Source organism: Ursus americanus, chromosome X (assembly GCF_024610735.1).
Source record: "Ursus americanus isolate L20-20 chromosome X, mUrsAme1.1.p, whole genome shotgun sequence".
Taxonomy (NCBI): Eukaryota; Metazoa; Chordata; class Mammalia; order Carnivora; family Ursidae; genus Ursus; species Ursus americanus.
In genome coordinates, this window is record NC_142164.1 from 33,081,528 (window position 1) to 33,194,724 (window position 113,197).

At 38.6% G+C, this 113,197-nt stretch overlaps 1 protein-coding gene across 2 annotated transcripts; it reads left to right on the plus strand.

The window, feature by feature from the left end:
• The first annotated feature begins 4,569 nt into the window (after positions 1-4,569).
• IL13RA2 (interleukin 13 receptor subunit alpha 2) lies at positions 4,570-84,037 on the plus strand. Of its 2 annotated transcripts, none has more exons than XM_045804985.2 (11): positions 4,570-6,802; positions 57,441-57,583; positions 60,872-60,995; positions 62,697-62,848; positions 64,683-64,836; positions 65,357-65,477; positions 68,246-68,430; positions 69,573-69,718; positions 71,115-71,259; positions 82,362-82,477; positions 83,215-84,037. In XM_045804985.2, the coding sequence occupies exons 3-11, from the start codon at positions 60,905-60,907 to the stop codon at positions 83,263-83,265; spliced, it is 1,161 nt and encodes a 386-aa protein (XP_045660941.2). In that variant the 5' UTR covers positions 4,570-6,802; positions 57,441-57,583; positions 60,872-60,904; the 3' UTR covers positions 83,266-84,037. The 2 variants fall into 2 exon arrangements, with proteins under 2 accessions (XP_045660941.2, XP_045660940.2); XM_045804984.2 differs by lacking the exon at positions 4,570-6,802 and adding an exon at positions 38,479-38,710.
• Positions 84,038-113,197: the final 29,160 nt, after the last annotated feature.

Here is a 113,197-nt window from a genome sequence, read left to right on the forward strand (position 1 = left end):
CTCTGCCGATTTGGATACCTTTGATCCCTTTTTGTTGTCTGAATGCTGTTGCAAGGACTTCTAGTACTATGTTGAATAATAGTGGTGAGAGTGGGCATCCTTGTCGAGTTCCTGATCTTAAGGGAAAGGCTTCTAGCTTTTCCCCATTGAGAATAATATTTGCTGTAGGCTTTTCATAGATGGCTTTTATGAGATTGAGAAATGTACCTTCTATCCCTACACTCTGAAGGGTTTTAATCAGGAAAGGATGCTGTATTTTGTCAAATGCTTTTTTGGCATCGATTGAGAGGATCATATAGTTCCTGAGTCTTTTCTTGTTGATATGATGTATCACGCTGATTGATTTGCGAATATTGAACCACGCTTGCATCCCAGGTATGAATCCCACTTGATCGTGATGGATAATCCTTTTAATGTACTGTTGGATTCTATTAGCAAGTATCTTGTTGAGGATTTTGGCATCCATATTCATTAGGGAGATTGGTCTGTAATTCTCCTTTTTGAGGGGGTCTTTGCCTGGTTTGGGGATCAAGGTAATATTGGCCTCATAGAATGAGTTTGGTAGCTTTCCTTCTGTTTCTATTTTTTGAAATAGCTTTAGGAGAATAGGTATTATTTCTTCTTTGAATGTTTGGTAGAATTCCCAGGAAAACCGTCCAGGCCTGGAGTTTTGTTATTTGGGGGGTTGTTTATCACTGACTCAATTTCTTCATAATTTCTTCCTGTTTAAGGAATCAATTTCTTCCGGTTTCAATCGTGGTAGTTTATAGGTTTCCAGGAAGGATTCCATCTCTTCCAGATTGCTTCGTTTATTGGCATATAGCTGTTGATAAAAATTTCTAATAATCCTTCCAATTTCAATGGTGTTCGTCGTGACCTCTCCTTTTTCATTCATAATTTTAATAATCTGGGTCCTTTCTCTTTTCTTTTGGATAAGTCTTGCCAGTGGTCTGTCAATTTTATTGATTCTCTCCAAGAACCAGCTTCTAGTCCTGTTGATCTGCTCTACTGTACTTCTGGTTTCTGCTTGATTGATTTCAGCTTTAATTTTGGTCAACTGCTTCCTCGTGAGTGGATTAGGCCTGTCCCTCTGTTGCTGTTCCAGCTTCTTGAGGTGAGAATATAAAAACTGCATTTTAGATTTTTCTATTCTTTTGAGTGAGGCTTGGATGGCTATGTGTTTCCCCCTTAGGAGTGCCTTTGCAGTATCCCATAGGTTTTGGACCGTTGTATTTTCATTCTCATTGGTCTCCATAAATTGTTTAATTTGATTTTTGATTTCCTGGTTTATCGAGTCATTCCTGAGCAGGATGGTTCTTAGTCTCCAAGTGTTTGAGTTTCTTCCAAATTTTTCCTTGTGGTTGAGTTCCAATTTCAGAGCGTTGTGGTCTGAGAATATGCAGGGGATAATTTCAATCTTTTGGTATCGGTTGAGACCTGTTTTGTGTCCCAGAACATGGTCTATTCTTGAGAATGTTCCATGGGCATTAGAATAGAATGAGTATTCTTTGGTTCTGGGGTGTAGTGTTCTATATATATCTATGAGGTCCAACTCGTCGAGTATGGCATTCAAAGCCTTTGATTCTTTGCTTAGTTTTTGCCAGGGTGTTCTATTTCTGATAGTAGAGTGTTGAGGTCCCCTACTATTAATGTATTTTTATTTATATGTCTCTTTATTCTGGTTAAGAGTTGGCTTGTGTATCTTGCTGCTCCCCTGTTGGGGGCATATATATTTATAATTGTCGTATCCACTTGTTGAATACTTCCCTTAAGAATAATATAGTGCCCTTCTGCGTCTCTAACTATAGTCTCTAGTTTAAAATCCAATTTATCTGATATGAGAATTGCTACCCCAGCTTTCTTTTGAGGCCCATTTGCGTGAAAGATGGTACTCCATCCCCTTACTCTCAGTCTGAATGCATCTTTGGGTTTGAAATGAGTCTCTTGTAGACAGCAAATGGATGGGTCATTTCTTTTTATCCAATCTGCAACCCTGTGGCATTTTATAGGAGCATTTAAACCATTTACATTGACACTAAGAACTGAGAGATAGAATTTTTATGATGCCATGTTGCCAGTAAAGTCTTTGTTTGTATCGGTTGTGACTTTCTGTTCTGTATCACTCTTGGGGCCTTTTTACCTTTATAGAACCCCCCTTAATATCTCCTGTAGGGCTGGTTTCGTGGTTACGAAATTGGTTAATGACTGGCAATTCTGGAATGTCTTTATTTCTCCATCAATTCTGAATGACAGCCTTGCTGGATAAAGGATCCTTGGCTGCATGTTTTTCTCTGAAAAAGCTTTAAAAATGCCACCCCCCCCGACCCTTTCTCTCATTCCAGGTCTGTGTAGACAGGTCTGACGTAATTCTGATGCCTTTGCCTTGGTACGTGAGAAATGTCTTTGCCCTGGCCGCTTTCAATACTGTATCCTTGCATCTAATATTTGCGAAATGCAGTATGACGTGATGTGGCGTAGGTTTGTCGTGGTTGAGCTTGGGAGGGGTCCTCTCTGCCTCTTGGACACGAATGTTTGTTTCCCTCGCTAGATTAGGGAAGTTTTCTGCTACAATTTGTTCAAATATCTCTTCTAGACCTCTGTTTTTCTGCACCCCCTCGGGGATGCCGATGATTCTGACATTGGATCGTTTCATTGAGTCAGTAATCTCCCGTAACCTACATTCGTGGGTGTGGATTTTTTTAAGACCATCTTCTATTTTCATTTTTTCCTCTATTAACCCATCCTCCTATTCACTAACCCGTTCCTCTGCTTCTGCGACCCTGGCCGTCAGAGCCTCTAGTTTTACCTGCATTTGGCTCATAGAATTTTTAATTTCTGTCAGATTTGCTCTCATTTCTGTCCTTAGGGATTCTATATTCTCAGTAACCTTTTCGTTAATAGTTTTTTCAATTCTACTCATCATTTTGACCATCGTTACTCTGAATTCCATTTCTGATACTTTGGTTATATCCATATCCATTATTTCTGTGGCAGAGGCCACAGACTCACTGTCTTTTCTTTGCTGGGGGGGGGGGCTTCTCCTTCTTGTCATTCTGATGAGGAGAGGTTGCGGGGTTGTCCAGAGCCCAAATTATTGACTGGGTCCCAGGCTGTGCCCCTTGTTTTATAGGGATCTTAGGGATGTGGGCTTCTTCTTTAAAGATTTTATTTATTTATTTATGTGGCAGCCAACCAGCGAGAGAGGGAACAGAAGCAGGGGAGTGGGAGAGGAAGAGGCAGGCTCCCAGCGGAGGAGCCCGATGAGGGACTCCTTTCTTGAACGCCGGGATCACGCCCTAAGCCGAAGACAGGCGCTCAATGACTGCGCCACCCAGGCGCCCGGGTTGTGGGCTTCTTGATTTTTCAGCCTGCCTTCTGGGGGAGGGGCCTGCCGCGCCGATACTCAGGCAACCCTGTTTGGGTAGAGTCTCCGTGTCCCCTGCGAGGGGGGATGGGGACGGGCCCGCTGTGAGCCAGTATTTCCCGGCTTTTGTTCTCTGGCGGCTTTCCCTGGCGGTTTGCTGTGCCTCTTCTGAGAGTCAGAGCAGCAGTGGGCGAATTTCAGCCTCTGTCACAGAACAGAGGGATTGCCGCCCGTTCTCCACTAATGTTCTGGCCCCTTTAACTCTGTTACTGTTGGTGCTGCTCAACCCTGCAGTGTCCCGGGATGTGTGCCCCACACCCGGCGTCCCAGCCCTCACTTCCAGGGCCAGCGCGTCTCTGTCCTTTGTGTTTCTAACGCTGCCAGCCGCCAGCCGCCCCGCCCGCGCTCCGGATCTCCCGGTCTCAGTCTGGATCCAGTGAGCGCACCGGGATTCCGGTGTTCCGCGAGATGCCTGGTGGCGCGCGCACCCGGCTCAAGGTCTCAGTCTGCTGTTTTGCGGGTGCCGACCGCGAGCCCCGCCCGCTCCCCCGTGCAGGTGGCTACCGCTTCCCGGCGCCCGAACGTGGCGGCTCCCTCCCCCTTCCGTTTATCTTCCGATATCTGTGCATGGTTTCATGGCTCCCCGCTTCGTACCTCAATACTCAGCACTGGAGATATTCATTTGTAGAGATCCAGATGCATCTTCCTGCGTCTCAGGCTGGTTCCGTGGTTGTTTAGGCTGGTCTGGTACCTATCCAGCTCGACTCGGGGGACCGGCTGAAAACGGTGTCTCCTACTCTTCCGCCATCTTAACTCCTCTTCCTGAACATTTTTGTATTCTCTTCAGTTCTGCACAAACCACTTGCTGTCCTACCACCTCACAAATCAGTCCATGCTTGTCTCCATTGTATTTTTGCATTCATTCTGCTATTCTCCTTTACTCTTTTTGCTTCTTGCATGTGTGCCCTTGTCTTAGTGTTTATAAACAATACATGTAATTTATATATGAGTATATAGCTCTATATAAATAATGATAAAGTACAACTTCTGAGCACTGAATAAATGTTTTGAAATAAGTGAACAAAAGCAACATCCAATAATTGCAGTTGGATGAATAATACTGGCTATTTTCAACTTAATGATTTAGCTGATGATTGATGCTTTCATTACTATATTAAAATAGCATGTCAGAGTGCCAATGTGTATACTAGCTATCCCTCATATGGATTGTTCAACACATTCATTCATTCATTTAGAATATGTTTATTAAGCACTTAATGTGTGTCAGGTACTATTTCAGATACTTGGTTGTCATCAGTGAATGAAATAGACAAAAATATATCCTGCCTAGAGCTTATGGTCTAGAGGAGGGAGACAAGCAACAAATGACAAAATAACCAACTATGTAACTAAATAAGTACATGATACTGTATATTAGAGGGAAATACATGCTTTGTAAAATACAGAAATAGTAGGTGTACTGGGGGGTATGGACTGGTACAGGTTGAAATTCTAAATAGTGTGACCACAGTGTAGGTCTTACTGAGGAGACATTTGAGACCTGAAGAAGCAAGTCACATACTGATCAAGACTGATTTTTTTTAGGGCTCCTCAAATCTTATTACAAAGCTGCCTATGTGTAGGGTTGGTCCCAATTGTAAGTCACACCAGGGTTAAATTCAGAGGGCACCATTCCCTTCTCTTGTCGGGAGTCTGATTCAGTAATAGAAGACAGAAATGTTAGAGGCATTAGTTCTCGTCCTATTGTGTAATATATAGGAAGACAGCTTTTATATTGGCAATACCTTCATACGTTCCAAGAGTTCAAGTTTCAGATATATAGCATATGGCAATTACACCATAAAAATACACCTTGAGATGCACTATGTAAAACTTCATTAAATGAAGTGGTCTGGAAATGAGGATGAGTCTCTAGTGCTCAGCCAAAATATTTCTCTGGTGACATAAGAATTGGGGAGCCAAGAACCGCATCACCCACTCCAGATTTCTGGCTTCCTCCCAGGAGTCTAAACATTTGTTTCCTGAGAAATACCACTTGAATAATTTCTTGGCTTCTGGACAGGAATACCACAGAGCTAAAATTGCATTGCCCTTATTTTATTTTGTGAGCTAGAGTCAGGACTTTATAATTTTTAAAAATTTGTATTTGCACTGTGATAACAAAGCTCTATTTTGGATAATTTGAGTAATATTGCTTAATATTATTCTGGGAGATAAAATATTTTAGCGAGGAAGCAGATTCCATAGGCCCCATGGGAGTTCTGAATACATTCTAAGGAGTTTCAGAGTACAAAACAAAAAAGAGAAACTCACGGGCACCTGGGTGGCTCAGTTGGTTGGATGCCTGCCTTTGGCTAGGGTCTGGTCCCAAGCGTGGTCCCAGGGTCCTGGGATCAAGCTCCTGCTGAGCAGGGAGCCTGCTTCTCCCTCTCCCCTACTCGTGCTCTCTCTCACTCTCTCTCTCTTTCAAATAAATACATAAAATCTTTAAAAAAAGAAAAAAGAAAAAGAAAAGAAAAATCCAGGCAGACCAGAACTTACCAGAATCCTGAAAGAACAAATAGGTCACAGGATGTAAGAAATGCGCTCTGAGGGGAATGTTGAAGGAATAATATAAATTAATGCAGAAGAAGAGAAGCCTTGTAGATAATTTAATAATTGTCTTAAAATGTCAATGACTCATGCAGAGGATAGTCAATAAATATTCTCTTTATTCTTAGATGACTAAGTAGACTTAAGAGAGGCCATGGGAGATTTTGGTTAGACTTAAGGAGCAATCATGATTGTGAAACACTGGAAATGGTTCCTAAGGAAAATTGTGGAATCTTCTCTAGAGAGGTTTATAAATAGGAAAAAGTCTCATCTGTCTGACGGTTTGAGTGTAGCAGCAAGACCTAGCGGTCCTAAGGTTTCTTCTGTAGTATTACATTTGGTACATCAGCTTTATTGGAATCATGCTGTCTGTATATAATGTTGGAGTGTACTGGCATGATTTGCATTAAAACTATTGGTTAAATAATATTAAAAATATATATCTTCTATAAACAAATTATAACCTTTAGTAGTTACCTCTCATTTCTAAACATTATATCATGACAGTCTGAGTATGTTTCTTTACCCTGTCATTAATAATTACTTCAGTGATGATTGGTATTAATATTACCCATTCTTCTTGAAAAGAGGGAAAATAATGTGAACTGTGCCAGTCTACTCAAGTTCTGTTACCTTAAACATTTTGTAAAAGAATACAGTATTTATTTAAATAATTTTCTTTCCACAGATATCATCAGGAGGTTACCACATTTAATGTTCATTTCCTATAAGTTCCTCTTTGCTTTTAACCCATATTACTCTCCTTACATAGGGCTTGTAAGACAATTCACAAGAAGTGGCTGGATCTCACACACATTTGGGAAGGTAAGTTTTAATTTTCTTAAAACTTGTTTTAAAAAGTATAAAATAAATGTATTTGTAACGAAGAAAAACTTATTTTAAACTATTTTTCAGGCTAGTTAGTGCTGGATATAACTTTGAAGGTCATCAAGCTTATTTTACTATTGAGGAAACAAATCCTGAGAAAAGGAAGTTTGTATCCAATATAGCATCAGGGCCAAATCTCAGGTCCCCTAACTCACAATCTAGTGCTTTTTGCAACACACATCACTAAATCTTTTTCTGTTTTGGTGGTTATTTAGTGGTTATTTGGTGGAATGAGTATGTGCATGTCTGTTAGGGTTAAGAATCTGTCGGTCCATAGAAGTGTGACAGCCATATGAAAGTGTAGGAGTGGAAAAAATTTCCCTTCTTCCCTTCTAGGTTCTTTGGCTGGCCTAATAATCAAATTGACATAAGGCAGGTTAACAGGAGAAAAATAAGTTTCATTTGTGCAGGAGCCCCATTAAAATCTGAAGCCCAGGAGGTAGTGAGGTTTTTTGAGGCATCTATGTAACATGCTGAGCTAAGGAAAGAAGCAGGGTTCTGGGGACACAAAGGTAAGGAAGGCCATTCACAGGAAGGCAGGTGAGATGTTTGGAAAACAGAGGTTGCCCTGTTATGCAGAGTTTCTTGGGTATCTCTCTTAATAGCACTCTTCCTGGTATAGGACCCCTTTCCAGTATAAATTAAGGCAGTTGATGGGGGAGGTTAAGAACGTCACCTGAATCTGCTGGGTTTTGATTGTCTTCAGCTCCAAATAATCCTCATGACAAAGTGACATATTTTGGGGTGGTAAATTCTGCTCCCCTTCAGTCCAGTCTTTGAAACTTCAAATAAGAAATTTCACAGTCTAGAAGTTCAGTTGATTGATTGTTGTATATCTCATTATACCAGTCTCAGTCTTGAGAATAGGTCAGTTCAGTTAAATGGTTTTGTCTCATTTCAGGAGGTGGTCTTGCAGGTGGACTCTCAAGGTTAGGCTTATATTGTGCAAGCAGTCAGGTAATTAACAAGAGGAATTTCTATGGAAAGAAAAGGAAAAGCTTAATGGTTAGAGCCAGTTATAAACCCAGTATCAGTCCTGAAAGCTGCCAGTCAGGATTTCTAGATGTCTGGCTCAAAGCATCTTCAGAATAAGTGAGGGCAGGCAGTGGCAATCCGACAGATTTTCCTGGTTTGCAGTTTGAATGTCTTTAGTGATGTCATACGGTAAACTCTCTGAGTTGTGCACATAGCAACAGGCATAGGGAAGATTGTCTAAGCCTGAGCTATTGTGATTTCTCTGAAGTTTATATCAAGTCATCTAGTTTAGTTTGAGGGCTTCAGGAAAAGGGGCAGTTTTAGTTCCCAATGATTCCAGGTCAAAAGGATGAGAAAAAACTAGAAATGTTAGTTTGCATATTTGTAGCCAGATATTTAAAGAAACTAGAATTCAGGATCCAGTCCAGTTTAAAGATAAATCATAAAGCTTCAAAGACAATTAGTAGAACTAGAATCTGTTATCTACACATATGTACTATAGTTTCTATTGAAACAAAATTTTTCTCTCTACAATTACCCCCCTTTCTACCCAAGATAATTATAGTATAACGAATTTGCTAAAATAAGTCTAGTCGTATTAAATTTGGCCTGATTATTTATATAAGTATAGCAAAGCAAGAATAGTGATTGATCATTTTAGGCTTTTTAAAATCTGCTTTGCTGGTACTTTTCATAAGGACTCTCAGATTGAACTTTTAAAAGCCTCTCCAGGCTAGTAAGCCAAGCCAAGGACTTGCCATCAGAATTCACCTGCAATACCTATAGATTTGGGTAAATTCCTCTCTTTTTGAGGTCCCCAAAATATCCTGAGGTTCCTGCAGCTGCCGGAAAGTGACTTTCCTTACTTTTCTGGTTCAGCTGATGGGACCCTGTAAGCAAGTACCAGGCTGTTTTGCAAAGGGGCTTTATTGGCTCCGTAAAGTCCACCTTAGTTCCTTAAAGCGGTCTAGAATATCTGATTCTAAGTATATTCTCAAATCTGACATTGCAGTCAAAGCCTTGGTAATATAACCAATGTTTCCAGTAGTGTCCTGTCACAAAGAGAACAGATTCTTATTGAACTTTTGCAGATAAATATATTACCATGAAAATAAGAAGACTCACTAAGAGTTTCCAAATTCTGGAGGGATCAGGTACAGAGAAAAAGTAATTGTTTCATTTTTGCTCACAAAGGTACACTTTACCAAGTTGCTCTAAGTGTTAGTTACCTTAGGAGACGTTTCCTTAAATCTGGAAAAACAGAACCAGCAATATTTCTTTCTTTTTTTTTTTTTAAGATTTTATTTATTTATTTTGACAGAGAGAGAGACAGCCAGTGAGAGAGGGAACACAAGCAGGGAGAGTGGGAGAGGAAGAAGCAGGCACCCAGCGGAGGAGCCTGATGTGGGGCTCGATCCCAGAAAGCTGGGATCACGCCCTGAGCCTAAGGCAGACGCTTAACGACTGTGCCACCCAGGCACCCCAGAACCAGCAACATTTCAAATAAAAAGTCATACAAATTGTAATCATCATGAGTTCATTCAGGCCCATGTAATTAATTAATTCTTGTTCTGCCTGAATCCACTTTTTTCCATTAGTTTTGGAAAATTCTTATCCAGTTCAGTTTTATGATCTAAAAATTATCAGAAACATGTGCTTGCCAGAGTGCTTTCCGTAAATTTCCTTGAATATGAAGCACCTAAGCTGACGTCTAGGGGACGTGAATTCTTTGCTGTGGGTGTCCAGGATCCATTCATAAAGGACATTGCATAGGAAGGCCTTAAGCTGGCAGCACCTGATTACTGTGCCCTGGAAAGTAGGAGGAATAGTTAAGGGGCAACAAAGCAAGTCTTCCCCCTTGTCTCAGGTGTTTCTGCTAGATACATTTCCTGGCTTTTAGTATATACATGTGTGATCTTTTTACTCTGGGTGGAGATCAGGCTGGAGTGCTGTCTGTAAACCTTATGAAGAAAAGGAAGTCAAACAGGCAGCTGGGAGTTTAAGGGATTTTCTGGGGAAGCTGTAGGAATTTTGGAATTTAAGGGAATTTGCTGAAGCAATGTGGCTGGATTTTGAGAGGGGGATTTTAGACCAGGGGTCCAGAGATACAAAAGATCTTCTGGAGTGTCAGAGACAGGGAGTTGGGGATTTTAAAAGTGTATTTAAGAGTGCAGAGAAGGAATTTACATTAGACGTGGATTAAATTTTTGTTTTAAGTCCAATTTATGTTCTTTCATCTTATTAAAGGAGTCCCTAAGGCTAGCTACTCCTTTGTATTCACTTTCAATCTAGTCTTTCCATAGGTACCAATACGACATTTGTTTAAGAGCTTTTTTTTTTTTTTCTTTTAAATCTGGCCAATCCAAAGGATCCATCATCTGGCCACTGACAAGTATGATCTTATATTCATCTCAATAGTGGATCAAACCAATAAGTCTTTATGAAAGAGACATTTCCAAAGGAGAGTGAAAAAGATGCAGTCCTCATAATCCAAAAATTTTAGTTCCAAAGATAACAACAACAACAAAAAAAGACAAAGACACATCTACCTGCAAGTGAGATACAACCCACATTTCGTCTGGCCAAATTTTACAACAGAGAAAAAAGAAAACAAAAACCATCTTTGGGAGGAATGGCATTTATAGAAAACAAGTGTCCTCATAACACACTTTTACCAAAGTGGTTATACCCAAGGAACTAGTTCACCCAACACTTTTCTTCTGCTAATCTAAATTTAGAAAAAGAAAAGGACTCTCATAACTCTCACTTCCATCAGACGTGCAGGCAGTGATCTGGGAGACTGAGATGGTAAGAATTCTTAACTTCTGCTGGCTTTTGTCATAGGTCCCAGGATCTCACAGCTTCAGCATCCCAAAGAGAGCAGTGTCCAGCCACTGAGGATTCCTTTGTTGTTGCCTACTGTAGGGGTGGAATAATTTTCCTTTCATCCCTTCTAGCTTCTTTGACTGGTCTAATAATCAAATTGACAAAAGATTAACAGGAGAGGGGTGCTTGGGTGGCTCAGTCGGTTAAACCTCTGCCTTTGACTCAGGCCATGATCCCAGAGTCCTAGGATTGAGTCACTCTTAGTGCTCCCTGCTCACTGGGGAGTCTGCTTCTCCCTCTGCTCCTCCCCCGACTCGTGCTCTTTCTTTCACTCTCTCTCTCTCAAAAAAATAAATAAAATCTTAAAAAAAAAAGATTAACAGGAGAAAAATAAATTTCATATGTATGGGAGCCCCATAAAAATATAAGATCTAAAGGGCATCCAGATAATTGAGACTTATAAGACATCCTGAGCCAAGGAAAGGGTTAGGGGTCTGGGGATATAAAATGAAGGAAGGCCATTCACAAGAAGGTGAAAAACCCTGCTATGCAGATAAGGTTCTTAGGAAAAAAGGTATCTCTGTTAATAGTTCTTTTCCTGGTTCAGGTTCCCTTTCAAATGTAAATTTTAGGCAGTTGATGGGGAGGTAAAGGCTTTTCCTTTTTTTTTTTTTTTTTTAAGATTTTATTTCTTTATTTGACCAAGAGAGACAGCGAGAGAGGGAACACAAGCAAGGGGAGTGTGAGAAGGAGAAGCAGGCTTCCTGCCGAGCAGGGAGCCCGATGATGCCGGGCTCGGGGATCATGCCCTGAGCCGAAGGGAGACGCTTAACGGCTGAGCCACCCAGGCGCCCCTAAAAGGCTTTTCCTACATCTGCAGTTAAAAAAAATAATCAGCCTAGTCCATAGTCTCTCATGTTTCATATGGACTATGAGAAACAAACTGAGGGCCTCAGAGGGGAGGGGGGTGGGGGAATGGGATAGACCGGTGATGGGTAGTAAGGAGGGCACATATTGCATGGTGCACTGGGTGTTATACGCAACTAATGAATCATCGAACTTTACATCGGAAACCGGGGATGTACTGTATGGTGACTAACATAATATAATAAAAAATCATTAAAAAAAAATCAGCCTAAAACAAATCCTTATACCAAACAAGCGTATTTCAGGGTGAAAAATTCTGTTTCACTTCAAAAGTGGGAGATGATTCAAAAGAATTTGTTCTTTTTTAAAAAGTTTTTGTTTAAATTCCAGTTAGTCAACATACAGTGTAATATTAGTTTCACATGTATGATACAGTGATTCAGCGCTTCCATACAGTACCCAGTGGTCATCACAAGTGCCCTTCTTAATTCCCATCGCCTATTTCACCCATACCCCCACCCACCTCCCCTCTGGTGACCATCAGTTTGTTCTCTATAATTAAGAGTCTGTTTACTGGTTTGCCTTTCTTTCTCTTTTTTTCCCATTGCTTGTTTTGTTTCTTAAATTCCACATGAGTGAGATCATATGGTATTTCCCTTTCTCTGACTGACTTATTTCACTTAGCATTATACTGTCTGGCACTATCATGTCCTTGCAAATATATTTTTTTATACTAAGTAATATTCCCATATATATATAAATATCTATCTATCTAACTGTCTATATCTTTTTTATCCATTGATTAATTGATGGACACTTGGGCTGTTTCCATGATTTGGCTAAGGTTAATAATGCTGTTATCAACATTGGGGTGCATGTATCCCTTTGAATTAATATTTTTGGATTCTTTGGATAAATAACTAGTAGTGCAATTGCTAGATCATAGAGTAGTTTCTACTTTTAACCTTCATACTGTTTTCCACACTGGCTGCACCAGTTTGCATTCCCACCAAAAGTACAAGAGAGTTGCCCTTTCTCTACATTCTTGCCAACAGGTCTTGTTTATTGCGTTGTTGATTTTAGCCATTCTGACAGGTGTGAAGTGATATCTCATTGTAGTTTGATTTGCATTTCCCTGATCATGAGTGATGTTGAGCATCTTTTCATGTGTCTATTGGCCATCTGTATGTCTTCTTGGAGAAATGTCTGTTCATGTCTTCTGCCCATTTTTTAATTGGATTATTTGTTTTTTGGGTATTGAGTTGTATCAGTTCTTTTTTCTTCTTTTTAAAAAGATTTTATTTATTTATTTGAGAGAGGGAGACAGAAAGTGAGCAAGCATGAGTAGGGAGAGGGTCAGAGGGAGAGGGAAAAGCAGACTTCCCACTGAGTGTGGAGCCCAACATGGGGCTCGGTCCCTTAACCCCGAGATCATGACCTGAGCTGAAGTCAGCCACTAAACCAACTGAGCTACCCAGGCACCCCTCAGTTCTTTATGTATTTTGGATACTAACCCTTTATTAGATATGTCCTTTGCAGGTATCTTCTCCCAGTCTGTAGGTTGCGTTTTAGTTTTGTTGATTGTTTTCTTCACTGTGCAGAAGCTTTTTATTTTGATGTAGTTCCAATAGTTCCTTTTTGCTTTTGTTTCCCTTGCCTCAGGAGACATATCTAGAAAGAAGTTGCTATGGCTGAAGTCAAAGAAGTTACTGCCTGTGTTCTCTTCTATGAGTTTTATGGCTTCAGGTCTCACATTTAGGTCTTTAATCCATTTCGAGTTTATTTTTGTATATGGTGTAAGAAAGTGGTCCAGTGTCATTCTTTTCCATGTCGCTGTCCAGTTTTCCCAACACCATTTGTTGAAGAGACTGTCTTTTTCCCATTGGATATTCTTTCCTGCTTTGTTGAAGATCAAAGACCCCACATAATCTGGGGGTCATTTCTTGGTTTTCTGTTCTGTTCCATTGTTCTGTGTGTCTATTTTTGTGCCAGTACCATACTGTCTTGATGACTACAGCTTTGTAATATAACCTGAAGTCTGGAATTCTGATGCCTCTAGCTTTGCCTTTCTTTTTCAAGATTGCTTTGGCTATTTGGTGTCTTTACAGTTCCATACAAATGTTAGGATTGTTTGTTCTAGCTCTGCAAAGAATATTGTTGGTGTTTTGATGTAGATTGCATTAAATGTGTAGTTTGCTTTGGGTAGTATAGACATTTTAACGATATTTGTTCTTCTAATCCATGAGCATGGAATATCTTTCCATTTCTTTGTGTCATCTTCAGTTTTTTTCATTAGTGTTTTATAGTTTTCAGAGTGTAGGTTTTTCAACCTCTTTAGTGATATGTTTGGATTTCTTTCTCTTTATTCTTTGCATGTTTATTAGTGGTTTTTAACATATGGTTACCACTAGATTTGTATGTAACCTGTTATGCATGTAGCAGTCTGTATTAAGTTGATGGTCTTTCAGCTTGAACCCATTCTTTACTCATCTCCTCCCTACGTTTTAGATATATGTTTTTATGTTTTATATCCTTTTCTGTGAGTTCTTTGGCTGATTTTTTTTTACAGAAATATTCATTTTTACTGCTTTTGTGTTTCCTGCTTTTATACTGTCACTTTTGGTCTCTCTTTTCCACTCAAAGTCCCTTTTAATATTTCTTGCAGGACTGGCTTAGTGGTCATGAACTCCTTCAGTTCTTGTTTTTCTGGGAAACTCTTTCTCTCTCCTTCTATTCTGAGTGATAGTCTTGCTGGATAGACTATTCTTGGCTGCAGATGTTTTTTCCATTCAGCACATTGAATATATCATGCCACTCCCTTTGGTTTTGGAAAGTTTCTGTTTAAAAATGTCCTGCTTGGGGTGCCTGGGTGGCTCAGTCAGTTAAGTGTCTGCCTTCAGCTCAGGTCATGATCTCAGGGTCCTGGGATAGAGCCTCACGTTGGGCTCCCTGCTCAGTTTGTCCCTCTCCCTCTGCCACTCACCCCTGCTCATGCTCTCTTTCTCTCTCTCACTCTGCTCTCTCTCAAATAAATAAATAAATAAAATCTTAAGAAAAAGATGTCCTGCTAGCTTTACAGTTTTCCTTTGTAATTTAAGGACTTATTTTGTCTTGCTACTTTTGATATTTTTTTTTCTTTATCGCTCTATGTGGCAAATTTAATTGCAATATGTCTTGCTGTGGGCCTACTTTTGTTGATTTTGATGGCAGTTCTCTGTGTCTCCTGGATCTGGATGTCTGTTTCCTTCCCCAGATTAGGGAAGTTTTCAGCTATTATTTCTTCAAATAAATTTTCTGCCTCCTTTTCTCTCTTCTTCTTCTGGGACTCCTATACATGAATGTTATTATCTTTGATGGAGTCACTGAGTTCCCCAAGTCTATTTTCATTTTGCGTAATTCTTTTTTCTCTTTTATGTTCATCTTCATTGTTTTCCCTCACCTTGTTGTCTAAGTCATTAATTCGTTCCTCTCCTTCTTCCAGCCTGCTGTCCATTACATCAAGCCTGTTTCTAATCTCATTTATTGCACTTTTCATCTCTGATTGATTCTTTTTAAACTTTTTTTTAAATTTCTGTGGTAAGGGTCTCCCTGATGTCTTCTATTCTTTTCTGAAGTCCAGTTAGTGTCCTTACAATAGTTGCTTTAAATTCTCCATCAGGCATGTTACTTATATCTGTTTTGCTTGGATCTCTGGTTTGACCTTACCTTGTTCTTTCATTTGGAATAAATTTCTTTGTTTTCTCTTTTTGTGAAAGTCTCTGCCTTCTTCTCTTTGTTAGAAAAGCCAGTCTCTTGTTCCTGAAAGTAATGGTCTTATGAAGAAGAGGTCATGTAGTGCCCAGGGGCTGGTGCTTCAGGGATTGTCTTCAGTGTGTCTACAGGAGCTCTGCTGTTGTGTTCTGGCTGCTCTACCCTTTAGGCCAGTCATCTACAGAGGCTCTCCTTACCTGGTGGGGCAGTGTTTGTTCCCTTGTCTGCATGTGGTCAGTTTTAACTAGGTCTGCTCTGGTCTGCTTTTGAAATGAGACCTGTCACCACCTCCACTGGAACTGAGGCCCTGCAAAACTCTCCGGTTGGGAGATGTGGTGTGGGCAGGAATTTGTGCTGGTCTTCTGGGTGAGAGGCCTACACCGTTGGGACTGAGGCAAGTGTAACTGAGAAAGGCTGTTCCGCTGGAGCACAAGAAGGTGCAACTTAGTGTAAGCAGTTTCCAGGAGTCAGTGTCTTTGCTTTGCTGCTTCCCACAGGTGGCTCTGTGTTTATGCTAAGGGGTCAGGGGAGGGAAATGGCACCAGCCAGCTCCTTTGTTCTGGGAGAGTTGTCTCTGTGAATGCTGCCTATCAGGTGTATGCTCAGAAAAGAGCAAATATTCTCCCCACTGTGTGCCCCAGACACTCCTCAGATTGCTGTTTCCACACTGTGTGCTCCCAGGTTGTTTCCCTGCCTTCTCTCCAAGAGTAGCACTGTGCCTTCTGGGCTCAATCCCTGTTAACCCCACTGAACTTAAAAATTCCAGGCTTTAAGGCCTGCTGGTTGGAAGAACTCATGAAATTCAACCCCTCTCATTTTCCAAGCCAATAGCTACGTGGAAACATTCTCCTTGTGCAGTCCCCTGTGTGCTCCTCTCTCTCTCTCTCTCTCTCTCGCCCTTCATTTCTGTAACCATAGCTCCCTCCCCTCCACAGCAGCCAGAATCCATTTGTCCCCTAAACCACCTCTCTGCTTTTCCTACCTTGTTTGATGTGGCCTTTTCTCTCCCTTTAGTTGTGGAGTTTGTTCTGTCAGTCTTCAGGTTGATTTCTGAGGGAGACTCATAAAGAAGGTATGTCTTGTGATTTTAGAGATTTAGATATTTTTCTTTTTGGGCTTTTCCAGAATAAAGGGTGAGGAGAAGGGAGAGGTACTAACTTGCCATTTATGGAAATACAGACAAGTGGTTGGTATTATGGGAATTTTCCTCATATTAAATATCATAGACAATAGTTAAGAAATTGAATGTGGCATGTTTAGTCACAACAAAATCCCACTAAACTTTATGTAATAGAATGTTCATAGCTATCAATTTTTTTTCCCCCCTAAGGTGTCCATAGTAAGCAGTATCTATGTAGCTTGGAATTAGATTCTGTTGTATCATTAAGTATTTGAGTGACATAGCAAATAAGAATTGTCAAGCAATGTGGCCGTGTAAAAGATTCATGGCAATGTGGAAGGCCAATATCACTAATCTATTAGATGAAGGAAAAAGCAGCCCAAATTTATACACACTCAAGCTACTTCGTCCTAAATAAAAACCATGTTTGCTGGACCCATATCAAGTTTTGCTTTCCCAGACAACTCAAGTCTTCCCTCATTGCTTTCCTCCCTCTGACCCATCTCTCTGGCCCTGCGAGATATGCGCTGTATGTTAGATTCCAAGTACTCAGAGACAAATAAAAATGTATTTCATTTCCTCAAGAAGCTCACAGTCCAGTTCAGGGAGGAAGAGAAATAAAGAGACAATTATGACACATTCTACTTAATACTATGATAGCAGGAAAAAATTTTCCATATGTGTTTATGGAAACTCAAGCTGTGTTTCAGTGAGGAGATGATGTCTGAGTGGAGTTTTGAATGATAAATAGGAAGATCTCATCATCTCCTCTTTGGATTATTGAAAGTATTTCCTAACTGAACGTCTTGCCAACATGCTTGCCCTACTACATTTTGATGGAGCTCCCTGTTGAAAGGCAGTGAGGCATAAGAAATTCATGGTGTGTCTGGGGGAAATGACATATGTTTGGTATGGTTTTACTGAGAGGTGAAAAGATCCAAATCAAGAAGATAAGCAGAGGCTCAACCATGAGGTGCCTTGTATACCGTGAAGCCTATCTTGTTGAAATTGAAGAGCAGTAGAATATGTTGCAAGTGGAAGAATAACCCAGTCCAATCTGCATTTTGATCTTGTGACAGCTAAGTAAAGAATGGGTTGGAGGGAGGGTAAGCATGGTGGCAGGAAGCCCAGTTCAGAGGCACCATGAAGAAGATGATGACATCCTCAGCTAGGGCAATGGTGGTGGGAATAGAGGGAGATGGATAGATTTGAGAAGTGTTAGAAATGACTGTTGACAGAACTTGGTGTTAGATTGATTGCGGTGGATGAAATGAGGGGAAAGAACTAGGATTATCTTATCTGGCTTGAGCAACTAGATAGCAGTGCCATTCTCTGAAATCTGAAACAGAGGAGGAAGACCTGTTCTGGGTGGGGGAGGAAGGTGATCAATTCAGATTTGGACAAGTTGAGCTTGACTCACCTGTGAAATATCCAGGTAAAAATTTCTACTAAGCAATTTGATACGATGGTCTAGAGCTCAGGAGAGTAGTTTGTATTCACCCTTTTCTGCCTCTTCTGAATGCACTTAGAATCCATCTTCAGTAATTTAACCCTTGATTTCATACTGTCCTAGGCTAGTCCTTTAGTTTCCCTCATTTTCAAAGTACTTCCCAGGTATTGTATACCCATCTGTATCTTTTGCAATGGTTACCTGACTTTTGGGCATGAGTTGAGGACTTTGAAAAGGCTTCTGAAGATTTGCATGGCTACCTCACTGCTGAGGTTATTCAGGGAAAAAAAAATAGCACTTTAGTAATTATTAAAAGTGTAAAGGATATTTAAGTCTTTATAAATAGCTACAAATATCACAAATCAAGTTTACATGTGTGACCAATTTTACCTGAAAGATTTGTAAGATAGTTTCCTTTTCCCCATTCCCCTAATTTAAGTTTTCCAACCTTTAGGAAGAAGTGAAAATGAAAACAGCTTTTCTACATTGGCTTCCTCACAATCCTTTATTCTATCATCTGTCCCTGAGGTTCTGTAACCCACTTTGGCATATGGAGTTGATAAACCAGGGAAACGATCTGGTCATTGTTATTTCATGTTTGGGCAATTACAATTATTTGTGGATATTGTATCCTGAGACACTCTGCACTTCATTTTTTCCAAAGGAGGGGCCTCTTTTGTATCAACAGTGGAACTTAAGGGATTTCTGTTAAGCATTTACAGAAAATGGTTCCTCTTAAAAAAATGTAGGAGGCTTAGGAACAGTTGCCAAGTGGGGAATGAGATCTTTGGTGGCTTAGCAGTTTTTGCTTTCTCATTTCCCTCCCTTTTGATACTTTTTCATTATGTTTATCCTCCTTTTTCTAGACTTTTTTTTTTAATTAATGATTTATTATTATATTATGTTAGTCACCATACAGTACATCCCCGGTTTCCGATGTAAGGGTCGATGATTCATTAGTTGCGTATAACACCCAGTGCACCATGCAATACGTGCCCTCCTTACTACCCATCACCGGTCTATCCCATTCCCCCACCCCCCTCCCCTCTGAGGCCCTCAGTTTGTTTCTCATAGTCCATAGTCTCTCATGTTTCATTCCCCCTTCGGATTACCCTCCCTTTCTTTATCCCTTTCTCACCTACCGATCTTCCTAGTTCTTATGTTCCATAGATGAGAGAAATCATATGATAGTTGTCTTTCTCTGCTTGACTTATTTCACTTAGCATTATCTCCTCCAGTGCCGTCCATGTTGCAGCAAATGTTGAGAATTCGTTCTTTCTGATAGCTGAGTAATATTCCATTGTATATATGGACCACAACTTCTTAATCCAGTCATCTGTTGAAGGGCATCTCGGCTCCTTCCACGATTTAGCTATTGTGGACATTGCTGCTATGAACATTGGGGTGCATATGGCCCTTCTCTTCACTACGTCTGTATCTTTGGGGTAAACACCCAGTATTGCAATGGCTGGATCATAGGGTAGCTCAATTTTTAACTTTTGAAGGGACCTCCACACTGTTTTCCAGAGTGGCTGTACCAACTTGCATTCCCACCAACAATGTAGGAGGGATCCCCTTTCTCCACATCCTCTCCAACAATTGTTGTCTCTTGCCTTGTCTATTTTTGCCATTCTAACTGGCGTAAGGTAGTATCTCAGTGTGGTTTTGATTTGAATTTCCCTGATGGCTAATGATTTTGAACATTTTTTCATGTGTCTGTTAGCCATTTGTATGTCTTCATTGGAAAAGTGTCTGTTCATATCTTCTGCCCATTTTCTGATTGGTTTATTTGTTTCTCACATGTTGAGTTTGAGAAGTTCTTTGTAGATCTTGGATACCAGTCTTTTATCTGTGGTGTCATTTGCAAATATATTCTCCCATTCTGTGGGCTTCCTCTTAGTTTTTTTGACTATTTCCTTGGCTGTGCAGAAGCTTTTTATCTTGATGAAGTCCCACAAGTTCATTTTATCTTTTGTTTCTCTTGCCTTTGGGGATGTGTCATGAAAAAGGTTGCTTTGGCCGATGTCATAGAGGTTGCTGCCTATGTTCTCCTCTAGAATTTTGATGGATTCCTGTCTCACATCGAGGTCTTTCATCCATTTGGAGTTTATTTTTGTGTATGGTGTGAGATAGTGGTCAAGTTTCACTCTTTTGCATGTAGCTGTCCAATTTTCCCAGCACCATTTATTGAAGAGACTGTCTTTTTTCCACCGGATGTTTTTTCCTGCTTTATCAAAGATTAGTTGCCCAAAGAGTCGAGGGTCCATTTCTGGGTTCTCTATTCTGTTCCATTGGTCTATGTGTCTGTTTTTGTGCCAGTACCATGCTGTCTTGGTGATCACAGATTTGTAGTACAGCTCGAAATCCGGCATTGTGATGCCCCCAGCTTTGTTTTTCCTTTTCAACAGTTCCTTGGAGATTCAGGGCCTTTTCTGTTTCCATACAAATTTAAGGACTATTTGTTCCAGTTCTTTGAAAAATGTCCTTGGTATTTTGATTGGGATAGCATTGAAAGTGTAGATTGCTCTGGGTAGCATGGACATTTTAACTATGTTAATTCTTCCGATCCATGAGCATGGAATATTTTTCCATCTTTTTATGTCTTCCTCAATGTCTTTCAAGAGTGATTTATAGTTTCTAGAATATAGGTCCTTTACGTCTCTGGTTAAGTTAATTCCAAGGTAACGTATGGTTTTTGGTGTTATTGTAAATGGGATGGATTCCCTAATTTCTCTTTCTTCAGTCTCGTTATTCGTGTATAGAAATGCAACTGATTTCTGAGTATTGATTTTGTATCCCGCCACATTACTGAATTGCTCTATAACTTCTAATAGTTTGGGAGTGGCTTCTTTTGGGTTTTCCATATAGAGTATCATGTCATCTGCAAAGAGAGACATTTTGACTTCTCTGCCGATTTGGATACCTTTGATCCCTTTTTGTTGTCTGATTGCTGTTGCAAGGACTTCTAGTACTATGTTGAATAATAGTGGCGAGAGTGGGCATCCTTGTCGTGTTCCTGATCTTAAGGGAAAGGCTTCCAGCTTTTCCCCATTGAGAATAATATTTGCTGTAGGCTTTTCATAGATGGCTTTTATGAGATTGAGAAATGTACCCTCTATTCCTATACTCTGAAGGGTTTTAATCAGGAAAGGATGCTGTATTTTGTCAAATGCTTTTTCGGCATCAATTGAGAGGATCATATGTTTCCTGAGTCTTTTCTTGTTGATATGATGTATCACGCTGATCGATTTGCGAATGTTGAACCACGCTTGCATCGCAGGTATGAATCCCACTTGGTCATGATGGATAATCCTTTTAATGTACTGTTGGATTCTATTAGCAAGGATCTTGTTGAGGATTTTGGCATCCATATTCATTAGGGAAATTGGTCTGTAATTCTCCTTTTTGAGGGGGTCTTTGCCTGGTTTGGGGATCAAGGTAATATTGGCCTCATAGAATGAGTTTGGTAGCTTTCCTTCTGTTTCTATTTTTTGAAATAGCTTTAGGAGAATAGGTATTATTTCTTCTTTGAATGTTTGGTAGAATTCCCAGGAAAACCGTTCAGGCCTGGAGTTTTGTTATTTGGAAGGTTGTTTATCACTGACTCAATCTCTTCATAATTAATTGGCCTGTTTAAGAAATCAATATCTTCCTGTTTCTGTCTTGGTAGTTTATAGGTTTCCAGGAAGGCCTCCATCTCTTCCAGATTGCTTCGTTTTTTGGCACATAGCTGTTGATAATAGTTTCTAATAATCCTTCCAATTTCATTGGTGTTGGTCGTGACCTCTCCCTTTTCATTCATAATTTTAATAATCTGGGTCCTTTCTCTTTTCTCTGGATAAGTCTTGCCAGTGGTCTGTCAATTTTATTGATTCTCTCAAAGAACCAGCTTCTAGTCCTGTTGATTTGCTCTACTGTGCTTCTGGTTTCTAATTCATTGATTTCTGCTCTCATCTTGGTCAACTGCTTCCTCGTGAGTGGATTAGGCCTGTCCCTCTGTTGCTGTTCCAGCTTCTTGAGGTGAGAATATAAAAACTGCATTTTAGATTTTTCTATTCTTTTGTGTGAGGCTTGGATGGCTATGTATTTCCCCCTTAGGACTGCCTTTGCAGTATCCCATAGGTTTTGGACCGTTGTGTTTTCATTCTCGTTGGTCTCCATAAATTGTTTAAGTTGATTTTTGATTTCCTGGTTTATCGAGTCTTTCCTGAGCAGGATGGTTCTTAGTCTCCAAGTGTTTGAGTTTCTTCCAAATTTTTCCTTGTGGTTGAGTTCCAATTTCAGAGTGTTGTGGTCTGAGAATATGCAGGGGATAATTTCAATCTTTTGGTATCGGTTGAGACCTGTTTTGTGTCCCAGAACATGGTCTATTCTTGAGAATGTTCCATGGGCATTAGAATAGAATGAGTATTCTTTGGTTCTGGGGTGTAGTGTTCTATATATATCTATGAGGTCCATCTCGTCAAGTATGGCATTCAAAGCCTTTGATTCTTTGCTTAGTTTTTGCCAAGGTGTTCTGTCTATTTCTGATAGTGGAGTGTTGAGGTCCCCTACTATTAATGTATTTTTATCTATATGTCTCTTTCTTGTGGTTAAGAGTTGGCTTGTGTATCTTGCTGCTCCCCTGTTCGGGGCATATATATTTATAATTGTCATATCCACTTGTTGAATACTTCCCTTAAGAATAATATGGTGCCCTTGCGTCTCTAACTATAGTTTCTAATTTAAAATCCAATCTATCTGATATGAGAATTGCTACCCCAGCTTTCTTTTCAGGTCCATTTGCGTGAAAGATGGTACTCCATCCCCTTATTCTCAGTCTGAATGCATCTTTGGGTTTGAAATGAGTCTCTTGTAGACAGTAAATGGATGGGTCATTTCTTTTTATCCAATCTGCAACCCTGTGGCATTTTATAGGAGCATTTAAACCATTTACATTGACACTAAGAACTGAGAGATAGAATTTTTATGATGCCATGTTGCCAGTAAAGTCTTTGTTTGTATCGGTTGTGACTTTCTGTTCTGTATCACTCTTGGGGCCTTTTTACCTTTATAGAACCCCCCTTAATATCTCCTGTAGGGCTGGTTTCGTGGTTACGAAATTGGTTAATGACTGGCGATTCTGGAATGTCTTTATTTCTCCATCAATTCTGAATGACAGCCTTGCTGGATAAAGGATCCATGGCTGCATGTTTTTCTCTGAAAGAGCTTTAAAAATGCCCCCCCAACCCTTTCTCTCATTCCAGGTCTGTGTAGACAGGTCTGACGTAATTCTGATGCCTTTGCCTTGGTACGTGAGAAATGTCTTTGCCCTGGCCACTTTCAATACTGTATCCTTGCATCTAATATTTGCGAAATGTACTATGACGTGACGTGGCATAGGTTTGTCATGGTTGAGCTTGGGAGGAGTCCTCTCTGCCTCTTGGACACGAATGTTTGTTTCCCTCGCTAGATTAGGGAAGTTTTCAGCTACAATTTGTTCAAATATCTCTTCTAGACCTCCGTTTTTCTCCACCCCCTCAGGGATGCCGATGATTCTGACAATGGATCGTTTCATTGAGTCAGTAATCTCCTGTAACCTACATTCGTGGGCGTGGATTTTTTTAAGACCAGCTTCTATTTTCGTTTTTTCCGCTATTAACCCATCCTCCAATTCACTAATACGTTCCTCTGCTTCTGCGACCCTGGCCGTCAGAGCCTCTAGTTTTGCCTGCATTTGGCTCATAGAATTTTTAATTTCTGTCAGATTTGCTCTCATTTCTGTCCTTAGGGATTCTATATTCTCAGTAACCTTTTCGTTAATAGTTTTTTCAATTCTACTCATCATTTTGACCATCGTTACTCTGAATTCCATTTCTGATACTTTGGTTACATCCGTATCCATTATTTCTGTGGCAGAGGCCACAGACTCACTGTCTTTTCTTTGCTGGGCAGGGCTTCTCCTTCTTGTCATTCTGATGAGGAGAGGTTGCGGGGTTGTCCAGAGCCCAAATTATTGACTGGGTCCCAGGCCGTGCCCCTTGTTTTATAGGGATCATAGGGATGTGGGCTTCTTCTTTAAAGATTTTATTTATTTATTTATGTGGCAGAGAGCCAACCAGCAAGAGAGGGAATAGAAGCAGGGGAGTGGGAGAGGAAGAAGCAGGCTCCCAGCGGAGGAGCCCGATGAGGGACTCCTTTCCGGAACGCTGGGATCAGCCCTAAGCCAAAGACAGGCACTCAATGACTCCGCCACCCAGGCACCCCGGGTTGTGGGCTTCTTGATTTTTCAGCCAGCCTTCTGTGTTCTGGGGGAGGGGCCTGCCGCGCCGATACTCAGGCAACCCTGTTTGGGTAGAGTCTCCGTGTCCCCTGCGAGGGGGGTTGGGGATGGGCACTCTCTGAACCGGTATTTCCCGGCTTTTGTTCTCTGGCGGCTTTCCCTGGCGGTTTGCTGTGCCTCTTCTGAGAGTCAGAGCAGCAGCGGCCGAATTTCAGCCTCTGTCACAGAACAGAGGGATTGCGGCCCGTTCTCTACTAATGTTCAGGCCACTTTAACTCTGTTACTGTTGGTGCTGCTCAACCCTGCAGTGTCCCGGGATGTGCGCCCCACACCCGGCGTCCCAGCCCTCACTTCCAGGGCCGGCGCATCTCTGTCCTTTGTGTTTCTAATGCTGCCAGCCGCCAGCCGCCAGCCGCCCCCGCGCGCTCCGGAGCTCCCGGTCTCACTCTATTTCCAGTGAGCGCACCGGGATTCCGGAGTTCCGCGAGATGCCTGGTGGCGCGTGCACCCGGCTCACGGTCTCAGTCTGCTGTTTCGCGGGTGCCGTCTGCGAGCCCCGCCCGCTCCCCCGTGCAGGTGGCTACCACTTCCCGGCGCCCGAACACGGCGGCTCCCTCCCCCTTCCGTTTATCTTCCGATATCTGTGCGCAGTTTCACAGCTCCCTGCTTCGTACCTCAATACTCAGCGCTGGAGATGTTCATTTGTAGAGATGCAGATGCATCTTCCTGCGTCTCAGGCTGGTCCCGTGGTTGTTTAGGCTGGTCTGGTACCTATCCAGCTCGACTCAGGGGACCGGCTGAAAACGGTGTCTCCTACTCCTCCGCCATCTTAACTCCTCCTCCTCTAGACTTTTTTGTTTCATTTATGCATGCATCCACATATTCATTCCTTATACATCACTAAAGTTTACCAGTCCTAGTCTTTGTACTTTGCAAAATACTCAAGATAAGAATTAGTCATGCGGTACAAATGTGAAAGACTAATACTGCTTCTTTCCACACAGACCTGTTGAGTACTTTATGTAAATATCAATGGTTTTTTTTAGAGAAAGTAATTCCTGCTTTGGGATCTTGTCTTGAAGGAGTGATGCTAATATTGGGACTTAAAAAAACAAGTAGGTAGCAAGGGGAAATATTGGCAAGTAAATGATGGATGGAGCTTTACCCTTTTTTTTTTTTTTTTAAGATTTTATTTATTTATTTGACAGAGAGAGTACTAACAGAGGGAGTGGCAGGTAGAGGGAGAAGCAGGTTCCCCAACAAGCAAGGAGCCCAATGCAGGACTCGATCCCAGGTTACTGAGATCCTGACCTGAGCTGAAGGCAGACACTTAACCAACTGAGCCACCCTGGCATCTCGGAGGTTTACCCTTCTGATCAAAATCTTCCATCACCTAATTCACACATAGGCTTACTGTGTGTGTGTCAGGCATATAGTAGGTGCCTTATACATATAAATTCATTTAATTCTTACTATGATCCTATGATGTAAGCCCTATTACTATCTCCCATTTTAAAGATGAGGAAACAGAGGGATAGAGATGTTTAGTACATTTTCCAGGGTCACAAGCTAGTAAATGATGGTTATGAGATTCAAACCCAGGCAATCTGACTCCAGATTTAATGCTCTTAGATACTATATTCAGATATGGAACTAGTAGGATCAATTTAGTATATATATGTTCATTTTTCTTAGCTATTCTCTGTCTTCTTCTAACTATGTGTCATATGTGTATGCTAGAGAGTAGCTCAGAACCAAAGAAAATGATATGTAACTTTGCTCTCAACATTTAAACACAGCACACAACAAATTGGGGGGAATGTACCAAAAAGATCACCTAAAACTAGCAGTAAGTGGAAATCAGTGCAACAATTTGGTGACACAAGAAAGAAGGATTAACAAAAAAAACTCCATGTTATTTATTTATTTAAGTTTCTTTCTTTCTTTCTTTCTTTCTTTCTTTCTTTCTTTCTTTCTTTCTTTCTTTCTTTCTTTCATCTCTCTGTCCAACATGGGGCTCGAAGTCACAACTCTGAGAGTAAGCATTGCATGCTCTACCAACTGAACTGAACCAGCCAGGTCCTCCACATTTCTTTTTTATTTGAGTATTGTTGATACACAATGTTATATACGTTTCAAGTGTCCAGGGGCCCCTGGATGGCTCAGTCAGTTAAGTGTCTGCCTTCGGCTCAGGTCATTATCCCAGAGTCCTAGGACTGAGCCCTGCATCAGGCTCCTTAACTCAGTAGGGAGCCTGCTTATCCCTCCCCTCTGCTTGCTGCTCCCCCTGCTTGTGCTCTCTCTCTCTCTGTCAAATAAATAAATAAAATATTTTTTAAAAAGTTTTAGGTGTACAACATAGTGATTCAACATCTCCGTACATTACACTTTGCTCACCGCAAGTGTAGCTACCATCTGTCACCATACAACGCTATTACAATATCATTAACTATATTCCCTTTACTGTACCTTTTATTCCCGTGACTTATTCATTCCATAACTGGAAGACTGTATCTCCCACTCCCCTTCACCCACTTTGTCCATACCCCCACTCCCTTTCCCTTTGGCAACCATCAGTTTGTTCCCTGTAATTCTAGGTCTTTTTTGTTTGTTTATTCATTTGTTTTGATTTTTTAGTTTCCATATATGAGTGAAATTGTATGGTATTTGTCTTTCTCAGTCTGACTTATTTTAGTTAGCATCATACCCTTAAGGTCCATCCGTGTTACCACAAATGGCAAGGTCTCACATCTTTATCCATTCATCTATCAAAAGACACTTAGGTTTCTTCCATATCTTGGCTATTATAAATAATGTTGCAATAAACATAGGAGTGCAATTATCTTTTTGAGTTAATATTTTGGGGTTTTTTTTTTGGGGTAGATACCCAGTAGCAGAATTATTGGATCATATGGTATTTCATTTTTAATTTTTTGAGGAACCTCCATACTGTTTTCCACACCAATCTGCTCATTTTTAAATTGAATTGCTTGTTTTGGGGTTTTGGGGTGTTCAGTTGTATAAGTTTTTTTTTTTTTTTTTTTTTTTTTGGAGAGAGAGAGAGAGTGCACAAGTAGTTGGGGGGCAGAGGGAGAGAGAAGCAGGGTCCACACTCAGCTCGGAGCATGGCGCAGGGCTCAATCTCATGACCTCATGATCTGAGCTGAAATTAAGAGTTGGACATTTAACTGACTGAGCCACCCAGGAGCCCCGAGTTGTATAAGTTCTTTATATATTTTGGATATTAACCCCTTGTCAGATATAAACTGTTGAGACTATATCAAAATAAAAAGGTTTTGCACAGTAAAGGAAACCATCCACAAAAGAAAGAGGCAACCTACTGAATAAAAAATTATTTTTAACAGCTTAATGAAGTTATCAGTGATATACATAGAAGTGAATATATTTAATGTGTACAATTTGCTGAGTTTGGAGGATTTTTTAAGTGTGTCATTTGAGTACTGAAATTATGAGACTTTGAAGAGCTTTGTCTTCAGAGAAATAGTCAGTTATTGTCCCCTAGTTGTCACATGAGCGTAACATTTTTTAAAATGATTTGTTTTTAAAATTTTATTTATTTGAAAGAGTGAGAGAGCACGAGTGGGGGAGGGGCAGGGGGAGAAGCAGACTCCCTGCTGAGCAAGGAGCCTGATGCAGAACTCAATCCCAGGACCCTAGGATCATGACCCAAGCTGAAGGCAGATGCCCAACTGACTGAGCCACCCAGGTGCCCCAAGCACAACATTTTTTAAATTGGTCTTCAAATTCCTTTGAAAAAGAATGAAATGTGTTGTCTAAAAGTAAGCGAGTTTCATATTTTAATGTGGTAATGCTATCAGCCAGGCAGTGAAAATTTCTAGAAAAGTATAAGAGCTTTTGTAAGAATGAGTTTTATAAAGTGAATAAAAGACTGTGGCTTTTAGAAGCTCAGTGATTAGCAATGTAGTGTTAGCATTGCTGAAACTTTGACTATTTAAAACAACTCAGAATAAGTTAAGGAAAGAGACTGAATTAGTTCTAACAGGTTACCATGTGAGATAATACACTTTTGTAATTGAGAATAAAGAACAAAAAGGTTAAAACCAACTAACCTCATTTGGTTTTGGGATGTTTGATAATTGTCCCAACAAGTAAATGTTCATCTTTCTTAAATGGTGTTGTAATTCTCTAGAATTCCTAATTTTTGAGTTTTAGAACTACCCATGCCTAAGTCTGTTACCCAGCCCAGACAAATGGTCACCAGGGAATCTCATTCAGTGTCAGGGATTTCAGTACCAAATATATATCATTAACTCTCAAAATTTTATCTTTAGTACTAAACTCTCCCCGAAGTTCCAGACTCATGTAATCCAGCTGTCTACTCTGTATCTCAATTTGGAAGTTGAATAAGCAGCTCAACTTGTCATGGCCCAAACGGAATACTTTATTCCCATACCAAGCCTGCTCTTCCCCGAATGTGCCTCCTTTCAATAAATGTCATCACTGTTTACCTAGTTGCTTAAATTAGAATACTTGGCATCGTTTTTGATTATTCTCTCTTGTGCATACCCCATGTCCAATCCTTAGAAAATTATATCAGCCCTTCTTTCACAATATATTTAGAATATGGCACTTCTCACCATAATCGCATATGCTGCCATTGTCTCCTGGCTAGACAGTTGCAAGAGCTTCCCAAGTTGTCTCCCTGCTATCATTTTGTGCCCACATATTTGGTTATTTACTCAGCAGCCAGAGTTATCTTTATTTTTTTTTTTTATGATTTTTTATTTATTTGAGAGAGAGAGCGCACACACAAGTTGGGGGGAGGGGCAGAGGGAGAAGCAGGCCTCCTGCTGAGCAGGAAGCCTAACTCAGGGCTCCATACCAGGACACTGGCATCATGACTGGAGCCAAAGGCATACGCTTAACACACTGAGCCACCCAGGTGCCCCCAGAGTTATTTTTAAAACACTAATTGTACATACTTTCCTGATCAAAACCTTCCAGTGGCTCCCTATCTCACTCGGAACAAAAGTCAAAGTAAACTAGCCTACAAGGCACCACACAAACTGTCCTCTCTGCCTCTCTGACTTTTCCTCCTCCTTTCTTCCCTGCTCCAGTAACACAGGCCCCCGAGCAGCCGCCCACCAGACATGGTCCCTCTTCAGGGCCATTGCACTTGCTATACCATCTGTCTGAAACACCCTCTACTCAGTCATCTTCATGACTCCCTCCATCCTTTATTCAGGTTCTTCCTATAGAGGCCTTCCTTATCTTCCTTTCTAAAATAGCCTCTTTCCCTCACTTCACACATCACTATCTAACATCTTACCCTGCTCTTTTTTTAATGGCATTTATCATTACCTAATATATTTTTGATTATTTGTCTATGATCTATCTCCATTACTGGAAAGTTAATTCAATGAGGGCGGGAATTTGTTCACTCATTGTTGTATCCCAATTACCTAGCACAAACTCAATAACTATTTGTTGAATAAATGACTGACTGAATCAATGAATCACTAAATGGGAGTAACCTAGGGAGAAAGTAGGTCATGGTTGGAGGAAGGAAAGGAAACATTTCTTCAAAGATGTGCTGCCAATCTGAAACACCACTCAGAAGATCATCTCAATATTAGTGTAAAAGATCTAGCTGTTCTCTTTTCAGGGAATATAGCCACTTTAAAGTCACATGTTCATATGCAGTGAATATGACCCATAAAATCTGTGGTTTTCTTCTAGATTAAATGTAAAGAATAATAGATGAGATGATTTTGAAACCCTGTTTAGTAGCCTGCTTAAGCATTTGAAAACCCATATGCTTGCCACTAATAGAGTGACAACTTGAGAAAATTAATATGTGTTGTTGATCTTTCTTTTTCCTGAAAGTATGATGTGCCCTGGCTGTTATGAATTTTCTGCTGGTTGTCTGGTCTCCAGCTGGAACTTAACTTCCTAATTTTATTAAGCCTCAATCTAAGGACACACATGTGTACACTCTGGTTTCCTGTTACTAGTTCATTAAGAAGTTCATTATGTGGTTGTTCCTTTCTCAGCATTATCAAGAGACAAATCAGGAAAGATCATGATGTTACGGTAATATTCTATGTGATTGTTTCTCTGGATTCTTTTGATTGAAGAACTGTTTATTTTATAATTCATTTATATATGAAAGGGGATAAATGGGAGAGTTGTTTTGTAACTCATATTCTTGGAAAAAATTTAGTTAGAAGAGACTTATATTTGGAGAATAGCCTAATCTGTTTTAATGCATTTATAGAGAAAGGCTTTTATTGCATTTCATTAATTGTTTTCAAAGAATTCAAGTAAATTAAAGAGTGCTTAACACTAAATAGCAATATGAATCAGAAAATGGATTTTTTTTTAAGATTTTATGTATTTGTAAGAGACAGAGAGAGAGAACACAAGCAGGGGGAGCAGCAGGCAGAGGGTTAAGCAGGCTCCCTACTGAGCAAGAAGCCTGATATGGGACTCGATCCCAGGACTCTGGGATCATGACCTGAGCTGAAGGCAGATACTTAACCTACTGAGCCCCCCAGGCATCCCAGAAAACTGATTGTTATTTAGGCTAATAAATGACCTTGATCAGATCATCTTTTCATTCAGGTCCTTGATTTTCTTGGCTATAAAAAGGGAGTGTTAGACTACAGTTTTTAGATTTGTTTCAGCATTACCAGTTTCAGTTTCTGTGAACATACTGATGTCTGAGAATAGGAATATCAGTTCTCATTATATGATTAATAAATATGTTATCTTGATAGTTGTTGAATCTGAATAATGGGTACATTTGATTTCATTTAGCTATTTCTACTTTTCTTCTTTTTTTTAAGATTTTATTTATTTATTTGACAGAAAGAGAGTGAGAGCACAAGCCAGGAGACAGAGGGAGAGGGAGAAGCAGGCTCCTCATTGAGCAGGGAGCCCGATGCGGGGTTCAATAGGACCCTGGGATCATGACCTGAGCCCAAGGCAGCCGCTTAACAGACTGAGCCACTCAGGCGCCCCAGCTATTTCTACTTTTATGTAGGTTTGAATATTTTTATACAATAGCAAATTTAGAAATATAATTGTTTAACAAAATGCTTGATAGCAGATACTACATTCAAAATGGTCTTGTGAAGTCTATTTTCTGTCTATGCTGTTTTCTCCCATTGTTCTCTGAAATATTTACACAAAATAGCAGCCCTGGGGCACCTGGATAGCTCAGTCAGTTAAAAGTCTGCCTTCAGCTCAGGTCATGGTCCCAGGGTCCTGGGATTGAAGCCTGCTTCAGGCTCTCTACTCAGCCTGCTTCGCCCTCTGCCTCTGCTCCCCCTGCTTGTGCTCTCGCTCTCTGTCAAATAAATAAATAAATAAATAAATAAATAAATAAATAAATAGCAGTCCTTATGAACATTCCAGGGCTGTTTTCTTCAGTTTTTAGATAACTGTGCTAAGGGTTAGACCAGATTAAAAAATTTCCCCATGAACAGATTTTGTAGGTAAAGTTATTCATTGATCAGGAAACTAACAAAAGTTTTTTTTACAAGTATGATATAATTTATATTGATTTGGCTCTCTCATAATATGTAATTTAGATTAGCTTAATTATCCGTAACTCATTCTTAAACCAGGCTGATTTTTTCCCTTGCCACCCTACACATTACCAGGCCATTTCTGGAGGATAATATGGTAGACCACATTGTAGTTAAGAAAGTATCTTTTAATGTTAAGCAATCCTGGGTTCAAATCCCTATTTCAGGGGCACCTGGGTGGCTCAGTTGGTTAAGCGTCTGCCTTTAGCTCAGGTCATGATTTCCAGGTCCTGGGATCAGCCCTGTGTTGGGCTTCCTGCTCAGCAGGGAGTCTGCTTCTCTATCTCTCTCTCTCCCTCTGCCCCTTGCCACTGCTCATTCTCTCTCTCAAATAAATAAAAACCTTTAATAAAAAAAATCCCTATTTCAGCTGTTTCCTAAATGTGAGACCTTGAGAAAGGTTTTTTTGTTTGTTTGTTTGTTTTTACTTCTTTGAGCCTCAGTTATCTTTGCTGTACAATGGGAATGTCTATGGTAGTATATACATCATGGGGTCATTGTGACAACTAAAGACCATGGGTAAGGGGCGCCTGGGTGGCGCAGCGGTTAAGCGTCTGCCTTCGGCTCAGGGCGTGATCCCGGCGTTCTGGGATCGAGCCCCACATCAGGCTCCTCTGCTATGAGCCTGCTTCTTCCTCTCCCACTCCCCCTGCTTGTGTTCCCTCTCTCGCTGGCTGTCTCTATCTCTGTTGAATAAATAAATAAAATCTTCAAAAAAAAAAATAAATAAATAAAGACCATGGGTAATAATTAAACATACAGCCTGACAAGTTTCAACCAACAATATCAGCTTATTCTGTCATTATTATTTTGGTCATTTAGTTATTTGCATTATTAGAATAAAAGTTATATGTGGAGGAATTTTTTTAAAAAGACAGGAAATATGGCTGTTTTGGTTACCTTCACTAGGAGCATTCAATACATATTTATTGAACATATGCTATATTCTAGGAACTAGTTTTATAGAGGCAAGTAAGGCACACTTCCTGCTCTTAGGGAAATCACATACTAGGGAGAGAACCAGATATGTGAGAGCTTAGAGTCCCGGGCCAAATGTAAAGGAGTAACAGAGTAGGCAATTACTATCATGCTGAGATTCGAAGGGAGGTAAAAACAAACCAAAACCCAAACCAAAAACCTCTGGCCTGTCTCTAGGTCTGAAATATCATTAGGATATTTTTCCTTTGGACTTTACACATTCTTTGATTTGGGGGTTCTAGGTACAAATGACTTTGGGAAGAATAACACATTATGTAATATCACTTGCACTTTAATGAGAATTCATTTCTGTATTATTTAGGGAACAAGATAAGTTGCTATAATCAAAAGACCTCAAAATATCATGGCTCAAGCAACAGACCAAAGGTGGGCAGGCAGCACTGCTGCAGGTCAGCCATGGCCCAGAATCCTTCTACCTTGTGGCTTTGCCATCTCCTAGTATGCTAACTTTGTGTCTTTGGTCAGATACAGTCCCTACTGTCAGGTCTGTGAGATAGCCTACTGGTTGAGTGAGGGCAGAGAAGGGAGGAAAAGAGATTTTCTTGTCAAAACATGATCCAAATGTTGCACATATCACTGTGCTTGCATACCATCTTCTAAATTTCTGTCATATCTTCATATCAAACTGCAAAGGAGTCTGGAAAATACAGTCTTTGATTGGGAGACTGTGTACACAACTAAAGTTCATGAGTTTCAATTACTAAAAGGAAGAATAGGAGAATGGATACTTAGAAAAAATTAGCAAACTCTGCCACAGGGTATCAGACAACGTTATTTTGATAAACTTCCTGAAAGACCTAGGCCTTTCCAAATAGGTAGGCTATTTGATGCATAAAGAAACAGTTATAAAGAAGGTTGACTTGTCAGGGGTGTTTTCCGGCATCAAGCAATTATCCAGTCTCAAATTCTGTGACACCAACTGGGTATCCTACCATTCAGTTCAATTCTGACGTTATCCATGTAGTTATATTACACATGCTATACTACATTATACATGTAGTTAACAAATACCCCACAGGATAAGGGCCCAGGCCCAGAAGACTATCCCCACTTTAGATGCCAACTAAGAGTCCTGGTACTTATGACTAAGCAGTGATAAAATCAGGAGTTCCCATGACCCCTCTCAGGTTTGATAATTCACTAGAACAACTCAGGAAAATACTTTACTTACTCTTGCATGTTTGTTATAAAGGATACAACTCAGGCATAGCCAAATGGAAAAGATGCTTAGGGCAAGGTGTGTGTGTGTAGGGTTGATACATCTTGAGGAGCTTCCATTCTCTCTCCAGGCAGGTACCCTTCCTAACTGTACCTCCATGTGTTCACCCATGTGAACGCTCTGGGCACCTGGCTGTTCAGGCATTTTTATGGAAGCTTTATTACTAAGGCATGGACCTGGATGTCGGGTCCACCTAGATTTTATTTCTCATGAATTTTTGACTTCTGGAAAGTAACTTAACCTATTGAAACTTGAATGATATCCATTTGTAAAACTGAAATAGTATCTACTGAGCTATCTCAGGGAGACAAATGGATAAAATAAAGTAATACCTATGTTCCTGCTAGAGAGGCCAGGGATAGCACTTGTCTCCCTTAGGTCCATCCTAGCTCATTTAATCATTTGGCCATTGGTGATTGAACTCAACTTCCAGTTCCTCTCCCCTCCCATGAGTTGGGGGGGGGGGATGAGGGATAGGGCTGATAGTTCCTACCCTCTAATCATAGGGTAGATTCCTCTGGCAAATGACCCCCCCATCCTTGAAGCTATCTAGGAGCTTAACAATAGTCACCTCATTAGCATAAGCTCAGGTATGGTTGAAAGGGGCTCATTATGAATAACAAAAGACACTCCTGTCACTCAAGAATTTCTAAGGGTTTTAGGAGCTCTGTGCCGGGAACTGGAGACAAAGACCAAATATGTATTTTTTTATACTACAATTTGACATCTGCCTGAAGATACCCTTCTCATGACAAAGCAGATAGAACGAGTTGTTCTCTTCTCTGAGCTCCTTACCTGCCAATGATTGTGTAGCTTCTGTCATAGTATGCTGTTCTTATCATACCGTACTATAATTATTCAGTAGCTTCTAGTTTCTATAGCTCTAACTAGAATTGAGCTACATGAGATAGTATTAAACTCACCTTTATATCCCCAGCATCGAGCACAGTGCTTGGCACATCATTGCTCTGTAAGTGGTTGAATGAATGTGAGTGAATAGAAAGCAGAGTCTGGCACTGCTGACCTCTGTGGTCTGTGGGTCTGTGTTTAAGCCTGTTTGGTGTTAATCTGGGGGCTGGATCATGATGTTGCTAATTGTATTTTTTAGCTCATGTGGGTTTCCTGAGAGTCTCAGCTCTGGAATTCTACTGTTAAATCTATGGTAGTCTGGAGGGGAATTCAGGATTCATAAATTAGTTGGTTTCAAAATAAAAAGACTGGAATTTAGGGAAAGCAGACAGTCTAGATGACTTTTGTCTCACAGAGTGTGTTCTTTATAAGACACTGCTTTTCTGTACAATATGCCAAGCCTACCAAATAACTTTTCAGGTCAGTTTTCTGCAGGTGTCATGTGAAAAGAAAAGTTCTCAGAACATTATAAGTTTGACATTTGCCTGAAGGTTTAAAAACTGTTCTCAAATCTAGTAATTTTGTTAAGAGTTGTGTGTGTGTGTGTTTGTGTACATATAAACTAAATAGCGGTTATTTTATTTTTATTTTTTTAATATTTATTTTTCTTGTTTTTGCTTATTTAGTGTCCTTTAAACTTACAAAGGAAATAACACTTTGGGGCACTAAATACTGACTTTGCTGATTGCTTCATTTGAGCAGGCGTTCAGGAATACCCATTTCCTGTTTTGATGGTCAAGAGAATAGGAGGTATATAGCTTTACACAGTGGAAGAGAGATTATGATCCCTGCTAGTCAACTAGTTCAGCTACTGAGGTATCAGAGAGAATTCTAGCAGTAGTGTGACTGCAGGAAAAGCACTGGGCTAGGTGTCAGGCCCACTTAGATTTTTTTTTCTCTTGAATTTTTGACTTCTGGAAAGTAACAGCCTATTGAAACTTGAGTGATATCCATTTGTGAAACTAAATAGTATTAACCTAGCTATCTCAGGGCGATAATGGATAAAATAAAGTACTAACTATGTTCCTTCTGGAAAGGCCAGGGATAGTACTTGTACCCTAGGTCTGTCCTAGTTTCACGTCATGGTGTCAGGCTAGGAAGTCTCAGTTCTTACACATTTCTGGCCCAGTGAGAGCCATTCTCTTTTAGCAGGTAGAAATCTGGAGATAACCTAGTGTGTGCTATGCCTCTGGAATTGATTTGGGCCCCTAGGAAACTTTGTATCAGGTTTTAGCCTTTGTTTCTTACCCCACCATCTGCTGTTGGCTGTTTAATTGGACTTTGGCTCCCATATGGAAGCTCAATTCTCTGTGTCTCTGTTGACATTAGGGCCCAGGCCTAAATCTTTTTGCCTAGTTTCTGCTGGCCTCCTTCCAGAACTGAATGTTGGTTGCTTGCAGAATCGTTTGTGTTATCTTGCCCGATTCTCCCAGAGGACTGACTTGATCCCCACTATCCTGAAGAACTTCCCCACCCTGAGGCTTTGATATACCTCTTCATTTCATGCCCCCTGGGTGACACTGACCTGGCCTGCATCAAATGTTGGTTTATATTCTCTTGATTTTGGACTAACTTCCAACTAGGGAGGGACTGCTCTAATCAGTCTTATCTAGCCTCCTTTCTCTGCAGCAATCAGGTTTACTCCCAAATTCTCTTTATTAGGAGTTGCAACATGCCTTGTATCTGGGGCAAAGTAATGAATGTTAAGGTACAAGCACACAATTATCATTGGCAACTTCTACTCATATCAGTAGAAAGCCATCAAATAGGACTTCTAGTATATTAAAATAAATTCTTTTTTTTTTTTTTCTAAAGATTCTTTGAGAGAGAGTATGGCAAGCAGGGGAAGGGGCAGAGGGGGAGGGAGAGGGACAAGTAGATTCCTCACTGAGGTCGGAGCCTGACTCGGGGCTCAATCTCATGACCCTGAAATTATGACCTGAGCCAACATCAAGAGTCAGACGCTTAACTGACTGAGCCACCCAGGTGCCCCGGATTGTCTTTTTAACGTCTTTCTCTTCACAACATGAAACAAAGCTTAGCCAATGTTTTCACTGATTAAGCTATAAAATCAGGGTAGAAGTTCATATTTAATGAAATTTAATCTGAGGCATGGTACATTATTGCTTCCAACTGTATTTTATTTTATTTTTAAAAATTTTTCTCAACTGTATTTTATTAGCTATATTTAGGTTATGATTTGCAAGCCTATGAGTAAATGCACTATACCATTCCAAGATATGATTATACTTGTATTTCTTTGAATTGTGCCTCTCCATTAAAACTATAAAGTATAGTGTAATGAAATGTTTGCAAGGGCCAGGAGATTTGGGGAAAACAGGAAGCTCGAAGAAAACTTCATGGAGAGTTTTTTTTAATGGAAGAAGATAAATAAGTTAATTGAAATTGCAATCACAGGAAAAGGAAAGCAGATTTTGAGTTTTGGTCTTTTTCTTACCATCATGTCAGCAAATTCTGATTATGATATTCCTCGTGTAAGTCTGATAAATGATTTTTGAAAAAATGATTGTGAAATAGACAAACTAGCTGACATCTGAAAAACAGATACCAAACTCCCTAAACAGTGCTCAAGTTTTTTCCCACCTTCCAATTTCAATTTAAGGTGAACCATCAACTATACAGTGAAATAAAAAAGAAAAAAAACATCCTAGAGTAAAAGATAAAGTTAGTAATGGAGAGAAGGCTGTATCCATGGTTTTCTCTTCTTTCAGACTCATTGCCTTTTATTTGTTTTTTCACATATTTATTGTAAAATGTATCTTTGGTATCTGAGAGAATTTATCAAGTCTGAACCTGTGTTCTGAACCAAGGAAGACACTTTTTAACCAGTGGAATATTCGGTGATATATTGACTGGATTCAATCCCAATTTACTTGTATTTTGGAATAAGTACCTAACATCATGTCATGTACTTTAGAAAAGCATCCAAAGTGTTCCACCTTCTTATGGCTTTGCATGGTTCCTGGACATGGAGATTACTTTGTGGAGACTTGAAGGTTGAGGGGCTATTTGGTGGCAATCTCAGTTTCTTTACTTACTTTTACCTAGGCTGAAATAAAATCTTGTTTGGTTATGTAAAGATATATTTGATAAACTTTCAGTGGGAAAAAAATATACATGACAATTACTGAATTTTAATTACAGCACCAAGGATTTTAGAAACCAGAAACTTAAGACATCATTCAGTTCCAGCAGCTAATTTTACATACAAGAAACTGACCACCTCTTTGGTGAAATGCGGAGGCAATTTTTGCTTGGAATTGAAGGTTAAACTAGATGACTTCTGAGGTTCCATTTAATACATTTTTTTGAAACTGAGTCCTAAAGAATTTAAGGAAATTGACCAAGGTCACCTAACACCTAGCTGATTGTGGGAGGGAGAGCCTAGAGTAGAACCTAGGTTTCCGGATTCCTTGTCCATTTATGACTCTTTTTCATACTTAAGGTATTTGAAACTCAAAACAGTGAAGTACTTTGGATAATACACTCAGAGGAAACAGCATAGACCTGCCAATCACATACCTACCTTTGGATTATCTCTTAATTCCCAGTGTGGTGAGTCACATAGTAAAATAACATTGGCATACTGAAATGCCATATCAGGAACTAATTAAAAGGGAAAGAAAATCACTCAGATGAACTTCGTGATTTCCTCTGAATCTTTTGACAAATGTAACCTTGAATGCTGACCTGCTTTGAATGCAGATTTTCTCATGACAGTACATTCAGTGGATAAACCAGAGCTCCTCCTACATAAAGGCTTCATTTCTTAGGTCATTTAAAATCCATTAAGCTAAGAAGCTGTTCATTGAGACAGATTTCAGTGGTATTTCAGAAGAATTTGATTATAACTGGACACATAATTCATTCACAGTAAGTCTGAAACTGAAGTCTGGGAGAGGGAGTGTGGGGATGAGAGGTAATGTATTTTAAAATTTAATTATTTCTTTTAAAAGAAATAATTAAAACTTTTTAAATAAAAAATAGGCTCATAAATCTTTTTATGGCAAAAATTGTTTGAATTGATAGATATTAATTTGAGGAAATACTGCATTTTTTTGCATGCAGCTAATTAATAGGTACTAGATAATCAGTATGAATAACATTATTGCTTTTAATTTCTAGTTGTTTTCTTATTGGTCTTTATTTCCTATAAAAATCATACCTCTAATAAGCAAACCTGGTCCTTTGGAAATGGTAAGGATAATTGCATTTTAGAGTTAAGAAGTTTTCTGAAATTATTTTCTATGTGATTTTTCCCCCTATAAATGAGAATTCTCTACTTTGCAGCAACTTTTCTCTCTTAAGCTCAGAAATAACCATAGAGCTCCTCTAAAATGAATGACTTAATATATTTTATATGATGTTTTGATTTAATTTATGGAAAATGCATATCTTCTAATGTGATGATTTCATTTATTTGTGTAGTATGGTTAAACACATTTATTTGTGTAGTATGGTTAAACACATATGGTAGAGTTATTAAAATAAAAATTCCAATTTTCACTGCTTTTGCTCTGAAATGAGTTAGCATCTTATACATTTGATGCTTGTTTTCTTCTGAAAAAAGTACATATTTAACACTTAAATCTGACCATCACTTTTACACACTGCGCTCACTTTGGATACTTCCAGATTCATTTTCTTTAATATGTAAGAGGGTATATGAAGCCATGACACGAATACAGGAGATTTACCAGCTGTTTTTGTTACAAATTTTATTGATGTATGAAATGTTTTAGAGAGTTTAAGACTTAAGTAAATTGCATAAAATTATTATTTTGAGCAAAGAATAATAAAGTAAGGGCTAAGCTATCTTCATCTTAGTTTCTTCATCTGTAGAATGAGCCAAATGTCCTGATGACTAATGTTGTGAAGGCAACAGAAATGTTAAAAACGGGGGCACCTGGGTGGCTCAGTTGGTTAAGTGGCCGACTCTTGATTTTGGCTCAGGTCATGATCTTGGGGTGAGATTGAGACCTGCATAGGTCTCCATGCTCAGCAGAGAGTCTGCTTGAGCTTCTCTCTCCCTCTTCCTCTGCCCCTCTTCCGAGTCATATGCTCTCTGTCTCTCAAATAAATAAATAATCTTTTTTTTAAAGAAGTGTTAAAAACCATTATTTAAATGGTAGGATTAAACAAAAGGAATGGGGGTGGAGTGGGTTGCTTGTTCGTTTTGCTGTATTTTTCTGGGTGGCTCTTGGATGTGGAAGAAGTGGAAGGCAACTAATAACAATTGAGTTATGCCCACTATGCTGCAGACATTTATATCCACTATCTCATTTAATCATTTCCTAAACCCTATGGTGGCAAGTATTGTTGCCTTCATTTTATAGATAAGAAAATTGAGGCATAGAGAGCTGAAGTGTCTTGCCCAGATCTGTGTGGCTGCAATATCCATGCTGTTTCCATCATTCCATGCTGCTTCTAGTCTAGGGTCACACTGAGGCAATGCTGAGAAGATAAGCACTTTCGAATTTATTTCTTCCATTCTGTCTGTATAATCAAGACTTATGTTGAGGAGATGGATAATGTACAGGGTCATAGAGTATGACCAATCATACCACAGGTGCCTACATGGTATGATTTAGGAGACTGCTGACAGGTGCCTGCCCACAAATATTCTCTTTGTTGACCTGTCTCAGTCACTTTGCCTGAGATTTTACCACTAAAGTCATTACTTTGGATGTGGAAGTGTTTTGTTTGTTTGTTTTGTTTTGTTTTGCCAATGGGGATATTGGGGGGACTTTCAAATGCACATATCCCTAGGAAGGTTCCTAGATTAAATCTTTGATCACTTAATACCTTAGCAGGCAGCATGGAATAGAAGAAAGAACTCAGTTGGAGCCAGGAAGACTTACAATTGAATTCTGATTCCACCACATCCTAGCTGTTTAATTTGCATATGATACTGCATCTTTCAGAGCTTCATTTTCTTCTTGAGTGAAACAGAGTTGGGGTGCCTGGGTGGTGCAGTTGGTTAAGCATCCAACTCTTGGTTTCGGCTCAGGGCTCAGGTTGTGATCTCATGGGTTGTGAGATTGAGCCCCATGTTGGGCTCCATGCTGGGTGTGGAGCCTGCTTAAGACTCTCTCTCTCTCCCTCCGCTCCACACACCCCCCCCCCCGCTCTCTCTAACATAAATAAATACATCTTAAAAAAAAACACAGAGGTAATAATGCATATGCATAGACCCTTATTACAGTAATCAATATATTGAACATCTCATATGGGTTACTGTGGTAGAATGGTAAGAGCACTGGAATGGAATTCAGGAGACTTGGTGTTCTGCCATTATCTCTTTCATTTATTCAGGTAAGTATTTATTGAGTATCTACTATGTGTCTTGCACTGTGCTAGGCACTGAGGATACAACATAACCCATTTGAAGTCCCTGCTTCCTTTTATCTTAAATTCTAGTTTGTTGCTAACCTAACTATATCCATATTCTGGTCATGCAGAGCAGTATTAATATTCTTCACATCTTAGGGATGGGAAATTAAGGGTTAAATTGTGAGCAAAATACATATAGTGATGAACAAAATGAATATGATCCCTGACCTCACTGAGTTTAAATTAAATTTAAATTAGTATAAGATTAAAACCATTATAAGCCTTTAAAGGAAATACAGTGCTCATAAAGCACATAACAGGGGCCGCATTTCAGCTTCTCTCAGCAAGTGACATCTGAGCTGAAATCTGAAGAATGAATAGGTACTAACCAGGTTGTCCTTCTACATGTCTTCACTCAGAGTCTTCTGGATTTTCCTCAGTTCTTTTACACCCTCTTTGGTGGCTATTGCAAACTTTCTCCTCTGCTTTTGAGCCTTCTACTCAGCTACTACATATTTATTCTCGGGAGGTAGGCTTGTCTCCTATTTCACACAGAAAATAGGTGCCATCAGGTGTGCCTGAACCTCCTATCCACCAACCTCACTGTCTTTTATAAACCCATCAATTTTTGTCTTCATCCATGCTTTTGTCTTATCTTAGAGCCCTCTGTGAGTCCAAATTCAATCTTTCCACTTTTTGTTTTAGATTACATGCTGGTCTCTTGCTTTTTCAGGGATCTCTTTACATAATTATTCCCTTTCTCTTCTGTCTTTTAGTCTCTTCCTCTGTATGGGTTCTTTTCTCAGCAAAGAAATAAAAGATATCTTTTCTTAACCCTTCTCTGTTAAGAGAACAGCCAACACCAGCACAACCCATACAACTAAACTTCAATAAAAAATGGCCCATACATATAACTGCCTTTACCAAAGTAACTAATTACTTCTTATTTCCAAGTACAACAGACACATTTCAGTTCTTGGTTTACTTTCCCCCATGCCATCCCTGTTGGCATCTGAGGCACTTGGCTTTTTAATACCTTTTCCTTGAAATCTTCTACTTCAGTAGTTTTCCTCAATACCGTTTCCTGTCAATACCACTTATTATCATCAGTGTAACCCCAGAGTCTTTTAACATGGCTCAGAAAGCATGCCTGCATACATCTTACACTGCAACCAAATCAAACCACTTGTAGATGCCTGAATTCATTAAGCTTTCTCACTTCCCTGCTTTTGCCTAGTCAGTTTCCATTGAGGAGGAATCCTTCCCTCATACTCCCTGCCCCTGGAAATACCTACTCCTTGTATATGATAGTTTAGGTACTACTTCCTCTAAGGACTCTTACTTGACCCCTTTCATCTCCCCAGACCAGATTAGGTACCTGTCCTCTGTGCTTCTAAGTGTTTGCCTCTCTCTTAGAATTTACCACAACTGAAGTTAGTATGAAGTTAGTCTGCAACTTTGGTATCCAAGAAATTTCACGTTTTAATGTGTTCTTTAAGCTACCCTGTATTCAGCATTCTGCCAGGAAAGTAAGATATGCAATTTCAGTTAATACTTGAGACTCCTACCAGGTTATGCAAACATACTGAGGCCTTAAGCAACACCAAAATACTAGAGAGGCTCTTTTGGTCACTGATCTTTACTTTTCTGTCAACTCTCTGATATAGTCTCTGAGATACCATTTTGTCTCAACCAGGGATGGCCCTTTCAGGTTTGCCCCTTCATAGGCTACTACCATCAAATGTTGAGCTGTTCTCCTGGCTACCTCTAACCCCTGCCAGACCCCCGACTTCCTTTTGTCTAAAGTATTTGTTCCTTTCCCTCCTGAATACCCTAAAAGGAATTTCATATGTCTTCCTGAGACCTGCATTGGCACTCCTAAGCGTAATCTCTCCTATGAGCTTGACTTTTGGCAATATAAAAACTAGGAAGGTGAGTCAGTGTGCACAACTTCTGCTTTTAGTCTTGGCAACAGGGGAGGAAGAAATCCCTTGGGTGATGTAAGGAAAATAAAAAAGCCTGGATATCTTCTTGAAATGGGAGGGAGAAGAAAAAAAGCTTTGAGCAAAACACAAATAATTATCTCAAAATATGTTGCCATATACTTGTCTGTTTATGAGTCTCTTTCTTTCATTAAATTGTGAGTGCCTTTTAATGTATTCTGGAATTTCATTTCCTAATATTTCAGTAGAGAGTGCAGACATAACTCACAGTTTAGTCTGGGAGAAGGTGTACTCAGAAAGCATATAGAGGGAAGTGCTGCTACCTGAGCTAAATCTCAGTGACTAGGAGTAATCCGTGGCTAGGCTAGGTAAAACAATATTAGTATCAGGGGACCTGCATAGACAAAAATTTAGAGATAAAACATGACCTTACTTTTTAAGATCTACATATAGGAAATGAGACTGAAAGTGTTGGTAAAGTCCAGATAATGAAAAGTGTAGGTTGCCATGCTAAAGAGCTCGTGCTTTATTTTATGAAAGGCAATACAGCATAGAGGTTAGGGCACAAATTCTGGAATGACACTTGCCTGGCATTGAATCTGGCTCCATCACTTACCAGCTATGAGACCCTGCAATAATCATTTAGCTTCTCTGTGCCTCAGTTTCCTTACTGGTAAAATGGGGTGACATCAGTACCTATCTCATAATGCTGTGATGAGGATTAAGTGAATTAATACAGTAAAATGCTTTCATTTTTTAAAAAATATTTTATTTATTTATTCAACAGAGATAGAGACAGCCAGCGAGAGAGGGAACACAAGCAGGGGGAGTGGGAGAGGAAGAAGCAGGCTCACAGCAGAGGAGCCTGATGTGGGGCTCGATCCCAGAACGCCGGGATCACGCCCTGAGCCGAAGGCAGACGCTTAACAGCTGTGCCACCCAGGCGCCCCAGTAAAATGCTTTCAGAAGCACTGGCACACTATGAGCACATTGAATTATGAGCTATTATTATAAATTATTCTGTAGGGCAATGGGAAACTAGTGAAGGAGTTTGAAGGGACATATTTGTGTTTTGAAAAGGTCACACTGACTACAGCATGGAAAGTGACATGAATCTGTCTTTTTAGAAGATGAAAATGCATCAGGAGTTTATTGCTGTTAATCAGTCAAGAGATGTTAAGGGCTGGGATTAGGGTCGTGGTACTGAAGATGGAGTGATTATGGATGGCCGCCTAAGGTATTTAGAGAATGGAATCTTTATGATATTGTGTGTGTGTGTATTAAATGGTGATTGAAGATAAATGAGAAAAAGGAATCTAGGATGACTCTTATGTTTCTATTTTAGGACACTGCTTGAGAAGTCATGCTACTGTTTGGTACTGGAAATAGAGGAAAGGAAAGTGATGATAAGTTACGTTGATGTTTTGAGTATTCATAGTCCCCATGTGTATTCATGTTCTTTGAAACAGAGAAAACTATTTCAAAACTGTTATATTGTCTATCAGAGTTTTGAAATCAAGTATAGAAGGATTATCTGGATATTTTAAGATCATCTGCATAAGTGGAATTTATCACCATTCTAGGATAGATATACATTCTTCAAGCTGTTCTTTGACAAGTACTGGTATGTTATTTACATGCTCAGAAATGTTATTGAGAAGAATCCTTTGGTGACTAATGTTGTGGAAGTATCAAGGTACCATGATAGAGCATTGGTAAATTTATTTTGGATTAGTAGTCTGTCAGGTTTCCAAAATAAGAGGACCTTTGGAAATAACTAGTTTACAGTCTTAAAACCATATCAGTTCATTCATTCATTAACCAAAAACTTATTGCCTATTGTGTAATAGGCATATGCTAATGTAAAAGTTCCTACTTTGAAAACAGAAGAAAGGCACTCTGCCTATAATGTAGAAATAGAGTAAGGCCAGAGTAAATTCAAGGAGATGTATGAAGAAGCTGTTGTAGGGGCCCCTGGCTGACTCCGTCTGTACAGCATGTGACTCTTGATCTTGGGGTCATGAGTTCAAGCCCCACATTCAGCATATAGATTACTTAAAAACATGATTGTTAGTGCCCGTTGGTGATGGTTAAAGGTTGGATACAAATTTTTTTTTTAAAGCTATTGTAACAGTCCTGGCAAATCATGATGGTGATTTGGTTTGGACTAGCATGGGAGGGGTATAGATGGATATAAGTAGTTTCAAGGGATGTTTGAAAATGGAATAGAATTTGATTATGAATTGGACATGGGAGATGTAATGTCAGGTGTCTAGGGTGTCTGGTTTCTGGCTTGTACTGTTGAATGGACACTGCTGCTAACTAGTAAGATGGAACTACTACACCTTGAAACTACATCTCTGACAAGAGGACCCATTTTCAGATGGAAGAGCATTATTTTGGTGTTTGGCATTTTACATTTGAGGTGTGTTTGAGACTTCCAAGTGAAGATCTTAATAAAGCAATTAGATATACAAGTCTGGAGCTTAGAGCACTAGTTTGGATGAGAGATATATGTTTGAAACTCATTGTCATATTGATGGTAATGGAAGGTGTAGGAGTGGATAAAATTACCTAGGGAGAACATAGAGTCAGAAGAAATGAAGACCAAAGAACTGAGATGTGTAATATGAGGATAAGTAAAGTATAAGCCTAAAAATGAAATGAAGAGTAACCAGAGAGATAGGAGGAAAACTGGGAAGCTGTTGTCAGAAAAGCCAAAGGGATAGTGTTTCAAGGATGGTGGTAAACAGGTGAATGCCGCTAAAAGAGAAACAAGATTGGAATGAAAAATATTGATTCAGTAACATGAAGGTCAGTAGTTATTCTAGTGGGACCTGTTTTAAGAGAGTCATGGATTGGTGATGGGATGAAGGAAAAACCTAGAAGAAAATGGAGTGATAAAGAGTGAGTGGGGGCATGTGGAGAAAATAGCAAATATAGACAACTCTTTCTTGAAGTTTGGCTGTAAAGAAGTATTGGAGCAATAGCTGGAGGCACATATGTGGGCAAGGTAGTTTATGTTTTTTAAGCTTAGGGAGAGATGAGCATGCTTGAATGCTAATGGGATGTATCTGGACGAGACATACATACATACATCTTTTGTATGTTGAAGATATTAAAGAGAAGGAAAAAATTAAATTGTAAGATTTCTGATAATCTGAGCAGAGTGGGAATTCAAAACACACAAGAGGTGTTTTATCTTAGATAGTAGGAAATACACGTCCTTCATTATAGCAGGAGGGAAGGAAGAGAGGATATGGGGAAAATATGGAATCAGGAAGATGAGGGAATTTCCATCTGATGGCTTAATTTTGTTTTTAAAGAGGCAAGGTCATGTGCTGAGGTTGGAGGGAAGGGACAAAATTGAAGATATTAGAAAAAGGCTTTAATTGTTGTTGATGATGGAATAAAGTTGAACAGAGAAGTGTGATAGTGTTTTTGAGTAGTACAGTGGATTTATATAAAATGGAATGTTAGGAATTTATCATGGAACTAATATATTGTGGGACTTGTTCCATCAGCAGTCACCTGCTCAGTTAATAGGCACAGGGGAGGCCTGAGAGTTGAATTCATTTAGGGTTGGGATTTTGTTAGGAAGTTATAATAAAAAAGCAGACAGGCAGGTTTAGCTTGGGGTATGGAAGCCAATCTAGATGGCATAAAGGAAGGAAATAAGGCCAAATCTGATGGATGAATTTGGGAAAAAACAGTCAAGTCTTTGCAAAGCTGACAACTGATCAAAGTGGCAGTACTTAAAGACCTAAGCTAGAATGAAATGAAATTATGGGAAAATCATTTAATTTCTCTGACCTCTGTTTTCTCATTTATTTTTAAGCCATGGTGATAGATGGTGTAACCTAAGTATGTGTTTGTGTGTGTAAATTTGTATACATATCTCATTGTCTTTTGGTAGTAAGTATCAATAGAATCAGATGGGCCTAGGAGCTCCTGAAGAGCATCCCACCCCTTTCAAAGGAATGAAGTGGAGTTGGGAATAGGAGGTATTAGTCATTCTAACTTTCCCATGGATGCTAAGGCAAAGAAAGACAAAGCCATGTTCTAAAGGTGTGATTCTATTACAGGTAGTGTTCTTTTCCCTAGGCATGTTTGACTTTGCTCATCCAGGAGTGGTTCATCACTAATTATTAAATCAGCCATTTGCTTTATCTACTACTCTTTCAGGAAGAACAGTGTACATTGTTGACAAAATGAGTACTGATTTATTGAGAGGAAACTTGAACTCCAGGGTATCCTGATAATAGCCAAAGCACGTGGGGTGAATTGTCAATATCTGGAAAAGGAGAAGTTACGTATGATTAAAGATATGTGAGTGCATCATCACAACATCATTCAGAACACGGTGGCAGCAGCTCGTCGTGTTGGGAAGAAGTGCGGTGCTTCACAAGAGCAATTATTATGAGCGGAGCCTCCGGAGGGCCATAGAGAGTCCTCCAGCACTTATATCCTCTTGTTTACCACTATAAGGACTTCGAAGGCCTCAGAGGGGGAAATCGAAATGTTTTTTTGGTCACTATAAAAAGTTTCTGCTTCAGCATTTTGTGATTATAATATTTGCAAGTGGGGTGGTTCAAGTATGTTCCCCCCTCCCCAGCCCCAGGTATCTGGTTGCAGATTTTAGCCAAAGGAAGTGCTACATAGTTTAAATGTGGCCCTTTACAGGAATGAACTTCTGACTCAGGCTATGTAGATAATGAGAGGTTGGACTGTAGAAGTGCAAACTTCTTTTATTTCTTGGAAATTTGTGCTTGAAAGGTTATGAGCCTTTGAAGTATTTTAATACACAATGCTAAATACTCCTTTAATTAGGTTATTGGTTCTGCTTAAATAAGAAAGTGGTTTATTTTGCTCTCACATGACTGTCTTGAGACAGTTAATCGAAGGCTGCAGGAAGAATATTCAGCTTTATTGCGTGAGATCAAGAGCCCTGGGCTACTCCAAACTCTGTACCACACCTAGGGTGTTTCCCTCATCTACTTGATCAAAGGTGGCTCGCTACAAGACCATACTCTTTTTTAAAAATATTTTTAAAAAGATTTTATGTATTTATTTGAGAAAGAGAGAGAGAGAGTGAGAGAGCATGAACAGGGGGTGGGGCCGAGGGAGAAGCAGACCCCCTGCTGAGCACAGGGCCCTGAGATCAGGACCTGAGCCAAAGTCAAACACTTAACCGACTGAGCCACCCAGGTGCCCCTACCAAAACCCTATTCTAAGCAGCAGGATAGAGAAAGGAGGAAAGGGAAAGGGGAGAAAAACCTCCATTCTTTTTAAAGGTAAGACCCAGAGAGGTGAGTGGGGAGATGGGGTAACTGGGTGATGGGCATTAACGAGGGCACTTGATGGAATGAGCACTGGGTGTTATACGCAACCAATGAATCACTAAATTCTACCCCTGAAACTAATAATACAGTATATGTTAACGAAATTGAATTTATTTATTTATTTATTTACTTATGATTTTATTTATTTATTTGAGAGAGACAGACAGAGATAGCAACAGATAGAGAGAGCATGAACGGGAGGGAGAGGGAGAAGCAGGCTCCCCACTGAGCAGGGAGTCTGATGCAGGGCTTGATCCCAGGACCCTGGGATCATGACCTGAGCCAAAGGCAGATGCTTAAGCCACTGAGCCACAAAGGTGCCCCACTAAATTGAATTTAAACTAAAAAAAAAAAAAAAAAAAAAAAGGTATGACCCAGAGATTGGAGATGACACTTCCATTTACATCTCTTGGGCCAGGACTTAAGCACATGTCACATGTAGCTGAGAAGATGTTCAGAAATGTAGTCTTCATTTTGTGTGGCCATGTGTCCTGCTAAACCTTGGGGACTCCATTACTACTGAAGGAGATGAATATTATGAGACAGCTAGTAATCTTACCAGCACCACCTCCAAAAAAAGATTTTACCAATTTATATTTCTACCAGTAGGCTGAGAAAAGGCTCACGCTTTATTAATTTTGCCTGTATTATATTTTACTTAACTCTAAGTTTATATACTTTATTTTTTAAAAGACTAATTTTAGGTTCATAGGAAAATAAAGAGGAAGGTATGGAAATTTCCCATATGCGCCCTGCTCCCAGACGTGCATAGCCTTCCCATTTTCAATTTCCCACACTGGAGTGTTTCATTTGTTACTATTGATGAACCTACGTTGACTCATCCTTACCACTCAAAGTCCATAGTTTACATTAGGGTTTACTCTTGATGGTTGTACATTCTATATGTTTGAACAAATGTATAATGGCATGTATACACTATTATAATATCATACAGAGTGTTTTCACTGCCCTAAATATCCTCTGTGCTCTGCCTATTCATCCCTGTCCCTCACTCCAACCCCTGGCAACCATTGTTTTTATTGTCTTCATACTTTTGGCTTTTCCAGAATGTCATATAATTGAAATCTTATAGTATGTAGCCTTTTCAGATTGGCTTCTTTCACTAAATAATAGGCATTTAAGGTTCCTCCATGTCCTTTCATGGCTTGATAACTCATTTCTTCTTAGCACTAAAAATATTCCATTGTCTGGATATACCATAGTTTATTTATCTGTTCACCTACTTGAAAGACTTCTTGGGTTTCTTCTAAGTTTTAGCAGTTATGAATAAAGCTACTAGAAACCTCCATGCTCAGATTTTTGTGTAGACCTAAGTTTTCAGCTTCTTTGGGTAAATACCAAGGAGTATGATTGCTGGGTGGTAGAGTAAGAATATGTTTAGCTTTTAAGAAATCACCCAACTGTCTTCCAAAGTGACTGTACTACTTTGTATTCCCAACAGCAATGAATGATTGTTCCTTTGCTCCACATCGTTTTTATTATTTGCTGTTGTCAGTGTTCCAGATTTTGGCCATTCTAATAGGTGTGTAATGAGTGTTTTTTTTGACTGCTCCTTCAGGAGACTTTAGAGTAGGGAACACTATGTCTTGCTTGTTTTTATATCTGTAGCCTTGAGTGCAAAATAGATGCTCAGGAAATGTCTGTGAAATGATCTGGATGGATGCCTATGACTGTGTCAGCACCAACACAGCAATCAAAGGACAGGCTGGAAAAATAGAGACGTTGAGGTTGCACTTTGATGAGAGGGCTCTAAAGTCACTTAGGAAATATTGTCTCACCCAGGCTCAAAAGCAGCTATTAAAAATAGTGAGAGGGGTGCCTGGGTGGCTCAGTTGTTAAACATCTGCCTTTGGCTCAGGTCATGTTCCCAGGGTGCTGGGATTGAACCCCACATCAGGCTCCCTGCTCAGCGGGAAGCCTGCTTCTCTCTCTCCCACTCCCCCTGCTTGTGTTCCCTCTCTTAATGTCTCTCCCTCTGTCAAATAAATAAATAAAATCTTAAAAAAAAAAACAGTGAGAAACTGGGTAGGTAGGCAGATCACTTAGGATTATGAAGTGGGTTTTGAATTTTTAAGCAGATATGATTATAAAAACCAGTTGTCTTAAAGCCGGAAATTCATTTTTATGAAGGGCAGTAAGTCCACTGAAGAACAATAAATCTCTGCCCGCATACAAGTAAAGAAATAACTCTTTTTTTGGTCACTTTAGAAAAGCACTTTTCTAAAAAATATTTATTTATTTATTTTGGGGGGTGCAAAGGGAGAGGGAAAGAGAATCTCAAGCAGAACTTGCCACTGGGCTCCATCCCATGACCCTGAGATCATGACCTGAGCCAAAACCAAGAGTCTGACGCTCAACTGACTGAGCCACCCAGGTGCCCCTGTCGTAAGCACTTTTAAAAAGTAAGCTTACAAGGTTCCAAAACTGGTTTAATCTTCAAGTGATCAAGTGATTATTCTGAAGCCAAAGAACTAATGAAAATGTACTGAGAAGAGACAATGCTCCAGTGTTTTAAAAATGAGGACAGCCAGTGATCCAAAAATATATTAATTTATACTTAATGGAAAAGAGAAACATCAGTAAGAAAGTGGGAAAGAGGGAGAAAACAGGAACAGAAAAGAAAAGGAAGTGGGGGCAGGAAAGAGAGGGGCAGGAGGGAGAAGAAGCAAACAGCAAGAGCCTGAAATGATGGATGAGCTACCCTCCGTGGTCTGAGTCTCAGATATTCTGTAAGCCAGAATACAGATCCTCTTGCCTAGAGAGATGCACTTTATTGGAACTCTGGGAGTTTGTCCAGTTGTATTGTTTGATCCCTCGGTTTCAAAGTTTCAACATATAATAAAGGCTATGTGTTCCTATTTTGCATTTTGAAATCAGGACCAGAACCAGAATCTCTGGTATTCCTCAATTCAGATCCTCAATTATGTTTCTAGACTAACAGCTGAATTTTTTTATATGCCTTATAAAAATAAAATAGTTTCTGATGACTTTTGCTGCAGAAGACAAATTTAGAAGGAAAAAAATGAAATCTCAGATTGCACATAGAAAGTAAAGATGTTCTATAGTCTGGAGAAATGGTAAGTTTTTAAAAATATTATTTCATTAGAAATGCGAGAAGTTGGAGATAGCTTTGCAAAACAATTTCAACAGATGGAAAGTATTTGTTAAAGTAATCATTAGTGAAACTAAACTTTTAATAGTTTCTAGTTGCCCTAGAAAAAATGTTCTGTCTTGGTATGGTACACTTTCATAGTATAATTCTAAAATACTCTGGCCTGTGTCCCTCAAATAAGAACACCTGCCGTTACTGAACAGCTACGGCAAAATTCCAAGGAGGCACGCCTGGGTGGTGCAGCAGGTTGTGTGTGTGATTCTTGGTTTTGACTCGACTTGTGATCTTGTGGTTGTGGGGATTGAACCCCAAGCTGGTAAGTGTAGAGCCTGCTTAAGGATTTTCTCTCCCTCAGGGTGCCTGGGTGGCTCAGTTGGTTGAGTGTCCTACTCGGGGTTTCGGCTCAGGTTGTGATCTCAGGGTCCAGAGATTGAGCCCCACCTCAAGTTCCCCACTCAGTGGGAAGTCTGCTTCCCTTCTCCCTCTGCCCATTCCCCTGGCTTGTGCACACACACACTCTCTCTGAAATAAATAAATCAATCTTTTTTTTTTAAATTATTCTCTCTCCCTCTGCCCCACCCTCTGCGCATGCTCTCTCTCTTTCTCTCTCTCATATAAATAAGTAAACCTTAAAAATCCAAGGAAGAGTAGGATCAAACCTTCATGTGAGATATTCTCCATTTCAAGAGGGAAGAAATGAGTGATTGCCTCCCAGCAGGAGCACCTATGATCTCATAGAGGTACCTATGCCCCTGTGTAGCAAACCTCTCAGCAGAGTTAAATGTACTCATTGTCTCCATTGGCCCATCCATTCTTTCCTGAGCCCACTTTAATCCGAGTTTTGCTCCATATTCCGCCTGTTCCCTTATCAGTGTCACCAGTTATTTCCCCTTTGCCAAATCCATTAGATCTTTTTCAGGTCTCATCTTACTTGTCCTATCAATCAGCAGCTTTTGACATTATCTTTCACTGTCTCCTTGAAATACTTTTTTTTCAAGATTTTATTTATTTATTTGACAGAGAGAGAGAGCACAAGTAGGCAGAGGGACAGGCAGAGGGAAGGGAGAAGCAGGCTGACCGCTGAGCAGGGAGCCCAATGCAGGGCTTGATCCCAGGATCCTGGGATCATGGCCTGAGCCGAAGGCAGCTGCCCAATCGACTGAGCCACCCAGGCACCCCAAAACATTTTCTTTACTTGGTTTCTGGGTCACCACAAACTCTAGATTTTCCTCTTACTTCTCTGGCCTCTCCTTAGTCTCCCTTGTGGGTACATCCTCATTTCTTTGACGTCTATATATTGGAGGGTTCCAGATCTCAGTTCTTGGTCCTGTTTTCTTTATTTCATCTATTTTATACCCTAGGGGACTTCAGTTGTTCCTGTGGCTTTAAATACTATCTATCTACTGGTGACTGTCAAATATATATCTATAGCTATGGTCTTTCCCCTGATCTCCAGAGTCAAATATCCAACTGCCTATTCATCTTCCTCCCTTGGGTGTTTAGATAGGCAGCTTAAACTGAACCATACAAAGCTGATCTTTTGTCCGTCATCCCCAGGCTGCATAAATAATTATCCAGTTGCCCATGACAAAAATAGAAGCATCATTCTCTGATACTCTGCAATCAATCCATCAGTAGATCCTATCAGCATCTCCACTACTATCGATTTGATCCCTGTCACCATCAGCTCTAGCCTGCATTATTGCCTCTACCCTTTCCTTCCATACATCATTTTGCTATACTCACAACTGTCCAGTTGCCTACCATTTTACTAAAATAAATGAGAACTTCATTACCATGGTCTACAGCCTGCCTATCTTTATGAGATCATAAAACCTTTCTCTTTCCTATCCTACTGGTCTTGCTATTTCTAGAACTACTAAGCTGATTACCACTTCAGGGTTTTTGAATGTGCTGTTCCTTCTACCTGGAAGATTCTTCTCCTGTGTCTTTTACCTGATTCGTTTCCTCACTTCATTGAGGTCCTTAATGCCACTTTCAGAGAGGCGTTCCCTGACCACCCTATCTAAAAGGAGCCCTCATTACTCTCTTTCATATTATCTTGTTTTATTTTTCTTTATAAAAATCAATAGAAATTTTAATTATCTGATATGTTTATTGTCTGTCTCCCACACCAGAAAGTTCCAGGAGGGCAGGTTTTTTGTCTTGTTCACTGTTGTATCCCTCATGCTTGGAAGAGGGCCTGGCTTTCAAAACTAATTGTTAAATAATGAATACATTATAGAAATATGTATATGTTTTTGTTAGCATTCTTTTCTAGAATTGATGGTACTATATATAATACCATATTTTCAGGTATTTACAGTTTATACCTCAAGGACATGAAGGAATATACTGGTAGAATAACCTTGAAGTCATATAAACCGTGCTATGGTGGGGCACCTGGGTGGCTCAGTCGGTTAAGCATCTGCCTTTGGCTCAGGTCATGATCCCAGAGTCCTGGGATCAGGCCGCATCTGGCTCCTTGCTCAGTGGGGAGCCTGCTTCTTCCTCTCCCTCTGCCTGCTGTTCATGCTTGTGTTCTCTCTCTCTGTCAAATAAATAAATAAATAAAATCTTTAAAAAAATAAATAAAACCTGCTATGGTACATTTTGTATTTTGTTTTTGCTTAATTGGAGGGGGTGGGGCACACTCTATTATTTACTTTTGAAGTTGTTACGCGAAGTTAATGTTTTGAGTACACAGTGTTTGCTTGCTGACAAGTATTTGGGAGCATCTGGTAGTGGGGAGAAGGGTGTTGAACAAAAGAGATTGTTTTGCTAGTTCCAGAGAAGTGGTGCCTTTCAAGATACTGCATTGCTCTTCAGCTGTGACTTCACTTGAATAGAATGTAAGGTATATTTCATAATAACAATTTGACCTGTTCTAAAAAGTGGATGAAGTGGGTTCTTTTTTTTTTTAAAGGGTTGTAAAAGCCTGTTGGTGTTTTTGTTTTTGTTTTTGTTTTGTGGGATTATAAACTAATAAAGCTCTGATCAGCTCAGATTAGGGACTGATTCTGAAATGTGTAAACTGCTTTATGAATTAACACTGTAAACCTGGGAGTTGCTATTGTAGCTCAAAACTGAATTCACTGGCTTTGTGTGTGCTTTAGGAAACTTGTTAGCTGGATGAACTCAGGGTGTCATACAGGAAAGCATCTACAGAAAGAATGTTTTTTGTATACAATGTTAGAATGTAATGTTGTCAAGGACACAAATATAATCATAGGTAACCAGTTGTTACAGTGGTATTTGTTAAAAAGAGATCCTACCTGTATTTCATTGGTCTACAGTGATTTTTATCATTCGGCACGTACCTAACGTATTTGTGTATTTTTGTGGGAGGTGACTTAACACTTGACTAGTGGCAAGTATAATGAATCTGTCTGATTCAAAGTTTTTTGTGTGTGTTTGAAAGTACACAGTCATTTTCAGCATTCTTTATGAATTACTCCACTGCAGAACAAATTATTTGCTAGTTATTATCTAAATTAAATTTGACTCACCACTAGTTCATATGCTGATTGAGCCATTGATCTCAGCATGTTGTCAGGCCTCAGGATCTGGCAGGTTCCAGAGGTGCTGATTATGATGCTGAGTCATGGCCATAGGCCAGAAGCTATGAATAGACATTTGTGCATGTTGGATAGTCTCCTTGAAATGAGATTAGTTATTCAGGAAGCTAGGCTTTTGAGTCACATCCTGAAACCGTTCATGGATACACAGCAGATTAACTGATGAAACGGAGTGGTATCCCAGGGATAACTTGTATGAGAGGAAATTTAGCTTCACTAAAGTGAGATTAGTTGAAAGACAGTATTATATGTTAAAAGGAACATAGTCTGTAAGAATCAGATATACACATGTTCTCTTGCTTAAGTTACATGACCTTGAGTAATTGACTTAACTTTTCTGAGCCTCAAATGACTCATTTGTAATATTGGGATAATAATATAGTAACTATCAATGTTTGTGAGACTTAAGTGAGCTAATCCATATTGATGTGGTTTTAGAATATAGGTGAGGTTCAGTGGGGTGAAGTCCGGAGCCGACGACCAAGAAAGAATGCTTGAGATGTCTTTGGTGCAAAAAGGTGGTTTAGTAAAGCACGGGGACAGGACCCTTGGGCAGAAAGAGCTGCTGCCCCGGGGTCTTGAGGAGTGGCTGATTATATACTCTGGGAATTGGGAGAAGTAAGGAAAAGGGAGGTTCAAAAGGATTTTCATAAGTTAAAGAAGACCCTCAGGATACTGGAGGACTGGCTATTAGCAAGCTAAGATTGTTTTTCCTTCTGGCAAGGCATTAACATTAAGATAATTGGGAGATTCCTGGAAGAATGTTACACATTTCCCACCCAGGAGTGGGGAGTGAGGGGAGGCTGCAGGATGTCAGCTTACTCTTTTCTCTTCAGCTAGCCTTCTGCTCCCTCATCACATATCAAGCATCTGGCACAGAGCTTGACACCTGGTAAGAGCTTAAAAAACCATAGTCCCTGTTATTATTATTTTCTAAATCCCCTGGCAAAGTTGGTGCTAGAGCCCAGATCTCCTAGTCAGTGTGCCTTCTCACTTAAGACCACATAAATTGTTTCACCCACAGATGACATTTAAGCTTTTGCAATCACCCCACTTTTCCATTTTTCTCTCCTCAAGCTCTACTTCTCTATTTGCCCATTTTCTTTTTCTCCAAGCCCTATTCTTATTGCTTTGGCTGGTTTTTTAGATACCTTAAATAATGTGAATGGAAAGTATCAAATTTTGTAACACTGTTTTTTTTCTCAGTCTAATGGCAACATAAATGACATGGCCATACTTTGTGTTTTCTCAGAAGTCACTTCAGTGGCATTGCAAAACTCCATTCATTAATTTTTAAAAAATAATTATTTGTCTCTGCAACTTGCTCACTGCCTTTATAAATGAAACAAGAACTTGTGGTCATTTCAGATACTTTGGAATAGTCTTTTTGTATTTCTTTGTCAAGGCAGAAAAGGAACTTTTCCGCAAAGCCATATTATGTAAGCAACTGCATTCTTAGGCTTGCAACATTTTTCTGTCCCTTACTACTTTTACCTTGCCTTTCCATGCAGATTGTATCAGCTGTGAGATCTTGTGCAAGTCACATCACTTCTCCAAGCTGCAATGTTACTGATTGTTAATATGTAATACCAACCTTATACACCTGCAGATTTGTTATAATAATTAATAAGTTCTTTGTAAACTGTAAAAGATAAGCAAAACGCATGAAATTACTGTTATTAAGGCAAATATCAGTAAAGGTAACTGATGGATCAAAAAGGGTGGTGAAAGTTGGAGGTTGATAGTAATCGTCTACTTACCAACTGTGGAAAGGTCAATTTTGCTGAATTAGTAGGAGCAAATGTGTAGGGTTGCAGCAAGTTATTTTCAAATTTTTTATTAGTAGCAAGTTGCTCAGAAGCAAACTCCTATGCATTCAGAGCAACTTAACTCTTCTTATAGTACTTTCACATACATTGTCTCATTTAATCTTCAGCACAAATCTGCCAGGCTGGTGTCATTACCTCCATTTTATAGATGGAAATTGAATTATAATTTGCTTCCAGGAACATTAGTGGTTGAAGCAGGGCTGAAATCCAAGTTGATACTTACACCATTGTGCCTTTTGTTATGACAAGTTCTTCAGCTATATATCTATTTTTTTATCCAAAGATTAGTTAGTCCTGTCAGCTTTTACATACCTTGCTGTAATTCTAAATTTGCTTTAGATCCTTTTAGCCCTACCCATAACCTCCCCTGTCTTGTGACTTACAGAATCTGTATCCTGGCCTGCTGGTTATTTCAGGAACACCTATCTTTATTTTTTTTCCCCAGTGTGCTTGATCATCAGACAAGAAGGGAAGTATTAGAGATTCTAATTAATGTCTCCAAAGTGAAGAAGAGAAAAAAAGAGGACCTGTGATAATTCCTGTGATAATTGCCTATGATAATTCATTTCTTGGGAAACCATATTATTGGTAAGTACCTGGAGTTTCTCCAGTCATGCAAGGGTTATCCTTGTCCAACTCCTAGAACAAGGGAATTATGTAGCATGGCTTTGAAGAGGTGGGGAAGTGAGGCTGAAAAAAGGAAATAGTTTAGGCTTGCCATTCCAAAGGAGATTCTCAGTGGGAAACTGTTTAAGCAATAGTGTTGTATGAAACTGAGTGGGTAGAAACAGGAAGCTGCCCTCCACATTGATTTTAGCAGTGGAAAATGCCTAGCCTAGTGATTGTCATCAAGGACTCTGGTACTAGACTGTCTGGATTCAAATCCAAGCTTCACCATTTATGGTCTGCGTGACTTACAGGAAGTTGTTTAATTTCTCTGTGTCTCAGCTTCTGGTCTTTAAAATGGGAATGAAAATAGTGCATACATCCAAGGCTGACTATGAGTATTATGCGATATAATGTATGTAGAGTGCTTAGCACAGGGCAGTGCCTGGAATGCTGTTGAATGCTGAATAAATAGTAGGAGGATTGCTACTATTGCGGATATTATAACTTGTCACTTGCACCTTGTATCTTGGACAAGATTTACCTGAAATAGTATCTGGCCAAAAAGCAAAAAACAAAACAAAACCAAAAAAAAAAGTGCTCTGTGAAAGCTTACTGAATTATTACTCTGCCAAAAATGTCATGATGGTAAAACTGTGTGGTGGGTTGATGGTTTCAGTGGTGAAAGTAGGTTGACCAAGGTTCAGGGGAGGCTTCTGGTAAAAGAGGCTCAGGACAGACTCTTTATAACAAGAAAATTTATTGTTTAGTCAGTGAAAAGGGCTCATTAGAACTGGTTTTCAGTCCTAGTTCTGCCACCAATAAGTTGTGTCAGTTTGGACAATTCATCTACCTCTCTTGGTATTTCCTCATTTTTAAAAATAAGGAGTTAAGGCCAGATGAGGTCGTTGTTAACTGTGGTTGTTAACTGTGGGCTGGGGTTGGAGAGTATGAGTGGTTGTTAATTGTGGGCTGGGGGTGGAGAGTATATCAGAAACTGTTTGAAATTTTGCATGTCTGTGTTTTCATCTGCCGTCTTCCCTTTGTCTTCAGGTCCCTTCCCCTCTTGTGAAAAATCCTGTCTTTCCTGGTAACCATATAGCATGTGAGGCACCTCATTGCTCAAGTGGCAATCTTGTAACCCAGAAGCCAAGGAAAGAGCTGTCTTCACAGCCATTTGTGTGAGAAAGTCTAGGTGGGGCCCTAAGTGTATTGTAATTCAGGGAACTCCTTTCATAGGTTTATAGAAAAGTGACTCAGGAAATGACTATTCCATTTCCTACCTTTGCTTAAATGTGTTGGGCTGATCTAGGAAATATGCCATTTGATAGCCCGAATCAAATTTCAGTAGCCTATAAAAGAGTAGAAGCAAGGGATTTTTAACTCTCACCATTTGAGCTGCACATGACACAGGGCTATGAAAGTATATAAGGACAGATTGATATGGGGAGAGAACTTTAAGATCTCTCTGGGAGCATTTTAAGGGAGTTCTGATAGGCCTCGTCCTTATTAGTAACAGGAAAGGATTTCTCTTTGTCAGACCTATTTGCTGCCTTAGATCCCAAAGTAACCAGTGTGTTAATCTCAATCCATGAGAGCAGCTCTGTGGAAGATCTGTTGACAGACCTACCTACTACTTATAGATGCTTTGGAGGACAGCAGCGGGTTTGCATGTGGGCAGGGAGGAATTGAGGAGAGAGATTTATTGGACCTCAGTAAGAGAAATACTATTCTCTAATGATTTTATGAGACATAGAAAAAAATAGCATGGTGTGGATTCAGCCTGGCTAGCTAATTGAAGAAATGGTGGAGTCCCAGAGGAAGAGCTTTCATAATCCTCAAACGTGTGGGATCCGGCATAATAGGGCGGAAGTACACTGGGTTAAGAATCATGTTTCTGTACTACTTCCAGCTCTGTTACTAACTTGCTGTGTAATCTTGGGCAAGTCTGAGTTTTACCTCCCAATATATAAATGAGGCTGGGCTAACATGGTCTCCAAAATACATGCTGGCTTTAGTAGTTTGATCTCAGAACTCTATGATGTAATAATTGAAACCTACCAACGTTAGAACATTACAGATGGACCAGGTAGGTTGAAGAGGGTGGTACAGGGGGAGAGGGTCTCCTCTGCTTAGTGAATTTATGTAGGAGAAAAGAAAGGTAATCACTGAATATTGAAATAGTAACCTTTACTCCTTAACTTCCTGTAAAATTGTTGGTTCCAGGAATATAGACTTAAAGAGAAGTATAGAACTGGGAGTAGTGATTTTTCTTTGAAAGAAGAGTGGTTGTTGATTAGGTATGTGGAGACATGAATCCTTTAAATTCGGTCATACAACCAACATTCTTCAAGAATGTAAAGACTATTAAGTTGTATTCTATGACAGTGAAGTATTGTTTTAAGAAACAGGTGAAAAGTAAGATTTGCCCTTTAGAGAGGTTATTCTTGCTGTATGTGGTATGGAGGATGGTTTGGAGGCAGGAAAGACTGGATAATGAAATCCTGATGATAAGTTCCTCATCTTGGAAAGGGTAGTGATAATGAAGACGTTGTATGGGAGAGGGAGAAGTTGAAGAAAACTGCCAGGTTTCTGGTTTGGGCAACTGGGCAGATGAAAATGCTATTTACTGATATGGCAAACAGCAAAGAGTGGAACAGATAAAGAGTAGAGGACAGTGGTTTAATATTTATGGAACAAAAACAGTTCTGAGGTATCTGAGGCTTTGGTGTAGGTTCTGTGCTTTCTTAGTAATCAGATAACTTTCAAATACTTTTTAATTTCAGAAAAGAGTATCTGTATCAGTGTATTTACTTTGTTGCTAGGGCAGAGGGTTGCTATGGAGATTAATGATATCATAACCCCCACTGTGAACCAATAAGGACACTCTAGTGGGTCTGACTCAGTCTTCAGGCTGAAGACTATTTGAAGTTATCCTATCCTGGCCAGCACATGTGTTGTATGGAAAAGACTCTGTATGTGTGTGGGGGTGGGGGGTATGAATGGGTATAGGCAGTTGTATGTTTGTATGTTTGTTTTGCTTTATTTTTTTTACTCTTATAGAAAAATGAGCTTAGAATCCTCCCTTTCCAGTTTATTCGTTCCAAACCTGATTTTTTCTGTTTCCATGGCTCAAAGGGGCACAGTTTTCCCAATTCCTGGTAGAAAGTACACAGAGTCTCCAAATGAGTTTTTAATCAAATTTAGTCTTTTGGTTATTTTTTTATTTGAAGTAAAATACAGTTAAAATGTTGTATTTTTCCTTCTTAGAGTGGAAATTTCAAAGCAGTGAATCTTGGAGAAATGGCTTTCATTCATTTGGATGTCAGATGTCTCTATACCCTACTTATTTGCACAGCATTCGGCTCTGTGCCTTCAAATGCTGAGATAAAAGGTAAACCAACAACGGAGTAGTTTTAAAATTTGGGATACTAACTGTCTTTTCAACCTACCCCATGGAAGTGAATAACAAATAGATTGTTACTGGAAATATTTCAGGAAGTTCATACACAAAAGATATGTCAGCCTCACATCTAAAGTAACTAATGATAACAAACATTTTGCGGGATAAAAACCAATCTAAAAGACACTTTCCATACCTTTTTGTATAGTCTTCTAAGAAATAGGTTAATTATATGAAGCCTCATTGCCTGGTACTGACCTAACTGGAAACTTTCCTTATTTGCTATCCTTAACTTTTGAGACAATTAGATAAATATGGAAATATATACAGAGATTTAAAGTAAAATTTAAAAATAATTACAGAATTATTAAATCATGCCTAATGAGTTTTTCTTATTGCACAAGGTAATCAGAACAATGCATTTCACAAAGATTTGTAACCATAAGAGTTGAAACAACAGGATTGCCATTTCATCCTCAGTAGAGACCTTCTTTATTGGTACCTGGTGGGGGTCCCATGTCAAATCATAATTTGTGCCACAATTTCTTTTTGTAGATTCTTTTCTTCACCTCAGTAAGTATTATGAAGTTAGGCATTAAAATGAACAAATGGGCAGAAATGAAAGGAAATTATTAGCAGAATGGCAACATGAGGGCAGTACTATAGTACTATTAGATTTGCTAGTAGGAAAATTTATAGAATTATTTGTTTGTTTGCTTTTTAAACCACCAGTTGGGAGAGCTATTGCTGTCCACTGCTCCCTCCCCACAAATAAAATGGCTTTTTCCTGACGCCACTCTGCTGAGCTGCCTGACACTTTTTCTTAAGTCCTTCCAATGAGTGGCCCTGGTTTGCCCTGGGATAGCTCTGAACTTTAGAGGATTCAGTTAACCAGAATGGAATGACAAGATCTGCTTGTTCTAATCCTTAAGGTGTTTAGCCATAGTAGTCATATTTTACATTTTCTATCCCTTTTGTGTTATGTGCATATAGTAAACACTGAATTAATACTGGTTGGTTCTTGCTATTAACGAGATTTACGTAATAAAGTGTTCCCATTCTAGGCCAAATTCCGGTCTATATATAACCACGGAGATAGCTCCATGTTGAATTGCCTGTTTCTTTGAAAACTTAGTACCTAGATAGGCAAAGTCATATTTGCATAAAGCAGTAATCTAGACTTTATAACAGCTTTATTGATATGATTTCCATAGCATAAAACACAGCCTTTTAAAGTGTGCTGTTCAGTGGTCTGTAGTAACTTCACAATATACTTGTGTAACAGCCCCAACTATTCAATTCCAGAATATTTATATCCCCTCCCCCAAAGAAATAGAATATTTATAAGCAGTCATGTGTTACTCTTCCTTTCCTCCAGCCCCTGGCAACTACTAATTGACTTTTGTCTCTATGGATTTGCCTATTCTGGATATTTCATATAAATTGGTCTTATGTGATCTTTTGTGACTGGTTTCTTTCAAATTAGCTTAATGTTTTCAGCGCTCTTGCATGTTGTAGAATGGATCAGTACTTCATTCTTTCTTATGGCTGAATAATATTCCATTGTATAGATATACTACAGTTTATTTATCCATTTACCATCTGATGGATATATGGACGAAATCTAGATATAGCAAGTTTTGTTATAAGATACAGGAAAAAAGTAAAAATATCTTATTGATTTTATTTCAGTTAATCCTCCTGAGGATTTTGAGATAGTGGATCCTGGATATTTAGGTTATCTGTCTTTGCAATGGCAACCTCCACTGTTTCTGGATAATTTTAAGGGATGTACAATAGAATATGAATTAAAATACCGAAACATTGATAGTGAACACTGGAAGGTAAGTAAAGCATGTACTTGCAATTCTGTGTGATAACTAGGACCTTTCTTATAATTTTTGATGTCACTATCCACTCTGATTCCTGTATCTCAATAGCTGTTTTTTTTTTTTTTTTTAAGATTTATTTATTTGACAGAGAACACAAGTAGGCAGAGCGGCAGGCAGAGGGAGAGGGAGAAGAAGGCTCCCCACTGAATGGAGAGCCCGATACAGGGCTCGATCCCAGGACCCTGAGATCATGACCTGAGCCAAAGGCAGACGCTTAACCAACCGAGCCACCCAGGCTCCTCCTCAGTAGCTATTATTAAGAAATAACAAGCTGCCATGCCTGCTGCTATCTCCTATGCATCCTGCCACATCTATTTTTACCCCATCCAGTATTAAGACTACCATTCAAAGTATAGGAAAAAAAATTTGGTGCCATGGAATATGGACTTGAAGAATACATACAGATTTTTCTGTATTTTACAGTTACTTACATACCCGTATAAGGGTCTTATATATGCTATTGGACCGTAAGCTTTTTCTTTGTAGGAATGAAGCCTTATCTATCTTTGTACTTGCCCCACAGAACACAGCATAGTTCTTTGCATATATTATAGTAAGTGTTCAATGAAAGTTTATTGACTTATTAACAACATAGTCAAGCATGTTCATTCAAAGATTTCTGTTGTATGAGGCATGCTGTTACCTTCCTCATTCAGTTTAGGTAGTTTCAAGAGACAATTCTTTTTTTTTTTTTTTTTTTAAGATTTTATTTATTTATTTGACAGAGAGAGAGACAGCCAGTGAGAGAGGGAACACAAGCAGGGGGAGTGGGTGAGGAAGAAGCAGGCTCCAAGTGGAGGAGCCTGGTGCGGGGCTCGATCCCAAAACGCCAGGATCACACCCTGAGCAAAAGGCAGATGCTTAACGACTCAGCCACCCAGGCGCCCCTCAAGAGGCAATTCAAATACAACATTTATTGAGCAACATTTTGTGCCAGGCACTTGGCTAGGTATCAGGAGTACAAGGATATATAACACATTTGTAGTCCTCTGGGAGCTCACAGTTTGTCTGGCTTTCTCCAGTTACCTCCAAGATTTTACTGTATATAATTCCTGAGGAGTTCAAGTGATATTTGAAATGTGATTAGATCATTTGTCATGTAATATGCATATGGTATCTGAAAATTATCTCTTGATTTCAAGTTCGTTATAGCTCAAGTTCTTGCCATAGAGACTCTTTTCTTTTTCAGAGTTTTTTGGGATTATTTTTCGTTTTCTTTTGTTTTGTTTGTTGTTGTTGTCATCACTGTGTGTTTGTTTTTTTTTAAAGATTTTATTTATTTATTTGACAGAGAGAGAGACAGCCAGAGAGAGAGGGAACACAAACAGGGGGAGTGGGAGGGGAAGAAGCAGGCTCCCAGTGGAGGAGCCTGATGTGGGGCTCGATCCCAGAATGCTGGGATCACTCCCTGAGCCGAAGGCAGACGCTTAACGACTGAGCCACCCAGGCGCCCCTATTTGTGTGTTTTTAAGTAGGCTCTACACCGAACATGGGGCTCGAACTCAGGATCCCAAGATCAAGAGTTGCATGCTCTACCGACTTGGCCAGCCAGGCACCCGTGGGGTTATTTTGAATAAGATGTTAAGATTCAGATGATCTCATCAAATGATATAATATGCAGAAATGAGCTCTGCCAGGAATATAGCTAGGACACTGTATCAGATAATCATTAGAAATTTCTTAGATATTGGGAACATTCCAGGGTGACTTCTTAGCCCTAATAATATGGCTCATGATGCTGTCACTGTTTATAAGTTTGACTTTGTCTCATCTTCTTATCAAACAGACCATCATTACCAAGAATCTACATTACAAAGACGGGTTTGATCTTAACAAGGGTGTTGAAGCAAAGATACACACACTTCTGCCAGCCCAATGCACAAATGGATCAGAAGTTCGAAGTTCATGGTCAGAAACTGCTTATTGGACATCAACAGAAGGTTAAAATTAAGCTCTCTTTTCATATTTAATACTGTCAGAACAATCCATACAGGGCATAAGGCCCTTAACCCTTATTTACCAGATTGTATGTATAAATGAAAGTGTGGCAACAAATAGATTCTTCTTAGGAGTGTGTGACTGGCCTTTTTGAATCCTTTAAATCAGCAAACAAATTTGGCAAAACCTGCATCTTATTAGGTTAATATAGCCCCCAGTTTTGAGGTCATATTAGTAAATATGTATGTGAGTATTTGCTCAACTGCTCAGAGCATTCTAGAATTATTTTGTACCTTTGCATCTGTTTACTACCTTTAAATGAGCCCTCAAAGTTTTTTGATTTTTATATGCCCCGTTACAGTGAAGTGATTTCTAACAATTTCCTTTTGGAATGTTCCTGATTATATATTAATTACTAAATGAAATGGAGAGATCAAAAGAAATGAATTAAAATTGCATAGTGATTTCCCAAATGATTCATCACCATGCCTTTCAAGCATTCACAGTTCATTCATTCCGTAGGAAATCTGGAAACTAAAATTCAGGATATGGACTGTGTATATTACAACTGGCAATATTTACTGTGCTCTTGGAAATCTGGCATGGGTGTCCATTTTGATACCAATTACCAATTGTTTTACTGGTAAGTATTTTTATAATAAGAATTGCATATTAAGAAAGTATCTATAAAAACTAATTTATAGTATAAGTAACTATTTTTACAAAATTAAATTTATTATTTTTCAGAGTTGAATTTATGATGAAGGTTGCTTATAATTATTTGGGGTTTTCAATGGGAGTAAGTAGATTTAAGCTGTAGCTACTGGAAGTCACTCTATGGGTGATATAAGGAATGTGACACTGTTCCTGTACTGGATTAAATTTTGTATCCTTTAGATATATAGGATTGTAACCTAAGAAGTTTTGGCATATTTTAAAAACGGGTACCTAATAACACTGGATCCTTTTTCTGACTTCCCTTTTTTAACTATCACTGAGGCTTTTAAGCTTAGAGCCATCTGAATCTTCTATCTCCTTCATTCCTTCATTGTTTCATGATAACATTGAATACTGCATTCTGACACCAAGGTTGCACATCTGTTCTTTACTTCCCATCTCTACTATAAGAGCTCTACTGTAGGCTCACCTCATTCCACACCTGGATGACTGCCGTAGTTTCCCAAACAATGGTGTCTGCTTCCAGTCTCTTCCCTTCCTATTCGCTCTGCACCCTGTAGCCAGACTTATCTTCCTATATTGCTATTTTCATATATCAAAAACTTCCAGAGGCTATTCATTGCCTCCAGGATAAAAATCTAGTCTGGCATTCAAATTTCTGCCTCACTGTATCACTGCTTTTGCAACATTACCTTCTACTATCACCAGTGTGAGTGTTCTACTCCCTTTAGACCCATCTCTACATTTTTTTCTCATCCATGTTATGACCTTTTATGCCTTTGTGTGCATTACTATCTGAAATGCTCTCTGGCCTTCTCACCAACTCTTACCCATCTTTCAGGGGCCATTTGGTATTCAATTTCATTAACTCTTTAGTGATCACATCAACTTCTGTTCAGTTTTTCTCTGAACTATTACTTATTTTAGCTCTTAATTCCGTGTCTGGATGGCATTTAAATTTTTGTCATATATGTGTGCTTTGTCTGCTCCCTTAAGTTTTTAAGAGATTGGCAGGCATGGACTGTTTCTTACATTTCTCTTCACTATCTATGCTGTACTATGTCTATAGTAGATCATCACAAAATATTCATTAAATGAATGAAACAAATGAGAGTATTGGTACATTGATAAATATGTATCAGAATTTATGCATTTATTAAGTAACATAAAAAAGCAAGAGAGGACAAAGTGTCACTCTTTGTGTTTCAGGCCCAAATTATCATGGATTTTTTCTTTAGACAAATCATAAGATATAAGTGATAAGGCATAAGCTATTGAGGATACTGAGAACTGGGTTCTAATGCCTGCTCTGGCATCTTTGAGTTTGGTGGTCTTGACAAGCAGTTTTCCTTTCTAGGGTCTCAGTTTCTTCATCTGGAATTGGTGGGTCAATTTCTACAGTCTAATTCATTTGTTCATTAATTCAACAAATATTAAGCAATTATTAAATGACAGGCACTGTTCTAGATAAAAAGGCCAAAAGTATGAATAAGACAAAGTCTCTGCCCTTTTATATATTGTAGTTCTTATTTAACATAGCTTTATCCTCATCTTAGTAGTGAGGGATAAATATTGACATTTCAGGAACTGGAAAATAAGGGTGCCATGAGGCTTTGCACTGGCACATAGTAAATCTGGGTAAAGTCTAGCCTAGAACTCAAGTCTCCCAAACATAATCAGGTGAACTAACCAAGAGACTGTAACTTTGCAACTCTGATCCAGTGGCTACTTGAAAAGGGAAATTAAAGCTTATTATAGAATGCTTGTATTTTTTTCCCTCCAGAACAAGTATACTGCTGGCAGCTATTGCATTAAAAAATAAGGTATATTTTCACTATCATAAAGTTCTTTTTTCACTCCCCTCATGCAAATAAATAACAACTTGGGGTAAAAAACAAACAAACAACAGAAACAAACTAAATATTGGCATAGTGAATTCAGTAAAGTCTGGCTGTTTGTATCAGCACCTGATCAACTGCTAGATTGGCCTAATTTCAAAAGGGATTTTGGCTGCTTTTACAGATGTCACATTTTGCATTGCAAAGTATAATTTAGGAAAATAAACCAGGCATTTGTGCTTTGGAAATCAGTAGGGAAATCCACCCTAATTCCCATTAGCTTTATTACTGGAATGAGGTTAACTTTCAATGATATGGCAACATTTCTTGGCTAGGAGAATGGGAAATTAGATATTTACTTGCCAGACAGCTCTTTTTCTTTTTGACCCCTCTGTTGGCTTATCTCTTGGTGTGTATTATATCTTCAGAGGACTTTCATTCACTTTATTACACATAACAATATTTTGTAAGTCTGCTTTTTAAATGTGCTTTCTTCTAATATAAATTCTCCTGTACAATATAAAAAAGGCAGTATCACCCAGCATTATCTATATAAACCCCAGGTTTTCTTAATAGAAATCTTACCCTTTGATTCTTGTGGGTAAGTCAACATAACCTAAGTACATGAGTAAGAATCCTTGCCTTATCTTTGATATTTTATAAAGACTCCCACCAGATTGTAATCTCCATGAAATTATGGACTATGTCTGCTTGCTTTACTATTGTATCCCTAGCACATAGCATAGGATTTGGCACAGAGTTGGTGCTCAATAAATATTGCATGTTATTAAATGATTTTTTTTATTCACTTGGTGCCTTAAGATAATTGAAAACTGAATACCACGATACTTTAAGATATTGGTAAGCACAATTCTTACAGTACATCTTTTTACAGGTATGAGGGCTTGGGTCGTACAACACAGTGTGCTGATTACATCAAGATTAATGGAAAAAATATGGGATGCAGGTTTCCCTATTTGGAGTCATCAGACTATAAAGATTTCTACATCTGTGTTAATGGGTCATCAGAATCCCATCCTATAAGACCCAGCTATTTTATTTTTCAGCTTCAAAATATAGGTGAGTTAAACAACTTCAAAATATTTCTAGTTTAGGCCATTTACAACCACATGGAAGAGAAGAGATGGAGACAAAGATATAGAGAAACTTATGGAAATGCAAAGCCAGAAAAACGAGGGCCAAGAGAGGGTATGAAGAACTCTAATTAAATATAAAAGTACAGGAATAAGGAATTGAATGAAGAATAATTTTTTTTTAGAATTTTTGTTTAGAATTTACAGTTTATTCCTCAGCTTCAAAGATTGCTGTAAAGTATTTTTGTCTAGTGTTAATGATGGAGTAATTATAGAATCCCTTATTCCCACATTTCAATAGGCAAATGGTTGGATATTCTGAGTTCTTAGTTCTAACAGTTACAATAATGACAGGTTTTAGAGTCAGCCATACCTGCATCTGAATCTTGGATTTACTACTTTCTAGCTGTATGACTTTGGGCAAGTTACTTTTGATGTCTGTTTCAATTTCCTTATCAGTAAATTGAGGATAATAGAGGACACTTCATAGATTTATTGTGAGACATGAGTGAGGTGTTTTTTTGGTTTTTTTTTGTTTTTAAGATTTTATTTATTTGAGAGAGAGAGTGAGCAAGAGAGAGCATGAGCAGGGTGGTGGGGGAGAGGGAGGAAGGAGAAACAGACTCTGCTGCTGAGCAGGAGCCCAATGAGGGGCTTGATCCCAGGACCTGAGCTGAAGGCAGATGCTTAACCAACTGAGCCACCTAGGCACCGCCATGAGTGAGTTTATGATGTGACATCCCTGGTTCAGTGCCTGACACATCATAAGGTCTAAATGAGAATTAGCTATTGATAAAAATAGTAGTAGTAATGGTTGTGGTGGTTGTTCCTAATGCTACTGAATGGAAAAAGACTGTAATGATTTGGATCTTCTAACTTTTCTTTTGGGCTTAAATATTTGTCAAAATGTGACTTACCAAAATTTAGTTTCCAAAATAACCAAGTTTCTCAATAAATTAATCTTGGTTGGCAAGCAATTTTGATTTTAATTCACATTATAGAGATTAGTCTTGACCCACCCAATTTATCTTAGAAGCTTCTCTTATTAGGTGTCCCTAGCTTTTGATAAGAGCTACTGCTAAACTTAATGACCTCCATGTTGTGAAATGCCTTCCTTTTGCTTTTCAGTTAAACCTTTGCCACCAGAGTATCTTAGTCTTACTGTGAAGAATTCAGAGGAAATTAACCTGAAATGGAGCATTCCTAAAGGACCCATTCCAGCAAAATGTTTCATTTATGAAATTGAATTCACAGAAGATGATACTACCTGGGTGGTATGAACATTGCATTTATTTGGGAAATCATAAACATAGCCTTTTATTTTTTTTAAACATAGCCTTTTGAATAAAATAAGCAAACATGAGAACCAAAATCAGTTGCTATCCATATGAGGAATAGAATATGACATGTATCTTAGTATAATTTCCAGAAAACAATATAATGTAGGGGACAAAAGAAAGATGCTTGCTTGTAGTCTGAAAGCATAATCAGTCATACCAATTTTAAAGCTACATTAGGACTTTAGAGATAATGTAGTCATTTGTTTCTAATATTGTGCCAACAAATTAAAGTTGCCAAGTGTAAGTATGAGATGGATTATGATGAGGCCTTAGGTGAAAAGAAAAGGAAAAAATACAAACGTAGGAACCACTTCTTGAGAAACAAGCATCAGGTCAGAATTAGACTCTGATGGGGCTGCTTGAATTGCTTGTAGTGCAGAAGGGAGACTGATGGAGGAAGTAGGCAATGATTGCAAGACTCTTTACCCCCCAGCAACAACAATGTGATGATGCCTTTGGCCCTACATTGTTATATGTTAATTTTATTCATTGGTTTCCAATTTAGAAAGTGTTGGAGACATGTAGGTGAGCCATTAGTTCTAATCAATTAATTTCATATACGGGTGAGAAAACTGGGAGTTGAATTGATTTACATGTCCCAGGGAAGTGAATTGACTTACAAATTACTCCGCTATTCCCAGTCTACTACATTATGCTGGTTCCCAAGAAAAGTCACAACAAAAGAGAAGCTGTTATTTTGGATGAGAAATACTGTTCAGTTCTTTGAAATGCAAAACTGAAGCAATTTCTTCAGTGATTTTTTTTTCCCCTTTAAGATCATCCAGCCTTGTGTATTCTCATATCTGAAGAAGTTTCATGCTAAGCCCTGAGCACTGTTACACAGCTTTTATGGCAGTTAACCAAAATAAGGAGAGGAAAAAAAAAAAAAAAGACTATGTGTATGAACTCTATAGTTTCCATAGAAATAACATTCACATGATGGCTCCTTTTGCTAACTCAGTATATGTAGCATTTTCCAGTTTATGTAATCTGAGAAATCTGACACTAATCCAAATACTGGGTATCATAAACACTAAAGCTATCTAGGCGTTTTGCTCTGTCACATGTACCTTTACTACAGGTGATCCATTATCACTATAGAAAAATATTATAAGTAAGGAAGGGAAGGAAAAAAAATGAAAAAAACAAAACAAAAACACCCCACCATACAGAGAGAGAATCACTGTTAAGATTTGGTATATAGCTTTCTAGTCATTTGATATGTGTATTTTATGTAACAAAATCCACTACAAAAGTGACAAATCAAATGGGATCTATCTAGCTGCAATTAGATCAAATAATAGCATCTTATTTTTTACTTGGCTTTCAGACTACCACAATTGAAAATGAGATACAAATCACAAGAACATCAAATGAAAGCCAAAAATTATGCTTTTTGGTAAGAAGTAAAGTGAATATGTATTGCTCAGATGATGGAATCTGGAGTGAGTGGAGTGATGAACAATGCTGGAAAGGTATGAGATAAGAGCAGTAACTAAATAGCTATTTGCTAGCAAATTTATTTTCTTTCAGTGTATTTTGTAATTGTGGAAATCAAAATGCTCTTGCATATAGTCTATAAACAGAAGATAAATTAGCAAGCACCTCAAACATAGATTTATGGAAAATATATTCAGTTTTAACTAGGAGTAAACTAGTTTAAGTAAGAATCTTGTTATAGTTCTCTCATCAACATTCTTGTTTCTCTGGCTGTTGGTATAGAGAATATGCTAGTTCTTTTTTTAGGAAGCCTATTTTAATCAATATTTTTCTAGACTCTCAATTTTGAAGAGAACAGAAATCTTAAAGCAAGGATGGGTAAGCATACACTTGTTTTTGAGTGTCTAGTACTGTGCCTAATGAGTATTTTTCTAATTAATATATCATCATTAGTAAAAGCAATTCCATTCACTTCCAATTCTGATTTAAAGTGACTTATGATAAAAAAGACATTTTAAATTAAATAACAATATAAGCTAAAAAGCCTTGAAAGTGAGGCAAAATATTATTGTGTTTTACAGTATACTAGCTTTATCAACAGAAATTGCTACTAATTGTTCAAAAGTGAAGGAAATTAACTCAGCATTACTTTGTCAGGTATATAGATATGTAAATACAGATACAGATACTGGCATCTATCAATCATTCATCTCTTTTCCTCTTGTTCCATTATAATAGAATTTCTGTTTGACTATTATCTCACTATTATATTGATATTGTTATCTTTCATTCATCAAATATTTATAAAGCACCTAATATGTGTCAGGACTTTTTCAGGCATCAGAGATATAACAGTAAAAAAAAAAATTCCTGTCCTCACAGAATTGATATTTTATTCTCATATTGAATAGAGATAAGCAATAAACAAAGAAGCTAACTGTATCATATAATCACTAAGGGCTATGAAGAAAAAACAGGTAGAAAGGGAGAACTCAATTAACCAAGAGATGTATGGAATCAGAAAGAACACACACTGGTTCTGTTATTTATTTTTGTCATTGCTATAAGATATCTGGAGACTCAATGGAATTGACATTGAGAAAATCATATCCTGAATTATATCTTATCATTAGTCAGTGCATAGTTTAAAATGGGTATGGTGAGTTTTTAGCCACGTTCTTTTTTTCTTTTTTTAAGATTTTATTTATTTGACACAGAGAAAGCACACAAGCAGGGGGAGAGGCAGAGGGAGAGGGAGAAGCAGACTCCCCACCGAGCAGGGAGCCCCACATGGGGCTCGATCCCAGACCCTGGGATCATGACCCGAGCCGAAGACAGACACTTAACGAACTGAGCTACCCAGGTGCCCCCTTTAGCCACATTCTCAAAATAATACATCCTTTATGTGTATTACATACAATCTTTAGTGCAATATTGATGTCCGAGATTTATTTTGCCCTAATGGGTATCTTCTGGTAGAATCTTAATAACTCTGAGATTAGGAACAAAGAATTTCCTGAGATACATGTGATCTTAGCTCCTTAGGAGATTACTTGAATGTTTCAAGTAATAGAAATATAGGACAATACTTTCTTTTGGAAATGAAAATATATCTTCTTTAGGATTGACTCTGTGTGTAGGGAAAGCAACCGGAACCTCAAAGAAGCCTGCTTTCCCACTGTTAATTTTGTATGCCAAAAAGCTTACATTATTGGTCATTTCTCTGGATTATATCCTTGCAAATCTTAATTGAGCTAAACATACAAATTTGGTAATTTTTTAGTGGAAAATAAGATCCTAAGGGAACAGGACAAAGAAAACGATGGGGTTGAGGGTAGGTTTGAGTGTAGGTATGGGCCTAGGATTTAAGATGCTCTGTAGGACTTCAAAATAAGTGGAAGATATTCATTTTGGAAGGACAAGTTTTGTCTACTTTTTAAGTTTGTGTAGTGATTGCTCACTTCTTGCTATGCAGAGGAACCATTAAAACTTTATCCTAAAAAGAAAAGAAAAGAAAAACAACCTCATCTCATTTAGTCTCTAAAATGTAAGACCACTTTAAAAACATGACCTTTAAAGACTAGCTCCGTTATTCACACAGGGACTTTTATAAAGACCAGTGTAGGAGAGAGAAAATGTTACTTCTACCCTTCTATGTTCTTTGGCTGGTCTAATAGTTAACTTGGCATATGGCAGACTAACAGGAGAAAAACAAATTTAATTTTGTTTGTATAGGATCCCATAAAAATATGAGACTCAAGGACAGTCAGGGCTTATTATATACCATCATGAGTTAAAAAATGGGATAGGGGCCTGGAGCTTCTAAGGGGAATAGGACTCATGGGACAATAAGAAGAGCAGATGTTTGGTAATTAGATGTTTGCCCTACCATGCAGATGGGTCATTCAGATAAAAGTTATCTTTGGTAATAGTTCCCTCTCTGAGGCAGGCTCACTATCTAAATTCTTTAGGTAGTTAAGAGAGAGGTAAGTGTTTTTCTAAAGACTGCTGGAGCTTGATTGTCTTCAGCTCAAAATAATCCACATGCCAATGTGGCACATTTTGATTCATGTATTCTGCTCCTCTTCAGTCTTGCCTTTGAAACTTCCCTAAGAAGTTTCATAGCCAAGAAACAGTTTAGTCAAATAGTTGTGTCTCATTTCAAGAGTTGGTGATGCAGGCAGGCTCCAAAAGTTAGGTCTATAATGCAAGCAATCAGGTATTTAAGAAGAGGGACTCTGCGGAAACAAACAAAAAATGGTTAGTGTTTGGGGAAGATTGTGATTTCAGTTTCTGACTTCTGAAGGCAACCAGTCAAGAAGATTTCTAGATGTAACTGCTTAGAGCATCTTTAGATAGACCAAAGGCAGGAAGTGGCAACCTGATAGATTTTCCTGGTTTGCAGTTTGAATGTCTCTAGTGATCTTTCTCAGTAGCCCACACTGCAATAGGCATAAAGATTGTCTATACATGAGCTGTTGTGGTGATTTCTTCGAAGTTTATATCGAGTTGTTTAGCTTTAGCTTACATGGCTTCAGGAAAAGGGATTTTTTTCTTCTCATTGATTCCAAGGCAGAAGGGTGAGAGAACGTTGGAAATGTTAGTTTGGAGGGTTGTAGCCATATATGGAAGGAAACTAGAAGAGTTCAGGATATAGTCCATTTTATAGGTAGAACGCAAAGCCTCAAAGATAATTAACAGTACTAGAATTTGATATCCACAAAAGTGTATTGCTAAAACATAAGTTTCCTCTCTATAGTCAACTCCTTTTTTTATCAAAGAGAACCACAGTAAGATAAATGTGTTTGCAAAGTCTAGTTTCAATAAACTTGGCCTCATTATTTACATAAGTGCAGCAAGAATAGTGATTGATCATATAGGCTCCTCTAAATCTGCACTGCTGGAACTTTTCATTAGGAATCTCAGATTGGATTTTTAAAAGCCTCTGGAGGCTAAGAAGTCAAGCTGAATTCTCATCATTAGACTTTACTTGCACTACCTATAGATTTGGATGAATTCCTCTCTTCTTGAGGTTCCTCAAATTTTCTGAGGTTCCTGAACCTGCCAGGAAGTGACCTTCCTTACTTACCTGGTAATGCTGCCAGGAACCCTGTAAATAAGACACCAGGCTGATTTTTTTCCAAGGGGCTTTATTGTCCCCATAAAGTCCACCTTAGTTCCTTAAAACTGTCTGGTGATATCTGAGTCTATGTAGATCTCTCTCAAATATGACATTGTAGTCAAAGCTTTAGTAATATAACCAACATTTTCAATTGTGTCCTGTTAACAAGGAGAACAGCTTCTCATTGAACTTACACAAATATTGCCATGAAATAAGAATACTCACTCCGAGTTCTGGAGGGATCAGGTAGGGAGAAAAGTTGTTCCATCTTTGTTCACAACGATACACTTTACCAAGTTGCTCTAAGATGTAGGTAGTTCAAGAGAAAAAAGTTTCTTTAAATCTGGAAAAAGAAGCCATTAAAAAGCCAGCGAAGTTTCAAACAAAAAGTTTTTAAAATTGTAATTGTCCTCATCAGTTCATTGAGTCCCATGTATTTAATTATTTTTCAGTTTTAATCTAGTTTTTTTCATTAGTTCTGGAAATTCTTGTCTAGTTCAGTTTTACGATCTTAAAGTTATCAGAAACCTATTCTTGTCAAAAGTGCTTTCCTTGAATCTCCTTGAAGTCCTTTTTTTAAAAAAAGATTTTATTTATTTATTTGAGAAAGAGAGCATGAGCAAGAGAGCACAAGCAGGGGTATCAGCAGAGGGAGAGGGAGAAGCAGAATCCCCACTGAGCAAGGAGCCTCATGTGGGGCTTGATCCCAGGACCTCAGGACCATGACCCAAGCCAGAGGCAGCCACCCAGGTGCCTGGAAGATGAAGTACTTTTAAAGGAATACTTTTGCAAAAGCATATGAGTAAAACAGTACTCTGTAAATGAAAAAAGTTTTTAAAAATGCTTATTGGGTTAAAGATCTGATGAAAGTTCTTTACAATGGAATTGACAAGGAAATTTGATAATTTATGTAACATACAACATTTTAAGAAAATAACTGGAATTATGACTGATAGTCATTATACCAAACATGCCACATTTCTAGGAATTTCACATAATTTTGGAATACTTATAATACTAACATATATCCACACAAATATAATCTAGGAAGTTTCAGCATCACTTATTTGACAAAATGCTTCCCATGTAATAACATAACAAATAAGCTTAATTAGTTTAACATCTCACTTTTTATAAGGAGAGAGAACATATCTTTGGGATGTTCCAGAGACTCTCTAGAAAATCCCCAATTTCTGAGTCAGGACTTCATTTAGAATTTGATTTTAGGAAGTTTGTCAAAAATATCAAAAGGTTTGGACACTTGACTAAATAGGATCACATATCATTATGAAACAATATTTAATTATTTATTTGACCAAAGTGACAATAAAGTATTTCAAAGGCAAGTACAGAAGGTTACATAGTTATTAACAAAACTTTGCTCTTTCAGTATTGAGGAGATCCAGTTTTCTTAACCGTCGAAGACCAGACATGAAGCACAGGAAATTACTTAGATAAAACACAAAATCACTTTCTAGGCAAACTACTTAAAAGTTAAGAAAAAAACCTTTTATAATCTCTTATCAAGAGCAGGTCAAGAGTCCAAGAAAATTTTGTCCTTTTAACAGATAAAAGAAAATTAAGTTCCAGTTTTATGTAAGTGCATTACTGATTTTAAAGCTTTATTTTATAACCCCTGTAATAAACTAATTCTATTTTAGCTAACTTGAGCACACAAGGCATGATTCTCTTTTTTCTTTCTTCCCAATTTTCTATATAATTTGTCCTTTATTTTCTTCTTTCTGTTTCTGCAACAGCCAGTTTCACTTCAGGAAAAATTACTTTCTTTTCCCTCAACAAAAAATGCATCTCCATTCCTCATAACTTCTCTTACCAAAAATACATATCCTACTTTCCTTGCATGCAGAGGTGTTTTCCTTATTATTTCTAGCAGCTTTAATTACATATATTAATTAGAATTCTTAACCCTTAGAAATCTTAATTTGTAGTGAAACTAAGAAGTTATTGTGAACTGTATGTTATGCCAGCATTCTTTAGATGGAAAATTTATGAATACATTTCATAATTTCTAGAAACATATGTTTCTTCACAATATAGTCTTTCAGTATAACACAAGACATGCTCACCAACTGACCCAAATATCTTAGTTTCTTTGTAATAGAAACAAAATTAAACTGTGTAAATTTGAAGATCTAATTGGCTTTTGTAAGATTTATAAATTGAGCAGCAACCAATTTAGCAAATAGGAAGGAGCTCTGAAGAGCTGTATGAAATGGAAGGCTTTTATAGGCAGAAGGGGGAAAATCATGGATTATTTCTGGAATGGTCACCTTACTTTATGGGATGAAAGGGGTCAGGGGTCTACCAGGCAGATTACCTCACTAGTACTGATCAGGTAATGCCAGACACTCAATAAAGGTCATGTCCCTGGCAGAATGCTGAAACTGTAATTAAGTTAGATATTAAGTCTTAGTTTGCTGGTGTGGGGCTTAGTGATTCCATTTTGAACCTATTGTCTTTTTCTTTTAACAACAAGAAGTAAAAAGATTAATCTATGTTCAGTAATTAATGTTTTAGTATTTTATCTTATTTAAAAGTGATTTTTTCTTTTTTTTTTAAGAATGTATTTATTTATTTGAGTAAGAGAGAGAGAGCATGAGCAGGGGGAAGGGCAGAGGGGCAGAGGGAGAAGCAGACTCCCCACTGAGCGGGAAGCCAGATATGGGGCTGGATGCAGGGCTAGATGTAGGGCTCGATACTGGGACTCCGGATTATGACCTCAGCTGAAGGCAGACACTTAATGACTGAGCCACCCAGGTGCCCCCAAAATGATCTTTATTTATGACTATATTATGGGTATTTAGAGCTATCCCTCATTTAACTTAACTTAGCAAAACTTTAAGGCTTTAGGTTACCAAAAAGATCTGGGGAAACTGAAAATTTCACCTAAAAACTCTTATTTCATAAACATCTATCTAATTCACTTGTTCTCAACAATTACGTTTAGATTACTCACAAAAACTTATGAGACATTAAACAAAGTCAGCCATCATCTCAAGCCATTTTTTCATGCTGACAGATAACTCTTTTGACCTTTAATAAGCCTTGGTAGAATAAAAGAATTATGTTTAATCCTGGTAACTCTAAAGACATGCCTGTTTTAATTAAACCAACAAACTTGAAGTAGCTTTAATACCCAATATCTTCCCAGATCAGTTAAATAGAATTCTTTCACAAATTAATTTTGGCAGCACTATCCATAGGCAGAAAAATACCTTACAATACATATATATAAACACACACAAGCAGGGGCATCTGGGTGGCTCAGTTGGTTAAGCATCTGACTTCAGCTCAGGTCATGATCTCAGGGCCCTGGGATCCAGCCCCAGTAGGGCTCCAAGCTCAGCAGGGAGTCTGCTTGTCCTTTTCCCTCTGCCCTTCCCCCTGCGTGTGCACGTGTGCTCTCTCTCTCTGTTTCAAAAAATAAATAAAAACTTTTAAAAAATCTATAAATATACAGATAGACAAACAGAACTTATAGCTTCCATTTAAAAATCACTGCCATTGAATCAGGTACAATAATACAAATTAATATTTGTGAGAAGCATTCATCTTAAGTTTCAAATGACCTTTTCCTTTCTGTGTTCTTCTGATAAGAATTACTTCTCTGAAGTTTGTACTTTAAAGAGATGACCTAGATGCGCTCACAATACTTAGAAGCCTTTAGAAATAAAGAGGGGAGATTTGGGGAGTGATAAAAAGGAATAAGTGAACTTTAAACTACCTCTACAGCTGCGTTTCTAGTTCTGTAAAGATTTACAAGATAAAGACAGTTACTCTCAATTTCTCCAAGAATTGGATTGCAGCCTAAATGACATCATAGGTTGATCCACCCATTCAAGTACTTTATCTTCAATTTGCTTTTTAATACCAGGGATATTTGGACTGTTTTAGTAAATCCTTTTACAAATGCTTCAGAAGGTTTTTCTTTCTGGGTGCATAATTTCATTTTAGTTTAGGGAAGGAAGCCTAAAAAAATTTCTTTCAGGCTTCGTATATCAGCTTTCAATTTCTGACCAACTTCTGACCATAGAGCTACTAAAAAATCCTTCAGACTATCTTGTCAGTTTTCAGCTAGGACAAATAGTATTTCTAGTGGTACTTAACAACCCCCACTTGGGTGGAAGAGGGGCCCCAAATAGGATGCAAAAGGTATTACCTTCCCAAGATCCAGAGTCAGTCCCAAAGATAGCCAAAGGAAAGAAGCAACCACCTGCATGTCCCAGGCGTATAGCTATCTCTGGGAAAAAAAATAAATAAAGGTTTTTAATTAATTTTAGTTCTAGTTTCCCCTGGCTGTTTAAGGGAATAACGGAGCAGTTTACCAGAAAATCCCTCAGGGTCTCATCAAACTCTGGGTGGGGCCCATACAGGAACCTTCCCTTCAAGGATAGATATGAGGGCATTTGAGTTGATGTTGAAGAATTTGCACAGGGCCTTTATAAAATCTGTATAAAACGTTTAAGCAAAGGCCTTCTTTCTGAGTGTACAATTTAAACTTGGACCAATTCACCTTTGTCGTGGGGTTGGAGGGAAGCATCTCCTGTTGCTTCTATCAGCCCCTGAACATTGGCCATCAGCTGATCATTTGTAGGAGGACCTAGGAGAAATTCTGGTCATCTGTTTCCTCGGGGGGGGGGGGGCAGTTTTCTCAGGGAACCGTATGATTTGTCTCTTAACTGCTATATCCCTATGGGTGGGAAGAACACTCACCTTGGGAGTTGAACGGACACTAATCTTTCCAACTCCTCTCTAAATTGGTGTGATCTTCTGAAAGTGAAGGTAAAGGGGCTTTATCATTTAAAAGATTGGCTGCTGTCCATGAGACATGAATTCTTTGCATTCGGGGTCCAGGATATACCTGAAAAGGACATCGTGTGGGAAGACCTGAAGCTGGTGGAGCCTGATTAAAGTGTCCTGGAAAGTAGAATTTATAAGGGATAGCAAAGTGAGCCCTACCGCCCTTCTTGGGTGCTTCTGCTAAAATCACTTCCTAGCTTGCAGCATTTACACAAGTAACCCGTATACCCTGGACCTGGAGATCAGGCAAGAGTGTTCTCTGTAAATGTTAGAGGAAAAGGGAAGCTGAACTAGGCAAATGGAGCCAGATTTTGAAAAGGAGAATTTACGTTGGATGTAGACTTTAATTTTTTTTCTAATTTTTGTTCCTTCATTTTGTTAGGGGAGTCCCTAAGTCAAGCCATTATTTTCCTTTGTGTCCCATTATTAATTTAGTTTTTCTGCAGGTGTCAATAGGATGAATGCTCTCTAAAAATTTTAATCTAGAAGTCCAATTCAAAAGTCCATTGTCTGACCATTGATAAGGAGAGTGCAAAAGATGTAGCCCTCACAAGATCCAGCCTAAGAAAATGAAGACCTTTATTATCACAATGAGACAGTGAAGGTTGAGATGGCAAAGGCCCCTTATGGAATGGACCCCTTCCCCTGACAGCTGGCAGAGTCAAACAAAGAAACCTCACTCCAGACCTAGTTTAGCCCAAGTTCTGGTTTTTAAGTTGGACCCAGGCCTAACTCCAGTCAGCTCAGATCCACAGCCTGTTCAGCTATCTGCCAAATACACACTGGTACATGTACCCTTTGGTTGGCAGAATATTTTCAGTGCTCATAAAGCCAAGCTCTCAAATTGTAGAAAGTGACAAGGGGAAACAGAGGAAAAGGATCAATAGAAAACAAAAGTACTAATACCAAATCTTTACCAGACGTATTATACCCAAGGAACTTGTTTCGTAAGTATTTCCTCTTGCTAATCTAAATTTAGAAAAAGAAAAGGACTCTTACCACTCTTGCTTTCATGAGACTCTGTAGGCAGAGATCCAGGAGACTGACATAGTAAGAATTCTTGCCAGCCAGTTAAAGTTTATCCTGCTGAATATGCTCACTGTTGTGGAGGAAAAATGTTCCTTCTAGTCTTCTAGGTTCTTTGGCTGCTCTAATAATTAAAATGACATAAGAAAGGGGCACCTGGGTGGCTCAGTCAGTTAAGCGTCTGTCTTTGGCTCAGGTCATGATCCCAGGGTCCTGGGTTAGAGCCCCGCATCAGGCTCTCTGCTCAGCGGGGAGCCTGCTTCTCCCTCTCCCTCTGCCTGTCGCTCTGCCTACTTGTGATGTCTCTCTCTCTCTCTGTCAAATAAATAAATAAAATCTTAAAAAATAAATAAATAAAATGACACAAGACAGATTAACAACAAAAAAATTTAATTTCATACAGGGACCCCATGGAAATATGAGACCTAAGGGCATGTAGGGCAGTTGAGCCTTGTATGCTATCATGAGCTAAAGAATGGGATTGGAGCCTGGAACTTCAAAGGGGGAGAAGGGTAATTCACAGGCCAATAAGAAGAGATGTTTGGTACAGTAGACCCCCCTCTTATCAACAGGGGATATGTTCCAAGACCCCCAATGGATGCCTAAAACCATGGAGAGTACTGAATCCTATATAAACTGTTTTTTCCTATATAATCTATGGTAAAGTTTAATTTATAAGCAGGCACAGTAAGAGATTAACAGCAATAACTAATAAAATAGAACATTATAACATATATAGTGATAAAAGCTATGTGAATGTGGTCTTTCGAAATACCTTATTATACTCAGTCTTCTTCTTGTGATGATGTGAGATGATAAAATACCTAAGCAGTGAGATGAAGTGAGGTGAATAATGTAGGCATTATGACATAGCATTAGGCTACTATTGATCTTCTGATGATACTTCACAGGGAGGATCATCTGCTCCTGGACTTCAGTTGACCACGCCTAACTGAAACCATAGAAAGCAAAACCATGGATAAGGACATGGAGGTGGGGGGGGGGGACTACTGTAATTAGATGTTTGCCCTGCCATACAGATACGTCATTCAAATAAAAGTTGTTTCTGGTAATAGCTGTCTCTCAGACCAGGCCATCTAATCTAAGTTCTTTTATGTAGTTAAGGGAAAGATAAATGTTTTTCTTGAGTCTGCTGGTTCTTGATTGCCTTCAACTCAAAATAATCCCCATGCCAATGTGGCATATTTTCTGGTCATATATTCTGCTCCCTGTCACCAGCTCTTGCTCACTATAGTATTAGGTGATACAATATAAAGCTTTGACTCAGTAAGAGTTAAGAGGTACACAAGACCTGTTTCTCTAATCACTTAGCTAATATTTTATCATTTTGTTATGAAATTTCACAAGGTCAAATTTTAAATAAAATTATATCAGAAAATAAGAATTGAGCTTTGGGGAGTTGTTTCTCTATGTGAAATGAAGAGATGTTACAGTTTAGTAAAGTAATTGTTCTATATACAAAGTGCACAGATGAAAGCAATGCTATACTCAAACACACCTGGTATCTATGCACTAGCAAATATGGCAGATGTTACCAAGTTTAACTCAGTTCTTCACCAGTTACCAGTTTATTTATAAACTAATTCAGTTTCAAAAATAATTGTAAACATCTAACCTTTCCCCTTTTTTCGTGATTTTTAATCCTAGGTGACATATGGAAGGAAACCTTAATATTTTTCCTGATACCATTTGCTTTTGTCTCATTATTTGTTTTGGTAATAACTTGTCTGCTTTTGTATAAGCAAAGGGCTTTACTGAAAACGGTAAGTTGTGTAACATACTGTTAGTCTGAGATAGTTAACAAATAAATGTTCTGCATTTAGAACTGATGGACCTATGTTTTATAATTTTTCCTATAAACTGTGGGTGTACAATTAATGTTGTATGGGTTATGATGATGTCTTCAGAAAATACAATGATTTAAAAAATTAACCCTATAAAACTAAATTTGGAGGTGGATTTACTTTTGTTGAAATATAGGAATAACGCTTTAGAATATGAAACACTATTTATCTCTAGATTAGGGAACAATATCAGGAAAGAGTTACAGGAGAAAAGCAGAATTGGGAGGAGAGTGACTTAAACTGGATGTAGATTAGTATGTCACAGACAAAAATCACAAAAATTGAAAAAGATAGTATCTGCACTCCAAGAGCTTATACTCTAGTTGGGGGAGATAGAATCCATAAAAAATATAACCTGTACTGTGAGCTGTTTTTAGATGATTCGTATTTGAGCTGTACAGATGTTATAGAATTTCAGACGTTGAAGGTCACTACTGATCGGTGGGCTTTAAGGAGAAATTGTGACTGGAGAAAAATATCTTAATACCAAGTCTTTTAAAGATAAAGGGAAATTTGAATGTGTATGAAATGTTTTACTTTTTTTCTCTGCTGAATGCTTTTTAAAAATCTATTTCTCTGAGTTACTAATCTGAGTTGAAATAGTTTGTGTTATTATTGACTATTTGTTAATAATGGAGCTCTTTTTTTAATTTCAGATCTTTCAAACAAAAAAAGAAGTCTTTTCTCATCAAGAGACATTCTTTTGACTCATTAACTTTCAGTCTTATGGCCAAATGTTAAATATGAGTCTTAAGCTGAAGCTTTTCTCCAAATATTGAATAAATCTTATTTTAAAAGCATTGTTGTATTTAAATAGGCTTTAGTATACTCAAACCCTCAACTAGTAGTACATTTTCTGGATTCTATTAACAGGGTTTTTCCTCATTAATACAGGGTCAGAGTGCTACACATAAAGAAGTCAAGGGTTGGGTCAGAGTCTATTCACTGATGTGTTAGTAAAACAATGTGATTTTGTAACTTGCACTAAGCCAGAAATGTTGAATCCTGAAAGATGAGATTCTAATTTCTTTTTTAAATTGTACTTGGGATGAATGTATTCACCATAAGTTATTTGGCTTTAAAAGTAACCTGTGGAGAGGGTTAATAAGAAGCGAGAAGTTTTCAATACATTCATAGTCTAAATGTATGCTTTACATTTCATGAAAAAGGTGGAAGAAATGCAATGCACAGAAGGCTGAAAATAATAAAATGAGTATAGAGAGATCATATTTGAAAAATGCAGATGTCACAAATATGCAGTAAAAGCTTCGAGTTTCCTATACTAGTTGGCAGGCAGCATCTCCTACTTTCTGATGGTGTGATTTTTTTTTTTTTTTTTTTAAGTTCAGGAACCAAAAGGCAGAAGCCTTTTAAAAGTGCATCCAACTTTCAGACTAATTGACGATTGACTTCTGGGAGAGAATGTGACAACCTAAGTGTGGAGAGTTGCTTTAAAACTTAGGAAATAGGGGCGCCTGGGTGGCACAGCGGTTAAGCGTCTGCCTTTGGCTCAGGGTGTGATCCCGGCGTTATGGGATCGAGCCCCACATCAGGCTCTTCTGCCAGGATCCTTCTCTAGAGCCTGCTTCTTCCTCTCCCACTCCCCCTGCTTGTGTTCCCTCTCTCGCTGGCTGTCTCTATCTCTGTCAAATAAATAAATAAAATCTTTAAAAAAAAAAAAACTTAGGGAATAATGATCTATAGATTACAATCAAGAGCTGAGTTTTAGTTTGGACCAATTTCTGTTTAATATTATTCAGAGTGTTTCTTCTCTGTGGTCCATAGACCTATAGAGTAGGGATTTCCTGGGAGCTTATTAGAAATGCAGAATCTCAGACCTTAACCCAAATCTACTCAATTAGCAATCTGCATTTTAAGCACTTCCCCAGGTGATTCATTTGCACATTCAATTTGAAAAGCACTGATATATAGGCGCATTTTAGAATGAAAAGGCTTAAAATAGTATAATGAAGAGATAAGCCCGTGAACTGGATAACCACAGCTTTGACTATTATTGGTAGTGACCATTTTTCTCTAAAAGGGGGAAAAGAGCTAAAACTGAGGTGTAAACCAGAATACCATCCTCTACTGTCACTTGTAATCTATGACAGGATGCGCACCACTTCCCTAAGTAGACCTATCCCTATTAAACATTAAAACCCCCGTGGTAATGTATAATATGTACTCTCAAGCCAGGTCTTGCTAAAGATGTTTTTGATGCGTTGAGAGGTGTTGGGGAGGAAGGAGGAATGTGGAGAGAAAAGGTCAAGGCTAGACAGGGAAATGGCAGTCAACCACATGAGTGGGTCTAAGGGAACTAGTATTTCAATTCCCCTCTTCAGAGCTGCATAAAAATCTCTGCTAATCAAAAGATTTCTGGAGTTTCTGCCATAAACCTAGAAGTCCCTACCAGAATTGCCCTAATAAACTGGATATGACAACAAAATGACAACAAATCTGGACAAAAGGTCCTTGCAAAAGGACCCCTGGAACTCCTGGCCTGCTAGTTGTATAGGTTTATTAACCTTTTGATAATATGACTCCAAATTTTCTGAAATTGAATTTTTTAAAGTCCTTTTTTTTGCATTATGATAGAATTTTAAGATATCAAATATTTCCCAAATGCTTGGTATACAGACAGTACTCTAAGTCACATTCCCCCCTCTCTCCCATCTGACTTCTGTCACCTAGGGCTGCCCTACGCCCTCACTTAGAAGCCTCTCCCTAGGATCTCCCAGAAACACCTTTAATAACCTTTAAATAACACCTTTCATAGCAGGAGTTCCCCAGGATCCTACTCTAGGGCAAAAATGAGTGAGGATGACTTCATGATTATATGTCCTGTGCAATTACAAAGTCCCTATGCTTGGGGGCTTGGAAGGACCTCAAACATGATTTAGTGATCTGCTGTCACCATCTTGAAATTCCTAATGAGTTTTGAAGAAGGAGCCCCATATTTTATTCTTCACTGTACCCTGTTAATTATATATCCACTCCTGATAGCCAGCATCAGTTCTGATTAGACTGCTCAGGTTGTACCATAAAAACATCATATTCCAGTTTTTGACTATGATTTTTCCTCAGGAGGGGTTGGCCACCAGCATTACTTATCCTTTCCAGTTCTGTGTTGCAAAAGTTCTCCTCTTGGCAAGGAATGTTTGAGGCTCCCTCCCTCCACCTAGCTCCCATTCCCAAGCACAGCAAGCTGAGAATACTGGGTTCCAGTAATCTTCACCCCAGCTTCCATGTAGGGCTGAGGTCCTATGCTGAAAGGGACAAATGAAGAAGACCAGAGATGTCCCTTCCCTTCCTGCCCCCCCAGTCCAGAGTCTTGCTTGAAATGGGGGTACTGCAAGAGTAAAATTTCCTGCCCCCATCTCTGGAACAGTAGCACAGAGCTTCACATATGGGGAGAGTCAGGCCATAAGAACAGAGAGCTTGGTAGCTCTCCCTGAAGGGATTGACTTTATTTGGAATAGAGACTGGAAAAGTTCGTTTATGGATGTTGTCAAAAAATGCAGATTTGGAGCACCTGGGTGGCTCAGTCAGTTAAGCATCTGCCTTTGGCTCAGGTCATGATCTCAGTGCCTTGGGATTGAGTCCTGCATCAGGCTCCCTGCTCTGCAGGGAGTCTGCTTCTCCCTCTGTCCCTCCCCGGGCTCATGTGTACATGTCTCTCTCTCACAAAAATAAATCAATAAAATCCTTAAAAAATGCATATTTTGCTGGTGAGCAAACATCATACAAAAAGGCAGAAGAGGGTAGAGCTACATAGGAGTAACATTTCCCTGTCTCACTGTCCTTAAGTTGGTATAAATTTGAAGTAGATCTGAGAAGTTAAGATGTACACTGAAAGCCCCAGTGTAACCAAGAAAATAAATTTTAAAAATAGTGAACGATTATTAAAATAATTGAAATACTACACTAAAAATATTCACTTACAAATGAAGACCATAAAAAGGAAAAGAATGAGAAAATAGCAAGAATCATAGGAAAAGCATAAAGTAAAATGACAGTTGTAAAACCAGTCATATTAATAACAATAAAACTGTGAATTAGTTAATCTATGCAAAAAGCAGACATTTTGAGACTGGATTTTAAAAAAAGATCCAACTATATACTATAAACAGGAGACAGATTTTAGATTTAAAGATACAGGGTTTTAAATGAAATGACTGAAAAAGATATACCACATAAGCACCACCCAAAGACAGCAGAATTGCCTGCACTAATATCAAACAAAAAGGATTTTAAAAAGTCACTAGGGATAGAGACATTTTATAATGATGAAAGAGTGACTCCAACAGGAAGATATAACAACTATATATGCACGTAACAAGACTGTCCAAAAAAACATGGAGAAAAAAACTGATAGAATGGGAGAAATAGACAACTCAGTAATAATAAACTTCAATAACTCACTTTCTTTTTTAAAAAAGATTTTATTTTATTTGAGAAAGAAAACACAAGCAGGGGGAGAGGGAGAAGCAGACTCCCTGCTGAGCGCAGAGCCCGATATGGGGCTCGATCCCAGTACCTTGGGCCTTGATCCCTGAGATCAAGACCTGAGCCGAAGGCAGACACTTAACCGACTGAGCCACCCAGGTGCCCCAATAACTCACTTTCAATGATAGAACAAGTAGGCGGAAGATAACCAGGAAACAGAGAGCTTGAACATGATATAAACCTGCTAGGCCTAACACATCTATAGAAAATTTATCCAACAGCAGCATACACATTCTTCTTAAGAGTACATGGAACACTACTCAGGATACACCATATGCTAGGACATAAATTTTAAAGGATCTAAATCATTTGAAGTATGTTCTCTGAATATAATGTAATGAAATTAGAAAATAATAAAAAATAAATATTTAGAAATAAACAAATATGTGGAAATTAAATAACACACTCCTAAATAACCAGTGAGTCAAAGAAGGAATCACAAGGCAAAGTAGAAAATGCACTGATAAGACTGAAAAAAAAGAACATACCTAACTTATGGGATCCAGCCAAAGCAGTGTTTAACAGGAAATTTATAGCTACAAATTCATATATTAAAAAGGAAGAAACAATCAACAATGTAAGCTTCCACTTAAGACACTGGAAAAGGAGAGCAAACTCAACCCAAAGTAAGCAGAAGATAGTATATGATACAAATTAGCGCAAAATAAATGAAATAGAGAATAGAAAAACAGAGACAATAAATTAAAAAAGGGCTACTTGAAAAGATCAATAAATTGACAAACCTTTAGCTATATTGATAAAAAGGAGAGAGAAGATTCATATTATTAAAATTAGGAATGAAAAAGAAATTACTACTAACCTTAGACAAATAAAAATGGTTTTAAGGGAATATCATGCCGCAAAGCAAAAAACTCAGATGAAATGGATAATTTCCTAGAAAGACGCAAATGACTGAAATTGACTCAAAAGGAAATAAAAGATCTGAATAGTAAAGAAAAGAGATGGAATTAGTAACTTTTAAACTTCTCCACACAACAGCCTAGGCCCAGATGACCTCACTGTGAGTTCTACCAATATTTAAACAAGAATTCATGTCAAATTCTCCACAAACTCATTCTAAATATAGATGGGGAAGAAACATTGCCCAACTCAAATCTCTGAGGCCAGTATTACCTGAATGCCAAAACCAGAAGCCAGTTATTTTGTAGGAATCTCTTCAATTTTGGTTCACCCAGTGTTTCCTCATGATTAGATTCATGTCATACGTCTTTGACAGAAACATCACAAAAATAATGCTGTGTTCCTCTCGTTGCATTTTATCAGGTAGTGCATGATTTCAATGTGTCCCATTATTGATGATGTTCACTTTGGTAACTTCATTAAAGTGGTTGCTATCAAGCTTTTCCCTGTAAAGTTACTCTCCCTCCACCTTGTAATTATTATTTTCTATTTTAAAGAATGTAAATATTCTATTCCTCATCAAACTTTATTTTTTTTTAAAGATTTTATTTATTTATTTGACAGAGATAGAGACAGCCAGTGAGAGAGGGAACACAAGCAGGGGGAGTGGGAGAGGAAGAAGCAGGCTCCTAGCGGAGGAGCCTGATGTGGGGCTCGATCCCACAATTCCGGGATCACGCCCTGAGCCGAAGGCAGACGCTTAACCGCTGTGCCACCCAGGCGCCCCTCCTCATCAAACTTTAGACTTTTTGATTTATATCTGTTAAATTAGCGGTTTCTTCTTTTACTCACTCAATTATAATCCATCACTAATATTTATTTTGGTGGTAACGTTGTTCCAGATGTGTTGGACAATGGGAACTTTTCAAGCTGGATTCTCTGTCCTTTTGACACGTCCCCGTTGTTCTTTGAGCAATTCCACGCTTTCAGTACAAACATTCTGGGCCCATTTTGTACTATTCCTGCCCTAGCCATGAAATTAACTATTTCTCTAAGAAGTCCCAATTCCTGTCAGTGGAAAATGAAATTTAGAAGCCAATATGTAAGAGATGTATGTACTCATTATTTTCCAACTTTTCTCATTGGACTCTGCCATGTGCAGATAGCTTCCTTACTCCAGTCAGTCTCTGGCCACATAGGGCAGCCCCACCCCTTGCATGGATTTGCTCCTCATCTCGCTTCACTTCTGACTTTCCATGCCAGCCTGCCACGTGGTGAATTTCTTCCTCTCCCCACTCAGGCTATGACTCTATACAACAGGCCAGCCTCCTATTTGGATACTGAGCTGCTTTCCTGTACAGATGCCTTCCTAATTCCACTTAGGCACTGACTGCCAATGTCAGGACAGGTCCTAGCATGAACATTCTATTTACACTAATCAGGCTCTGTCATCTCATACTACACCCCCCTCCACCTTTGTGGATCTCATCTTCTCACTCTATTTGAGTTCTGACACCCCATACTAGGTTACCCTGACTGCATGGATATCCTCTTCACCCCCCTTCACCTCTAACATCTCACTCTGGAACACCATGGCTCTATTCCTGTATATCATGGATGCCTACTTAGATCTATCCCAGCTGCTTAGTAAGAGGAAGAAGGGGAAAGGGGGAGGGGGTGCTTGAGTTGAATTTTGAAGGAAAAGTGGGCATTGCCAATCAAAGATAAAGGGAATTTCAGTAGGGAACTTATATGTGAATAATGGGGTATAGAAAAATAATTTTTCAAGTTTATCATCTTTTCCAGAAAGTTACCCAATAATTACATCACAATTTGGTGAACAAACTATTTTCTCCCAATGTAAAATGACACTTTCCACATTTACTATATATTTAATTGGTGTGTGTGTGTATATCTTAGTTTGTTCAGGCTGCTATAACAAAAAACCACACGGTGGGTGGCTTGTAAATAACAGAAATTTATTTCTCGTAGTTCTGAAGGCTCGAAGTCCATGATCAGTGTACGAACATGATCAAGTGAGGGCTGTCTTCCAGACTGCAGACTTCCCTTATATCCTCACATGGTGAAGGGATGCCCTGTGGGGTCTCTTTCATAAGGGCACTAATCCCAATCATGTGGGCTCTGCCCTTATGGCCTAAGCATCTCCCAAAGGCTCCACCCCATAATATCTTCACATTGAGCATTAGGATTTCAACATTAATTTTGAGGGGACAAAAACATTCAGACAAAATTAGTGTGTTTGTATAGTCGAGTTTGTTTTCGGACTCTCTTTTCTTTCCATTGAGCTAAGTCAAATCATGTACCACTACTAGTCATGCACCAGTACCTCTGTTTAATTATGTACCCTAATAATATGCTTTAAGATCCAGTAAGGAGGGGCACCTGGGTGGCTCAGTTGGGTAAGCATCTGCCTATGGCTCAACACATGATCTCAGGGTCCTGGGACTCTCTGCTCAGCAGGGAGTCTGCTTCTCCTTCTCCCTCTGCCCCTGCTGTCCCCCTACCCATGTACTCTCTCTCTCTCTCAAATAAATAAAATCGTTAAAAAAAAAAGATCCAGTATGGACAGCATTCCCCTCTCATCAGTCTTTCAGAAAGTTCCTGCTTCTTGTTACATCTTTGTTTTTCCCTATATATTTTGGAATTAACTTGCTTTATTCTCCACTTCAATCATATTGGTGTTTTTTTTTTTTAAAGATTTTATTTATTTATTTGACAGAGAGAGACAGTCAGCCAGCGAGAGAGGGAACAGAAGCACGGGGAGTGGGAGAGGAAGAAGCAGGCTCCTAGCGGAGAAGCCTGATGTGGGGCTCGATCCCAGACCGCTGGGATCATGCCCTGAGCCAAAGGCAGATGCCCAACGACTGAGCCACCCAGGCGCCCCCGGTGTTTTTTTTTTTTTATTGAGATCACATCATAATTACATAACAAATAGTGGAGAATATTTAAGTATACAAGATTGAGTTTTCCTGTTAAAGAAAATGGATGCCTTTCCACTTTGTCGGCTGATATATTGTGTTTTTCAGTAGCATTACAAAATTGTCTTCAAACAGATGCTGAATGTTTCCTGTTAAATTTCTTTTTTTTGTATTTTCTTTTATTTTATTGGCTTTTTATTGCCTTTTAATTCCAGTTGGTTAACATACAGTGTTATATTAATTTCAGGTGTATAATATAGTGTTCTGGCAATTCCATGCATCATTCTATGCTCATCATGACAAGTGCACTCCTTAATCCCCATCATCATTCCCCCCCCAATCCCACCACGACCCTCCCTCTTGGTAACCATCAGTTTGTTCTCTAGAGTTAAGAGTCTGTTTCTTTGTCTCTCTCTCTCTTTTCTTTCTCTTTCTCACTACAGGTTTGTAGTATAACTTGAAGTGCAGAATTGTGATGCCTCCAGCTTTGCTTTGCTTTTTCAGGGCTGCTTTGTCTGTTCAGGGACTTTTGTGGTTCCGTACACATTTTAAGATTGTTCTCCCTCTGTGTAAAATGCTTCTGGTAATTTCATAGGGATTGCATTATTGCCTTCGGTAATATAGACAATATAGTAAAACAATATTTGTTCTTCCAATTCATGAGCATAGAATGTCTTTCCATTTCTTTGTGTCATCTTCAATTTCTTTCGCCAGTGTTTTATAGTTTTTGGAGCACAGATCTTTTACCTCTTAGGTTAGGTTTATTCCTAGGTATCTTATGGTTTTTGGTGCAGTTGTAAATTGGATAAATTCCTTCCTTTCTCCTTCTGCTGCTTTATTATTGGTGTATAGAAATGCAACAGATTTCTGTACGTTGATTTTGTATCCTGTGACTTTACTGAATTCGTGTATCAGTTGTAGCAATGTTTTGGTGGAGTCCTTCAGGTTTTCTATATATGGTATCATGTTGTCTGCAAATAGTGAAGGTTTGATCTCTTCCTGGCTGATCTGGATGCCTTTTATTTCTTTTTGTTGTCTGACTGCTAAGGCTAGGACTTCCAGTACTATGTTGAATAAAAGTGGGGAGAGTAAATATCCTTCTCTTGTTCCTGAACTCATGGAGGTCTTTTCCCCATTAAGAATGATGTTAGCTGTGGATTTTTCATATATGGCCTTTATTATGTTGAGGTATGTTCCCTCTGAATCTACTTTATTGAGGCTTTTTATCATATATGGATGTTGTACTTTGTTAAATGCTTTTTATGCATCTATTGAAATGATTATATGGTTTCTCTTATTGATGAGATGTATCTCATTGATTGATTTGTGAATATTGAACCACCCTGGCAACCCAGGAATATATCCCACTTCATCTTGATGAATGATTTTTTTAATGGATTTTTTTATTTGGTTTGCTAGTATTTTGTTGAGGATGTTTGCATCTATGTTCATCAGGGATATTGGCCTGTAATTCTCTTTTTCAGTGGAGTCTTTATCTGGTTTTGGTATCAGTGTCATGCTGGCCTCATAGAATAAATTTGGAAGTTTTCCCTTCTCTTCTACTTTTTGTAATAGTTTGAGAAGAATAGGTATTAACTCTTCTTTAAATGTTGGTAGAATTCATCCATGAAGCCATCTGGCCCTGGACTTCTGTTTGTTAGGAGTTTTTTGGTAACGGATTTAATTTCTTTGCTGGTTATCAGTCTGTTCAAGTTTTCTATTTCTTCCTGTTTCAGTTTTGTTAGTTTATATGTTTCTAGGAATTTATCCATTTCTTCCAGGTTGTCCAGTTAGTTGGCATATAGTTTTTCCATAATATTGTCTTATAGTTGTTTGTATTTCTGTAGTGTGGGTTGTTATTTCTCCTCTCTCATTTGTGATTTATTTGGGTCCTTTCTCTTTTCTTTTTGATAAGTCTGGATAGAGGCTTGTCAATTTTAATGAGCTCCCAGTTTCAGTGATCAGTTCTTTTTTTTTTTCTTTAAGATTTTATTTATTTATTTGTCAGAGAGAGAGAGAGCACAGCAAGGGAAGCAGCAAGCAGAGGGAGAAGCAGGCTCCTCGCTGAGCAGGGAACCTGATGCGGGACTCTATCCCAGGACCTTGAGATCATGACTTGAGCCAAAGTCAGATGCTTAACTGACTGAACCACCCAGGTGTCCCTCAGCGATCAGTTCTATTGGTTTTTTTGTTTTTGTGTTTTTAGTTTCTATATCATTTATTTCTGCTCTAATCTTTATTATTTCCTTCTGTTTGCTGGGTTTGGGTTTTTTTTTTTTTTTTTAAGATTTTATTTATTTATTTGCCAGAGAGAGAGACAGCCAGTGAGAGAGGGAACACAAGCAGGTGGAGTGGGAGAGGAAGAAGCAGGCTTCCAGCGGAGCAGGGAACCCGATGCAGGGCTCAATCCCAGGACCCTGGGATCATGCCCTGAGCTGAAGGCAGACACTTAATGACTGAGCCACCCAGGTGCCCTGGGTTTGGGTTTTGTTTGTTGTTTTTTTCTAGCTCCTTTACATGTAAGGTTAGGTTGTTTATTTGAGATTCTTTTTCTTTCTTGAGGTATGCCTATATTGCTACAAACTTCCCTCTTAGAACCGCTTTTGCTGCATCCCAAAGATTTTGGACTGTTGTGTATTCATTTTCATTTGTTTCCATGTACTTTTTAATTTCTTCTTTGATTTTGTGGTTGATATAGTTATTGTGTAGTAACATGTTATTTAACCTCCATGTGTTTGTGGTCTTTCCAGATGTTTTTCTTGTGGTTGACTTCTATTTCATAGTGGTGTTGTCAGAAGAGATACATAGCATCCATCTTCTTGAATTTTTGAGGCTTATTTGTGGGCCAATATGTGATCTATTCTAGAGAATGTTCCATGTGCACTTGAAAAGAATGCGTACTCTGCTGTTTAAGGATGGAATGTTCTGAATATATCTATTAAATCCATCTGTTCCAGTGTGTCATTTAAAGTCATTGTTTTCCTGTTGATTTTCTCATTAGATGATCTGTCCATTGATGTAAGTGAGGGTATTAAAGTCCCTATACTATTATTGTCTTATTATCAATTAGTTGATTTATGTTTGTTATTGTTTTGTATATTTGAGTGCTCCTATGTTAGGTGCAAAAATACTTACAATTGTTATAGCTTCGTGTAGTTTGTGTCTGTTGTTATTATAGGTCCTTCTTTGTCTCTTACAGTTTTTGTTTTAAAGTTCTATTTTTTTTTCAGATGTAAGTATTGCTATTCTGGCTTTCTCTTGACATCTGTTTGCATGGTAGATGTTTCTCCATCCCCTCATTTTAGATCTGCAAGTGTCTTTAGGTCTAAAATGAGTCTCTTGTAGGTCGCATATAGATGGGTCTTGTTTTTTAATCCATTCTGACACCCTTTGTCTTTTGATTGGAGAGTTTAGTCCATTTACATTTAAAATAATTATTGATATACATTTATTGTCATTTTGTTATTTGTTTTGTGGTTGTTTCTGAAGATTTTCTCTGACCCTCTTTTGTCTTTCTCCCATGGTTTGATGATTTTCTTTAGTAATGTAGTTGGATTTCTTTCTATTTACTCTTTGCATATTTATTAGTGTTTTTTGATATATGGTTACCATTAGGTTTGTATATAACCTGTTTTGCACATAGCAATGTATATTAAGTTGATGGTCATTTAAGTTTGAACCCTTTCTTTACTCCTCTCCTCCCAACATTTTAGGTACGTGTTTTTATATTTCTTACTTTTTATTTTGTGAGTTCCTTGACTTTTTACAGAAATATTCATTTTAACTGCTTTTGTATTTCCTACCTTTATACTGTCACTTTTGGTCTCTCCTTTCCACTCAGAGTCCCCTTTAAGATTTCTTGTAGGGCTGGTTTAGTGGTCATGAACTCCTTTAGTTTTTGTTTGTCTGGGAAACTCTTTATCTCTCCTATTCTGAATGATAGCCTTGCTTGATAGAGTATGCTTGCCTACAGATTTTTCCCATTTATCACTTGGAATATATATAATTGCCACTCCCTTTCTGGCTTGGAAAATTTTTGCTGAAAACGCCCCTGCTAGCATTATGGGTTTTCCCTTATAAGTTACTGTCTTCTTTTGTCTTACTGCTTTTAGAATGTTTTCTTTATCACTATATTTTGCCAATTTAATTACAATATGTCTTTGTGTGGATCTGCTTTTGTTGATTTTTATGGGAATTCTCTGTGCATTCTGGATCTGGATATTTGTTTCCTTCCCCAAATTAAGGATGTTTTCAGCTATTATTTATTCAAATAAATTTTCTGGCCCCTTTCTCTCTCTTCTGGAACTCCTATAATACAAATGTTATTACGTTTGATGGTCATTGAGTTCCCCAAGTCTATTCTTGTTTTGCATAATTCTTTTTTCTCTCTTTTATTCAGCTTGACAACTTTCTGTTACTGTCTTCTAGGTCACTAATTTGTTCCTCTGCTTCCTCCATCCTGCTGTTCATTCCATCACGTGTGTTTCTTACTTCGTTTATTGAGCCCTTTATCTCTGCCATGTTATTTATCTCTGTGTTAAGAGTCTCACTCATGTGTTCCACTCTTTTCTCAAGTCCAGTGAGTATCTTTATGATCATTACCTTAAATTCTCTATCGGGCATGTTACTTATATCTGTTTTACTTAAATCTCTGGCGGTGGCCATGTCCTATTCTTTCATTTGGGATCAATTTCTCTGTCTTCCCATTTTGTCTAAGTCAGTGTGCCTGTGTCTGTATGTTAGGAAAGTCACCTATGTCTCCTGTTCTTGAGGGTAATGGCCTTATGAAAAAGAGGTCCTGTAGTGCTCTGCCATGTAGTGTCCCCTGTTTCCCAGGGCCTGGTGCTTCAGAAAGTGTCTCCAGTGTGTGTTGTGTGTGCTCTGCTATTGTGTCCTGGCCACTTTATCCTTCAGGCAAGTTGTCTGCAGAGGCTTTTTGCCTGTTTTGGGCAGTGATTGATCCCTGGCCTGAATGTGGCACATTTTAACTAGGTGTGCTCTGGTCTGCTTGTGAAATGAGACCTGTCACCACTGTTGCTACAACTGAGATACCACAAAACTCCCACATGGTATGACATGGTGTGAGCAGGGGTATGGGCTGGTCTTCTTGGGGCGGGGGCCCACTTCACTGGGACTGAGGGAAGCATGGCTGAGTGGTGTGGTTCCACTGGAGTATGGGGGGGCAGGCTTGGTGTAAGCAAGTTAGGTAACTAGTTTTGGTGCTGTGCTGGTTCCCACAGGTGGTCCTGTGCTTATGCTGAGGGATAAGGGAAGGGGCTGGGAAGGAAATGTTGCTGGATAATTCCTTTATCCCTGGAGGGGTTTCTCCATGAATGCTATCTCTCTGGGATGTGCTGTGACATGAGCAAATAACCTCCCCACTGTGTGCCTCATGCACTCTTCAGATTTCTGTTTCCATGCTGTATGACCCCAAGGCATTTGCCTGCCTTCTCTCCAAGAGCAGCAGAGTGCCCCCCAGGCTCTATTGCATCCAAGCCTGATGACCTTTGAAATTCCAGGCTCTAAGCCCCACTGGTTGCAAAAACTCACAAAATTCATCCTTTCTCACTTTCCATGCCAGTTGGTTTGAAGATTCATTTTCCCCATGTGCCCCCTCTATGCTCATCTGTCTCTCCTCCTTCTCTGAAGCTGTGGCTCCCTCCCCACTTCAGTAGCCACAATCACTTCTCTCCCAAACTGAATCTCCGCACTTCCTACCTTCTACAATCTGACCTCTTCACTACCTTTAGTTGTGGAGTTTGTTCTGCCAGTCTTCAGGTCAACTTCTGGGGTATTTAGGATGATTTAATAGCTATCTAGTTGAATTCATGGGACAAGGCAAGCCTGGGATCCTTCTACTTCACCACCATCTTCCAACCTCTCCAGTGCAAAGTACACCAGGGCATCGTAGCAGAGCCAGGGAAGCACCTTGGGGGTCTGCTGCTCCTCACTGATAGCCCAAGGTGCAGGTGCAGTGTGCAGCCCATGACCAACAGCGTGGTGCACAGGGAGTAGCCCTGTTAAATTTATTTCTAAGTTATCTGTTTATAACTATTGTAAATGGTATCTTTCTTCCATTATAAATGTAACTGGTTGTTACTACATAGAAATACTTTTTTATATATATTATTTTTATCTAGCCATCTTGCTCAATTCTTTTAAAGTATATAGTAATTTTCTGTGGGCTCTCCATATATATAACAATGTCATCAACAAATAATGCTAATACTATATCCATCATCCTACTTTTTAAAAAATAAACTTAAAAAAATTTATGGGGCACCTGGGTGGCTCAGTTGGTTAAGCAACTGCCTTCGGCTCAGGTCTGGATCCTGGAGTCCCAGGATCGAGTCCCACATCGGGCTCCCTGCTCGGCAGGGAGCCTGCTTCTCCTTCTGACCCTCCTCCCTCTCGTGCTCTCTCTCTCCCACTCTCTCTCAAATAAATAAAATAAAATCCCTAAAAAAAAGTTAAAAAAAATTAAAACAGTTTGATATTTACAAAAAAATGTGAAGATACTACAGCAAGTCCCCATATATCATACACATTATTTATTATTATTATTATTATTATTATTATTATTATTATTGATAGAGAGATGGGAGGGTGGGAGTCAGAGGGAGAGAGATCAAGAATCTTTAGTAGGCTCCTTGCCCAGCACAAAGCCTAAGGCAGGACTCAATCTCATGACCCTGAGATCACGATGACCTGAACTGAAATCAAGAGTCAAATGCTTAACTGACTGAACCACCCAGGGGCCCCTCACACACATTATTATTAACTAAAGTCCATACTTCATTTAGATTTCCTTAGTTTTTACCTAATGCCCCTTTTCTGTTCTGTTCCAGGAACCCAACCAGGATACCACATGGCATTTAGTAATCATGTCTCCTTAGACTCCTCTGGCTGTGAGAATTTCTCAGACTTTCCTTATTTTTGATAAACTTGATAGTTTTGAGGAATACTATTAAGGTATTTTATAGAATTTCCCTCAACTGGGGATATTTTTCTCATGATTAGATTAAGGCTATGGGTTTTTGATGAGGAAGACCACAGAAGTTAAGTGTCATTTTCATCACATTATATCAAGGGTATGTATTATCAACATAACTTGCCCTATTGTTCTTGACCTTACCACTTGGCTGAGGTAGTGTTTGTCAAGTTATTCTACTGTAAAATTACTCTTTTTCTCTCTTTCTATATTTTATTCTTTGGAAGGAAGTCACTATGTATAGCTCACATTTAAGGAATAGAGAGTTATACTTCAGCTCCTTGAAAGCGGAGTTAATCTACATAAATTATTTGGAATTCTCCTGCATTGGAGATTGATCTATTTCCCCACATTTATTTATTTATTCAATCATTTCTTTATATCAGTATAGACTCATGGATACTTTTATTTTTTTAATTTTTGACAATTTTTTAAGATTTATTTATTTATTTTAGAGAAAGAGAGAGAGAGCTCAAGTGAGAATGGCAATGAGAGGGAGAGAGACTCTCAAGCAGACTCTGCACTGAGTGGGGAGCCTGACTTGGGACCCTGAGACCACAACCTGAGCCTAAACCAGGAATTGGACATTCAGCAGACTGCACCACCTAGGCACTCCATGGATACTTCTTTTATACTTTGGGTTTTATTTATATATTTATTTTTATTTATTTATAAAGATTTTATTTATTCATTTGAGACAGAGAGAGACAGAGAGTGAGAGAGCATGAGCAGGGGGGAGAGGCAGAGGGAGAGGGAGAAGCAGGCTCCCCGCTGAGCCAGGAGCCCAATATGGGGCTCGATCCCAGGACCTGGAGATCATGACCAGAGCTGAAGGCAGACACTTAACCATCTGAGCCACCCAGGGGTTCCTATACTTTGGGTTTTAATCCAATACTATTGTATTTATGTTATGCTCATATTTTTATAGCTTTGGCCATTGGGAGCTCTTTCCTGTCTCCCTTTGACATACCCCCATCATTGTGGGGCTTTTATGTTTTAGCACTTCCTTACTTTTTGACATTATAAGACCCTCTAGGCTCATCTTCTGTTTTCCCTCTCTGAGCCCTAGAATGAGTCATTTCTCCCAAGAGCCTGGTCCTTTTATTGGAAAATGGTATTAGAAACCAAGATCTGGGCACATCATGTGCTTATTGCTACCTAGTAGTTTCTTTTAGATTTCTGAATTGTCATGTTTTTTGGGTCTTTTCAGCTAATAGACCAAAGAAATATATGTGTGTATACTCATATCTTATAATCATATCATATACCCATATTATATTAGTGTATATATGCACATATATAAGTATTTCTATATGTAACCACCTGTATCTATAAAAGTTAAATATGAATTTAGACTGATGTATCCAGCAGTAATCCATTGCCACACAAATAAATCATTTTAGCCTTCTCCTGTTGCTTATCTATAACCTCCCACTCCAACAATGAGAAACCTGTCTCCCACCATCTGCTATCTATTTAATTAATTATTCAATTTAAGTCTACATGTATAGTGGTATGATTGTTAACCTGTGCCCCCATAATAAAGAACATCATCAACTAGAGGACAGTGCTTTTTTCTTTTGCCTTTAGTGTTACAAAGTCTACTAGTTTCCGTTAGTGTTACAGACTCAACTTGTTTCCAAAGTTACTCAAGTCAGTGCTGTTTTTCCCCTTCCCCTTCTTACCATAGGAGCTATCCATCATGCTCCTAGGTATTTAACCAACTGATCTTATAGCTTATGCCCCCACAAAAACCTGCACATAAATTTTATAGCAGCTTTATTCATAATCACACATGCACACACACCTGGAAGCAAACAAGCTAACTCCAAGGACCGGAATATTACTCGGGAAGAGATAGGCATTAAAGGACGGCATTTGTGTATCTTGGGCTCATGGAGGTTTAGATTTGATTACCGCCTACTTAACCAAAATCTGTGATTCAGTCTGATGCTGAATGAGAAACAAGTTGTCCTTCAGAGTCTTTAAGGTTGGGAAAAAATATTTAGTAGGAAGATGACCACCAGCAAATAAGACAATACTGATAGTGGAGTTCTTACACCTGCTTCAAGTGCTGCCCAGCCAACAGCTGATGGGACTGTGGACTGAGTAAGGTAGATAGAAGTGCAGTCTGTCCTCTGCTCACTTCCCTAGCAAGTCTTCCTCTTCTCGACCCTGCCACTGCCATGTAGTCAGGCCCCAGATTTCTGTTCTGAACACTCTCTCTTTCCTTTCCTTTCCTCTCCCTTCCCTTCCTTTTTCCTTCATTTTCTCCTTGCATAACCCTGTCCATTCTCTTGGCTTTGGGTACCACCTCCATTTCTGGGTCTTCAACCCAGATTTCTGACCTGAGCCTTAGATCTGCATCTCTACTCAAATGTCTCACAATCACCTCAAAGTCATCCTCTTCAAAATCCAACTTCTCCCTCCTTCCCACTTCAAACCCCTAGTTTCTTCTTCTGCTTGGAGCTATGTGAAAGGAATGTTCCCAGGCAGAAGATGGGATGTATTGGTGCTGAGGACATGATCTGAGTGGTAGTGGTAAAGCAACCATCTCCAGGCCCTCTTCTACATGTTGGTTTAAAAGGAGAAGTGGTGGGATGCCTGGGTGGCTCAGCTGATTGAGCATCTGTCTCTTGATTTCAGCTCAGGTCTTGATCTCGGGGTCGTGAGTTCAAGCCCCACACTGGGCTCCATGTTCAGTGTGGAGCCTACTTAAGAAAAATTAAAATAAAAAGAGAAGTGGAGAATTAGAAGTCCCTGAGCAGGTATAGCTCAGGGTCAGAGATCTTATGACTTCTTGTTTTAAGGGAGTAGTTGGAGAGAAAAGGGGTGAAAGGTGAGACGTCTGGCTGAGATAAAGACATATTTTTTGTTAATAGATGTGCACTCCTGGCAGGAAGGAGCTCAGGCACACTGTCCTTCTATTCTCCCTGGGTGTAAAGAAACAAGGATTAGGGGAGGCAAAGAGAATAGCAAGAATGTTCTTTTATTTACTTTTGAGAATCCAATAGTTGTGATAAAGTGTTTATGACAAAGCAAAGTCATTGGCAAAGGAAAAAAATCACTTTATAAAGGCTTTAGGTTTCAAAGTATTTTGAAACAGTGACCACATACTGTGGTGTGGAAAAAGTGATTTTTTTTTCCTTTTTTTTCTCTAGATTAAGAGATTTGGTTGTGGTGAGGTGGTTGCGGCTGGGGTGGGTTTTGCGGTGTTCTATCCAAACCAAGGGTTAAAGTTAAGATTAATTAACATCTCCAAGATCAAGATTCCAAATGGGAGAAGAATACAACTTTGTAGCATTTTCTTTAGGATTAAATGACCATAGTATGTAGCACTTCACTAATCACAAGGTAAGAGCTCAATGAACATTATGTTTGTTTTTATTTCTCTTAAAAGATGTAAAATGACATCCTTCCCCCCAGAATACAGCTTATCAATAGTGTCTGAGCCAATTTACAGCTTGAGGACTGTTGCATTATGAATATCCAAGGAAAAAAGGGAACACATATGCCCAGGCAAAGTGGACCTCCTTCAAGACACAGGATTTGAGTTCTGAGTTTGTGAGTGCTTTTCAAAAAATATTTTCACACTAATTTTTTACACTAATATTAATAATGTCATGTTATAATATTATCCATATAGGACAACAAAAAGCGTTGTCATATTTTTCTGCCCTTTAAGGAAGGGCACTACTAACAACTGGAGGGTTCTTGGTTTGCTAAGCAGGTTTTTGAGTTTGGAAGTCCCTAGACAGAGATAATGGAATATAAGAATAAGAAAGAGAAGAATAATGTTGCTGAATGGAGAAACTAAAGCTGGGGAGGCTAAGCATCACAGAAGAGGGTGTAGGAAAGGAGACCCACTGGAAAGATTTAACAAATGAGGATTTTTGAAGAAAAATATTTTGTTTTGTGAACCTACTCCAATTTGCCTCTGAAATCTTTAGTATGATATGCATATGACAAAAAGGGCTTCTTTATATAGAATGCAAAGAATTTCTGAGTCCTGTTTCACAGTTGGTGCAGGGGCAAAAAGAGGTATTGTCTGTGGATATTGCCGACACGTGGATTATACTAGTCCACAAATAAAGGTACAATAGCGAGGTTCACAAAGATTAAGAAATGTGTTCAAGGTCAATAGCTAGGAAATGAAGGAGCCAAGATTTAACCCCCGCTCTATAATGTCCCAATACCTATGATCTTAACCTTTAAAACAGCCTACCTCTCTGAATATTTTAGTTTTAAATGCTTTTATCAGTTTATAATCTCAGACCCTAACCTTTAATCTGGGGCCCATTGTATTCTTCTGGCTCACTGGAGCACTACAATGTGTCCTCCTTGGCCAGAGTGTAGGGGATTCCTTTACTCTTCCGCCTTTTACAAAGTGGCTTTGAGGAAGGTAAGCAAAGTGTGACCTTTTCTGGAATAAATTTTAGAGGGCTGCCTGTCAAATGTATGGCTTCTGACTTTCAACTGAAGACCTGAATAGCATAAAATGTTCACCATGAAATAAATAACACAATGTAAAAGCATATGGCAGGAGCTTAACCTTTAAACACCGTTTCTTTGCTTAAAACACTTCTTAAATGGCTACTTTCCCCTCCTGAATAGAAAATGTGCAAACACTTCCTACATTTTTTCCTCTCAAGTTCCCCCTCTTCAGCTCCCCCCACCTTTGCCTCCCTCTTCTTCACTGAATTTTCCAAAGCAACTTTATAAGGTTTAGTGCTTCAAATTCCCATTGAATTCGCGTTGCCCCTCCAAGGTGTTTCCTGTGGGGTTATTGAGCTAAGTTTAGACCCAGATTTATCAAGAGCTACCTGAGAGCCCAGGCCTCAATTCAGTGGCAAGGGTCTCTGGTAGGAATTATCTGCTGGAGCTGGTTGTAAATCCAGGACCTGAAAATGCAGAATCTTCTGCCTTCCAAATGCATCCACAACTGAGTGACTAGAATCATCTGTAGCTGGTCAGTTGGTTAGGAAAGTGTGAATAGACCAAGTCTCCACCATCTTTTAGAACTCCAGAACCAGCCTCACTGTGTCTCTTTGATGTGCCAGGATCATTTGGGCAGTGCTCCCTCAGAGATCTGAGGCCAGAGCTGGGCATTGTGTTGCCTCAGTGCTCTCTTTTTGCATTTTCAATCTTTTACTGCCTGTTTACCCAGTTCCTTATGTTAGAATACATGTTGAAATACCTAATACAGTTTCTGTTTTTCTATGGAAGTGTTTTTTTTTTTCAGTGTCTTGATAGATAGATTGAGTCAGTCAAGAGATTTGTTGCATTTCCCATAATTTTCAAGATTTTTGACACTGACCCAAATCCTAAGCACCAAAATAGGCCAGGAGGCTAAAAGGGCAAAATTTTTTTGTAAGTCCTTCATTGGCTTCTTTTAACTTAATTATCTGCAATTAGTCTTCAAGGAAGAGAAACACGCGGAGGTCATTTGTGGGTGTGTTTTAGTCTATTCAGAGCTTCACGACCTAAATATGCCTGATTTCTGTATGTATCAGAGGATTACAGGAGTGCTGAGGTAGTAATCTCCTCGAATACCCCACTGGCCTAGCCCCTGTTTTCCAGCTATAAGGAGCCTCGTTCGTTTCCCTGTTTATACTACGAATATATAACACTTCCTTCCGAGGTAGGCATTGACAAGAAATGATTGGGAAGAGCTGGTCTATTGCATTTCAAGCAGACTTTGCTAAGACCTCTAAGTTTAGTGTTCCCTGAAGTATATTCTGTGGAATAATGGTCTCTCATGAGGTTTGCAGGTGTAGCAAGGGGTAAAAGATGTTCTGTGGCCAAACTAATTTGGAAAGTTCTGGGTTAAGTAGCAGACTAACCATAGGTCTCAATTTACCCAGGACATTTCCAGTATGTGCTTGCTGTCTCCGTGTAATTATTAACAACATCCCCTTTGGCACTCAGAAGTGGCCTAGTTTGGGTGATTAATTATAGGTCACCCTATCTTTGAGACACAGAGTTTACTGCAGCATTTCCAACACTTAATTGTCTGTGGAACTTTTTTCAAGGGGTGTCTTACATGCTCCATGGAATATGTTTAGGAAACACTGTATTTGGATTTATTTGATCTTTTATGACTGTAAGTAGCTTGAAGCAGTGTAAAGGGCATTTAGTTTCATGAGGCGCATTCCCTCGCTTCTGGGCAGAACAGAGGAAATGTGACTTTATAATCCACAAGATTAGCCCTGGGCAGGCTTTTGAGGCTTGGAGTCTGAAGTCAACTGAGATGTTAGGAGGTGGGGAATTGATGTTGCAGCTGTTTTCTTTAGAATAATTCCCCATTCTTTCTATATTCTTGGAATCAGAGACTTTAACCACTGCAGGAGGAAAGAGAGAAAAAAGATCCCTGTGTTTTACATATGATCTCTATTCCCTAGATTTCCCTGCTGGATTCTATACCAGGTCTTCACAGCTGTGCTGATCCCAGTGTCATTCTGGAGTTCCAGTCCCTCAGCTCTCAGTTGACCATCAACCAATCTCTGTGAAAGTGTTAGTGGATAAGAACTTGAAACAATGGACCTCTACCTTAGAAACCATGAATGGCTGTCTTCTTTTGAAATCTCAGGGCCATGGAGTTCCATGAGAAGTAGGGAACTACTGCTTTATGTTATCATATTCTAATGGTATAGATTGTGGTTAAACACACAGACTTAGAATCAGACAAATCTAGGGGCGCCTGGGTGGCTCAGTTGGTTAAGTGTCTGCCTTCGGCTCAGGTCATGATCCCAGGGTCCTGGGATCCAGCACTGCATCAGGCTCCCTGCTCAGAGGCGAGTCTGCTTCTCCCTCTGCCTCTGCCCCTCCCCCTGCTTGTGCTCTCTCTCTCTCTCCCCCACCCTGTCAAATAAATAAAACCTTTATTTAAAAAAAAAGAATCAGACAAATCTAGATCTGAGTAACCATTGGCAATTAAATATTTTGAGCTTTGATTTCTTCATCTGTAAAATAAGGATAATGTTACCTTTCAGTAGGTTTGTTTGAAGGTTAAATGATGTAATGCTTATACGTTGACTGGCACAGTTCCAAGTATACAGTAACTGCTATATAACAAGTAACTAGAAATATTAGAAAATACAGAATTGACTTAGGTTTTGCACTCATACAGACCTGGATTTGAATTCTGATTTTGATCACAAGCTGTCTGATCACAAACTTAATCTCTCTAAGGATTAGTTTATTCATCTGTCAAATTGGAATATTAACAGTATCTAACTCACGGGATTTTGTACGTGTATGAGATAATGCATATAGTTTCTAGTACAGTACCTGGGATATAGAAAGTACTGCATTATTAGTATCATTTTTGTTTCTATTATTTATGCTTCTATTATAATTATTACTTGTGCTTCTATGGGGACTTGAAGACAACAAAGAATTTAAGGCACCAGAGAATGGTTTTATGATATTGGAGTTATGGAGGTCCAATGACAGTTAAGTGGGACAAGGGCTCTAATATCGTTGTCCACTTTCATTGAAATAATTCCTTGTAAAATGAATGCTGGTTCAGGTAGACTGGTCATGAGAATCACTGCATTGCAGCTATTGTGGTAAAGAGCTTCTTCAATGTAATTCCTGAGATAAAGGTAGTTGAGACAATTTCCTGGTGGATAATTGACTCTAAAACAATGATGAGTTAGAATAAATTATGAAATAAAATTCAAAATTTTCATTTCTTTCAACAAGAATATTATAAACCTTAACACAACTTAAAAATAGTGTTCTCATTGAATCTTTTACGGAAATATCAAGTGTGAATTTCCTTGTGAACTATATTTTTGGTGACCTCAACTGAAATACTTACCGACTTGGACAATTTATGTTACTGCTTATGAGTCAGCTGTGCCCTTTTGATGAGTGGACTGTTTCACCATAATCTCTGGATGATTTTGATTGTCAGAATCTCTCTTTAGACTCTGTAGATTAATCATTCAGCTCTCAGAATGAAGTCCATGCTGGTTAAGAAAATGGAAATTAAGCACCAGAACAATTTGAGCACATTATAAACTTCCTTCTGTGAGAAAGTATGGATTTGTCATCTGAATGATTTTTCTATAATACAAATCTGATTATGCAAATTCTCCTGATTAAACCTTTCAACATGTTACTATTGCTCTCATGATAAAGATCAATTCCATTGCATGGGATACAAGACCCTTTGTCACCTGGCCCCTCATTAGTTCTTCACTATGTTCTTCACTCTTCCCCACCACCCTACTCCCTTGGTTCCTCCTCCTCCTCCTCCTCCTGCCTGTTCTCTCTTTCAGCCATACTAAACTATTGGCAGTCCCTTAGTCATGACACCATCTGTCATGCCTCTAGTCCTTAAAATTTACTACCATCTCTGCCTGGAACACACTTCAACCACTCCTGCTTTGGCTGACTACTATTTGTTCATTGTGGGACTAAATGTCATTTCCTCCAGAAAGTCTAACATGAGACAATCTTTTGTTGTTGTTGTTGAGTTTTTTTTATTATTTATTTGAGAGAGAGAGGAAACGCGAGTGAGGGGAGGGGCAGAGGGAGAAACAGACTCTCCACTGAGCAGGGAGTCCTACATGGGGATCGATCCCAGGACCCCAAGACCATGACCTGATCTGAAGGCAGACATTTAACTGACTGAGCCACCGAGGTGCCCCCTCCCCTTTATGTATATTCTTATTGTCAGTGTTTTGCAAACTTTTAAAATCCATATGTACTTTAAGTAAACAAGGATGCCCTATTCTCTTTGTAATTTAAAATATGAAACATTGGGGCGCCTGGGTGGCTCACTGGGTTAAGCATCTGACTCTTGATTTCAGCTCAGGTCATGATCTCAGGGTCCTGGAATTGAGCCCCAATTTGGCCTCCCCACTCAGAGGGGAGTCTGCTTGAGGATTTCTCTCCCTCTCCCTCTGCTGTGCTCCCTGCTTACAGGTGCTCTCTTTTTCTTTCTCTAAAATAGATAAGTAAATAGATCTTTAAAAAAAATGAAACCTTATTAAAAATTATTTCTTTCTAAATAAAAAATATACTTTAACATTTAATATGCTTTAAAAATATACCTCTCCTTGCCCTACAAATTATGTGAACACCTCTTCCTGATCTCCCTTAGCACCCTGCTCATCTCATTAAAAATCACTGTGATAGGTAATAAAATTTTCCTTACAGAGGGTATGAGGGAGAACGCCAAGAAACCAATTTGTTGTTATATTTGCAATGTTATCCTTCCCCAGGGATTTGGAGACAGTGAAGGCAGAGTAGAGGAATATTCCAGACTTGTAAGCTGCCATGATACCTGAGTTGTAGTCCTGGCTGTGCAACTAAGTAGTTTTGTTGACTTGAGCATTTTGCAAACTTTTCTGGGTCTTTTCTCCAACATATTTAAAATGAAAGGAAAATTAACTAGGTTAGTGTTTCTTGGGGGTACATTTGAGGTACACAATTATTTTGCTGGGTGTTACTAAAGAAGGTTAGTTGCTGTTAGATATATTTGAGACACACGAAATTAAGTAAAGTTAAATAGGTTTTTTTTTTTTTCCCAGTCAAGATCTTGTAATACGCTAATGTCTTTTAGAATCCTCTAGAGGGGACTTTGTTCTGAAGTTTTTGTTTTGTTTTTGTTTTTTTACATACTTTAACCATGAAATCCTTCTGACTCAGAATCTCTTGTAGAACTTGTGTTCTGTGTAATACAGCTGGAAAAATGATCTCTTGTCTTTTCTATTCTGGACATATTTTGATTCTTTAATGAAATTGTTTGACACTCAGCCTCTAGGTCTTGTTTAGTTGCTTTTCCAAGGCAAACTTAAGCATTCATCTCTGATTCATTGATAATCTGAATATTGACACACCCTATAGAGCTGCTGGTGTATAATTTTCATTGTTCAATTTCTTCTGCCTTTTCAAATGACTCAACATTTCTGGAATGCAAAATATAGAAGATGGTGACTAGCTTCAACTAGTTGCTTTTCTATATACAAGAGGGTTTGGGGCATTCTTTGTTTGTCATTAGTTATGCAATACGGGGGGTCATGTTGAAAAACTTTCTGGAGAAAATATCTTGGGAAACCACCTACGGAAATAGGGAAATTTTGACAATACACACAAGCTCTTATTGCCTGAGGGCTGTCTGTTCCCTTTTCTAGATTTAGAATGACTAGTTAGGACAAAACAAAATGGAACAGACTTTCCTCTGAAACAGTGGCTTCTTGTCACAAGAAGTGTATTGTTTGAAAGATTACAGCTGAGTTAGTTCATGAAAAATGCCAGCAATGTGAAAGAAGAAATTCTCACATTGCAAGGGGAATTAGACCAGATTACCCATCTATGGGAAGGTCTCTTCCAGATCTAAGAATGGTCTGCAGTGGCATAAGCCTCTCATTCTGAATTGTTAGTTGCACCCTTAAAATCTCTTTTCTGAAGGTTAGTTAACCTCCAGAGATCCAATTTAGAAGTGAACAAATAATACCTGGGAAAGGTCTCCTATAGATTTTTCTTTTAGTTATTAATAGGGCTTTATTCTTCACTTAATTGTTCCCTTTGAAAGCCCAGAAATTCAGGACATGATGGATAATGGACCAAAAATATACCAATGAGTAGATGATCAAGACTAGGTAGTGGAAATATGACTTGGATGAGGAGGAGGATGTTATAGATGTGTGAGTGTCACTTCATGTATCTGACAGAAGGGAAAAAAAAAAAACTTGGGTAATTGTTAGGGAAAGGAAACCACTGGAGTGCCAAATCAAGGGAAAAGTAAAACATCTTTCCTAAAACTCTCTTCTCTCATGTGTTGTAGAGATACAACCAACACATACCAGGGTGAGGGGGAAGATAAAATTAATAGGATATAGTCCTTATCCTCAAGTAGTTATCAGTTCAAAAGAGTAGACAATAAAATAAGCAGTTGTGATCCTATGTAAAATTAGACAACAGAATTTTGGAAATAAGGAATAGGTGCTATGGGACTGTTTCCATGGTTAGTCCTTATGTTCTCCTGTTTAAGAAATTATTTCCTATTCTGGGGCGCCTGGGTGGCACAGCGGTTAAGCGTCTGCCTTCGGCTCAGGGCGTGATCCTGGCGTTATGGGATCGAGCCCCACGTCAGGCTCCTCCGCTATGAGCCTGCTTCTTCCTCTCCCACTCCCCCTGCTTGTGTTCCCTCTCTTGCTGGCTGTCTCTATCTCTGTCAAATAAATAAATAAAATCTTAAAAAAAAAAAAGAAATTATTTCCTATTCTAAGGTCCTATGAACATTTTTTATAATTCCTTTTAGAAATTTTAATGTTTTCTCTTTCACATTTAAGTCTTTAATCCAACTTAAATTAAATGATGTGTATAACGTAATATAAGCCTCCAACTTCATTTTTTCTAACTGGATAACCAATTTATCTCAGTACATCTTACTGAACCATCTTTCCTTTCTCCCGCTGATTTACATTGAGCTCTAACATACATTATTTCCATATGCGATGAGTATTTCTGATCTCCCTATTCTGTTCCATTGATTGTTGCCTATTTCTATGGCAAAACCACACTGTCTTTATTTCTATTGCATTGTAATCAGTCTTGAGATCTGCTAGGGCAAGTTTTCATACCATATCTCCCAGCCTTTTCCTCTCCTTCTCCTTTCTTCTCCTCCTCCTTCACTTTCTCTTTGTTCCTCTTCAAGACTGTCTCAGTTATTCTTGGCTCTTTTCTGTTACATATAAATTTTAGAATCAGCTTGTTAAGTTCCTGGAAAAGCTCTGTTGGGATTTTTATTAGAATATCGTTGAATCTATATATGAATTTTGGTAGGATTGACATATTTATAATGTCAAGACTTCTATCCACAAACAGATTTCATTTACTTGGGTCTTCTTAATTATTTTTCAATTACATTAATAATTTTCTATATGTATAGACATTTCACAACTTTATTAGCTTTATTCCTATGTACCTTAATAGTTTGCTATTGAAAGGAGTTTTAAAATTTATATTTTCTGTTTGTTGCTGGTATATGAAATTGATTTTTGTATATTGATTTTTACATTCATCAACTTTGCTAAATGATTATTATCTCTATTAAGTTGTAGATTCTTTGCATTTTCCTTTATAAATAATCATATCTTCTACAAATGTATTTGTTAAGGTAAAAATTGCTCTCTGACAAATACAACCATAAGAATCAGTGTCTTAACTCAGTAGTAGTTTGTTATTCACATAGAGTGCAGTTTTGGGTGTTGGTCTTCCATTGGTGACTCAAGGACACAGACACCTTTCCTCTTGATGCTTTGCATAGTAGGTATCAGCAGTATTATTTTTTCTTTCTTAACCTCATACCTTTTGTTTCTTGCTCTTGCCTTTCTGCTTCATCTAGTTAACTACAGTATATTGTTAAATGGAAGTGTAATAATGGATGGCAATAATGGATATAATTTTTTTCTTTTCTTTTTTTTAAAGCTTTTTTTTAAAAAAAGATCTTATTTATTTATTTGACAGACAGAGAGAGAGAGAGCACAAGCAGGGAGAGCAGCAGGCAGAGGGAGAGGGAAAAGCAGGCTGCCCACAGAGCAAGACCCTGGGATCATGACCCGAGCCAAAGGCAGACACTCAACTGACTGAGCCATCCAGGCACCCTATCTTTTTTTTTTTTCTTGATTTTAAGTGAAGTTCTTCTAACCTTTAACTATTAAGAATGATATTTGCTATATTTTTCTGTTGATACCCTTTAACAAGTTAGCAAAATTCCATATTATTCATCATTGGTAAGGTTTAATTTCTTTATTTTGAATTTTATTAAAAAATTATCTATTTTTTAAAGATTTATTCATTTACTTGAGACAGAGAGAAAGAATGCGAGTGGGGTAGGAGCAGAGGGAGGAGAGAGAATCCTCAAGCAGAAGGCTCCATCCAACGTGGAGCTCCATCCCAGGACCCTGAGATCCTGACCTGAGCTGAAACCAAAAGTCTGAGGCTTAACTGACTAAGCCACCCAGGTGTCCCCCTGAAATTTTATCTATTGAGATTGTTATATATTTTTGCTCTTTTAATGTGTTAAAAAGTTGAAATACATTTATGTAATTCTTTTCCTGAGATCAACCTAACATTGATAAAGTATTATTTTTACACACTACTGGTTTCTGTTTGCTTTTTTAAAGAATCTTTGTATCTATGATTTATGGGTAAGATTTGTCTATAAATTCCCCTACTCATACTGTTATTTTAAAATAAAAAATAAAGTAACACTGTGTTGTTTATGTTCTGGTCTCTGGAAAATTTCAAATAATATTTGAATAATTGGTACTCACTTGAAAAGTTATGACACCCATAAATCATCTAAGACTAGTGTTTACTTTGTGAGAAGAATTTAGACTATATTTTACATCTTTAGAAATTGTGAATTATTCAGTCTTTCTATATCATCGTTAGTCAGTTTTAGTGGGTTATATTTTTCTGGGTAATTAACCATTCAATCTAGAATGTCAAGATTTTGTCATAAAGTTGTTCATACTATTCTTTTATATCTTAAGTCTATGCTGTTTCTATAGATATGCATTTCTTTAATTATTTTAAAATGAGTTTTAAATATGTCAAACACTTAAGTTATATTAAGATATAATTTATTCAGGACTTAGGTACATCCATTCAAAGTGTACAATTCAATGTTTCTTAGTATATTAACACAGTGTGTAACCATCATGTAATCGAATTTTAGAACATTTTCATCACTCCAAAAATAACTTTGTACCTATTAGCAGTCACTCCCCATTCTTTCTCCAACCCTTCTCTCAGCCCCAGGCAACAATTAGTCTATGTTCTGTCTCCATAGGTTTGCTTATCATAGACATTTCATATAAATGGAATCATCTAATAAGTGGCCTTCTGTGTCTGGCTTCCTTTACTTGGTATAATGTTTTCAAGGTTTATTTGTGTTGTGGCATGAATCAGTATTTCATTCCTTTTTATGGCTGAATAGTATTCCATCGTAAGAGGATACCACATTTTGTTTATCCATTCTTCAGTCCATGGGTGTTTATGTTGTTTCCACTATTTGTTTTTTTTTAAGATTTTATTTATTTATGAAAGAGAGAGAGGGAGATGGAGAGCACAAGCCGGGGGAGCAGGAGAAGGAGAAGGAGAAGCAGGCTCCCTGCCAAACAGGGAGCCCAATGTGGGGCTTGATCCCAGGATCCTCGGATCATGACCTGATCAGATGCTTAACTAACTGAGCCACCCTGGTGCCCCTCTAGTATTCCTTTATTATGAATAATGAGGCTATGAATATTCATCAACATGTTTTTGTTTCAATGCCTGTTTTCAATTCTCTTGGTTATCTACTTGGGAGTAGAATTGCTCAGTCATATGGCAATGTTATGAAGTTTTTGTCTAGTAAGTTCAATATTTAATTTCCTCAAGGATCGTTTCTATGATTTTTTTTAAGATTTTATTTATTTATTTGACAGAGAGAGAGAGAGAGAGACAGCCAGTGAGTGAGGGAACACAAGCAGGGGGAGTGGGAGACGAAGAAGCAGGCTTCCAGCGGAGGAGCCTGATGTGGGACTTGATCCCAGGACTCCAGGATCACGCCCTGAGCCGAAGGCAGACGCTTAACGACCAAGCCACCCAGGCGCCCCTGATTTCTTCTCTTCCTGTATATGTGTTATACTTTCTTGTTTCCTAACATATCTCATAATTTTTTTCAAAATTAGACATTTTAATTAATAAAATGTATTAACTCTGGAAATCAGATTCTTGCCCCTGCCTAGTGTTTTTGTTGTGACCTTAATATTATTGCTGATTGTTTCTTAGTTATTTTACAGAGTTAATTCTGTAAAGTCTTTGTTCTTTGTTGTGTATGGTCACTGAAATCTCAGTTCACTTAGCTAACTCATTAAGCTGGTGAATCAATGGAGATTTCCTCAAACACCTAGAACCAAGCAGTCTCCTAATATTTGCTGAAGGGTTTTGTGTGTGTGTGTGTGTGTGTGTGTGTGTGTGTGTTGGGGTATACCTACAACACTTAGCCAGGTTATTGACAACTGTACCTGAGCCTTTGCTTATTGCTTGTGTATAGTTTTGAGGTCAACCGGACAGAGAGTTTAGGTCTCTGGGTATGTGCATAGTCCTATACATGTTTGTGGCATTCTGGATTCACAGGTGTATGTCAGGGTTTTTCAAATCCTCTATGGATATCTCATTCCCCAGCTTTTCCTCTTCAAGTTTTTGGTTCATCTATCATTTGCCCTAACTCTTATCGACCTCTTCAGGAAGTCTGAAATTCAAACAACTACCTCTAAATGATTTCATCAAAATGCCCTGAATAAAGGTTTTTATTTTTATTTTATTTTTATTTTT

Excerpts from the sequence above, each read along its gene's own strand:
- IL13RA2 (XM_045804985.2), top strand. The coding sequence starts at position 60,905 with ATGGCTTTCATTCATTTGGATGTCAGATGTCTCTATACCCTACTTATT. Across the intron at positions 62,849-64,682 it reads TTGATAGTGAACACTGGAAG|ACCATCATTACCAAGAATCT; the intron begins GTAAGTAAAGCA and ends CTTATCAAACAG. Across the intron at positions 65,478-68,245 it reads AATTACCAATTGTTTTACTG|GTATGAGGGCTTGGGTCGTA; the intron begins GTAAGTATTTTT and ends ATCTTTTTACAG.